The sequence below is a fragment of the Anolis carolinensis genome, chromosome 2, assembly GCF_035594765.1.
Source record: "Anolis carolinensis isolate JA03-04 chromosome 2, rAnoCar3.1.pri, whole genome shotgun sequence".
Classification (NCBI taxonomy): Eukaryota; Metazoa; Chordata; class Lepidosauria; order Squamata; family Dactyloidae; genus Anolis; species Anolis carolinensis.
In genome coordinates, this window is record NC_085842.1 from 242,586,373 (window position 1) to 242,730,551 (window position 144,179).

Consider the following 144,179-nt stretch of genomic DNA (forward strand, 5'->3'; position numbering starts at 1 on the left):
CACATGTCAGTTTTTCACTTTGATGTATGCCCCTTTTTTAAAAGAAAAAATAGGGGTGGGGGAAAAAAAGAGGGGAAAAGATGCAGCCCATCTCTTTTGTGATTTTGGTGCTATGGCTTAACTCTTTCGAGGCAGAATGACAGGTGGAAAAGGGAGGAGGGAAAAACACATCAAATGGTTTTAAAGGGACATTATTAAAATGCCTTTCCTGTCTGAAAAAGTCACATGGTTCTTTAATGCAGGAATAGGCTTCAGATTGTCAGAAGGAGGGAAGCATCAGAAGAAGATGGCTTGCTATTGTCACTCAGCCAGTCCAGTGTTTCCAGTTCATACAGCTCTGACCTTGCAAAAAAGGAGGTAGGGCTAAAATAAAATCAAGAGTAAAATGGCTCCCCCAATTCAGTCTAATTGAGTCATGTGAGAGGAATTTCTGCAGTACTGCCATTTTCCCAGGACAGACTCTAATGGCCCCATACACACAGGATCAAGCTGAGGCGTTCATTGCTGCAGGTGAAGGAAAGCCGATAAGGGGGCCAAATGCATCTTAATTTAATCCTGGTAGTGGGATGGTATCCTTCATCCCACGTGAGGGCAGACGACCAGTTTGAAGCAGGAGGGAACTTCTTGTTTAGGCTGTTTGACTATAGCTCTCTTTTATAAGTTTCCATCAAGGGAACAGTCAAAATGTTCAGGCAGAGCAGACAGGGATGGATGTTATTGCCCTTCCCCTGACTGAGTTTAAAGCAGGGCCAGCCCTTTCAACAGTTAACATATTGCTGCTTTTATTTGCTTGGGCCTGTTTAATGTTCCAATGTGAGTTCCACTGAGTTTTGGTGGTGGTCATGCTGTCCTCCATCTTCCATCATATTCCTGCATTTCTCAAACAAACCCTGTTCTGTGCTGCTGTAATGGCACTTGTCTCTCTGTCTAAATTCCTCCCTTATCCCCACTGTGACTGCCTATTTACACTTACTGCTACTGTCATTGTCAGCTGGGTTTGCCATCTGCTTCCAGCACTGAGATTAGATCACATTTTGTGATTTATTCAGGCAAGCCAGATTTTTTTAATGTCAATTAGTGCTATCCATGAATTTAGGGCTGGAGTAAAGTAAATTGTCACAAAGTGTATTGTTTATTAGGTTTGTGCAGCTGAGGGCCAGCGTGGTACAGTAATCTGAGTTGTTTGACCAGGGTTCAAATCCTAACTCAGCTGTGGAAACTCACCATGTGAGCTTGGGTTGAGAGATCTTGTGATTGTCAGGGCTAGTGATGAGGATGAAGTTGAAGGACTGCTTCGCCTAGCATCTGAGTCATGAGCAAGCAGAGAGCAGCAACCTGACTCTGAGGAATCTACCCTGCAGAGCAGGACCAGGAGCCTCAGAGAAGTAGGGACACAGATTTAGGGCAGGATCAGGAGCTCCAGGAAGCAGAAGAAGAGTTAAGCATTCCAGCTAGGCTGCAATTAAGAACTGATGCCATCCAACTGAGGACATCTAATTTGTTGGCTCAGAGGAAGTTCAACAAGTGACAGCACTTGGGAAAGCAGCACAAATAGCTGGAAGATGGTTCTGGTAGTTTGCTGGGAGCAATGTTTGTGGAACTGTTACATCCGGAATATGTGTTGGATGGAACTTTGGATTTGGTGATTGAATTATGTTTTTGGATTATGACTTGGATTGGTGATATAGCTTAGCTTTGACCCTTGGAAAGAACTCTGAACACTTTGTATGCTTTGCCCATGTTGGACTGCTTGCTGTGTTTGACTACGAGACGGTGAGTGGCTGCATTTAACAGAGATTCTGTGTCAGGTCCTTGACAGTGATATATTTATACACATACATACAATGGCAGAGTAAAATGGCATCTCTTATATAAAATGGAAAAATCAAGGTTTGCTTTTTGGACCTTGGGGGGATGGTGAAGTTGGATATTTTCAAGCCATGCATATGAAGAGCTGACTGTACATATCTGAGTAACCAGACTTGCAAATTAATCCCACAACTAATCACAAAACAAAGCATACTAAATGCAAGGTAATATTGCTGGGGACAAGCATGGGTTATGAGAACATCTCTACTGAATTTATGCTATATTTATTGCCCAGTTCCACTGTCAGTTATGTGATTCTTTCAGAATTCACCCAGTGTTCATAAACTCATGTCTAAACTGCCAAAAGTGCACTGAGTTGTGATGTAGGAAAACTGAGTTTTGCTGTGAGGTGGGCACTTGCAGATAGGGATCGTTGTGCAGCCATTTCAGAGTACTGCATTCAGCCCACACATTCCACATGCCAATTTTCTTTCTTTGGATCTTCTTCGGTATCTTCTGGCCTAACAGAATGGGTTGCAGAGTAGTAAAAAAGGTCCTGCTTAGGTTTGTACTTCACTTTGGGATGGGGGTTTGTGCTGATCCCCAACTAACTCTGTCCGCTTGATGTTGCTTGACCCTGAAAGCTGGGAAGCTTCAAGCACCCTGAAATCTAAGGAGAAGGGAAAGAGGAAAGCAAAGATGAAAACAAATCACTCATTTTTTTTGCCTGCATGACAGCTGGGAAGGGACTGAAAGCTGCTGTCAGAGAACCAGAGCCAGCATGACTGACATACACAGCCACATCATTTCAACAGGCATCTCTGCTCACACATGCACGCACACACACACACACTTTATTCTTGCATTCATTTTGTGCTATGAAACCATTTAAACAGTGTTTCCAGTATTATCAGACTTAAACTCTAGCCCAAAATTGGTCTGAAAAAACAAGAATTTTTTTTAATAAATGTATTTTATAATTTAGCAAAACTTATGGATGTTATGGTTTCACAACATCACCCCCATTCCAATAAACACACACATACATACACAGCAATGAAATTGGTAAAAACAGCTTAAGCTCCATGAGTGGGTGGAAGAATCCTTGCTGTTCTTCTTGAAATGCATCAACTTCCTGACATTTTCTCTGGGTCAGAGATGGACGTGTTATATGCAAATACCTCTCCCGCTATACTTCTGCCATTCTGTTAGGGAAGGAAGGAAAAGGCCAAAGTGAAACCCTGCTTTAGGGTAATTACTCAGAAAACAGGAGAGCCCACCATTTGTTTTCATTATTAATACTTCAATTAGACATCGGGGACTGTGTTTCTCTCTAGATAATGAGCAATCTGCTTCAAGCAGACATAGATTCTCCTGCTATCCCTGACAGATGTGAAGTTTTTCATCCTTTGCCATACCTGAAATAAATACACAATGCTATATTCTAAGAGATAGTCACCCAGCTGCAATGGTCAACCCTGTGTTATGTTATTTGGTATATGCAAATTGGGATTATACATGGCAATTGATAGGGTTTTTTTATTTCCTTCATTTTCATTACTATTATTGCAAAACCAGTGTCCAAAATGCAGATGCAGTGTGTGTGTGTATCTCTCTGTCCAATTATGTTATTCAACACTTACATGCTTAAAAACCCCCAACAATTTTGGAATCTTTATTTCGCGGATGTGATTTGAGAAAATGGTGAGACAATAGCATAGGATTAAGAATTTGTTACAGCACCAAGGCTGGAGTTAAAATTGCTGGAAGAAACATTAACAACCTGAGATATGCAGATGATACTACTATGATGGCTGAAAGCGAGAAGGAGCCGAGGAGCCCTATAATCAAGGTGAAAGAAGAAAGTGCAAAAGCTGGGTTACAGTTAAACATCAAGAAAACCAAAATTATGGCAACCAGACAGATTGATAACTGGCAAATAGATGTAGAAAACATGGAGCCAGTGACAGACTTTGTATTTCTAGGCGCAAAGATTACTGCAGACGCAGACTGCAGCCAGGAAATCAGAAGACATTTAGTTCTTGGGAAAAGAACAATGATCAATCTCGATAAAATAGTGAAGGATAGAGACATCACATTGGCAACGAAGCTCCACATAGTTAAAACAATGGTAATCCCTGTAGTAACCTATGGATGTGAGAGCTGGACCATAAGGAAGGCTGAGCAAAGGAAGATAGACGCTTTTGAATTGTCTTGTTGGAAGAAAATTCTGAGAATGCCTTGGACCACAAGAAGATCCAACCAATCCATCCTCCAGGAAATAATGCCTGACTGCTCACTGGAGGGAAGGATATTAGAGGCAAAGATGAAGTACTTTGACCACATAATGAGAAGACAGGAAACCTTGGAGAAGATCACGATGCCGGGGAAAATGAAATGAAAAAGGAAGAGGGGCCTACCAAGGGCAAGATGGATGGATCGTATCCTTGAAGTGACTGCTTGACCTTGAAGGAGCTGGGGGTGGCGATGGCTGACAGGGAGCTCTGGCATGGGCTGGTCCATGAGGTCATGAAGAGTTGGAAGCGACGGAACGAATAAACAACAACAAAACAAGAATTTGTTGCCTGCTGTATATTACATTACTGTACAAACTCCTCTCTTCTAAGATTGCCATATTACTTGGTTAGTTGGGCTTTATCCAGAATCTAAACATTTTACCTAGTACCCTTTTACAGAATTAGCTGACTTAGATGGCAGGTTTTCATTTGCGGGAGTGGGAAAAACCTAGTCTTTAGTCTTTCTAGAAGGTGAGATATGAGGTAAAATGTGCAGTTAGTATTCTCATCAAACTTTGGACCATAACTTGTGACTTATTGGATCATTGAAACAAGCACATGTTATGTCCTTCCCTCCTTGAACTAACACTAGGAGAGAAACAGTATGTTGTTAAAGTACCAGGAAGTGGTACACGGGGGGGGGGGGGGGGGTGACACTGTTAGTATGAAATAAGAATTACAAATCCAGTTGGGCTGTTGTAATTAGTCTGATAAACTCCATTTTGACAATAGTTGACATCTCACCCAGAGATGTTTTGCTGAACTCTGCCATTTGTGCTATGCTAGACATGCTGAAACTGCAGTATCATGTGCCTAGGGCCACCCCCTCTGACGTTATGGCTACAGTGACAGATCCCAAGAACATCCTTGTAAACAACTAGCAATCTGTGTTTCGATTCTGTGCAGGTCATATAGACCTTGCATGAATTATTGCTCATGCACACTTTGTCTTTTTCTTTGTAGTTCTGAAATCCCATAAAATACTGAAATATAATCTATCTCATCCAGTGGTGTTAGAATATTGGACTGACAGCAGTACTGCACTTGGAAGTTCCTTTGACCAAAGTTATTGTCCATTGTCTGTTTCCCAGCTACTTGGTTTCAGGGCTCATCCCTGGCTTTGTGTCCTGCCTGAGATGACACTGTGTGGCTGATATTTCAGTCTTACCCTACAGTGGCACATATGCATAAGGTGAACCTATCAAAATGGTGTCAACAGAAGCAATCAGCTGCCTCCACAAGCCCTGGCAGCAGGTGAATGTCACAGGAGACAGAGAGAAGGAGGGAGAGAGAAAAATCCATGTCCAGCATTTTAAGCATTGCACGCATTGTCTTTCTGATTCAATATTCTAGCTGTTTCGTTACTTTGTTAAAAACATTTATATTTCCAATTTCTTCTATTCACTCTTCCATTCACTTGGGGGGGGGGGGTTCTCAAATTAAACAGAGAGAAACTATAATAAAATCTGATTAAACTATAAAATTATTAAAAAGCATAAAACGTAATGGCCAATAAAACTAAAAGTCCAGAAAAAAACCCCAGCAATTTAAAACAACAAAAGCAATAAAAGCAAGTTTGTAGATTAGATGTCAACTGTGTGACAATCTGCATGCTGATCATTGCTACTTTAGGGTATGGATCAATCACCACAAGAGGAAAACAGCTGATATAGTTTCACATGGGAATGAAACAAAATCTCCATGAAAGTGGATTTGGTCTTTATATAAGATGCACTGCTCTTCTCCTTGGTTTGGATTCCTAGAACCTCCTAGATAGCATGGCTGCTGCCCAAACTGACTTGAAGATTCTGTAAAATCTAGTCCAAAAAAAGTAGCGTTACCAAGTTCTGGTTTATTGTGGAACAAGCCAACTTCAGAAAATGATTTGAAGGTACAAAAATTGCATTGTGTCAGTCTTCCACAAACTGGTGCCCTTTAGAGGTGTTATCTATGCTTATTGGGGATGATGAGAGTTAGAATCCAATATCTCTGGAAGGCATGAGATTCTGGAAAGGCTATTTGCTCTCTCTCTGTGTGTGTGTTTTTTAAAGTAGGCTTTTGATTGGTCATGAGGACAGAGAGCACAGAGATTTTTCAGAGTGATGGATGCACCCAGACGTCTTGACACAGCACATGTAGCTTTTAACCTTTTCAGTCACTGGGCAACTTCATGCTGAGTGATTCAACAAAGTGTGACATTGATTACAATACTAGGTACAAAATGGTGCAGTATGGGGATATTTGGTGCCTGAATATCTGAAGCCCTCCACTTATATTATCGTAGTTCATTGCCCTTAAGCACTCACCTGGTTAGTCATGCATGGAATGACAGACTGCCATAAATTTACTGCCTTTACCTTTAGTGGAAATTTGCCACCATTTATCATTCGCCCTGTATTGCATATGCTATGAGTCCTCACAAATGTAAGAGATGGGAAACTGCAATGCATAGTTACTTGGTAACTATACAGTGCTGAGATGTCTTCAAGGACACAAAGCCTGCAAAATATGATAAAACAAAGTTTCCACTATTTTCTCAGAGGTTTTCTGAGATGATGCTATAGTTAGGCTTTTTTGCTATGTGCCTTAATGAACATTATACTGTGTGATCACTGTATTTTCACTTATCAGTTGAATTGAGAGTCAGCATGGTGTAGTGATATGAGTGTTGGATTCTAATGTTCAGGGTTTGAACCTCCGCTCAGCCACAAAAACCCACTGGGTAACCTTTGTCCAATCACACTCTTCTCAGTCTCAGAAAAAAGCAAACCAATCCCTCTCTGAACAAACCTTGCCAGAAAACACTGTGATAAGGTTGCCATAGGGTCACCAAAAGTCTAAAACAACTGGAAAGCACACAACAACAAACTAGTCTACTTATCTTAGGGGACATGAATGGCACAGATGTATGAAGGTGATACCTCAACACGACGACGATGAGGATGATGTTTGTTTATTTATACCTCACTTTTTCTTTTCACAAGGAGACTCAAAGCAAAGGTAGTCACATTGGTGACTACTACCTTCCAAGACTTCACTTTCACACTATACAATTAGAGCAGTCTGATATCACTTCAACTCTTGTGGTTCTTGGGGATCTGAAGTTGTGTGGGGAACTTGGAATGCTCTTTTCAAAATATGTAGCCTCATTGAAAAGACACAGTCATGGCAGTGAAAGTGGTATCAAGCTACCATAACTGTCCTCATTTGGAAGATGACTACAATTTCCCAAGGGGTCACAGGTTTCTGAAAAAACAAATGTGAAGTCAGGGATGATTTGAAACATACCTGGGGTAAAGGATGAGATAGAATTCAGATGACATAAGAAACTGACTGTACCAGATGTTGAATCTTTTTTCCACATGGGCAATGAAATGATTTCTTCCACTTCATCCAACCTAAACAGCAGGCTATGTTGTGGAGTCCCGATAAGCTATGTGGCAATACAATTCTCTTCTCCAATGGAGGGGAAAGGCCATAATGTTCATGGGGAAGAGCCTGAAGATCACTGCTCCTGCTTGGAGTGCTTGAGTTGCTAGGTCTAATGGTGGGACTGGTCCCATGAGGGGTATACATATAGGAACCACTAAATATAGCTTTTTATGGGACATAATAAAGAAGTGTGAGAATGGAAGCAACTCGGAAAACCTCTGTGTTATTTAATATAGTGGTGAGTAGAATCGTTCATTGCCTTTTGAGGAAGAAGGTATATTTAGAGGGCATTTAATAGACTATATGGACTAAACTGGGCAATGTCTCTGGGAAAAGCAATACATTTTTTCACATTCTACCGACTAAATGTATAAGGCTCTCACTGTTCAGCTTCCCTAAACAGATCAAAGTGGTTGTACAAAGTTTTGGCCATGCTGGAATCCAGGAGCAATAATAAAAAAGGAACCTTTCTAAGCTGTGTGTATTATATCTGGGTAATTGGGATAGAGATAGCATGTGTGTGAGAGAGAGATGGACATAGCAAAAAAGGTTTTTGTATGATCTCATATTTTTGAAGTTCATTTTTAGGGGCTGGGCTTCAAATGTACAGGTTCTACAGCCACTTTGAGCTATGGGCCTTGTTCAAATAGCAATCAAATGGGGGTTTGACTGGAGTAATTCTCCATTTGGTGCCATAATTTTTCTGCAATTGAGGGGCTCATGAGGTGAAGGCAGTCTAGAATAGTTCATGAGGCACTCAGAAATCCTTCTTGCAGTCCACATTTGACCTGGGGACAGCATAATTCCCTCTTGGAAATAGCAACCTCCCAAGCCTCTCACTATTTATTTGTTAATGTATATATTTGCTAACCTGTATTCTATGTGTATGTTTATTTGCCAGTTTATACCCTTTTGGTGTGGGAGGGGTTATAGACATGTGATTGTACTGAGCATGTTCTGACTCAAGAGTCCATTTTGTATTCAGTCTTGCATCAGTGGAGATGGATGTATGAGTCCCCTTCGGGGTGAGAAAGGCGGGGTATAAATGGGGCAAATAAATAAATAAATAAATAAATAAATAAATATGTGTTTGGGCTTCAATGAAAGCAGGTTGCTGTTTGGACTTTAATGGATACAGTTTGCTTATGGACTTCATTAAGTACAACTATATATAAAGACTATGGACTATTGATTAAGAAGAATATCCTGGGCTCTTAACACAGAAAAGCTACATCCTATCTATAACTGAACTTTAATAAGAAATCTGCCTATATGGAAAATTAATACAAGATGTTTGTGAGTAAACAAGATAGGTTATATTTCAAAAAAGGCTTTGGTTTTTTAAAAATCTCTGCATATTTTAAACTAAGAGGTTTCAAGGGAATGTATATATTTTGGGCAACTGTAACTGCATAGAAACAACCATTATCTGCTAACCAAATATATTTTTGTAGTGGCATGTCTTTATCTTTGGCAATTTAAAGACATGGTTCTTCAGTTTAACAGCTGAGTTACCCGAGTGTCACTACATGAATGCTTGTGAATATCACTTGTTCAAAGAGTTGACTTCTAACAAGGTCATGCTTTTCTTGACTAGTGGTTTTCAAAAGGTGGTCTCCATATATTCATGGAGATTCACATTTGCCAAAAGGATATGGGCCCAGAGACTGGGTGCAGTTATTTTCCAATAAGTTATGCAATATTCCCAATCTGATCAAAGGGAAGGCAATACAATCTCAAGGCAACCAGCCATTCCAACACTTTTCCAGATTTCTTTGGCTTCCTTTAAACATGTTACAGGCAGTCCCCAAGTTACAAACATCAACTTACAAATGATTCAAAGTTAAGAACAGAAGTGAGACAACAGGAAGCAAGAAAAATCTACCCCTCGGAAGGGAAATGCATTCCTGAAAGAGTTGTCATGGGGAAAAGGTATCTCCACTAAAGCTTTCCTACCAATCCTTGTTTCTACACCAAGCCTAATTTTTCAAAATCCAATTATCACAGGGCAAAATCTTCTGAAAGGAGGCAAATACAGCAAAATAAACACCACAGGGGTGCTAACCTTTCTCTATGCTATCCCAAGCTTTTAGACTGATAGATAGATATATAGACATAGACAATAGATATGTAGGCAGGAGTTACATTTAAGAGCATTCCTGTTCACTGACTTACATGTAAATTCAATTTAAGAACAAATCTACATAATTTTTCTTGTTTGTAACTGCCTGTATATGCACTTCCTGACGCAAGATAACAATATCCTTAGTTTTAAGCCCTTCTCTGTGTCCCCCCCCTGTCTCTTCCTTCTTACAAGGGAAAACCTGTTAAAGAAGCAAAATGAAGTAGCTGCAGAAGTCCTTTTAACTGAGATTTTTGAGGTCTCTGCCTAGAAGCACCTCTGGTAACCCAAATGAAACGAAAAGTGTAAAATGAAGGAAAGGAGAATGGAAAGCTTTCTTTTGGGAATCCTTTCCCAGGCCAGCTTTGTTCTTACCTTCCGTCAGCTGGGCAAGAACATCTTTATTTCACAAGTTGAAGTGAATATTGTCTCCATCTTTTACCTGTGTGGAATTTTGTGGTACATTAAATATTTGTGCAAGAAATATTTATTACAATATGAGCAATTATAATATGAATGTTGTTATGGTAGAAATGGTTTTGATTTGTCCATAAAGTTGTGATTTGCGAGTTGGCAAGGCATAAATGTGGAAACAAAGGAATAAACAATGGTCTAGGTTTTAACACAAGAGCTACAGAAAGTGAATTTTTATCTACAGATGTTAGCAGATATATAAAAGCCACCCAAGATATATAAAAGCCACTCTCTAGCTTCCTTTGAATGTTGTGGGTACAAAAAGAAAACAAAATGACCTTGACATTTTTGTTGCTTCACTGTAAAAAGCCTGGCCTGTTCTCTCTTTCTGTGGCATGGTTTTCATTTTGAAAAACCAGATGAATAACCTAATCTAAGTACAATACAATAGAGACATTAAAGATTTCAATAACAAAATGCTTACGGAACGCAAATAGGAAGTGCCATGTTATGTACATACTTTACTCATACTGTGTAGAAACCATTTTGTCTCCTTCTCAAATGTCAGCTGAACATATGCAGAAAAGTTCTCCAACAGAGTTTAATAATCTTTTAAGGAACATTTATAGCTACATGCTAATACAGTTGCATTAATCTAAAATAAACATAATATTCCCAGGTTTAGTGAAAATGTATACTAAAATTAAATGTCCTTAGAGTTTGGAAAAGAGGTGTATGTTTTTTTCTGGTGTTGGTAAGGTGGCAGATTATAACTGCCAGAACTAATGGCCATGCTGTGTATGACCATGTGCACATGGACTGCCTGCGGAAGGAGAAGTTGTTTCCATGTCAGCAGGGCAATCAAACTGCTCCAGTTCTTAAAGCACTATCCAAGGTTCTGAACTTATTTGGGGGCTAGAGCTTAGCACCTTCTTTTAAAATATGGCTTAAAACCCAAAGCAGAGCCACTGTGTCACTTATATGGAAGCTGCCATTCAGAAGATGACATAGAAACAATGGGGGTCAACTTCACATTTGATTTAATAATAATAATTGTATTTCTTACCTGCCTCTCCTTGTGGCTCAAGGCCGGTTACAACATAGCTTAAAAACACCTAACATTATGTAAAATACACATATTAAAACGTATTTCTACAAAATACATATATTAAAATACACAGAACAATGATTAAAATAGTGGACACAAGACACAAGTTTAAATTTCATAACTAAAACTGACTAGGTAGGCCTGCCAAAAGAGATGAGTGTTCAAATGTGTTTTAATGTGTGTTCAAATGTGTAATTTAGCTGTCGGAGCTCTTGTGGCTGATCATTCCACAGTTGTGAAAAGGTCTTCTGGGTGACAGTTGCAACCTGTCACCCAGGCTAGAGTAGATGCCCCCCCAGAGGATCTCAGTTTTCGGGGCAGATTGTATGGGAGAAGGCAATCCTGTAGGTCAGTGTTTCTCTAACTATGCTCCTTCGTGTTTTTTGGACTTCAACTCCCAGAAATCCCAGCCAGTTTACCAGCTGTTAGGAATTGTGAGAGGTGAGGTCCAAAACATCTGGGGGAGCAGAGTTTGAGAAACTTTGCTGTAGGTAATGTGGGCCCAAAAGAGTTTCTTGAAACCAATCTGGCTGCCGTATTTGGAACCAACTGGAGTTTCTGAACTTGGTACAAAGGTAGCCCAATGTGAAGAGCATTGCAGAAGTCCAACCTTGAGGTTACCAGCACTACCATCTTAAGGGTCCTTCAAATCTAGGGAGGGGCTGAAACTGGTAGTAAGCACTCCTGATCATTGCATCTACCTGGACTGACATTTGGAGAGACGGATCCAGTAGCACTCCCAAACTGCAAAGACAGTCTTTCGGGGGGGGGGGGGGGTATAACCCCATCCAGAAATGGTTGGCACACATCCACTCCCAGATTAGGACCCTTGATGGCAAGCACCTTTGTCTGGTCTGGATTCAATTTCAATTTTTTTTCCTCATCCAAACCATTACCTTCTTCAGGCATTAATTCAGAGGAGTGACACTATTCTTAGCTGTGTTTGTGTGTGTGTGGGGTGTGTGTGTGTGTGTGTGTTCCATTCTCTAAGGAGTTTATCGCATGGAAATGGCAACACAGCATAAATGCCATGTGATATCTGTTGTTGGTCTACCACATCTTTGTGACAAAACCGTCCTTTGGTATTGATGAGCAGAACCCATCAATAGACCCTAATAGCCTCACAGTGCTGCAGCCTACCTGTTCAAATGATCCCTGGAGCTTCTGTGCTGGCATGCCGGTGACATCAAGGGACAAGATTATCCTCAGCTCTCACTCTCTTCTCACTTTGCTTTCATTTTGTAAAATTACAAAGTCTTTTTAACAGATTTTTAAAAACAAGAAAAGTGGCAGAGCAGAAGGGCAGAGTTACAGCTCTCTCCCAAAATTGTAACCATGGGACACCACACTGCCAAAATTTCACAGTTGCAACAACTCTAGCAGCAGGGCAATAATGAAGAAGCTGCTGCTGTCCTGCAAATGGTTCAGGATAGTGACATCACACAATAAAGTCCTAAGAAAACCAGGAAAGGCTCCAAAGAAACTTAAGGAAACCAGGGAAGTAACCCAGATTATTAGTATGTTTTAAAACATGATAAATTAACCATGGGGTGAAGTTGTGTGCAATATCACAACAAGCCAGGAATCCTAGTTTGTGAGCAGCATACTGGTGAAGGGTGACACTCTGGAATGACCTCCTTAGATCTGGTGTCCTGGAAGGTTGTGAAAGGGCCTGCCCTTAGGGATGGCATATGCATTCCTCTCTCTTGTGAAACTTCATGGCTTAGGAGTGAGAACCCTAGGTTCACCCCCCAGAAAACGAAAGTCGGCGAGCAGCTCATAGTATTGGTTTCCACCTCAGGGACAGGTGTTTCTCTCAAGGGAGATTGAGGTGCTGGTCACAGACACCTGGCCTCACCCCTTCCCACTTTAGGTGGCTCCCTCCCCCCTTTTCATTCATGCATAGCTAACACAATAGTATTTAGTTCAAGTAAAGTGGTCCTTGTTATTCCATGTTTTTGTGTATGATCATTATTTCATGGTTGATTATCAAAAGATGTGCAGAAAACAAGTCATACACTATGTTACTCATATACAACAACTCATATTTCTGGCTTGTTCTGGGGTACAATTTTATTCATTATGTGCTGGTGGTAGGAATCATTAAAAATTACTCTTTTTAATCTATATCTCCCAATAACCCTCAGCTAGCATTGCCAGTAGGTATTCTGGAAAATGTGCTCCAAAAGACAATTTCCAAGTTCTGATCTGAATTATGGACACAGTTGCAATTGGGAATGAAGTCTATGCAGATATAACATATTTAGACTTAACCTTTTCAAATTCGGAATATATTGAGCACAGCAACGATCAGCGTGCATACATGATGGCCAGTCCCTATGTTAGGCTAATATAGCCAGCCAAACCATGGGCACCCTGCAAATCAGTTGGTCTATGGCAGTGGTGAGTATTCACATTAAAACAACTTCTCTGTAATACTTTGTTGTGTTTTCCCCTCTTCTCTGATGGTCTATTATTTCTCTCTCCAGAAACCCTGTTATGGCTGAGACAGCAAAAGGAGAGCAACATGGTGCTCGCTGAGACACTTTTAATTCACTGTGCCATTCACAGTGGTTACTGCTAAGCACAGTGCATAATGTGCATTCAAGGATGAGGAGAAGAATAATGGGATGGGGATGGATGGGAAAGACTGTATCTTCCTTCTTATTGTTCTCCCTTCTCCACCCCAACCACTGATTATAAGGTCTGAGGTACAAGACTCTCTTAGGGCCTGTCTCTGCTGTTTCCTGTCTTGAATACCCTCCTCGATTTGATGTGTGAATTTAATGCACTCCTTACTTGTTGTGCTTCCATGATGCCCAGCTAGCATCAATGCATCAGTGACTGAATTTCGATGCTTTAACCTTTTCCAGATTGAAGACAGGGGAGGGAGGTCAAATTATTCTGCTTCCATTTACCAGCTATTGAGCAGTTAAGCAACACTTCTTCTTCGAAAGCTTTCTAATGCACATATTGTCAGCCAGAGCCTGTGGCAGTGGGGAGGTCATTTAGCTCTTCTAAATGAATGCAAGTCTCCAGGGCCAGAAGAACTACATCTAAGAGTATTGAAGGAATTAGTAGAAGTCATTTCAGAAACACTGGCAATAATCTTTGAAAACTCCTGGAGAATAGGAGAAGTCTCAGCAGACTGGAGGAAAACAAATGTTGTCCTTATCTTCAAGAAGGGGAAAAAAGAGGACTCAAACAATTACCGTTCAGTCAGTCTGACATCAATACCAGGAAAGATTCTGGAGCAGATCATGAAGGAGGCAATATGGAATCACTTCAGAAAGTATGCTTGTGTCTGATTACTATGACGAGGGAGAGGGCCTTCTCTGTAATGGCCCCACGGCTTTGTAATTCCCTCCGTAGGGAGATTAGATTGGCCCCAACCCTGTCTGCCTTTATCAAGCAGCTGAAGACATGGCTCTTTCAGTGTGTGTTTGAATAGCCACCAACATGATAGACCCTTATCTCTAACACATTGCTTTTAGCACTTTATTTCCCTTTCTATTTATCCTATCCCACTTCATCCCAGCCAATTCTCTGAAACTGTGCATGCATTTTATTAAAAGGCCTTAAAATTGTGTAACTTCTTAGGCCCGACCCCCCTTTTTTATACATAGTGGTTGATGTTTGTATTATTACTTCACTTGCTTGGTCATTATATGTTTTATTGTAGGCTATGTTTTAATTGATTATTTTATTTGATTGTTGTATCTTTGATTTTAATTTATTGATATGTGTTTTAAACTTATACTTTGTCTCTGTTTGGGCTGCACCCTATGTTAGCCACCCCGAGTCCCTTCAGGGAGATGGTGGCAGGATAGAAAAATAAAGTATTATTATTATTATTATTATTATTATTATTATTATTATTATTATTATTATTTATTATAAGTTAAAATGGATTTCTTGAAAACAAGTCATGCTAGACTAATCTTATTTCTTTTTAGTAGGATTACAAGCTTGATAGATGCAGGGAATGCTGTGGACGTAGCATATCTTGATTTCAGTTCAGCCTTTAACAAGGTTTTCCATGATCTTCTTGCAAACAAACTAGAAAAATGTGGGCTAGACAATACTACTGTTAGATGAATTTGTAATTGGTGAAGTGACCAAACCCAAAGGGTGCTCACCAATGGTTCATCTTCATTCTGGAAGGAAGCAGCTATTGGGGTGCTGTAGGGTTCGATCTTGGGTCCAGTACTGTTCAATAACTTTATTAATGACTTGGATGGTGGTTTAGAGGGCATGCTTATCAAGTTTGCAGAGGACACCAAATTAGGAGGGATAGTGAATATTCCAGAAGACAGGATCACAATGACCTTCACAGATTATAGAGCTGGACCAAAACTAACAAAATGAATTTCAACAAGAACAGATATAAGATACTTCAATTAGGTAGAAAAAAATGAATTGCAAAGATACAGAATAGGTGACGCCTGGCTTGACAACAGTCCACGTGAGAAAGATCTTAGACCCAACAATGTGAAGAAGCAGCATCTTAAAAGCCAATGGGATTTTGGGCTGCATCAAAAGGAGTATAGTGTCTAGATCAATGGTTCTCAACCTGTGGGCCCTGGCCGAGCAGTGGGCTGCAAAAACAAAAATTCCTTCCTCTTTATTTTATTTCTGCTCCCTTCCACAGAGCTGACCATTGCATTGGATAGATCACATCAGCCCTAGATTATTAAATATGGTTTTCTGTGGGCGAGGAGATGGCGACTACTGGATGGCATATGTTCTGTATCAGAAACTAGAGCTGATGTGGTCTATCCAATGCAATTTTCTGAATCAGCACTCCAAATAACCAAGCCGAATCTAAAGTTGACCAAAAACTGATACGTAACCCTTTTGGTACTAATGTTGAAGAGCGGTCCTTGGTCAAAGTGGGTCCTGGTCAAAAAAAAGTTGGGAACAACTGGTCTAGATCGGGGGAAGTCATGGACAGACCTCACCTGCTTTGGATAGACCTCAACCAGAATACTGTGCCCAGTTCTAGGCACCACAATTTAAATCAGATATTGACAAGCTAAAAAATGTCCAGAGGAAGGCGACTAAAATAATCAAAGATCTGGAGACCATGACTGATGAGGAGCATCTTAAAGAGTTGGGTATGTTTAGCCAGCAGAAGAGAAGGTTGAGAGGAGATATGATAACCATGTATAAATATGTGAAAGGATATCATAAGGAAGAGGGAGCAGGCTTGTCTTCTGCTGCCATGGAGACTAGGACTCAGAGCAATGGATTCAAATTACAGGAAGGGAGATTCCACCTAAGTATTATAAAGAACTTCCTGACCATACAAGCTGTTCAACAGTGGAATTCTCTGCCCCAGAGTGTGGTGGAAGCCCCATTCTTTGGAGGCTTTTAAACAGAGGCTGGTTGGCCATCTGTCAGGGGTGTTTTGATAGTGTTCTTCCTGCATGGCAGGGGATTTGACTAGATGGACTGTGTGGTCTCTTCCAATAATTATAATGGGGGGGGGGGTCTTCCTTTTTTGAACTCTAACTACAGGAAAGGAGATTCCACCTGAACATCAGGAAGAACTTCCTCACTGTGAGGGCTGTTAGGCAGTGGAACTCTCTCCCCCGGACTGTGGTGGAGGCTCCTTCTTCGGAAGCTTTTAAGCAGAGGCTGGATGGCCATCTGTCGGGGGTGCTTTGAATGCGATTTCCTGCTTCTTAGCGGGGGGTTGGACTAGATGGCCCATGAGGTCTCTTCCAACTCTACTATTCTATGATTCTATAATTCTTAGAACCAGAGCTTATAGGAATGGTAGATTTAAAAGAAACTTCTTCCAAGCCTCAGTGTATGGAAGGCGGCGGGATCGCTGTGAGGAGGAGGGCGAGGACGAGGGCTTTCTTTACATGAAGATGGCAGGTTGATTTAGAAAGTATAAACATGATACATTTTCCACTTGTATATCCCTCCCAAACTGATGTTGTCATCAACTGCCATCAAGCTGCCTTTGACTTATGGTGACCCTATGAATGAGAGACCTATCACCTTGTCATCAACAGGGTGAAGGGACAGCAAGAGGATCAATAGTGATATGCCCATTTAGCTGGATGCTCCATGACAAGAAATAGCATGGACCTCCTGCAATCCTTAGGAGGTCCCTACATACAGGTTATGTCTTTGCAGTGTGTTCAGCTAAAGAAAAATAACTGGACTCATTGCTACTCATCTCCTTACGCTTCAATCGCCTGGTCATGGCTATGTTACAAGGAACTGTTTGGTTCACAAGGTGAGCTTTTCGGTAGGTGGGTAGATGGGTGTTTTTTGGTCATTGTGTGGAACAGAATTCCAAAAGAATGATACCAAAAGTGAATTGCAATGTCATAAGCAGGCTTGGAACATGCTAACTTACCAACAGGATAGTATTTGTCATTTTTAACGTAACTCTTTGGACAATTATGTTTTTTAAATGTTGCATTATGCCCTGTTTAATTGTTCATTGTTTTTATTATGTTAAGCTGTCTTGGATTCCATAATCAGTGAAGAGTAGGAGATGCAATATGTAAATGAATATCTAAACAGAATATAATAAATACAGTACGCACTATATAAAGCAGGACCCCATCAGGAATATGCTTGTGGGCTAGGGATATGTCTTTGTTTGGGCATCTCCCAGTTTTTATGCCAGTTTTCTGCTAACTTGTTAACCCCCTCTGAGTATGCTTCATTGGTACAAAGGAATGATTCCTGCCTGCTTTAAGTTTCCAACAAATTCATTTGTTTCATGCTGTTGCCCATTTTGGACTTGTTTTGTCTGAATTGCTTTTCTTCCATTTTTGTCATGCAGTTCAGCTGAGAGGTCTGAGTAAATCTGAACCTCCACTTTTTTCAATTTCGAGGCAGCTGGTAAGAAGCACATGCACACACACACACACACACACACACACACACTGTACACGACCTGAAATGTATCACATCTATTCGGGGGAAGATTTCAGAATGAGAATTCTCAAAGAAAGTATGGGGGGATTCTTTACTCAGTTGAATAATTGACAGTGAAAAAGAAGCGTACTTAATTTTGATGTTCCACTGATTGTAGGGAGTTTGAGATAATGGAGAACCATGGACATTCAGGCCAGATAACTGTAATTATAAGATCATTTCTAAGATGTCTGTTGCAATTAAGGCAGCAGAAAGTGCACTGGCAGGCAAATATTTCTATAAATCATACAATGAACCCCCAAAATCTGCATCAGCTAAAATGTTGCCAATAATATCTGAATGAATAGCATCTTATCTTTAGTATTATGTAGAGCAGTGGTTCTCAACCTGTGGGTCCCCAGATGTTTGGGCTTTCAACTCCCAGAAATCCTAACAGCTGCTAAACTGGCTGGGATTTCTGGGAGTTGTAGGCCAAAACATCTGGGGACTCACAGGTTGAGAACCACTGATGTAGAGCATTGAGGAGCACACTGCAGCCCTCCAAGATGCCTTTCTTTTTGCCTTTTGAAAAAAAGGGGATTTTTCTCTCCTAGGGCCCTTTCGCACTACATAATTATATACTGTCCCCAAATTATGAACAATATAGATTCCCTAGGTTTGTTCTTAAGTTGAATTTTCTGTAAACTGGAACAGGTTGTGATGACCCATGGGCAATGTAGTCCCATTCCTGGCACTGTGGTGCCAGATGAAGAGGAAAACTTGGGTTTTTCACCGTTCCAGCCAGAATTGGAACTTTCCCAGCCAGATTTGGAAACCTTGCACCTGCAAGAGATTTGTCTTCCAGAAGTCTGTCAAACAAGCCCCGAGCCACAATCTCCTACGTTTTCTCGCCATGCTTTTTGTAAACAACAGAGGGGAGTTCAACAGGCGTCTCGCAGGAGTGCTAGGATAGCTGCTAAGCATTCAGCTGATTAAGCCTGCTTTCCATGGGAAACTTTAAGGAGTCATGCATCTGGACTCAGAGAATAGCTTTCGTTTCTGGTTCTCCAGGGAACTGCTCTTTGGTGGGAAAACTAGATCCTATTTAGGTGCTTTGCCCACAAAGGGATCTTGCGGAGTCAATTCGTCAGCAACTGGAGTAGGTTGTGTGTGGACAGCGCACTCTGCTTCTAAGCCTTCGTCCCTGTTTCCAAGCCTACGTTCCCGTTCCAGCCTTGTTTACCTCTGCGGACCTTGCCTTGCTTCCTAGGACTTAGCCTTGTTTTCCAGGACTCTGCCTTGCCATGTTTTCTGGATTTTGCCAAGTATTCCACGGATCTTGTTCTTGCTCCTCGTTTCCTTGTTGCCTTGAATCAAGCTTTGTGTGCCAAGAATCAAGTTATTTCCTAGCCTTGCTCAAGTTCATGGACTAAAGGACCTTGTCATCTCCCCTCACTTGCTTGGCAAGTGAGTGTTTCGGTTATTGGATTACAACTTTGGACCTTAATATTTCATATTGGACATTGCTTTTTTGGACTAATTTTGACCTTTCCTGAAAGGTCTATTTCTGGACTATTTCATACACTTGCTTTTATTAACTTTATATATTCCTTCAATAAAGATATTAGATAGAATCTGGCCTCGGTGTATGGTTATTGGTGCTCTGCAGCCTGGGTCGTGACAGTTTGACTCCGCCACCCTAAGCACCAATTAACCTAGGCCAGAATGTCTACCGGAACCGTACCGGGTGGCCAGCCACTCAGCTACACCATCGACAAGGACGAAGTGGACCACATCCGTGACAAGCTCAATGCGCAGGATGGGGAAATTAGGGGTTTGAAGGAGCGCGGAATCCGTCTTCCGGCCATGGCATTGCCAACCAAGTTCTCCGGAGAAGCTTCTAAGGTTCATGTTTTCCGTCGCCAATGCCAGGCTTATCTAGAGGCCCGTGCTGCCGAGTTTCCCCAAGAAGACATCAAGGTGGCGTGGATTTACAGTCTCCTAGACGGGCCAGCGGCCAACTGGGCGACGGCACTGTTCGACCAAGTCTCCCCACATCTAAGATCAGCGCAACACTTCTTGGACCACCTTAAGGCGACTTGGGGAATCGAGGACAATTTGGAGGCAGCCGGCCACAAACTCCGGCGCCTCTCCCAAGGAGACAGACCCTTGTCCCAGTACATAGCCGAGTTCCGAGTGCTGGCCCATAACACCGGCTGGAACGACGTAGCCCTCAGAGGACAATTTCGGGAGGGTCTCAACATCGAGATGCTGGAGGAAATCTCCAAGGTGGATCCTCCACACTCTCTTGAAGCACTCATTGATCAATGTTTACGAGCTGAAGTCATGCTTGCCAACAGAAAGCAATGGATTCGAGGCCAGAGCGGTAGGGCTGGAGCGAAACCTCCCGCTCCCACCGGCGTCCAGCCGCGTCCTGTGTGGAGACCCCCGCCACCAGCCCCATACCCCCGAGGAAGCGAGGAGGTGCCAATGCAGTTGGGCAACGTGCGTCCCAGACTAGATGCCGCCGAGAAGGCCCGCCGCCAACGCCTAAATCTCTGTTGGTACTGCGGAAACGGGGGCCACTTTGCCAGAGAGTGTCCAGCCAAAGGGAAGCCCGCCGCTCGTCTGGCGGCGGCGTCCTCCACGGAGACGAAGACATCTGAGGCGGCTGGCGCGCAGCCGGCGGGGGAAGCCGGCGACCGGGCGTAGAGAGGCTCGCCAGCCCGGTCAAAAACCCCACTCAAGAGCCGCCAACCGGGGTCCTATTTCTCCTAGTGGTCACCTTGTGGTCAGTGAAAAAAGGACCCGTCATGGTCCATGCCATGATAGACTCAGGAGCCACAAACAATTTCATTGATAGAGAGTATGCCGACTCTCTGGGATTACAATATCATGACTTCGAGAACGCCCGGGTGGTGCAAGCCATCGATGGCCGCCCCCTCAAGACAGGTCCGGTAAGCCAGTGGTCGGAACCCACCAGAATGTGGATAAGGGAACACATGGAAGAGATTTCCTTCTTTGTTACCGAGGTTCCCCACTTCCCTGTGATTTTGGGAATTCCATGGCTGACACTCCACGACCCAAGCATCTCCTGGTCCAACAGAGAACTGCAGTTTGCTTCAAAATATTGCCAAAACCATTGCCTAGTAGCCAAGGTCTGCCATGCCGCAGACGCTGAAACCATTATCACCTTGCCCAAGAAGTACTCAGAATATTGGGATGTATTCAATGAAAAAGAAGCCGAGAGACTACCCCCACATAGACCTTATGACTGTGCCATTGACTTGGTGGAGGGGGCCCCGATCCCGCGAGGACACCTCTACTCCCTGACTGAACCAGAGCAAGAAGCTCTCAGGGAGTTCTTAGAGACAAACCTCCGCAAGGGGTTTATTAGACCCTCTCAATCCCCAGCCGCTTCCCCAGTGATGTTCGTGAAAAAGAAGTCAGGGGACCTACGCTTGGTGGTGGACTATAGAGCATTGAACAATATCACTAAGCGAAACCGGTATCCCCTGCCTTTGATCTCGGACCTCTTAGACCGGCTTCGAGGGGCTAAGGTTTATACCAAGCTGGATCTTCGAGGAGCTTATAATCTAGTTCGCATCAGGGAAGGGGACGAGTGGAAGACTGCCTTCCAGACTAAATTCGGTTTATTCGAAACCCTGGTCATGAATTTCGGTTTATGTGGAGCTCCCGCAACGTTTCAACATTTTGTCAACGATATCTTTCAGGATTATCTAGACCGGTTCTTGATCATCTACCTGGACAATTTTTTGGTGTTTTCTAGATCGCAATCAGAACATGAGAACCACGTCAGAATGGTGTTACAACGATTGCGGGATCATGGACTTTATGCCAAGCTGGAAAAATGCGCTTTTGATCTACAAGAGGTAGATTTCCTGGGTTATCGTGTCTCGCCACTAGGGCTCACCATGGACCCGGCCAAGGTAACAGCAGTATTGGAATGGCGGGCGCCAACCAACAAGAAAGAGGTGCAACGCTTCTTGGGGTTCGCGAACTACTACCGCAAGTTCATTCCAGACTTTGCCCGCTGGTCTGATCCAATCACCAGCTGCATCCGAGGGAAACAGCCTTTCCGCTGGACAGAGCAAGCTGAGAAAGGATTCCAACAACTAAAGAAATTATTCACGTCACAGCCAATCCTTCAGCACCCAGATCCTGAAACCCCTTTTGTCGTACAGGCGGACGCCTCCGATGTGGCAATTGGAGCGGTACTCTTGCAACCAGTGGGAGAACATCTTCACCCTTGTGCCTTTTACTCTCGTCAACTGACTGCCCCAGAGAGAAACTACACTATTTGGGAAAAGGAACTTTTGGCCATAAAGGCAGCCTTTGAAACTTGGAGACATTGGTTAGAAGGGGCCAAATTTCCCATTGAGGTCCACACTGATCATCGGAATCTAGAACATCTAAGAACTGCTCGCAAACTAAATCAGAGACAACAACGCTGGGCTTTATTCTTTGAGCGTTTTGACTTCCAAATCCATTATGTAACCCCAGCCCAGACCAAACAGGCAGATGCTTTGTCACGAAAACCGGAATATGCTGCAGGGCGCAAGGAGACCTTTGAGTCCCAATTGCTGCAGCCCGAGAACTTTGCCACGCTCACAGTGGGAAACACTAAATCCACCCCAATTGAATCTACTCCCTCAACTCCAGGGCCCCTTTGTGCTCAGGAAATCAGGGCCAGTCAACAAACAGATGCCTGGGCTCAGGATCAACTTCGCCAAGGACTACATTTTCCCTTCTCGCTTAAGGATGGGTTACTTTGTTATAGAAATCATGTCTACATTCCCCCAGGACCGGGCAGAGAAAAGGCACTTCGTCTGTGTCATGACTGCAAGCCAGCAGGGCATTTCGGACTATTTAAAACCATGCATTTAATCCTAAGAGATTTCTGGTGGCCCAAGATCCGCAAGGATGTGGAAAAATATGTCAATACCTGCCCAATATGTCAGCGCTCCAAGACAAGACGGGAGAAGCCCTCAGGGCTTCTGCATCCCCTTCCTACTCCATCTCGCCCATGGGAAATAATCTCTGCGGATTTTATCACTGATCTACCACCTTCCTGCGGATTCACCACGATCCTAGTGGTGGTGGACCTTTTTACCAAGTTAGCCCATTTCATTCCCTGCGATGGCCTTCCCACGGCCAAAGAGACTGCAGATTTATTCCTTCAGCACGTTTTCAGATTGCATGGGTTGCCCAAGAGTTTGGTCACAGACCGTGGGTCCCAATTCACCTCTCGTTTCTGGAGAGCACTACAAAAACTATTGGGCATAGACTCTCGTTTATCTTCGGCTCACCATCCACAAACGGATGGGCAGACAGAGCGCACCAATGCCACTCTGGAACAATATCTTCGCTGCTATGTAAACTATCAACAGGACAATTGGGCTTCCCTGTTACCGCTGTCAGAGTTTGCCTATAACAATGGTGTCCAGGCTTCAACTAAAGAAACCCCGTTCTTTGCAAACTACGGCTTCCATCCACGTTTCTTCCCTCCTGTTATTGAAACCTCAGAGGTTCCCGCAGCAGAGGACTGGCTGCAAGAACTCACAGCGGTGCAACAACTTTTGCTCCAGCAATTAGACCAAGCCAAGGAGGACTATAAACGCCACGCGGACAAACATCGCCAGTCGGGCCCCGAAATCAAGGTAGGAGATCGGGTTCTTCTGTCCACTCGCTTTTTGCCCTCCCATCGCCCTTGCCGGAAGTTAGATGCCCGTTTCGTTGGCCCCTATCCAGTGGTGGCGCAACTTAACCCCGTGACTTTCAAACTCCAACTGCCGCGCTCTATGCGCATTCATCCAGTGTTTCATCGCTCCCTGCTCCTTCCGGCGGATGGTGTGCGCCCTGATGCAGACCGGCCGGCCCCCACTCCTGTTTTAGTGGATGGGGAGGAAGAATTCGAGGTTCAGGACATTTTGGATTCTCGCTTTCACCGCCGCCGCCTGCAATATCTCATTGACTGGGCGGGTTTTGGCCCCGAAGAACGCTCTTGGGTAGACGCTTCCGCAGTCCATGCCCCCGATTTAGCCCGCCGCTTCCATCAGAACTACCCTGCTAAGCCGCGGTCCCGCACCTCGGGGAGAGAGCCCATTTTTGAGAGGGGGCTTGAGGGGGGGGATAGTGTGATGACCCATGGGCAATGTAGTCCCATTCCTGGCACTGTGGTGCCAGATGAAGAGGAAAACTTGGGTTTTTCACCGTTCCAGCCAGAATTGGAACTTTCCCAGCCAGATTTGGAAACCTTGCACCTGCAAGAGATTTGTCTTCCAGAAGTCTGTCAAACAAGCCCCGAGCCACAATCTCCTACGTTTTCTCGCCATGCTTTTTGTAAACAACAGAGGGGAGTTCAACAGGCGTCTCGCAGGAGTGCTAGGATAGCTGCTAAGCATTCAGCTGATTAAGCCTGCTTTCCATGGGAAACTTTAAGGAGTCATGCATCTGGACTCAGAGAATAGCTTTCGTTTCTGGTTCTCCAGGGAACTGCTCTTTGGTGGGAAAACTAGATCCTATTTAGGTGCTTTGCCCACAAAGGGATCTTGCGGAGTCAATTCGTCAGCAACTGGAGTAGGTTGTGTGTGGACAGCGCACTCTGCTTCTAAGCCTTCGTCCCTGTTTCCAAGCCTACGTTCCCGTTCCAGCCTTGTTTACCTCTGCGGACCTTGCCTTGCTTCCTAGGACTTAGCCTTGTTTTCCAGGACTCTGCCTTGCCATGTTTTCTGGATTTTGCCAAGTATTCCACGGATCTTGTTCTTGCTCCTCGTTTCCTTGTTGCCTTGAATCAAGCTTTGTGTGCCAAGAATCAAGTTATTTCCTAGCCTTGCTCAAGTTCATGGACTAAAGGACCTTGTCATCTCCCCTCACTTGCTTGGCAAGTGAGTGTTTCGGTTATTGGATTACAACTTTGGACCTTAATATTTCATATTGGACATTGCTTTTTTGGACTAATTTTGACCTTTCCTGAAAGGTCTATTTCTGGACTATTTCATACACTTGCTTTTATTAACTTTATATATTCCTTCAATAAAGATATTAGATAGAATCTGGCCTCGGTGTATGGTTATTGGTGCTCTGCAGCCTGGGTCGTGACACAGGTATATTTTAATGTGTGTGTGTATGTATGTATGTATATATAAGCTTTGGATATCATGTGGTGTTTCTTTTGCTGTATGTGCCCCTGTTCAGAAGATTTCATGTCACTCTCTGACCCTGTGATAATTACATTTGGAAAACATGGCTTGTTACGAAAATAAGGATTGGTGAGAAAGTTTCAGTGGAGATAACTCTTTCAGGTGTGAATTTCTCTTACTTCCTGTTGTCTCAGCCCAATTCTTAACTATGAGTCATTTGTAAGTTGGATGTTTATAATTCAGGGCCGGCTTGCAGTAAAATGTTCCCTCTTCTAAGGCAATGTCAACATCATATTGATCTTGGGATAGCTACTTTAAGGAAGGGCATTTAGAACATTCAGAGAAAGAGCCCTAGTATTTCACCAAACTACAAACCAACAAAATCCCACAGGGTGCAGCCATGGCAGATAAAGTAGGATTATAGTAGAACTATAGAACTGCTGTGTTGTGTTAGAGGACCTTTAAAAATTTCCAGCAGCACAACTCACATTTTAAATAGGTTGTAAAGTTCTCTTGCACCATTTAATATCAAAGAATATCTATCTTTTCAAAGTCAGAAGTGGACTCCTTGCTGCCTCCAGATATTTTTCTTTTTCTTTTTGCAATCCATGTGACTCATAGAAGGTCCTGGGAGTAGAAAATTGGATCCCAGATCTTCTGTGGTTGCCTAAAGCTTTGAAGTCATCACTGAGTATTATATTAGATTTTCCTTTTTCAAATATTGGCAGAGGACACACTCTTAGAGAATTGGATGTGAACTCCATTGGGAGCTTAAATGCTTGTGATTGTCTATTTATTTGCAATCCAGGTGATAGTCTGTAGGAAATTTCTCACGTATGAAGGAAACACTAGCTAGAGTAATTCTTACTGCTGTTGGACAGAGAGACCCAATCTATTTAGCCCAGTAGGAGTTTCAACTCTTCCTGCTGTTTTGGTTGTGTCTGCTCCCAAAAAATAGCAGAAGCTTCTTCTTCTTACTGCATCCTTCTTTTTTGTATCTTTGGTTCTTAAGTTCTTTCCCAGCCTCTGTACTCTGTGACACAAAGTCATTCTGTGTCAATTAAGATGCATATATGGGCAGATTGGGAGCTATTGTTCCTATTTACAAATGCAAAGAACTTAATTGCCAAGGACATTCCTTGATTTCATTTACATGTTTTCATGTAGAATATAGAAGGATCTCCTTCTCATGGGAATGTGATTTCTGGCTGTGCTTGCCTCCTTAACAATAAATGTTATAGTGCACTAAAATAGTTGGTACCATTGTACTGAACCCTGAGAAACATCCACACGCAGAGATCTCACATCCCAAATAGGCAATTTTGTCTGTACACAGGCACCATGCTGTTTGCGAAATTAAGATCTTCCTACAGAGCTTTGGTTGCTGGAAATACAATGTCTTTGTTTCTGGATGATTCTCTGGAAAGAAAGGGTTTACCAACACTCCAGGCACAAACTGTGGTCATGGACTAACACTAGTGTCTCTCATTTTAGACCGCCTTATCCACAGATTTGATATCCATAGGTACACTCCAAAAATATTCCTCACTGGAAGTGTTTGTGGGCCTCTCTCTCTAAGTCCTCCAATGCAATTCTACAGTATGCTTCTGGTCCAAGCACAGCCAGAAAATAGGGTTTGCTATTATCCATGGTTTCAGGTATCCATGTGGGATCTTGGAAAATATCCCTTGTGGATATGAGAGTTGCAATTTATATCTGTTAAGTACATACACCTGCTGCAGACAATGTTGTTGAAAAGTATGTGACTGTTATTTATTTTTATTTATTTATTTATTTATTTATTTATTTATATTTCTTGCTAAAGAGTGTCAATTGACTCCGTCTGCTACCACCAACATCCTAGATTTTATAAAATCCATGAATAAGTGGTTGCCTATGGTAAGGGGTACCACCAGCCCCCCCCCCCCCCACACACACACACACACATACTTTTGCTGCAATAGAAATATTGGCAGGAGTTAGTAAACTGGAAATCAATCCAATGGCATAGTTATCAGCTAACCTTTTTAATTAAGTCAAAATCTCTTTTGAAAAGTAAAGAACTTTGTGCCTAAAGAGATTTAAGGTTTTGGTGACTCTAGCATGGTATAATCTTTTAAAGCAATGTGAAATGGTAATATTTTTGGTTTACTACAACCCCAACCTCGCCAAAAAGTAACATTTCCAAGTGTTTTATTCAATAAATCATTAAACAATTACAGTATTGCCATTTTGCTTTTGTTTCTGTGAAACACAGTGTTATTGGCCAAAAGAGTGATGAAATAAGGATCTACCAACAGCCCCCAGTAATCCCATAATCCAGTACTGCGACTGCCAATGTTGTGTGCAGTCTGCTAGGTCCTCAAACTGAAGCTCTTTCTCTTGATAATTCCATCTATCTGACTTTCTGGTTTTCTGAGATAACCTAAAGGCATCAGATCCCATGTGATCTTGAAAACTCAGCAGGGGCAGTCCTAGTTACTACTAGGATGGGAGATGGCTAAGGAACAGCAGTTGCTGTTAGCTATATTTCAGAGGAAGGAACTGACAACATCAGCTCTGAGGTTCCCTTGCCTAAGAAAACCTTCATGGGGTTGCCATAAGTTGACAGGTAACTTGAAAGCACCCACACACACAAATTGTTCATAAACTCTCAGGATTAAGGAGAGGAGTCAGAGCTCACAGTGTGCATGCAGAAGGTCCCAGCTCTGTTTCATCTTGGGATGTCTTTGAAAAACTGAAGAGCTGATGCCAAATGGAGAAGAAGATAATACTGGGCTAGACACACAAACAACATGATGTAAGGCGGCTTCCATTGTTCCTTTGCTTAGTTTTCCATGAAGAAAAGCTGACTCAGTTGACCCCCTTCCATTCCATGTAGTGAGTTTGACCACCTTCTTGATGAACCTTACTTTGACCAGACTTGTGCACAATTGCAAAGGCTAGATTAGTTTTATGGCTACCTCACTGGATGTAGAGCAGGCTATGTGGTACATTCAGCTTTATGTTCCAGTATCTTATTGCTACTTCCCATTTCACAGCATTTGCTGCCTGATGGAACTGCCTCACACTGTGTTATGATAGGGCTGTCCCTGACAATCAATCATTAATCAATCAATCAATCAATCAATCAATCAATTTAAAACATTTAATTATCACTTCTCAGCCTGCCAGGCCCCCCTGAGGTGATGTATACATCATTAAAAATTAATGGTTTAAAATATTAAACATATCATATAATCTTAAAGTTAGAAGAGATCACAAGGTCCATACAGTCAGACAGAAGTTTATGTTAAATGTAGCAAACAATAAATACTAGCAGAATAGCTACTGTTGTTAGTCTCAGGGCGGTTCCACACAGGGCTTTGACCTGGGAGTAATTGGGTTTATTAAACATGATTGGGCCCGGGTTGAAGTCCAGGCATTTCTCTCCAACATCCACACTTTCCTGGGGCGGTGTCTAGATATTGTGCCGGACCTTCCAGCAGGGCACCCAAACACAAAACAAAAGTCCCCAGAAAAGCTTTTCAAAAAGAAAAAACTCACCTGCCCGCCAGGGCCGGCCGGAGATAATTTTTAATGTTAAGCGGGGGTGCTGAAAAGCGCCCCCGCCACCGGCCCCGCCTCCAACGCACAGGCCCCGCCCAGTGTGCCCTGGCCCCGCCTCCAATGCTGCGTGGGAGGTGGGGCCAGGGCAAATAGTGCGGGAGGCGGGGCCAGAGTTGCCCCCCCCGCCCAGCGTGCCCTGGCCCCACCTCCCACGCAGCGTGGGAGCCGGGGCCAGGGCGAATAGCGTGGGAGGCGGGGCCAGAGTTGGCCCCGCCTCCCACGCTATTCGCCCTGGCCCGTCTGGCCTTTTCTAGCTGGCCAGACTGCAGCGGAGGTCCCTCCAGGCCGCGATTGCGTGGGTGGCGGGGCCAACTCTGGCGCTGCCCCCCCCGCCCAGCGTGCCCTGGCCCCGCCTCCCACGCAGCGTGGGAGGTGGGGCCAGGGCACGCTGGGCAGGGGGGCGGCGCCAGAGTTGGCCCCGCCACCCATGCTACTCCCGCTCGCCCGTCTGGCCTTTTCTAGCTGGCCAGACTGCAGCGGAGGTCCCTCCAGGCCGCAATCGCGGCCTGGAGGGACCTCCGCTGCAGTCTGGCCAGCTAGAAAAGGCCAGACGGGCCAGGGCGCACTGGGCGGGAGGCGGGGCACCGCCAGGGCGGTGCCCCGCCTCCCGCCCAGCCTGACGGCGCCCCCCCGGACCTGCGCCCGAGGCGGAGGCCTCACGTGGCCTCCATAGTGGGGCCGGCCCTGCTGCCCGCCATTACTGTTTTGCATGACTAATGAGTTGATGTTTCTCAGAAGAAGGAGGCACTATAACTCCTTCTCCAAAGCTCTCCTGGCATGTAGAAATGATGTATTAAGTGAATGGGTTCCTGACTAAATGTTGTATTCCAGTCTGCATCTGAGCTGTCAGGTGAGGCTGGAGTTGGGCCTGTTCAGCCTGTGATTGTACCTGCACTTGACCTGTCTGATGAATCTGGGTTGGGGCCTAGGATTCCCATGCAACCAGGGATAGATGGTTCTGTACAGCCAGAGTTAGATGAGTCTGTGTTGCACCCCAAGGCAGCGTGAGCAATGGAAACCAGACAGAAACCAATAATCATATAATATCTTTAATAAAACAATTATAAATTCAGGAATGAATAAGTGGAAAGGATGAGTGGATAATAGTCCTTTGTAAAAAGGTATGAATTAGTCCACAGAGTAGAAGAGAAATGTCCAATATTATTGTCCAAAGTCCAGAAACTGAAACACACTCAAAACTGTTGGAAAGTTCTTGAGCGGGGAACAACAAGGAAGCAAGACTGAATAACAAAGTCCAAAGTCACTAGGAAGTCTTTGATATCAAGGCAGGAACAAGATGAAGCTAAGACCAAACTTGATTCAGGAACAAGGCAAGGAAGTGGATTTACTCCGGGTCTACTCGGGAGTCACGGCTTGGCTTGGCTGCCAGGAACAGGAAACTTGACGTGGTAGAATCAGGAGCTAGAGTCGGTGAACTGTTCTCAGGAAATAGCTATGTTGACACCGCAAAGTTTTCACAGTGCAAGACACTTTTATGGAACTTAGATCTGATCACAACGAAGGGAAGCTAAACTCCCCAGAGGTTCCCAAGGGAATCTTCTATCCATTATCCCCTCGAGATGCCAAGCAGTTACTCCTTCGGAGCCCTTGTTTTTCTGATCTCTGACGATGCAGAAACTCCCTTCTGTTGAAGGATACATTCTCTGGGGAACTCAGAACATCTGGTTCAGCCATGGGAGTAATATTTCCAGTTTCTCTCCCAATTAAGGAATCATCCAAGCTATCAACAGCCAGCAGCTGTAATTGGAAGGAGCTCTGCATAGTAGGTAAAAAGTCAGAATAAGCTTCATCCTGGTCAAAGTTCATTTCTGAATCAGGTTCAGAAACCAAAGGTGGCTGGGATATGACAGTCTGGGAGCAAGCATACAATGGTTTCATGCAAGCAGCTTGAACCACATTCTTTGGGAGAGTCAAGGTCAAGTTATCCCTTGGCAGATGGGCATTCCTGTCTTGATAAGAGTAATGAGGTTGACAGAAAGAAAGCAATATGTCAACAGAGAAAAGAAAGGGAGGTTTTGAGAAGAAGCAAATGGTTACTAATGAGAAAGGGTTTTGAAGAAACCTCCCACGGAAAGGGGCCTTGATTCTAGCTTTAAGAGGAACTGCTTCTGAGAGTGAGCTCAGAGGTGGTAACTTTGTTCAACGAGAGGTTTGATCCTGTTTCATGGACTCTTGTTTCATGTTTCCTTTTGACTTTCATACCTTGTTCCTGTGGGTTTTCATACCTTGTTCCTTTGGATTTTCATGCCAAGTTCCTGTAAGCCTTGTACCTTGAGTCTTGTTCCAGTTCTTGTGCCTGTTCCTGGGTATTTTGGATTATCATGTCATCTTCCTAAAAGCCTTGCATTTTGAATCTCCTGTTCCAGTTCATGACCCTGTTCCTTGGACTGATTTTGACTACCTTGATTGAAGTTTATTCTTGTGTTTGGATTTCTATGGAGCCTTGCTTCAAGATTTCTAAGTGCCTCGTACCTTGTGGACTATCACCTTGTGTTAGTGACTTTGAACTTTGATTTGCTAATGCTTACATATTGTCTTCAATAAACAGCTTGCATTACTTATAGCCTGGGGCTCCAGTGTGGTTTTAAGGTGTCTCTGCAGCCTAGGGGTGCAACACTAAAGCTATATCAATGTTTGCCCACAAAAACAAAGATACACAATGACAATGATAAATCTTTGTGTTTGTGGGCAAACATTGATGTAGAAATGATGTGCCAGGAGGGGGGGGGCAGGAGCGATTTTCCTCCCCCCTTCTCCTAGCCGTCATTTCTATGCACAAGGAGAGCTCCGGTGAAGAGGTAATGGTGACTGGGTAAGCTATTTTCCTTTTTAAAAGGCTTTTAAAGGGGAGTTTGGGAGGGGTTGGGACTGTTTTGGGCTTCTTGGGCTCCTAGAGCCCAAGAAACCCAAGACAGATGTGTGGATGGGCACTGGAAGTTGAGTGACACAATCCCCAGTCCCCATCTACACAGTGGCCACAGCTTGACAGACCCAGGTCTTCTAAAAGACCCAGGTCTTTCCAGCTGACAAATTACTTGGGCACAAAGCAGGGTTTTCCTGCTTTATGCTGAAGGAATTCGTTTTTAACTGAGGCATTGTTTGGACGTCCCAGGGGAAAACGCAAGAGGGTGAGCACTTTAGGTGCTGTTTGGATGTGCCTTCAGTGACCCAACAGAAGCTCAGGATAAATGGGGTCAGCCTCACTTCCCTTGAGAGGGAGTTCAATAGCAGAGAAAACCTAATTATGTGTACTAACTAATCAAACATCAATTTTAATAAAAAAAAATTGAGCTTCTTGGGCTATTAAAATCACAGTTCAGATCAAATTGCAGACTACCTTGTGTAATACCCACTGAAATAGTATGTTTCATCACTGTGTTTTACATGAAAGCAGAAATTGTCTAGTCTTTTTGTTGCTCTGCCTCAGTATATCACATTAGGCGCTATCCTCTGTATAATGCACCATCTACATCCTATTCGGGCTAACACAGTAAAAATGTTGGATTTGGAGGATCCTTCAGATAAGGAACCAGATTATTTCAATTTCCTTTTTAGCTCTTGAAAGTATGTGCAACTCACTTGTTCGTTTTAACTAAATGTGCCAGTGTAGTCCACTCAATACATCTTATTTGACAGTTAGCTATTCTTCTGTTTCATTGTATGTTAGTGCCTACCGTCCTCAAGATTCTTACAGTCTGTCTGCCCTCCCATGTTTTCAGCTGCTATTCAAATGTCCCAGTTTGTCTCACCTCCTTCCACTTTCCTCTTTTTCTTCTCAACTTGCATCAAATGCTGTAAACCAAGTTCAAAGGGCAAGAGTAGTTTCAACTTTATTAACTTAGCAAAGGGGAGAGGAGAGAAGGAGCTGAAATTTCTAAGCCGAAGAGCCGGCGTTGTCTGTAGACACCTCTAAGGTCATGTGGCCGGCATGACTGCAAGGAGTGCCGTTACCTTCCCGCCGGAGCGGTACTTATTGATCTACTCATATTTGCATGTTTTCGAACTGCTAGGTTGGCAGGAGCTGGAGCTAACAGCAGGCGCTCAAGCCGCTCCCAGGATTTTGAACCTGGGACCTTTTGGTCTGCAAGTTCAGCAGCTCAGTGCTTTAACACACTTCGCCACCAGGGCTCCTTACCTTTCCCAGTAGGCTCAGGCAAATAGAAAGAGCCACAGCTTCTCCTATATTTTATCATTTCCCTTATTAATATCTTTTGATCAAGAGTCATCACACTCTAATGTTGCTTCTCGCATGGGTAATAATTAAAAATGATACTTTATTTATATTGTGTTATTTATATTCCGCCCTATCTCCCAAAAAGGAGTCAGGGCAGATTCCAAACATAAAAAGGCAAACATTCAACACAATAACAATACATCCATAATAATGAAAATTGACAACCCAACATATAAAAAAACAAATTATCACTAAACTAAAATTAAATTCAAAAAGCAACCTGTTATATTGGACAAAAAACAAAACATCAAAACATCGAACAGAAGCCTTCCCAATTCCTTGGGAGCAAATAGTTTGATCATTGCTCAAGATATCTATTGAGCTGGTGGGGCCAACAGGGCACGGATATGGGTGGTAGCTATTAATCTGAAAAATAAGAGTAGTATTACCATCTATTCCTCCTCCTTCTCATAGGCCAGTGAGCAAAAATATGTCTTCAGCTGTTTCTTGAAGGTGGGGAGGGAGGGTCCATCATTAATTCCTTTGGAAGGGAGTTCCAGAGGTTGGGGGGGGGGAGGCCACAGAGAAGGCCCTTTCTCTCGTTCTCACCAGCCGTGCTTGGGACGAGAGTAGGACCGAGAGCAGGGCCTCCTCTGATGACTGCAGTGTCTGAGTTGGTCTATAGTGGGAGATGTGGTTCGTCAAATAGTCTGAACCCAAGCCATTTAGGGCTTTAAAGGTAAGAACCAGCACTTTGTATTTAGCCCAAAAGCAGACTGTCGCAGCATGGGCATGGTTCTCTCCCTGAACAGTGTTCCAGTTAGTAGCCTGGCTGCCAATTTCTGGACCATTTGAAGCTTCTGAACTATCGTCAAAGGCAGCCCCACGTAGAGAGCATACCATTGTACCTTTTCAATAGGACAAGCGATATTAGGAATGGAGGCAGGCTGGCTACTTTAAATGATGACTTTTAGCAGATAAATCTCTTCTGAAGTAACCCAGCAAGGTTCCAACTTTGCATCCACTTTCCTTGGCATACCAGCTCTCTTCTGGTTTGGTGTTCTGCTCAACAAAGCAGAAAGTTGCACAGTTGTATATTACATTACATAAATCACAAATAACAGGTGGAGGATAGGAGGCTTTCAGTATGCATGGGCAATTTTATGAAAGAACTTTCCAGACAATACTTCACTCATTCATTCAAACACATCCATTGTGTAAGTGTTCAGTTATCACCCAAGGTTGGGCAGATGAGCATCTTCCATGCGGCAGTGTAGCCACTAGAGGGCATTTGAAGGACACCAGATCAATGGGGAGGAGGCCTCCCATGGACAACTGAAGGCAGCATATTTTGTGTGACCTACTGTGCTAAACTATGGCCCACAGCAAACTATTTCAAATCTTCCTTTTGTGTTTCTTCTCCTTCCCTTTGTGTCAATCTGTCTGCTCTTCCCTGGTTAATGATGCACAGCAGGCAATGCCCATCTTTTGTTGTTCATTCCCTATCACTGAAAGAGCTATGTGAGTAGTGGATTGAATATATTATATTTAAGGGAGGAGTATGACACCCCTGAAAAGATACCTTACTGCAAATTATTTGAAAGCACCACCATTACAATTCTTAAACACCTTTTAAAAATGCTCTCCAGCTTCTCTCATATCCTGCATTTGGCCTTGACCAGCTCCTCCATATAAGCTTCAAAATATCCAGACACATCTCTTTCTACTTCACCATTAAATAAACAACTCTATTGTAGCCCCAAAGGGGATCCAACAATAAGAAACATGTACGTTTACATGGAGATTGTAACAACTTCTTTCGTATTCCTGACTTTACCCCCTTTCCCATTATTCTCCTCACCTTGCAATCAATGTTCAGAGGTTGTAAAAAATCTCTACTGATAAAGGCAATTTCAAACAAAAATGAGAGGAAAAATACAACCATTTCTATAGAAGAAATGTACATACCATAGGCTAGTTCTTCACAAACTTCAAGGTGATTGTACTTTTCGACCTTCTGCTTGTATAGAAATGCGTTTTGAGCAAAAACTACTCTACTCCGGAGATATGATGCTTCTATTTTCTTCCACACGAACACACACACTCATACACACATGGACATCTTGCTCTGCTCCCTAGATTGAGAAGGACTTCTGTAGGAACAGTGAGCAGGTGTGTTCTGTTGTTGTGATGCAGTGAGGGTTGCAATCTGCACATTTTGCACCTGTCTTGCAATTCTAATCATAAAGTGAGTTCCCATACCTTTAATATACACCTGGAGGGGAATTTGCCTCTAGTAAGGCCACTTTATATGAAGGAATACTGCAGACGCTGCAACACATTCACTTAAGACAGAACTGCAGGTTGGTTGTTGCCCTGTGATGTGTTTTAGAGAATTGTTTTGTTTGTTACAGAGCAGGTGCTGAAGCTGCAGTTTGACAAGGAAGAGAGGAAGGTCCACCCCCTTTCAATCCTGCTGAGAAAACAATATAGTCTGATTTCAGCAGGGGTAAACCAGCTTGGAAGAATGTTTTCAGGAACAAATACCAACAGAAGAAAGAAAGAGGAATCTGTTCTACCTGCTTTTGTCCTCAGGGCTCAGCTGTTGACCCAAGATATGTTGCTGTCTGAAGCAGGGCAGGAAATGGTGACCACTTACCTGCACCATCACCACCAATGTGCACAGTGGCCACAATATTTTGGCCAAATTGTATTGGCCCCTGAAGCAGGAATGCCCATAGTAGCTAATCTAAAAATACAACAAGAAATGAAATGACTAGCAATTTTTGCCCCTTCGTGACAATCGGAACCAGCCACTAGAAATGCCTTTCTCATTATGCCTAATGGTATGAACGGTCTGCTTTCTCTTCCCATCTCCAGATTCAGCATTGACATCCGATGTGTCAAACCCAAGGTCTTTCTAAAAATGATGGATCTACACATTATTTTAGTCATCTGTCATGAAATTCAGTCACCTTTCTGAAGAATCTCTCAGGGCTAAACTATGTGTTATGTGAGATGTACTTGGCAGCCGTCCTCTCCTTTTTCTCTGTCCACAAATAAATACATGGTTACTTCTCCAGTGGGGATGGAGTAGAGGCTTAACTTTCTCCTCTCCTTTCCACCTGATTTTATCTGCACACATACAGTTTGATGACAAAGGAGGCTTCACAACACTTATATGAGGCCCCTTCTACACTGCCATAAAATCCAGATTATCAAATCAGACAATCCACATTATCTGCTTTGAACTGGATTATATGAGTCTACACTGCCATGTAATTCAGTTCAAAGCACATAATCTGGATTTTATATGGCAGTGTAGAAGGGGCCTGAGAAGGGATTGGATATCAGGAATGAAGTAACTGGGATGTGGTTTCTCCTTCTCATATACATGTGCCCTCCAATTGTCAAAATTTACCAGGAACAATCCTGATTTATTCTCTGTTATTTCACTTTTTCAACTGTTTAATAATGTCCCAGCTTCTCTCTCCTCCTCCTACTTTTCCCCTGAAATGCTTGAGAGTATGTATGCAGTGGTTCAGCTCCCCACATCTATGGCAGGAATCCTGAGAGATTGTGAGATCTGTTGGAGACAAGGCAAGTGAGGTTTATATAGCTGTGGTTTATATATCTCCCATCCTCAACATTCCACAGATATATAAACCCCAATTTCTTAGTTTCCAACAGACCTCACAACTTCTGAGGATGCCTGCCATAGATGTGGGCGAAACATCAGGAGAGAATGCTTTTGGCACATGGCCATACAGCCCAGCAACCCACTGTTTCTAGCCATGTAAGCCTTGGACAACACAACTTTGACTAATTTTACTTTATATTTGAAGCTTGCAATACCAACTTCAGTCACTAGGTGGTAGACCTCCCTAACAAGTGTTCAGCTTTGTAGTTTATTCAGTCTAAAGGCAGAGGAAATAATTTGAGGGACAGAATGATGGACTTTCCCCTCTCTACTTTGGGAAATCATCCCTAGGGACACAGAGTGGACATATATTTTCTTCAGTGTAGAAAATGTCTGGATCTGGTCTGAGTACCCAGATCCAGCAGCCTCAGTAAAGGGTTCTTGAAGCGGCTACTGTTTACTTTCCCTGTTAGTGGTGGGCACACAGACCTACAGCAGGATTGGCTAGATTAATATCTCATCCCGCCCCCACTAAGCTTTATTCCATTGTTTATCACAGGCATCCTTAAACTGTGGCCCTCCAGCTGTTTGGGTCTTCAACTCCCATTGGAGACCATTGAACAAGCTGGCTAGGGCTTCTGAGAATTGGTGGTCAAAACAGCTGGAGGGCCACAATTTGAGGATGCCTGGTTTATTGCATACACATTGCTGTAACCAGATAATGAAAATGTGTGTTTCTCCAGCCTTCCTCCACCATGCCCCCAATGCCGACAGTGCTAAAAAAAATCACGTTAGGTGAGAAAAAGATAGGGAACTGGACAGGCATAAAAAGACTTCGTTAAAAATAGGTTCTTTGTGTGAGACTTTCTCAATGCTTTAATGAAATGATGACTAATAGAGATCTCACTGATTTCAATGGTGCTAAAGTATACCTACATATATACAGTATTTATTTTTCTATCTTTCTTTCTTTCTTTCTTTCTTTCTTTCTTTCTCTCTTTCTCTCTTTCTCTCTTTCTCTCTTTCTCTCTTTCTCTCTTTCTCTCTTTCTTCCTTTTCCTCCCTCCCCCCTATACAAAACCAAAAACCAACAGCTCTACCCCATCCCTTTTCCTTGCCAGTCCCTTTCCCTTACTTCCTCCTCTATTCCCTCCTTTTTTAAATTGCAAAATAAATATTTTTTTAAAGAAAAAACTATACCTACATATATATATCTGTGTCTATATGTACCTCTACTTGGAGGTATTTTCCATTATTTTCAGCATGCACCTAAGTGTACACAGGATCAAAGTCTAACCTTCTTTGGTCTTAACCTTGTGCTTGGCCTGAGTATTGTTAAACAGTGTTATTTTCAAGGATTTATTAACTGAAAAGATGTATTCATTTTTATTTACCTATGTAGATGTAGATAATGAACAGACTTGCTAAGGTTTATGAGAAAAGGATATTCTGTGGAATAATTAATGCAATTTTTGAACCTTTCCCATATTGTCATTTTCAAAAGCTAGCACAATGAATTTTTTATATTTGCTTTTTGGCTAACCTAAGAAAAATATCATCACAATATGGGCTGTGGAATTTGTCTTATTGTCAGCGCTAATGGAAGAGAAGCTCATTTCCTTTGCCCAAACAATGATATCATAAAGATAACTACTCAAATCCCGAGTGCATCTGACGTATATTTTGCATTGCTTTAAAACTAAAAAGCAAGAGTGAATGGAAAACTTTTCTATTAGACCGATATACAGAATACATTCCATTGTGGAGAAACAAATTATTTCTCTGGCAGCCAATCTTAGCCTGGATGACACTTTTTGTTGTGTTTGTTTTATTTTATACTGGTGTGGGAACATAAGCATACTGATTGACTGGTAGGGAGAAATCACACTTCTTGTTTTTTTTGGCACGACAGTTGCACAATAGTTGACATATGGGTTTCTTCAGAATGATTATAGTAGATATTGTGAATACATATTGCAAATCATGTGCAAAACATTGTGACTGTAAATCTTGAAAGCTTTGGATGTGCAGAAGCACCAATTGCCATAGGAGATCAATAACTTATTTATTTTTGTATACTTTTTTGGCAACGTCTTAACACATGCCTGGAAAGGTGCTACATTTAGTATTAGAGCAACATACTCTGGAAAGGTTAGAAGGCATTTTGATTGAAGGATAAATAAAGATCCTTTAATCATCAGAGGAAAAGCCTAATACGTAATAAAAGTTAACATATGACCTTCAGCAGCTAAAACAGTGTTCAAATGCAGGAGCAGGAGAAATCTTGGAGCTACTGAAGATAGTAGGTAGACTGCTAGTTTTCTCCTTGGAAAACAGAAACTTGACTCATACATATTTGGCTGGATCAAGACTTAGGCACCTTGAGAATGGACCCATGATTAACTTTAAATCCAACCTGATATATATGTATATTTATGAAAGGAATTCAATTTCTGTAAAGTTTGCTTTACTCAATACTTTCATGTAAATACCATAGAATTCCTGTATCTATGGGGGATGTTCCAAAACCCCTCATGGTTATCTGAAACCGTGCATAATAGTGCATCCTATATTTTGACTATACTTGGATGGAACAATACCATGGAATTGCATTGAGGGACTTAAGGAAACCCTCAAATACCTCGGGGGGGGGGGGCATTTTTTTTGGAGTATGCATAAGTGAAACCACAAGCATCAAATCTGTGGATAAGTGGCGGCTCTATTTGAGTTGATCTTGGTAACTAAATGGATTGACACACTTTTGTGGTGCTATAACTTGCACATTTTAGTCTTCTTGATCTCTTAGGGTCACTGATGAAAATATATTTGCCCTAAATGGATATAAATGTACAAACACTGAGACACATCTACCTACACTGTAAAGACGCCATGCAAAGTTAGCCTATTTTATCATAAAAGGAAAGAGAACTGTCACTGACATTAAGAGAGCCCCCTGCTATGAGAGTCACATTTACCTAATTATTAGCATATTTCTGTCTCTTATAGTATGTGCATATGCGTTAACCTTACTCCTAGACAGATGACAAAGCAGACAAAGGGCTGTGATTTTTCTCTCCACACAGAAATTCAGACAGAGAATGCTCTCCAATGCGTGCTGGGCCTTAAATGCCTAGCTTCAAGGAAACCTTAGAGCAGTGGTTCTCAACCTGTGAGTCCCCAGGTGTTTTGGCCTACAACTCCTAGAAATCCTAGCCAGTTTACCATCTGTTAGGATTTCTGGGAGTTGACAGCCAAAACATCTGGGGACCCACAAGTTGAGAACACTGCCTTAAACACTGCCTTCATAAATGGGATGTTCTGGGAGATCACTTGTGTCATAGCAGCCCAAATGACCTCCCAGGATATTTTGTCCATAGTGTTTGGCTATGGAAATTCCCTTCCGATGAGTGGTGGACAACTGCAAAGGGTTCAAGGGCCAATTTGACCCTTCAACCTCCTGCTAGCTGCCACCCAACAGCATTTCAAATAACTCTGTTTTTATCCATGCATAAAAACATGCCATGGTGGCACAATCGGTTAAACGTTTGTGCCAGCTGGACTGCTGACTTGAAGGTTGGGTTGCTGACCTGAAGGTTGCCAATTTAAATCTGCGATACGGGGTGAGCTCCCATTTGTCAGCTCTAGCTTGCAGCGACATGTGAGAAGCCTCCCAGCAGGAAGGTAACACATCCAGGAATCCCCTGGGCAACGTCTCTGTAGATGGCCAATTCTCTCACACCAGAAGTGACTTGCAATATGTTCTCAAGTCATTTCTGACATGATAAAAAAAAATCCATGCATTGGGGTGGGGCTTTGTGGGCTTTGTGAATATTTTCAAGCATTTGTGCTTAGTTTGGGAAGGCGGAATTAATAATATCAAAAACTATGCCAGGTTTATTTTACAATTGGGGATGGGTGGAGCTTTTGGGAAGGGTGGGCTGACGGGTTCTTGGAGGCTCCAGGGGATGAATGCAGCCCGTGAACTATACTTTTCCCATCTCTGCCTTAGACCCAGCCAGATTTATGGGAAGCAGAACTGAATAAAGTTATCAGTGGCTGGCTGTGTTGTGTGAGTCAGTGACACAGTGCCAAGTAGTTGTATTTCCCCTCCCCAATCTCTCTTGGAGAGCTTATACAGATCTGTGTTCTCTTTTGTTGCTTCTTTGCATTTGATATGTGTTTTCATTTTGGGTAACATGTAGATGACCAGGAGCAGTTGATGGCATGAATCCACTCTAGGCTAATTCCAGACTTTAAACCCTATCCCCAAAATAGATTCAGCACCTTGGCTAGCTCATTTGAGAAAAGCCAAGTTGAATTCATTGCCCCACTGACACAACAGCCTCTGACTGTCCCTGGTGACTACATTAGGTTTGCACACTGCACAAGGCTTTCTGCAGTTTCAGGAATCATGTATACTGAGTTGGTTACCCCAGTGTAAATCTGCCTTGGAGCAGCTTTAGCTCTAGCATGTTTGCGCTGAATCCATGGCTATTGTCTGTACAAACAGTAAGAAGAAATGGGGCTGATCTCTCCTCCTCCTTGCTGGTCACACAGGATCTCTGTTCTGATATTTGAGATGCAGTGGTGAACATTACCTCAGTGCATGGTAATGTTTTATTACCTCAGACATTACCTCGGTGTATGGTAATGTTTTATTATTGTATAATGGTCTTTATGATGTTTTAAATGTTTTTAGTTTTTAATGCCTTTTGTATTGTATTGTCGATGTGATGGCACTGTGTTGCCAATTTGTAAGCTGCCCTGAGTCCCCCAGAGGAGAAGGGTGGGGTAGAAATACCAGAAATAAATAAATAAATAAATAAATAATGCTCAGATGGAGCTACATGGCTGGCTAGGAGCAATGGCAGCTGTGACATGAGGATGAACTATCCTTTTTCCCTACATTGATCATTGCAGGGGAAGGATTATGGTAGCAGTGTCTATCTGGACAAGGATCAACCCAAATCAGACCTGATCCAGCTATCCAGACTTCCCCAAAGCCCTGGAACTCGAGTGCCCCCTGACTTTGCCTAAAATGGAGCAAAGCCTGTTTAAGCCAAAAAACAAAACAAAACAAAACAACAACAAATTGAGATATGACCAGAAGTTGTTGTGCATTCTGAACAGTACCATTGGTACATTCACATTTTTATCCCATGTAGACAAGCCTTTAGATTGCTTCTGTCAGAAACAAGAATGGTGGACTTGTCATCTTACCACCTGCCTACTGATGAGTGGTGAGGTGGAAAAAGAGAGATTTTGATTTATGGAATCTAGGTATTATAGGCAAGACCATAGTCTATAAAACTTTGATTCTGATGAACTGTTAATGTTCAAAGACATAGTCTTGTTAGTCTGGATCAGTCTGCAAGGAGATATCGTAGCAGCTCTAAATCTGAGAGAAATACGTAAGTTTGTAGCATAAGCTTTCATAAACTGAGTCTGCTTCACCAGATGTATGGAGATGCATTACTGTTAATAGCTTTGGAGAAAGCGAAAGAGCAAATATAACTGTATTAAAGGTAATGGACAAGTTTGGCTATGAGAATATCTGTTCAGAATGTTTTGCAATTTCATTGAAGGCTGTAAGGAAAGGCCAACTGGGAATTAGTGTTTTAGGTCAATGTAGGTTGTGAGTTAATAGTTCTTCCAATTCTATTAGAAATCTTTTCTCCTACTCTGTTTCTCAGTCACAAACAATGATAAATAACGTTGACAGTGTAGATTTCTGATGCTGTCTGCTGAAGAAGGTATTTGTCTTGCTTAACACCTTCTGTTGCTCTCTGCAAACACAAGCTGTTATAATGACCTTAACATTTTTTTTTTTGGTTTTGCTTTCCATTCAAAATCACTGGAATGTTTATGATCTAGTTGCCTCCCACTTCTTTGCAATAAATACCAAGACAGAGAAGACTTGTAAATCTGCCATTCAAGACATAAAAAACAACATGCCAATCTAAGTACTGACTCCCTTCCAACACTTTTATTCTACAAAAGAAAGCTCTTTCTCTGACATGCCGGAAAATAATGTCACTCAGAAGCTATAACCAATAAAGGGGACAATGGGTGTGGAGGAAGATGAAAGATCACATGAGGCTTAAGGCCAAACTAAATGTTCAAGTAAATATGCCACTGTTACCCCCAAATGGCTAACTCCCTTCCCCTTCCCCTTCCCCATAAGGTCTCTCTCTTTAGTTGTGCCATGATGCCATACTAAGATATTGCATTCATCCATCACTGCTCCATGTCATTTAAAGATGTTGGTGGGAGGTGAAATGGGGAAATGGGAGATCTCGTTTTGTTGGAGTCTTTCACAGCTAATGTTGATTGAAGCAGACAACTCTCTCCATTAATTTTGGAAGTAATTTATTGAATATAACATTTTATATGTATTATTGGCCCTCCGTATCCACCATCCACAGATTAATTTTTTTAATTCCCAAAAACAAATTTTGATTTTGCCTATTTCTGTAAGGGATATAATAATGATGATGATGATGATGATAATAATAATAATAATAATAATAATAATAATAATAATAATAATAATACATTTTATCAATATTGCACCCTTCTCCTTAGGGGAGAGTGATTACAGCATTTACAGTAGATATAGGCAAACATTCAGTGCAAGTGTCTCTTTGCCTTTTCCTGCCAAAGCGGTAGCAATTTATCTACTCACATTTGCATATTTTCGTGGCAGGAACGAGGGCTGACAGACGGGAGCTTATCAGGTCAGCAGTTTAGTAGCACAAGGGTTTAATCCATTGCACCACTGCAATCCTATCATTGTAGCACTGCGGTCCTACCAATTTTACTCCACAATTGTATTAATGGGACTTGAGCACTGATAGATTTTGGTGTCTATGGGGGGTGCTGGAACCAAACTCCAACATATACCAAAGGCCTACTGCACTTAATTTTTTACTGTGTGGTTGCTTTGTGTTCTATTCCAAATACCAGATTGTAGCTATGAGTGTGGTGGGAATAAGATATCTCATTTCATTTAGATACCAAGTGAAATTTGGTTGTTCATCAAGGGTCTTTGGGCCTCATTACATTTGTAATTTATTTTTATTTTTTAAAAAATCTTTTAAATTTGTTTTTCACCTATTATGATTCTTTATATTTTTTACTTTTTAACATTTTTATTGCTTTAATCTGTTTAACTTGTTTTCATGCTATTTTATGGGCAGCCCTGAGATTATTTTGGCATAGGGTAGAATATAAATATTAAATAATAATAATAATAATAATAATAATAATAATAATAATAATAATAATAATAATAAATACTATACACTGATAGCTTATAGAATTCAGATGTTTTTGAAAAATAACTTAAAAGATAACTAATACAGCTACTTCTGAAAAATAGAAAATGAGAATTATAACTGCAATAGTAACCTCACAACTTTTGCTGTTTTGGCACTATAACCATAACTAATTATTAAATAGTTGAGTTAGGCTTTTTCAGTACAAAAAGGGGAGGAAAAAAACTTTTGCACTAATGGAGCATATTGTGCTCGATCAGTGCATCTGAAGAAGTGGACTGTAAAGTTTCAGCACAATAAATCTGTCTTAAAGGAGCCACATTACTCATTATTTTTAGAAACTAAGTTTCCAAACTGGCTATCACAATAACAAAACTTTGTTTGTTGTCATACGTGTGTATTAACACCACAGTCATTTTCTGTCTCACTGAGTTTGCACATGGAAATGTGCCATCTGGGAATGCAAATAGCCCACATGGTATATTAAACAAACATCCATAAACAAATGAAGATTTGCACAGATGTAATTAAGAACAGGAAAAAAAAACAAACCTCTGGGCAGAAAATGATGATTTACAGTCAGATTTACCTACCTTGAAATTTTAGACTGGAGTGTTTATTTGATTAAGCTGCTAATGTTGTTACATGAAATGGAACACAGGATTTTGGATCACTTCTTTTTGGAAACCAAATGAAATAATCTAAAGGACAGACTAAGGTGGTTAAAGCTCATGGATACACATGTGACCAAGCAAAATCAGAATATGGTCAAGAGCACAAACATTATTGATGACGAAGAACATGCAAACTAGGTGGTGCGGTGGTGTGTTTTTGAACCTACTGGGAAGGACAAGGCAAACCCCTTCCTTCTTGCTCTCCCCAAATGAGTTAATTAAAAACAAATTAAATTTTTGCACTTTGAAAGCAATTTGCAGCAACAACGGAGGGAAGAGTGAGAGGAGGAGAGGGAACATTTAAAACACAGCTGAAAAGTGGGACAACAGATACTGATTTGGGACCATTCCTGGCAAATCAGGACAGTTACAAGATATATTTCCATCGATGCGTGCCTAGAGCATGGGAAAAAAATGATGTAGTTTCCCTGTGTGGGTAGTGTTCCATTTGTGTACAGATGTTTCCATATGGTTGTGGTGATTATCAAGAACTCAGCTTTGAGATCAAAGTAAACCACATTGCACCAAAACTGAATTTCTTTCCCTGTACTAATTATCTTCCAAAGGAGATGAACAAGGTTACATATTTTTGCTATGTGAGACAACGAGTTTGCCTCCTGGAAAGCATATCCTAATTTTCATCAAATAGTTTGACTCCTTCATTTGACTGCAACAGGAGTATTTCTCAATGCATGACAATAAGCCATAATGAAAGTTAACAGACAAGAGTTTCTTTTTTAGGGAAAAAAATGAGCATGACTTTTCTCCCCTGTTCCCTCTCTCTATTAATAATAATAATAATAATAAAACTTTATTTATAACCCGCCACCATCTCCCCAATGGGGACTCGGGGCGGCTTACATGGGGCCATGCCCAGACACGATACAATATAACAAAATAAAACAATATATCATAACACAATATAATAGTACAAAAATAATCATATACATTACAACGCAAATCAGAGCAGACAGGGCGGGCCACATGAACATTTAATTAAAAACTCGGGAGAGAGAGGCATATAAATAAAGAGAACAGGGGTATAAGACGGAACAGTCCAAACAGTCCAAAGGATACAATCCAAGGGGAGTAATCAAGAGGTATATAACATTTACTCCCCGAAGGCACATCGAAAAAGCCACGTTTTTAGATCTTTCTTAAAAGCCAATAAGGTGGGGGCTTGCCTGATCTCAGAGGGCAATGAATTCCACAGTCGGGGGGCCACAGCAGAAAAGGCCCTCTCTCTCGTTCCCACTAGACGGGCCTGGGATAGAGGCAGTGGCGAAAGAAGGGCCTCCCCGGATGAGCGGAGGGATCGAATAGGTTTATAATAGGAGATACGGTCACGAAGGTAGGTGGGTCCCAAACCGTTTAGGGCCTTATAAATGATTAGGAATAGATACCTCTCTGCAAGAATTTATCTAAGGGTAGGGTCTTCTGAAAAAGGTCAGAAACAAGACTGTTATTATTAATTGCCACCAAACGGACTTTGACTTGAAATAAATGGATGAATGAAAGACCTCCCATCCTGCCAATCACAGGCTACTATGGTCTGACATTCTCAAGGCAAACATGGCTTCCTGGATTGAGGGGGATTTGACACCAACACTGTAATCCAACTCGGAATTTGTCCAAAAGGAACCAGTTTCACTACAGGTTGATCAGATGGACTGGTCTAGAACTAGTTTGAGGCCAGGAAGGAGATTTTATTTACCATGTAAACTGACCTCAAACCACTTTTGAGTGGGAGTTTTCCCGATTTCCAGAGAGATGTGCATCAGTGCACCAGAGGTATAAGGGGAGGAGGGGGAGAAAAAGTGACAGTCAAGAGTGGAGGCAATGAATTACCTCTCCCAGGAGGTCAGTTGGAGCCGTGCTGCTCAGGCATGCCCTTAAGATGCTTTTCAGCAACTTCCGCCATTCTGGATTCTTTGCTGCACTTTGGAAGAGGCAGGTGACTGCAATGTGCATTTTCCAGCAAATTTCTTTGCTGAACTTGTATTTTCCTGAGATTTTTTTAAAGCACTGTATCAGCCCTGATGCACGTTGCAACACACATTGGCAGCATATGTTTTGAAGCTACTCAGTTTCGAGTTGGCTTTGAGCCAACTCCAGGGATTTCTGGATGAAACAGATTATCTAGATCCATTTCAATCTGGTTTCAGGCCTGGCTATGGAAAAGAGTCAGCTTTGGTCGCCTTGGAGGATGACCTACGCAGAGAGCTAGACAGGAGGAGCATGTCCTTGTTGGTTCTTCTGGATTTATCAGTGGCTTTCAATACCATTGACCATGGAATCCTTATGGGTCCTCTTACTGGGATGGGACTGGGAGGCACTGTTATGCAGTGGCTCCACTCCATCCTGGAGGGTTGTACCCAGAAAGTGGTTCTGGGGGACTCCTGTTTGTACTCCAGGCTGTTGGCCTGTGAGATTCCTCGGGGTTCCATTTTGCCCCCCATGCTGTTTAACATATACATGAAACCACTGGGGGAGGTCATCCTAAGTTTTGGAGTACACTGCCACTTATATGCAGATGACACCCACTCTATTACTTCTTTCCATCTAATGCCAAGGAAGCTGTCCTGACTTGTAACCAGTGTCTGTCATCAGTAATGGACTGGATGAGGGCAAACAAACTGAAACTTAATCCAGACAAGACAGAGGTACTTCTGGTCAGTTGAAAGGCAGATCAGGGAATAGGGAGTGGGGGGGGGTCACACTCCCCCTGATGATACAGGTTTACAGTTTGAGAGTCCTCCTGAACTCAGTGCTGAACCTGGAGGCCCAGGTGTTAGTTGTGGCCAGAAGAGCCTTTGCACAATTAAAACTTGTGTGCCAACTACACCCATTCTTTGAGAAGCCAGATCTGGCCATGGTGGTACACACCTTAGTTGCATCCCATCTGGATTACTGTAACACACTTTATGTGGAGCTGCTTCTGAAGAGAGCTCAGAAACTTCAGCTGGTCCAAAGAACAGCAGACAGATTGCTCCCTGGACTTGGCTACAAGGAGCAGACAACCCCCCTGTTGCAGGAGCTCAACTGTCTGCCAGTCTGTTTCTGAGCACTATTCAAGGTACTGGTTATGACCTTTAAAGTCCTAGATGGTTCAGATACAGGCTATTTGGCTGACCGCATCCCCTTGTACGAACATGCCTAGACCCTGAGATCTTCAGGAGAGGCCCTTCTCTTGATCCCACCTCCATCTCAAGCTCGGTTCGTGGGTCGAGAGCAGGCCTTCCTTCTTGGTGGCTGCCCCTCAACTGTGGAACTCTCTTCCCAGGGAAGCCAGGCTGGCCCCCTCTTTGCTGTCCTTCTGGCAGCAAACTAAAATCATTTTATCCAAACAGGCTTTTAAAGATTAAGGTGTTTAAGATTTAGTCAGGGATGTTGTGGTTTTTAATATTGAATATGTCTTCATGGGTTTTAAATGGGAATTTTAAAATACTCTCTATATTTAATCCTGTTTTAAAGTTTGCATATTTGTATATTATAATTTGTATACTGATGCCTTTATGTTAAGCCACTTTGAGTCTCCTGCAGGAGAGATAAAGCGGGGTATAAATAAATATAATAATAATAATAATAATAATAATAATAATAATAATAATAATAACAACTGCCTTATATGCTTAGTGTAGCAGTGGCCTCAGTCTATCCACCTCCAATGTTGTATTTTTTTTCTTCTGCCTTCTGCTTTCTCAAGCATTACACTATATAACAAATTTTGAAAAAAAATCTATACCTGATTATTTCCTGTTTAACTGCAGTACTTACCTTGAAAGTAGTTGTTGTATTCCAGAAACTTCATTTTTGTGGCTGCCACAAACTACGAGGTTGAATGAAAAGTAATGCTTTTAAATGCTAAGGTTTCCTGCCAAATGGTACTGTAGAGGAGAGTCTACTGAACAGGACAGTACCTGCTGCGTACCAGTACTGCCATCTGTTGAGGAGTTACCAAGGTGGAGGCATTACTTTTAATCCAACCCTCGTATGTTAACTTGTTTGAGACTTGATGTGATATTCATTGGAAAACTATAGCAAAATGTGCTGCAGGGTGCCCTTCAGAAATAAAGTTTTGCAGGTTAATAAACTTTTCCCCATGTTTTTATGATAGAACCAATTAGGAAACAACATTTATAACCCAGGAACAAAAATCGTGTTACATGGTGTTATTTTCTTGTCTATTGAATCATGTCATCTCATGATGTGTCCAAAGTATGACAGTTTCAGTTTTCTCATCTTGGAGAATTCAGCTTGATTTGCTCTTGGAGCCGTTTATTTGTATTTTGTTTGCATGGTTCAAGGCTATGTTAAGCGGCTTTAGCCTGTATTAATCTGTAGCTGTCACAGAGGAGATCCCTCCCTCTCTTTCAAGATAAAATGTCCATGTAGATGTGTCTGTGAATGGACCCTAAGTTGGATAATCAAATGAAAATGACCTGTGAACTCTTGAAAATCTGTTCAGAATCTCCTCCCCCATCTTCTTCTTGCCTTCTTCCTCTTCCTCCTTCTTAGTGTCAAGTGGCAGATTATTTCATTGCACCAAGGCAAGAACCAGATGGCGAGAGATATCTTTATGAACTGCGGAGTATTAGCACATTTCCTTTTTCTGACTGGCTTCCTTGAGCCACATTTTATTCACTTTTTGTATTTATATCAGACAAGTAGCAAAATTTGTGTAGGTTTATGGACCATGTTAGGAAAATATCGTATAAGGATTCCTGTGATATATGATGCCATCATAGGAAAACTAGCTCGTGTTACAACAAACCTTCATCTTAATTATGATTTTTTTAAAAAAAATTAAATGTAGGGCTGAGCATACAAAATAAAAGTTCAGGACCATCTGTTGGTTTTCCATCTGTGCTCATTTGCTAAATACATACCGGGCTACCCATCCCCCCACTATTTATAACCTTCCCTTGAAAACAAATATGTATTGCAAACTGAAGTTAGTTGTTGGTGTGTTGAAAATACAAGCGGCTGTGTGGCTTTAGTAACTGATCACCGAATGTGACTTTGCATGCAGTTTTATGGCTTTGGGTCTCATATGAAAATTTTCATTTTGTGTTGTTTCATTCACAGTAATAAATAACCTCAGAGTGGGCTGAAAGCAACCTGTATTCAAATTCAAGGGATTGCTGTAATTTATTGAAGGCAAATATCTGTGGTATGGCATTTGGTTTGTTTGTTTGTTTCTTTAAAAAAGATTATAAAATTGTTTTCCAATGGAAATTTCAGGCTAGAATTCTATTACTTATTTATTATACTATAAGACTAAATACATAAATAAATAAACAATATTCACAATATTTAGAAATAAATTATTTATTTGTTGAAATATTTATAGCCCATTTCTCATAATAAGATCTTAGGGCTGTGTACAATAAAAACAATTTATCACACTCTAAACCAATTGTAATTAAAGCATAAAGAAACAATTGAAACGCTCATATGTCACAATTTTAAACAAATTAAAGCAGTTTAAAACCATGTGTGTGCGTGTGTACCTACAAATCACATTTTAGCTATGGTGACATAATTATTTTCATAGTGTTTTCTTAGATAAGGAATACTCAAGAGAATACTCAATACAGCACCCGGAATTCCTTGGCGGTTTCCCCTTCAAATAATAATCAGGGCCGATCCTGCTCAGCTTCCAAGATTAGATGCCTTTAAGCTACACATAGAGATTTGGACAAAATCCCTGTTTTTACTTGAAAGTGAAATACATCTCATGTTCAGACCTCTAAGTGAAGGGTATTTCAGAACTGGGGCAACGCATCAGAAAAAAGCCTCTCTCTTGCTCTCTCACAATGTATATTTCACACTTGTAGAACATGGAGGAGGGTCTTTTCAGCACATCTTAGAGAGAGAGTTACCAAAGTACCAAACTTTAAATGTGCAGCATTGTTCATTCAGACTGGAAGCATTTTTTTGTCTCCAGAAAATGAGTTCTAATCACGAAGTCATTATTTGCTTCAAGATTGGTTAACACCATCCTTCATTATGAACCAAGTTTTGGGAACTTTGTATACAGACACTAAAATCCAACTTGAAGCCAGCTCAAGGTTGGGGTGTGTACATAATGGACACTGCAACACATATCCAGTGCACACTGCAACACACATTCAACCAGAAACAACATATTAAAAAAAAACTCACCAGAAATTCCAGGTCGAGCTATAAAATCCACTGAAGTTGATCAATGCAGAGCAGGAATCCGAGACCAAATTGTGGAGTGCTTGCTGAGGCATTCAGAGAACGAAACCAGATACACAGCTCAGCTGTAAGTTAATAAAACATTTCCCCCCCTCCCCGCCCAAGAGGAAATCACAGTTTTCCTATGGGAACAATCACTTTCATTTTTCCTTTGCCCAGCTTCCCTCCAGCTCTGATTCCCATAATTCAGTCTGCATTTTATCAGTGCATTTTGCTGGAGGAGGTAGGAAAAAATATTCTGTGGATCAGATTGATCCACAATCAGAAAATCTTTGTGGCCAATGTCCCTTTGAACTGCTTTATGGGGTACATGTGTAGGCACTCCACAACGAACTGGTTCTCTTTAATCCTGGATTAAATATTGTAGATGTGTAGAAGCAGCCTTGGACTCCCGAGAGTAGTATGGCTGGTCTCAGGACTACCACAAAAAGGAAGTGAATTGACTGTATTCATACGCAGACAATATAATATATACATAACAAGCTACAAACAGAAATGGCTGAATATATTCAGTCACCAGTATGTACAGTCTCATTCCCCCATTAGTCTGAAAATGTGTAAATTAAATACACGCACACCACACAAACTTGTATTTCTTTTTGTACACATCCATTTTACAGTAGAGTCTCACTTATCCAACACTTAATTTGTAAAATCATAACCTATTTTGATGTTTAATAGGCTTTTTCTTAATCTCTCCTTATTATCCAACATATTTGCTGATCCAACATTCTGCTGGCCCATTTATGTTGGATAAGTGAGACTCTACTGTATATGCAAAGGCTACCTTTGTATGCTACTTTTGACAACAGACACATTTCTGCATGCAGTCTGTGAGCTGAAAAATGGCTTGCAAAGGCCTGTTATCTTAAAGCCCAGAATCCATATGATAAATTAGTCTTGATGCGCAAAGTACATATTTTTGTATCTATTACTCCAAAAAGTGCAAATTAAGTTGGTTCTGAGGCCTAGAGAGTACTTAGATGCCTGAGGTCCCATTATAATAATTATTGGAAGAAAGGTGGGATATACCATATTTCATTGCATAGTAGTTACACTTTTTATCCCCTTTTTGGTGAAAAAGGGGTGTGTGACTATCATGCAGTTAAAAAAATTGGTTATCACACTTCACTAACCCACGTACCTGCTCACCTCCTTTGAGGTACGGTGCTTCACTCAGCTGAATCCAAAAGCAATAGGGTGAAGAGAGATGGTATTGTCACTCTCTTTAACCCAATGCTTTCACTTGAAGGGAGGCAGGTGTGCGGGCAAGTGAAGCGATGTAGCTCAAGGTGGGGTAGGCTCACGGGTGAGTGATCAATTGTACGATTATTGCTCAATGAAATTAAAAATACAAATTGGGTGACCAGAGAAGGGGTGCAACTACTACACAGTGATGACTAATTGATAACAAATGGCATGAAATGTTACAGACATGCAAAAGGTACCTATGATTGATTGATATTGTACATTTACATGTCTTAGTGGAAGAAAATACAATATGAGCACCATAACCACAGGGACCATATCTGTGGTTTCACTTATCTGCACCTGGCAGTAGAGTGGGAGATGATTTCCCTAGGAATTTGTTAGGTCCTCCAAGTGATTCTATGGTATACTTCCCCCAGAGGATGTCACAGAGTTGTCTTATAGGACCTAGCAAATTCCTGGAGAGGGTAGCTCTCTATGAATCTCTATGATTCCAATGCAATTCTATAGTATGCTGGGACCAGAAATGGGGTAATTCAATGGTGGTTGGTTGTGTCCATGATTTCACATAACCACAGTGCAGCTGGAAATGTTGCCTTCATTGAGACAGGGGTCTTACTGTACATCCACGTATAATTTCTATGAATTATTGATTTAGCTCTGTGGGAAACAGTAAGGATGGGGTTGTACTTACCCTGTTTCCCCTAAAATAAGACATCCCCCAAAAATAAGACCTAGTAGAGGTTTTGCTGAATTGCTAAATATAAGGCCTCCCCCGAAAGTAAGACCTAGCAAAGTTTTTGTTTGGAAGCATGCCTGTCGCCCACCAAACAAAACACCATAGCATGCAGGATTGGTAAATGTACATACCAGTTGTATATGGAAATAATTGTAGTAACAAGAAATTCTTGACAGAAGTCACAGTTTTTCTGGTTTGGTTATGTTGGTTTGTGATGACTACTGTACAGTATAGAATAAATGTTCATTTTTTGTTCAATAATAAATGTGAATTCTTCTTCATGGAAAAATAAGACATCCCCCGAAAATAAGACCTAGAGCCTCTTTGGGAGTAAAAAATAATATAAGACACTGTCTTATTTTCGGGGAAACACGGTACCAGTTGACTAAAGAAATGGAGGGAGAATGAGGGAGTAAGCAGAGAAAGGAAGACATTATGTTTAAAAGTCCCTTGTAACAATGAATTATATAACATAACTTTAATGTATGTATATAGGATGGAATGGAAGGATAAATTCACTAAGAAATTATTTTCTTATTTTAGGCCTTTAGGGCTGCCTCCAATATTTGTTTATCAGCAAACAAAAATTATATTTTTAAACCAGCATATCAGTTGAAAAGGATATCCAAGTATTTAAGATACAATCCTGCCTACATTCTATTGTAACTTGAGTACAGTACAGCCATTAAATCAGTGGGAGTTATCAATATGTTGACACGCCATTCAACAATTTGGGCTATTCTAGTTGGAACTAAGCTACAGAATGCCAAACAATTATTCTCTTTGTCTCTTACTTTCAAATGGTTGATTGATTGATTTGATCTGTTTGTTAGAATTTCAACAATGCTGTACACAAGACATAGTCCTCATGATGGGGATGGATAGGTCAGTAGATAGGGTTAAGGAAGTTTGGTAAGGGAAACCTGTCCCCTGTCTTACCCTCTCAAGTTATCTATCATATCAGGGTCCCTGCCTCTTCTCGAGTTTCCAGCCCCTTCCGTGGAATTTTCTGCTTCTTTGTCTTCCCAGGAATGAATTTAGGACAGTTAGCACTAGGAACCTAGTCTTTACTCTTTTAACAATGTAGATCTCCTAAATAAAGATTACCTTTAACTTTAGTATTGGTATTTGCTCCTTAAGCACTCTTAAGGAACATCTCATAATTCCTGTGATATGGACTCTCTCTGCTAACACTGTGTTTATTTATAGTCCACCTTTCTCCCAAAATTGGTACTCAAACAGCCTACGAGAAAAGTAATGTCAAAAGATATAGACAAAGGATAAAAAATAATAATACATAAATAACAAGGAATAAAATTAATGTACACTTCATTTAAAACAACAAAAATAACAGCAATAAATGGAGCCCCCGATGGCATAGCGGATTAAACTGCTGAGCTGCTGAACTTAGAATCCGGGGAGCGGGGTGAGCTCCCACTATTAGTCCCAGCTTTTGCCAACCTAGCAGTTCAAAAACATGCAAATGTGAGTAGATCAATAGGTTAGGTACCGCTCCAGGGGGAAGGTAACAGAGCTCCATGTAGTCACGCCAGCCACATGACTTTGGAGATGTCTACGGACAACTCCGGTCCCTCTGGCTTAGAAATAGAGATGAGCACCAACCCCCAAAGTCAGACACGACAAGACTTAATGTCAGGGGAAAACCTTTACCTTTATCTAAAGTACTGCATCCTACACATTGGAAATTCCTTCCTCAGCAGCCAATAAATACCCAGACAACTGACACTATTAATGATTTAGATGTAGGTAACTAAAAATGTACAATAAAATAGTTCTTCCTCTCAAATCAAATAGATTTTGACATGCATCTTAGAAGCATTATTTCTGTCTCTCATTACAGCAGGCCTGTGAAAACTAACAGCCCAGACTGGCAACCTACCAGGCACTATCTTGTTTTAAAAGCTTTCTCCCCCTCCTTTCAGTTTTTACAACTTTGGAACTAACAAGCATGCTGATGCAGTTTTAAAATCTTAGTGGTTTTCTGTGCCAGCTTAAAGCCTTATCTTCTAGAGAGAGAAGGGTGTGTGTTTTTGTCAATTAGACCTTGGTTACCAGATGAAGTTCAGCATCTTGTATCTGTTCCCAAGGAATCCTTTTCCCCAAAGCAATCTATAAACCTGAAGAAGGCAGCTTCACTCACAGACCAACATGGGTCCTTCTCTGATTTCTGACTGAGCAAGGAAAGTTATCAATAATTGAGCGGCCATGCTACAGGAGAGAGAAAAATGGTTCTTGGTTGCGAACCTCATGAGGGATTTGAGAGGCAAATTAAAATCACCTTCCTACAAGTATGTGAACTTAATCATGTTCCTTGTTTTATCTTCACAGCTCTATGAGGTAGAGGAAGGGAAGGGGAGGAGATGCAGATCAAGGCAGATCAAGGACAAGCCCCTGATCTCTATGGGAGTTAGGAAATATTGATCTAGGCCTCTTGTGTCCCATGAAAAACCTAGTTATTTCAATGTGCTTTTGACTAATTTGGCACAATTTGATGGAGTCCTTTTACCTCCACCTATACCCAGCCTCTGCACTTTATTACTGGCCCATCTTATTAGTAACCTTGCAATATATTGCACATGTGTAATTTATTGCCTTGCTTCCAATTTTTGAACATGCCCATTACACCTGGCTATTAGTTATTGGTTATCGGTTGTTGTTGAGTTTATGCTTTTATGATTTTTGTATGTTTTTATGTATTAATTCATTGCAATTGAATGTATCTTATGTTGTTGTATTTTATTGTTGCATTATTGGGCTTGATCCTCATGTAAGCAAACAAGAGGATGATGATGATGATGATGATTATTATTATTATTATTATTATTATTATTATTAATTGTGTCAACAGCACTATCAGATAAGATAAGAAAGAAGGAAAAAAGAGAGATTTAAAACTATTAAATGAACAGAATGGGCAATTTGTTCTTCACCCTAAACTGTTCCTTGAATTAAATCCAATAGAACCATAAAGATGGAAAAGTCATTTTGTCCAACTTTCTGCCATGTAGGAATAAACAAGCAAAAGCCTCTCCAACCTCTATTTAAAGATCTCCAAAGGAAGAAGAGCCAAAACAGCCCACTGTCAAACACTTCAAACACTTCTAAGAGAAGTCCTTCTTACTGTTTAGATGGATTTTATGTCTTTGCCCCGGTGGCGAAGTGCGTTAAAGCACTGAGCTGGAGACCGAAAAGTCCCAGGTTCAAGCCCCGGGAGCGGCCGCTGTTAGCTCCAGCTTCTGCCAACCTAGCAGTTCGAAAACATGCCAATGTGAGTAGATCAATAGGTACTGCTCCGGCAGGAAGGTAACGGCACTCCATGCAGTCATGCCGGCCACATGACCTTAGAGGTGTCTACGGACAACGCTGGCTCTTTGGCTTAGAAATGGAGATGAGCACCAACCCCCAGAGTCAGACATGACTGGACTGAATGTCAGGGAAAAACCTTTACCTAAACCTTAATCTGAATCTATTAGTTTGTGTTTCGACTTCTGGAACAGCAGAAGCTTGCTACATATTCTACAATACATGTCTTCAGATATATAAAGATCACTATTATGTCACCTCTCGGTTTTCTCTGCCGTTTTCTCTACTGAGATACTAGACATTTATCTGAAAATTAGAAGTAAATGTCCTGCTCAGTGACATATTTGGAAGTAGCCTTTCCCTCGTTCTTCAGGAGCAAACTTCATTTTCTCCCAAATGGAACATACTGTCAAGTCAATATGCATCTTTATGTAGCAATATGAAGCTTTTAACAGTTTTATGTTCTGGAGAGAAGCGCCTTTCTGCTTTCATTCAGTTGCTGAGCATGGTGGCACAGTTGCACCAATCATGGAAGGAAAAATTGTCTCCTTTTATGGATCATGGCAGCTGGAAGAATTTAGCACTCCAGTCATTACAACTCCTTCCCTGAGTCACTTGCCTGTTTCTTTTGACTGAGCACCCCATTCTCCATGGCCATTCTGCTCTGAAGAAAGGAAAGGCATCTTGGAGGACCTGGAGTGCTCCAGAAGTTCAGGTGGATGATGCCATATCCCTGCAGTTGGTGGAAGAGACAGACCTGGATGGCTGGCTGGCTGCTCCCACTCCTCTCAAGGCCACTGAATGGTCATTTGGGATAGCCATCCAGAAAACAGATAGATCAATTGTGCAGGGAAGAAGATGAGACTTAACTACTCATGGTGTAACTATATGATCTACTAGTGTGATGCAAGAAGTTGGTCAGTGCTTTTGTGTTGTATTCACACTGAAGCACTAAGTCCCATACTAGAAACTGATTGATGGAATGAACAGAAAGGGGTGGAGAGAGGTTTGAAAAAGTTGAGATCCTTGAAGGGTTTTACTGATATTCTGTGCAATTAGCATCATTCTAAATATGTCCATGTCACGAAGCAAGAAGCATAATGGTAGCATTTTTGGTGGGTCTTTGGTTGTTTTTAGGGCATCTCACATTCTCAATTAGAAGTCACTGTTCAACTACTTCATCTATTTCAATAATTTTCCCCCAGTGAGAAAAAAACCTGGAACAACCAGTGGAAAAAATGGAGGATTATGAGTGGAGGATGAAACCATGCAAGGGTACCGAAAATTCAATGAATGAATGATGGAACGTGATAAAATTTTCATCTGAAATCACTCTTATCTAAAAGAAAACTAGCTAACAGCTCAGAAGTGAAAATCGAGTTTCTTTATGAGCTGGCAATATTTTCCAGTAGATTGTATCATTTTAAAAACTGAAGACAAAGATGGCAATAGACTATCAGTTGTAACAACCCTTCCACAGGCAGGAACATCATGCTTTTGCTCATCCAAGACCTAAATGTCTTATTTATATTCCTTTACAACAGGAATGGATAACTACAAGTGGTTAGAGAATTGTTTCTTTCCCTGAAGAATTTGTAGGGACAGATCCCCATTGTATCCCCACAAACAATCAAAAGTTATTGATTTTTGGCTAGCTCATTTACTGTTTTTTTAAAAAGGTCTCATTGTGTGTTTCTATGTGCATGTGAATGAGTGCACAGGCCTTCAAATCACCTGCCAACGTATGGAGATGCCATGAACTTCAAAGGGTTTTCTTAGGTAAGGAGTAACTCAGACAGTTTCTACACAGCTATTTAATCCAAGTTTGGATGTGGATTAGAGAGAACCGGTTTGCTGCAGAGTGCTTACACAACCATCCCTCGAACCAGTTCCAGACTGGGATAGTGATAATAAAGATCCACTGATTTCTGATCCATTCAAGTCAATGAATATTTTTTTCTTACCTCATCTGGAGAGACGTGCTGATAAGAAGCAGCCTGTCCAATGAGGATCAGCACTAGATGAAACCGTGACAGAGGAAGAAAAGAGGAATGAGTTAGAATGCTGTGGTTTCCTCTCTGGGGCAAGGATAATTTACCTTCTGGCTGAGCAGTGTATGCATCTTCTTCCCCCAAATCCTTCAGTGCTTGTGCCCCACATTTTGGTCTTGAGTCCTACTCTGCATGGGATCAGCTGCAGTGGATTTTGTGGCTTTTATATGCTGTTTCCACATGCTGGATGCACATTGCAGTGCACATTGAAGATGCATACCTTGTAGACACCCTGACCGTGAGCTGACTTCAAACTGGATTTTCCTGCCTGTGTAGAAGGGCCTGCAGAAATAATTCTGCCAGTACCTTCCTCTGAAATATAGTCTACAGTATCTGGTATTCATTTATGGTCTTCCATCCAAGTACTAAGTAAGTACTAGCCACGTACCATTTACCTTCCAAGAACAAATGGGATCTAGTACCTTTAGAGTATTTAGGCCAGGGCCTGGACCTAAAATGGCTCAGGAGGGTCAAAATATGTTAAATTGCACCACACCGTCCAAATACCTTTAGAGAATAGAAAAGATGGGGAAAACGAAACCTGAGAGCCAATAAACCATGGATAATGCTCATGGTCCACAGGGTGCAGTTTGTCCATTCCTGCTTTATACTACAACCCAAGGGGCCATGACAAAACAGGACCTGTCCTGTGTGTTCTCCAGGTGGTGAAATACACAAGGTCTCTTGGAGTGCAGAAAAAGGTCATGTGGGAAGAGGTGGACTTCCAGATATCCTAGCCCTAAATCAAGATCCCAGGTCTTTGCTCTTGGCAATCTTCAGTCCAAGAAACAACAAGACTTGACACTGCTTGGCTTTCCTAAATCTGACAAGGGTAGGTGTTTCCAGAATGAAACAGTTGCCCATACCCACTGCTCAGTGATCAATCAGAAAGAGCAGCAAACATTCAGTTAAAATGAGACATCTTGTGCCATATAATTCCACAAAGCACTAAACAAACCTCTCACTTTTTAAGAGCTGCAATCTATAGCTTTCTAGTTTCAGAAAAAGGTTTTCTTCAGTGTATGAATTACAAAATCATCATTTGGGAGACTGTGTCTTTAATTTTCCACCATCGGCAACAAAACCGACTGCCATGCTTCAGAATGCTGTGTACATTTTGGAATGAAAGAGATAATCAGAACAGATGCAAGAGATATAAAAATGAGATAGCCTACTGAGTTTGAATGCCCAGAAAGAAGCAAAACAAAGCAACCCCTCTACAAACATTTTTAAGTTCTTACTAACAATTTAATCCTGCTACCCTGCACCCCTATTCTGATTCCAGTATTTTTCCATACCATATGCCAATACTTCTCTCTAAAAATGGTGTCAATTTGGGGTCATATTTCCTATGACACCAGTCCCATGTAAACAATTGGACTGGTTTCAAGACAGAATGGACCACAATTGTTTACACTGCCATCCTATGTTTCCCAGGATAGGGCAGGCCAGGGACTTGGGATAGCACTTACTGTTTCCTTCCATGGCAATCTCTGGGCAAAACATGATTCCTTTTTTGGGTTGCCATCTTTTGCCTCATTTCAGTTGTTGTTCATCTTAGTATTCATGCAAACATTCAAGTTTGGGCTGGTTTTCCTTTCTTCTGCTATATAAGTTTAATATGTATATAATTGCACAAGTTGAGCAAATCTAACCTCTCAAAACTGTTAGTTCTAATTCCTGTTATCTTTAGTCCTCATTTTGTAACTTACAGTGTTGTTTCTGTTGTGCTTAACCTCAGGTATTTAAACCCAGAGAGCTCTGATACATTATCATTTGGTAAAGGAACATCTATAGAGTAGTCAGTCCCCCAGTGGAATGCATTTGGGAATCTTTGTGTGACATATATAACATCACGTGGATTTTGCAAGTGAAGCTCAAAGTGTTTATCTTAAACTGCTCGGGATTTGTGATGCTGTAGCATATATTAGGGTCACCTTTTGAGAAGACAGGCCTTGAAGCATGGTTCCTTAAGCATTATCATAATTACTTGTCCTGACAAGAGCACAGATAAAGCTAAGCCATGTAGCAGTTATTAGTATGATTATAATTGGGATACAGGTAAGTAGATGCTTTTAGAATTATGCATTCATTTATTATTTTTTTATACCAAAAAGCCAGCTTGCAGAATCATGCAAATCTGATTATATTTCAAAACATGAAAGCCTTCCAGGGGAAATATTAATCAGGCAGCCTGAGGTATGTGCATGTATTGGATTTACATTATTACATTCTGGCTTATATCACTTCATTTTTCAATATGTCTATTCACAATAATTTACCTCTTGACACTTTTAACATTTTCAATCATTTTGTTGCCTTTAAATAAACACTGATTAATATCAAATGTATCAGCATGCTGTTATTAACTTTTACACAAGCTTAAACTACCCCTTCTTTTTGCTTTGCAATGTGCATTTATTCAGCATTTCTAGTCTGGGGAATTAAAAACAGGTATGTTTAAAAATCATTCCTAAACAAGGAGCAGTGCATAAGCAGGAAGAACAAATTTCAAAGACATTATGCACATGGAAGATTATGCATTTTAATGTTCTGTCTGGAATTTAATCTTGAAATAATTTGAATAGTGCTTTAAATAATGGTTCTTTAAACATATTAGAGGTTATCCAGTAACACCTAACCCGGTGTGCCTATACTATTACAACTATCATATTTACTTATTAAAGAAAGAAGAAGCCCAAGTATGTACAAGGAGATAAATATATCTGCAATTAATCACAGAACTGTGGAAATTGCCAGAGCTTTGAACTTTAGTGGAACAAGTCATGTCATGTTTGCTGATAGTGATGGAGTGAACTGTTCGCTTCTAGTATGGGGATGAATCTACTGTGTGGAACAGATGTTTGCTCCAAACATTAGCCCCAGATGTGTTCTGGATAACAAGCAGGAAAGCCCTGGATTGCAGAAGCACTTCTACATTTGTGAGTATTGATGGAAACAGAAGAGTGGATACAAATTGCCATTTTGAATTTTTCACATCACCTTTCACTAGAGCAGTTCACAACTTAAGAGCCTGTCTACTCTGGCTGCAAGCCCCAAATTGTGCTAGAAGTCACTTTTGGATACCCACATGATGTACAGGAACTTCCAGCATTATTATTATTATTATTATTATTATTATTATTATTATTATTATTATTATTATTAATTATTATTATTATTATTATTATTATTATTATTATTATTATTATTATTAACAACAATAATTTTATTTCTTACCTGCTTCTCCTCGTGGCTCGAGGAGGGTTACAGAATAATAAGAACACACAGACATTGTAAAAAATACCACAAATACACATATTAAAACATATTTCTATAAATTACATATTAAAATACAGAGATTAAACAAAGGACTCACATTTAAGATTCATGTTTAAAAATTGTTGGCCGGAAGAGAAAGGTCTTTAAATGGTTTTTAAATTTGGACAGCTGATCTAGCTACTGGAGCTCTTCCAGCAGGTCATTCCACAGTCTTGGGGCAGCTGATGAAAAGGCTGTCTGGGTGACGGTTGCCAGTTCGATTCTAGCTGATTGGAATAGCTGGTGCCATCCCTCCAGAGGAGCTCAGGGTGCGGGGCTAATTGTATAGGAGAAGGCGATCTTGTAGGGAACCTGGACCCAAAGTATGTCGGGCTTTAAAGATCAAAACCAACACCTTGTACTTTGCTTGGAAACTAATTGGCAGCCATGGAGTGACTTTAGGATAGGTGTAATATACTCAGTTCTAGATGTTCCTGTAACCAGTCTGGCTGCCATATTTAGAACCAACTAGAGTTTCCAAACTTGGTACAAATGTAGCCCAATGTAAAGCACATAGCAGAAGTCCAACCTTGAGATTACTAGTGCACACAATACCATCTTAAGGTCCTCCAAATCTAGGACAGGGCACAGCTGGCGTATTAGATAAAGTTGATAGTAAGCACTCCTAATCGTCGCACCTACCTGGGCTGACATTTGGAGAAACAAATCCAGGAGCGCTCCCAAGCTGTGAACACAGTCTTTTGGGGATGGGGGGAGGTGTAACTCCACCCAGAACTTGTTGAAACACCTCCATCCCTAGATTAGCACTCTGCTTTGTCTGGATTCAATGTCAATTTGGTTTTCCTTATCCAGACCATTACCTCCTCCTTCCTGAGAGATGCATGAATAATTTGTTGTATCAACTAGCCAGTTTAAACCAGTTAACCCACTTTTAGCTAAAGTCAGGGACTTCTCCAAGGAAAAAGGGATGAACTTCTCTTTACTGACCTGTCTCTCTCTGTGACAGCTAGCTATGGAGCACCAGAGAACCTGTGGCCCTCGTTGAATGCCTTTTTTGATTTAAAAAAAAGAGCCTGCGTGTCCCATTTTTGTTGATGTCAACAAAACTGCTTGGCATTATCAGCCACAAGCTCTCTTGTGCTCTGGAGCCAGCTGCTGCAGCAGCATAAGATGATTCATGTGGAGATGACCATGCCTGGTTCAGCTCAACTATATGGTCTTTATTCTGTCTTGCTGCCACAGCTACATATGGGACTGGACCAGAATATTGCCACTGCAGCTCTTGATTTAAGTGCCTCTGTAGATTGGCCCCAAATTTTCTGATACAGGATAACTGATCAATGCCAATGTCAATGCCAGTAGAACTGCTAGGTAGCCAAGAAAATGCCCATAGATGACAGATGATGGTAGTGAGCCAGTCAATACGGCCCATCTATACTGCCATATAAAATCCAGATTATCTGCTTTGAACTGGATTACATGGCAGTGTAGACTCATATAATCCAGTTTAAAGCAGATAACCTGGATTATATGGCAGCATAGATCCAGCCTGTGTCTACTCAGATTGTATTTATCAAACCCCTGAACTGGATTTGGGAGTTTGCCATGTGCAAAGATGTTTTCAATTTTTTGGAGAAGAAATAAACTCATTAATATTAACTACAAGTACATATTATCTGTCTTCATTGGTTCTTTTTACAATCATCCCCTATTCTCATTGTGTCCCAAATTATTGGATTAGACATTCCTGGGAATTATTATCTTTTTAAAAGTCTGTAATATTTTCTACAAACTTTTATTGAAACAACTGTCCAGATAATAATACAGGATTTAGCTTCTATATATATAAGTTCTGCCAGAGACATTTGAAAGGTATCAGTTCATAACCCCATGTACCAAAGTGAATCTATGGGGACTGAGAAAACAAGAAAGGCAAGCATTTTACCATCAATTTCTGATTCAAAGACAACACTACATGAAAGAAACATCCTGAGCTTAGAGGTCTGGGAGAGTGGAAGTCAATAACAATTTTCTAAACAATAAGCCATGCTGAATCCCTTGCTTTCTTCTTTAGTAGATTTTTCCTTTCTTCCTTTCTTAAGTTCTTCATGCCTCGTGTTTCCTCCATGCAGAACTAGAGCTAACCTTAAGGAGCTGCTTCCATATAAATATGCTTGCATTTTTTAAATACAAAAAATCCCTCCATAAAGTTTTGATTTATTTATCAATAGATCTTTATTTTGGCACAGTGGCTTTTTTAAGAAAACAACAACAGCAACAACAACTTTGTAATTTATATAGCCATTTGTTGAAGCTGTCAAAGCATTTTTAATTTTAATTACTGTGCATCATGCCTCTGGGTTTAAAACTGTCAGATAAATCTGAATCTTTGCATAAACATGTGGGGATCTAACATGTGTTATTGCTCAACAATTGCTGGTGGGCAGTTAGCAAATCCTTCTTTCTGCCTGTCTGTTTCTTAAACACGCGCACACTGGTGGCACAGGATGGCACTAGTACACTCGTTGGTTGATTAGTTGTCAAGCTGCACGCCATAATGCCCTTGATGCCTGCTGAAAATGGCTAGCTAGCATGATTGCAGAGCCTTTCAGATGTGCAGTTTATGTCAAATTGCAAAGTGCCTCAGCAGGATGTCCATCACACCCAAATGGTCTGAACAGTTGAATAATTTCACTATTTCTGATTCCCCCAGAACAGAAAGGAATATTATGCTTGGCACAATGGCAAAGCTGAATGAGTCATTATGATTACTATTCCACCGCACAGGGGTCCTCATATATTTGGGCCTTATGGTGGCATGGCCAGTATCTCAAATTTTCCAGAATGAAAAGAAATGTGGGTGGGTTTTGCTTCCCACACTTATGGAAATGTCTGTTCTTTTGGCCTGCTTCCTATCAGAGTGTGAATTATAATGCACATAAAGTAAAGTTGATACACATTAATAAAAGCAGTATAGAAGCAAAGTATTTCTGACTTCTTTCCACATTGTTCTAGAAAAGTATATGGGCAAGAATTATGTGACTGCAGCTGCTGGAAGATTTCCTTAACAAGTGAGCATTTCACAGGCAATGTACCCAATGTTTTCCTCTATTAGGATATGAATCAAGAATTGTATTCCATGCACTTGAAGAGAAGAAGACAAATGAGAGCCACCATTTGGCCAATAGGTAAGAGTCTGACAATTTGCCAATAAAGAGAACTTGTTACTGTATAAATAATGACTTCTTGTCCCTTCTTTTGAATTTTGGAACACCTGCATTGGCATATATGAAAAAAATTAAATATCTCTGTGATTGGACCCAAGTCTAAAAAAATTCATCTATGTTTCATATACACCTTACACACTTAGCCGAATGATAATTTTATACACCCAGTGGCACAGTGGATTAAATCACTGAGCTGCTGAACATGCTGACTGAAAGGTCAGCAGTTTGAATCTGGGGAGCGGGGTGAACTCCCGCTGTTAGGTCCAGCTTCTGCTGCAACCTAGCAATTCGAAAACCTGCAAATGTGAGTAGATCAATAGGTACCGCTCTGGTGGGAAAGTATCGGTGCTCCATGCAGTCATATCAGCTACATGACCTTGGAGGTGTCTATGGACAATGCCGAGTCTTCATCTTAGAAATGGAGATGAGCACCAACCCTCCAGAGTCAGACACAATTAGAATTAATGTCAGGGGAAAACCTTTACCTTTTTATTTTTATAATTTTGTGCATGAAACAAAGTTTGTGCATATTGAATAATCAGAAAGCAAAGGTATCATTATTTCAGCCACCCATGTGGAGGTTTCTGGATTTGGGAGTTTTCTGGATTTCAGAATTCCTGTAACAGAATGTCAAGATTGACATAATGTACACATATTCTTAATTATGATTATTTACCTATTTCCCTTTTATATATATTTGGTGAACTGTGTTTCAATCACTTCACATTTTTATAGTCCTTTTATTTATTGTGGACATTTTCCTCTGAGGATGCCATTTTACAGTTCTCTCAGCAGAACAATTTCAGCCCATGTGCTGCGTTTTTAATGTTACAATTTTCTTAGCTTGATTTTCCGCCTCAGGTGCTCACACTGAATGAACTTTACTGCCATCTGGAGATGCATTTCTGTTTGTCATTCTGCCTCTGAATTCACAGAGATCTCATTTAAGAGTTCTGCTTAAGAAACAAACAAGCATTTGATTGTATTTACTTTAATGCAGCACACATCCACAGAGCACTGGGACATTGTTGGCAATTAAAGCTAATATACCTTAAAATGGTCTCAGAGAGAGATAGAAAAGGGGAGGAGGAGAGTGAGAAAAAAAGGGGGGAGAGTCAAAGAAATGAGTGAGTTGCAAACTTATTCCAAGGAAGTTGATTTAACTGAGCAGAACATGGACATGGAAAGGGACATAATATTTGGAAACAGCGTGGAAAGAGTTTCACTCACAGTCCAACCCTTGTGACTCACAAAGAGCCCATACAGGAGAGAACCCATACAAATGTCAGCAGTGTTGGAAATGTTTTGGTCTAAAGTCAGACTTTTGAGACACCAGAAAGTCAACACTGTAAAGAAATGACTGAAATGGCAACAGTGCGCAGAATGTTTACAAACCGACTGGAAATCATATGGATGCTATGCCATATGATTTTATTATGCATTTATATACTGGTATGAAATAATATTGCCTTTTAAGGGGTTTTAATGTTCTTGACTTCATAAATATTTTAGTCATCTTTTAAATAATGTATCTTTTCTTTTTATACAATTTTCAATGTATATTGTTGTTAAATAGGTTGCAAGCAGCCTTGGGAGAAAGGTGAAAGAAATAAAACTAACTAAAAAACAAATACAGTGTTCCCTCACTTATCGCGGAGGTTACGTTTCAGGACCACCCGCAATAAGTGAAAATCCTCTAAGTAGGAACACTATATTTATTTTAATATTTATATATTATTTTAGTAGTTATACACTATTTTAAGTCTTTATCAACCAATCGTATGTTGATAAATCGCCTCCTTCTCCTCCCGTTGCTGCTTGGGCTCCTTTTCTCTCCTTTCAACTTCTCCTTCCTCCCTTCCTTAGGCCCTAAATTGTAAATTTTTATGATTTATAATATTCTTTTAGAGTTTATTGAAAAACCGCAAAACAGTGAATCCGCGAAAAGTGAACCACGAAGTAGTGAAGGAACACTGTATTGATAGGCCAGTGGGGACTATTTCCAACTGTCTTGATCTATTCATTCAGAAACACCTTCTATGTCTTCTGGGGCAAATTCTGCAAGAAACTATCTTTTACAACTACCAACATAAGAGAGAAAGAGAGAGGGGGAGATGTTACTTTTCCGGATGACAACTCTCAGGGGTAGGAATATTTAGTACATGTATTATGGCAAGTGCAACAGGGCTACTGCAATATGGATTTACAGTAGAAACCAGTAATTACTCAGAAAAATCTTTTATGATAAAGCAAAAACTTGTGTTATTGTCTCAGGAAGCCCATCTTGGAATAGGAATGAGATAGATAAAAGACCATAATCTACATTTGCTAGAATTATCCCTAAATTGTAGCTTTCTTCTAAGGGGGTAGAATAGCAATGTAATTGGGATTGGTCCCATGGTTTTTCCCTTCCAAGACAAAGGGAACTAAAAAAGACTGTGTCTCCATGAATAATAATAATAAAAACATACTTGCTCAGAAGCGGGCACTGACAGAATTTACAATGCTTCTGGTAGTCTGGTCCTTTTGGGGTTTTAGCCCTTAATACTGCTTGGCTCTGCATTGACCAAAGATGGGGGATAAAACAGAGTTTGCAGGAAACGCTGGTGTGTCCTTGGGATTTGCAGCCTCCTGGAATGCTAGGTTGGGCCTGTTTTGACCTGATTCACAGTCCATACGCACACTGCTACCTTCCTATGTGCTGATCAGCAAAACCCACCAATAGCCCCTAATCATGCCATGGTCCTGGCAATTACCTTGTTCGATGAGGTCAAGGCACTTCTGTACCACCTGTTGGCACAGAACTGACACCAGGGAGCAGGGTCATCCATCTCTTGTCCTCTCTTCCATTCCCTCTTCCTGGAAAGAAAGGTTTTTAATTTTTAGATTTCCCCCCTAAATTTTGTTAAAGCTTGCTAAAAATAATTTTGAAAAGATTGATATGGAATTACAGGAGGGCAGAGTTCCCTACCCAACAAGAAATTAGGCTGTGGAACACCATCATGCAGGCTTGCAGTAAGGAAGGGGCCCATCCTGGTCAGTGTTGGTCCCACGAATGTCATGGAATGGCAACTTTGTGTGATAATGTCCTTAGCATGTATTCTTATATGGTGGAGGGTTGGACTAGATGGCCCTTGCAGTCCCTGCCTATTACCATACATACTCGAGTATAAGCTGACCCGAATATAAGCTGAGGCACCTAATTTTACCACAAAAAACTGAGAAAACTTATTGACTCGAGTATAAGATGCGGGTGAAAAATGCAGCAGCTATGGTAAATTTCAAAAATAAAAATAGATACAAATAAAATGACATTAGTTAAGGCATCAGTAGATTAAATGTTTTTGAGTATTTACATAAAACTGTAATTCAAGGTACAGTTTCTGATTACCTATATAGTCGAGTATAAGCTGACCTGAATATAGGCCAGCCAGGACCCTCACTCGAGTATAAGCTGGCGTGGGGGCTTTTTCAACCCTAAAAAAGTTTTGAAAAACTCAGCTTATACTCAAGTATATACAGTAAGTGATTCTTTTATTTTATACATTGCTGCCTCTTGACTCTTGAGACAGCAAAATGGGTGTTATTAGAAACTCTCTGAATAAAAAAACTCGTACTTCTCTGCCTCTCTCTCTTGTTACTCTGTGCTTGCTTAGATCCCAGCAAAGTAGAGCATATCTGAAAGGGTCACGATACTGACAATGCCAGATTATAGCACACAATTACACATTTGATTCCAGAGCTGTGTGACCTGCGTGTTAATTATGCATTTTCCCCACACCCTTCCTGACCCAAATCTTGTCCGTTATTAGCCAGTGTGTGCAGACTGTGATATCAGGGACTTAATGTGTCTCACCATTAGTTTCCAGTTATTACATGTTCAAGGGTTATCAGGCTCGTCCCTTTAATTAGGCAATGAAGACACAAATGGCAATATCTTTTTCAAAGGCAACCTGCTGGGAACTCTATGAAGAGCCAACTACTGCTTTATAGTAATTGGGCAAGGTTATAAGACGCAGAGTTGTAGCAGAGATTTTAACTCCAAGTATAAGCATCCTTCTTTATCCAATTTAAAAGAAGGGAAACCATGTGTTATCTCAGCAGTTCTAAGATACTACACTGTAAAATAATAAAAAACATAAGCTAGTGTGCCAGCTAGAGCAGTGATTGTTAAGATATTGTTTCCCACTGGCTGTTTGCTAGTGGTCTCAATAGACTGCTTAATAAATATCATTTTTTAAAAAAAATCCGGGCCTGAAAACCAAAGCATATCTAAAATTCATATTTTAATAACATTTTTTCTTCAGTACCAGCATTATCATAGGCAATTTCAGGATATGGAAAGCACAAGCCCTGGGCCAGGATGTTGAGAAAGGTCCTTTCTAGTAGGCTGCATCAGCACCATATGATGAAAATAAGCCTTATGACTTCATTACACACAATAAAATCAGCATTTCTACATGTTTAAGAAATTGCAACTGATGGAGCTCATCACATGACACAAGCTCTTACCATGGGTTCCAGGTATTTCGCCGCTTCTAAAGTATGGGTTTTTCTGACGATTCCTCAGTTGATTGGAAATCGGTTTCTTTTTAAATTCCCCACATACAGATAGGCAAAATGGCCAATTTCCCCATGTGATGTTAATCCCTGTTGCCCACTTTTATTGTCCATTTGTAAATAAAATGATGACGCCATGTGGGGGAGGAGCCGAAATGCCAATTTCCCCACATTGCCAATGCAGAAGCTTGGGGAAAGATCTGCGTTAAATTAAAACCACTTCCCATTCATCCCAATGCAGAGGCTTAGGGAAAGATCAGGGTTAATTTTAAAATAACTTCTATAATCTGGGGTAATGTTTTTCTTTAAAGATAAATAATCAAAATTCTGGAGGGGCTATTGGAAAAAACAAATATCTGTGTGATGGTGATCAAACTGATAAATTCTAAAGAAAATGGAGAAAATGAGCAGGTGTCATGAGGGTAGGAAAATTATCTGTTAAATTTCCCAACCGAGTGTTGCAAAGCTTAAAGGAAAACCCACGATCCTAAAAACTTTATTTATCCCATGGGATGAAGTCCTTAGATGAAGACCTTGTTATTCTGTTTGACAATCTGACCGTGGTCAGAGCAGTGTTGATTTTCATCATAAGGAAAAAGAAGATCAACATTAGAGCATGAAAAAATATTCTTGTTGTCTCACTCCCATTCTTAACTATGAGTCGTTTGTAAGTCAGATGTTAGTAACTCGGGGACTGCCTATACATTAAAAATGAATTCACATATAAATGCAATTATAATTAATGTGGTATGAAAGTTGTAGGGATGGATTTTATTTGCTAGGAAAGAACATCAGAATTAGAATGGCATCTTGTTAATGCGTTAAGATAGCACAAATCCAACCTGTGAAACCACAACTCATAGTTTTGATCATTGCAGAGCTCAGAATTCTTTACCAACAATATAACAACCCCAATCCATCTTTTAAGCAATGCAGACTCCCCAGTATCACCGTATACATGGCCATTTCCATAACATAGGAGTGTGCGGTAGTGTGAAATCAGTGACTGCCTTGCAAGGGCATTCTTTTCATAGAACTCATATGAGTCCCTTGGATCTCCCAGTGGCCAACAGTGACATGGAAATGGTCAATTTTATTTATTTGTTTCCATCGTTTCTACCCCATCCTTCTCACCTGAGGGGACTCAGGGTGGCTTACAAAACTGGCAAAATTAATGCCAATACACCATAATTTTTTTGAGGTTACATTTGGTTTTATTTGTTGAAAGCAGCGGAATGTTCATTTCTTAAAGGTAAATGTCAGCATCAAATGTATGCAACCAATTCAAATATAAAAAAGAGTTTCTTCTGATTTTAAAAAAAATGCCACTGAAAGAAGACTTAGCAATTCAACCGATCTACAAATACTGTGTTTAGACTATCTAAGGCTTTTTCTATTTGTAGAGGTGCATTTTCAATAGTCTTACCTCTGCCTAGTTGAGGCAACTGTATCCTTTAAAAGGCAGATTTACATAGGCATGAGGGTTTGTGCTGGAAAGTGTTGCTTTAGAGATATAGATACTTGATGGCCCATGCAAAGTATGAGTTAAATATGAGAGTTGTTTCTCAATAATAACATCAGCATACAAAAGAAAATAGAAAAGAGGAATTAGTATATTTTTACCTATTTTGTGCACTTTTTCCATTAACATTTCCTTCTAAGCTGCACATTTTCTCCCATGGCTGGACTGCATAGGCATTCAGTCCTTGAGTAGTTGCCCAGAATGAACAGTGGGCTCTCAGCTCTGTGGAAGTTACCAACCCCATCGTAGAAGGACTGAAACATGTCCCCATGGGAAATATCCCTTTTCCACAGTTGTGATATTCCAGAGCTTAGACAATGCACTTTTGGCTCTGTCATTCCAAGAATTCTCCAGCTTGCACGTCCATGATGCCGAGAAGATTCTGGGGTCTAGATTACAAAAAAATAATTTTTCTAAGCTCTGTGATACTGTACATGTAAGTGCTGCAAAATTCAGAAAGCTGCATCCAAACTCTAAATGGGTTTCATGGAGATAGCAATGGTCTATTATTTTCATTTCATTACAACCTGGGCTATTTTCATCAAGCTGTGACGAGTGTGGGCATATTATTTGAATAGGTTTTTCTTCAAATGCAACACTAGCTCTCAACACCTGTTTACATTTTCATAGCGACTCAGATGTGAAGGAAATGCTATTCAAAACCAAAAGAGACAGGAATATTGTTCTATCAAACTACATTGTTTCTGTTACCAAAGGTGCTTTTCACCTTTCACCTCATATAAACACTATTATCTCTTACTGCCCAAGTCTCCATAAGCTTTACCCTATATTCAAAGTGATCCCAGGACAATTTGTTTCCCAAGACAAATGCACGACCCCATTCTAGATAACAAAACCAAGAAATGTAATGTTTATTTAACACCAATAATGAGACAATGTCCTCCCTTACAAATATTATTTAGAGTGTACAGAGTTAACCATTGTCCCAAAGAAGGAAGGTTCCAGAGGATCACAGAAATATTGTATATACATGTACAGTGTTCCCTCACTACTTTGCGGTTCACTTTTTGCGGATTCACTGTTTCGCGGTTTTTCAATAAACTCTAAAAGAATATTATAAATCATAAAAAATTACAATTTACAGCCTATGGAAGGGAGGATGGGGAAGCCAAAGGGAGAGAAAAGGAGCCCAAGCAGCAATGGGAGGAGAAGGAGGCAATTTATCAACACACAATTGGTTGATAAAGACTTAAAATAGTGTATAACTACTAAAATAATGTATAAATATTAAATATAGTGTTCCTTCTTCGTGGATTTTCACTTATTGCGGGTGGTTCTGGAACCTAACTCCAGCGATAAGTGAGGAAACACTGTATAAGTCTACACACTTGAGTAAAAAAAAACCAAGTAAAAGAAACAGTTGACTTATCCACAGGTCAATGTACTCTCTCCACCATGATGCTACTTTCAGCTTTTTTTCGAATGCGCGGATGGGAAAATAGTAGTGATAGTCAGGAACCCACGGTGGCGCAGTGGGTTAAACCCTTGTACTGGCAGATATGATGACTTGAAGGTTGGGTTGCTGACCTGAAGGTTGCTGGTTCAAATCCAACCCAGGGAGAGCACGGATGAGCTCCCTCTATTAGCTCCAGCTCCATGCGGGGACATAAGGGAAGCCTCCCACAAGGATGGTAGACATCATGACATCTGGGCATCCCCTGGGCAACGTTCTTGCAGACGGCCAATTCTCACACACCAGAAATGACTTGCAGTTCCTCAAGTTGCTCCTGACATGAAAAAAGGAGCAGCTGGCTCCCGAGACTGCACTCATTCTTTCCCGTCTCCACCAAATGACTTTCAACTTATCCAAAAGTCATATCAAAATCCACAATTTTGGCCATAAAATATGCTCTTGACTTATACATGGTGTATATACATGAGTATATATGGTAGTTAAGGGGATACTGTTTCAGTCCATCCGTCACCATTCACTTCCTGGTGTATTTTACTTCATTGCCTACTACCTCACCAGATAGGATGATTTTAGTGCCCTAGGATGCTTTCACCCCATCTGAGGGCTGGAGACTGATGCCGGACATCTCACGATGCTGTGTGACATTTGGTGGAGGCTCCATTCACAACCGGGTTGGAAGCAGGTTTCCTGTGTTGTGCTGGCTCCAATGGAGCCTGCATGGGGCCAAAATGCCTCCAGGAGTGACACTTTCTCCATGTGATGGAGAAAGCATCGGAGAGAGGGAGCTACACATGTGTGACAGATTTTCCCTCTTTCCTCGTGGAAGCCTGGTGAAGTGGGATGCTTCATCTGGGCTTTCCGATGAGAGCCCTAGTAATTGGGCCGTATCCCAGAAATGCATTCCTGGTAACGTTAACCTATGCTCTTTGTAGAAAATACTCAACAAGTTCAATGAAAAGTAAGTTTTGTGGTTCAGGCCTCTATGTACTTGCCATTCCTTTTGATCAAGGCCAGTCTTCTCTAACTGCCAGTTTAAGATTAAGTTGCTGCCTCATTTTAAAAATGAGGCATCAGTATTTCTGCAAGGCCATGAGTAAGGACAAAAGGAAGGTCTCTGATTTGACAGACTGTGATCTTTGTTTCTGAGCTGTAATTTTCCACCACACAAATGCATGCTGTCCATGTTAAATCTCTCCATACTTCTTCTAGATGCTATGTTAAAATATTAAACTGTCCCTAAAGCAGGCAGGAAAGTGGAATAAGTGAAAAGAAACCCTAAGCATTAACAATATGACATTTAAAAGCTTTTAATTCTGTTTTTCTTATTGTAAAACCACCAAAGGAAGCAGCTAGAAAAATTAACTTTTGCAATCATTGTTCTTTCTGTATTACCTCATGTCTTTTTCTATTGATGCATATACGTTTCAAATTAAGAAATTTGTTCTTTCTGCTTGAGTTATTCTGAAAGAATTACTTGAGATGTTAAGAGAATATATTTTCATTCAATTTATGGAGAGATGTTTGTGTCAAGGCTGAACAGGATAGAGTGAAACATTCTCTTCTGCAAAAAAGCCAGTAATGTGCTCCACACTCCAAGAAGAGAGTGTGGGAGAAGGCACAATTTTCTCTTCCTCAGTATTTGAACATTCCTGACTGAGGGTCAAAAAGAGGAAAATTTGGTCATATAGTTATCACATTTTTTTCTGGAAGAGTTTCTCTATCAGATACTGATCATAGTACATAATTTTCCTCACCTATGTATTCGCACTGTGGCGCAGCTGGTTAGTAGCCAGCTGCAAAAAATCACTCCTGACCGAGAGGTCATGAGTTCGAACCAGCCCGGGTCGGATTGAGTGCCCGACCAATAAAAAAATAGCCTAGCTCACCGTTGACCTAAGCAACCCAAAAGATGGTTGCATCTATCAAGTAGGAAATTTAGGTACTGCTTATTAGTTAAATTAGCGGGGAGACTAATTTAACTAATTTACAACACCATTAAAAGCATCCAGCAGTGTGAGGAAGAATGAGGAAGTATTCCATCAAGGACTTGGTGTCACAGTGGACGATGAAGCAGCAACTCCCCCTGTGGTCAGAATCGAGCATACCCTCAGGAAGCCGGAAGCTGGAAAATGTTAAATTGCCTTTGTGTCTTTGTCTCTATCTCTCTGTGTCTGTATGTCATATGTCTAATGGCACTGAATGTTTACCATGTATATGTACATTGTGATCCGCCCTGAGTCCCCTTCGGGATGAGAAGAGAGGAATATAAATACTGTAAATAAATATATAAATAAAATACTTACAATTGTAATTTGTTGTTGGAAGGTAAGTTTGTAAAACAGATTTCTGAGGAACCTAGTTGTGGGAGGAAAAACAAGTTAAGAGAAGGAAAATGAATTCACTATGACCCAGAAATGCTTGAAAAGAGACATTACGGGATATGACCAGGGAAATTTTTGCAAAGTATGGAATCTCACTTGGACATTCTGCTGTGAGCTGCTTTTGGAGTATGTGTCTATATTTTACTCCATCACTTCTTGGGCACGTCCCAGATTAGGAATGGAAAAAATATTTGGAATTTTTCTCTAGAGTGAAAAGGGATTTTCCTAACCCTAGGAAACTTCTTTAGGAAGACTTATGAAGCAGAAAGATTTTAAAAATGATTTTCCCTCTGTACTTGCACATCTTGATATGTTCTGGGGAATTATGCTGTGCATAATTTCAAGTGATTTTCCTGTCTAAAACCCATGCATTTTGCACAGAAACTAGTGCCTAGTGGTCTATTCAATATTTCATAGAATCACAGAACTTTAGAGTTTAAAAGGACCACATTCCAAACCCGTACATACATCTATTCCAAACCCGTACATACATAGTTAAACCACTCCTTAAAGATCTCATAATTTTTGAGATTCACATTTATGGCCATTAATGACTAAATGTGATACAAAAAGCTTATCTTTTTAAGCCAGGCATCTCCTCAGCCAAAGGGTTTCTGCAGGAAAGGTGCTGGGAAATAACAACTGTTTTCACTTTCCAGGTCACTGGCCACATTGAGACATACTGCTGTAGCAGCACCTCAAAAGGCATTTTCAGTGCCCACTTCAATGTGTCCTGAAAGCAGGAGAGCATAGCAGCCATCATTTCACAGCACCTTAGAAATACCTCAGATGGGTGCTTAAGAGGGATCATATCAGCAAAAGTAGCAGAAGTATGTGTGATGGCACAGGTCATCAGCCAGTGCAGTTTGACAAAAAATACTGTTTTCCTGGAAAGAAAACAAATTTTCAGAACAATTTTCCCCCCAAGAAAAACATATGTATGCTCCATGATATTTTTTCCACAGAACACTTCACAGTAGGCAAATAATATAGGGAAAATGCTATGTAAAAACATTTGTTTTATGATGAAGTGATGAAAAAACTGTGGAAATTATTTATCTTTCCATGCAAGGACAAAACAAAAAAGTTTTATATGAAGACTGTTTACTTCTAATATTTGATCAATGCACCCTATTGTTTCTAATGAGTATAATCTAATATATCTCTATGCAGCCATCTATCTAGACATCCATCATTTTATTAAGGTATATTTTAAGTTATTTATTTAAACTATATATATTAACAGTATCTTCATCCACAACAAAATCTTACCTAACCATTTGTAAGGGAGAGATTTTGATCCCTAAAACCAGTATTGGTTTGATAGGCTCAGTATATAAAACAACTGGTCTCATCAAGTTGCCACCACCTGAAATAATTGGGCCCAAAAGATACCAGGCTTCCGTTTAAATTCAGTAAGCTAGAGGAAGCTTTTACCAGGCTGAAAACATGAGACAATTTGCATTTGTTGTAAACTGCTACCAATTCTATTCCTTTTCAAGGAGTGGGAAACCATTAGCTGGGAGAGTCACCAAGGAAAAAATAATAATAGTATGCCTTGGAAACCTGGGAATCTGGGATCATTCACACAACAAAATTATAGCACCATGATTCCATTCTGAATGCTATAATTCCATCCAATGGAGTCTTGGGGCTTGAAGTTTAATGAGGGAATATGGTGCTATGGCTGAGATTTGAAAATGCCCTTCTCTAAACTGCAAATCTCAGGATTTCATTGGACAGAACCATAGCAATTAAAATGGAATTATAGTGCTATAATTCTATAGTATTAATGGGCCCCAAGACTCACAAGGCCACATTTTAGAAATGGTAAGAAAATAGAGCTCCCTGTAGCAAGGTAAAAAGGTAAAGGTTTTCCTCTGACATTAAGTCTAGTTGTGTCCGACTCTGGGGTTGGTGCTCATCTCCATTTCTAAGCCAAAGAGCCGGCGTTGACTGCATGGAGGGCCATTATCTTCCTGCCAAAAGAGTACCTATCTACTCACATTTGCATGTTTTCGAACTGCTAGGTTGGCAGAAGCTGGGGCTAACAGCGAGAGCTCACCCCGCTCCCCGGATTCAAACCGCCAACCTTTAGGTCAGCAATTTCAGCAGCTCAGCGGTTTAACTCACAGCGCCACCAGGGTCTCCTGTAGCAAACTGCTCTATAATATAAGTCCACGGCAATGTAGATGCTGGACATTGATTTGGGGAGCCATAGAAGTCAAGGAGTAGTGATAGCTCACATTTTGACCTGACAATGACAGATCTTTTATGAAATGGAGTAGATTTCATAGTTGTACAAAACATTTCATATAATGATAGCTGCTTCCCTACAACCAGAGTGAAAGAGCATCTCTTCAGGACCTGAGCGTTCTGGGAAGTTGGTTAGTGCCACTGCCAGTGGATAATTTATATCTGGTACAAGAGCTTGTTCTTACACAGGTGATGTGATATATTGGCACAGTAAAGGCTTATTAAAGACTAAGCCATACTAATAAAATGCAAAGGTTGTCATTTAAAATGAAAACCCTGCTGATTTAAAGGTGTTGGGCAAATATTGGATCATCTTACATGCTCTTAATAAATCAAAGCAAGGGAGGTGCAGGATGTCTGATGGTGTAAAACTCAAAGGCAGTTCAGGGCTAGAAAGAGCCCCAGATTTGCTGCACTCTTGCACATTTTAAGGCTTTCAAAGAATGGCAATATTTTCCTTCTCATACTGAGAAGAAGAAACAGTCAATGAGAAATGAGAGCTTTATGTTGAATCAGACTAATGGCCCATCTGCCTCAGTACTGATAGAGCTTGGAAGAGTTACTTTTTTAAAACCTCAGCTCCCAGAACTACACAGTTTCAGGCAGAGGAATTCTTCATTTTGACCTCAGGATATGAAGAGATCAAAACTAGTCTTTTGCATGTAAAACATATGCTGTACTACTGAGCTACAGCCCTTCCCTAAAGATATACTTAACACCATTCAAACTCTCTTTCTCTGAACCTGTATGAATTGGTTATAAGCAGACTGCAGAATCCCAAAGTGTAGCATTTCACTGTAAAAATCAATCAGTATTGACAAAGATGTCAGTCAGGTTCATCTCTCCATCCCCATGCTGCCTTATCATCTTTTATTTGCACAGTACAGTAGAGTCTCACTTATCCAACATAAACAGGCCGGCAGAATGTTGGATAAGCGAATATGTTGGATACTAAGGAGGCATTAAGGAAAAGCCTATTAAACATCAAATTAGGTTATGATTTTACAAATTAAGCACCAAAACATCAGGTTATACAACACATTTGGCAGAAAAAGTAGTTCAATACTCAGTAATGGTATGTAGTAATTACTGTATTTACAAATTTAGCACCAAAATATCACGATGTATTGAGAACATTGACTACAAAAATGCGTTGGATAATTCAGAACGTTGGATAAGCGAGTGTTGGATAAGTGAGACTCTATACATATACTGATGTAAAACAACTAAGTCAAGCTACAATCTGCACCTTGCTGGGAAATAAGATTACTCAGATGGCAATTCTTGTGTTACAACCTTATGTTGGATTATATAGTCTGAGTATTGCAAATGGTTTGTGTATAAGGAAAGAGGATTCTGCGTAAAAATGTTATATTATTAAAAACTAGCCAAGGCATGTTTAGCAAGTATGAGGCTTTCCCAATGAATGCTCCCAGATTTTGAAACTCCCCTCTTAGGGAAGCCAAGATATCTCCTTCCTTGCTCTCCTTCCACCAGTAAGTAAAAATGTTTCTGTTCCAACAGGCTTCTGCTCGAACAGGTATTCAAGGATGGGTTGCAGTGGGCTATTCAATGTGCTGTCTTGGTGATTTTTATCTCCCAGTAGAATTTTTAAAATTCTGTGAATTTTTAAACTGCATTTTAAAAACAATGCATCTATGTTTTATGAAGGTTAGCTCTGCATCTCATAGTGCCAGAGTGCAGTCTGTTCAGCGCCTTCCAAGTTGCCCAATCTTCTGTGTGCCAAGGGGGGAGGGGGGGAGTTTCTCATCTGGTACCAGCCAATGATTAAGGTTCTGGGTTTTAATCTGCCACTTTTGAACTCTCTCTTGCTGAGGTATTCCTGCAAGTATCTCTGTAGATCTTAGGAAGCTATTTTGCGATTTAAGGCTTTGGCTTTCTAGCTGATAACCGAACAGAAGATGGGCCAGAGATGTCAATGCCTTGGTCCTTTCACTGCTGGCTGCTATTTCCTGATGGATGTCAGATGGTGCAATACCGGCTAAACAGTATAATTTCCCCAATGATGTAGGGCATAGACATCCTGTGATAATGTGGCATGTCTCATTAAGAGTCAAATCCACAGTTTTAATGTGGTGAGATGTATTCCACACTGGACATGCGTATACAGCAGCAGAGTAGCAAAGCACAAGGGCAGATGTCTTCACTGAGATCCCCAGGTTGTACCAGTCAGCTTTCATATGAAAGCACCCACTTTTTGCTTGATATTCAGGCAGTACTTCTTATAAGTCAGAGCAAAGTCCATAGTAACTTCCAGGTATTTTGGTGTGTTGCAGTGCTTCAGGGGGTTCCTTCCCGTGTCATCCTCAGAGCTCGAGATGCTTGTCTGTTCTTAAGATGAAAAGCATACATCTGCATTTTAGATGGATTAGGAATCAACTGGTTTTCCCTGTAATAGGCAGTAAGTGCACCTAAAGTTTCGGAGAGCTTCTGTTCAACCATTTCAAAGCTTCTTGCTTGAGCGATGATAGCACGATCGTCAGCATAGATGAAACTCTCTGTACTTTCTGGCAGTGGCTGATAATTTGTGTAAATGTTAAATATTGATAGAGCAAGCACACTCCCCTGAGGCAGGCTGTTCTTCTGTTTTCGCCATCTGCTTCTCTGACCCTGGAACTCAACAAAAAAGCTCCTGTTTTGTAGAAGATTTCCTATGAAACGGGTGAGGTGGTAATCCTTTGTGATATTATACATTTTTCTCAGGAGGAGGCAATTATTTACAGTATCATAAGCTGCTGACAGGTCTATGAAGGCAGCTCCTGTCTTTCAAAACAATCTTCTATGTGATGACTCAGGTTCAGCACTTCTGGTGTGCAGCTTTTCCTTTTCCTGAAACCAACTTGCTGTGGGATCATAAATGCATCTAATTTTTCCATAATTCTGTGCTGTATAAATCTCTCCAGAGCTTTATAAAGATGGCACAACGAGGAGATTGGTCTATAGCATTTTGGGCCAGAAGCGACTTACAGCATACTATTGAAATGGATGGAATATATAAAAAGATTCCACCTAAATATGAGGAAGAACTTCCTGGTGGTAAAGTTTTTCCATAGTGGAATACATTGCCTTGGAGTTGGTGAAGTCTCATTTTCTGGAGAATTTTCAACATTGACTGGAGGGCCATCTGTTGAGATTGCTTTATTTCTTGCATGACTCAGCATTGGTCTGAACAGCCCTTGTGGTCTCTTCCAACTCTATGATGCTATGATTTGTAAATCTATACAGTTTTACTGGCAAATACTATATTCAATGGAGCCATATTAAATGCAGCCCTTGGACACTGGGATGGTATCCTGGGACTATTTCTCAAACAGATCAGAAAACAACCCCCTCCAAGATTTGAAGGCAGAGCCTCTTGAATCCCTCTTTCTGTGTCCATGGTAAGATCCAATAGCTAATTGGTCATGTTATTATTTAGGTCAGTTTATTTGTTATAATTTAGTTTTTGATTAATTCTTTTATTGGGATTTGGGGAATTGATTACACTGTTGTTTTGTATTTTGTTGTGTATCTCAGCATTGAATGCATGCCATTTTTGTTGTAAACCACTCTGAGTCCTGTCTGGGAGAGAGGGAGGTATCTAAATAAAGTTTTATATTATTATTATCATCATCATCATCATCATCATCATCATCATCATCATCATCATTGTATGGCGCAGAAAACAAGATAGACATGATGGATTTCTTATCACAAAATCACAAGTCGAACACTACCCAAGTGTTTAGGACTATATGATGTATTTTCGGATGATGCGCGCAGATCCCAGTAGGGTGGCCTTTTGCAGTTGGCAGATCGTAATTTTGTCAATGTCTATTGTTTCCAAATGCCAGCTGAGATCTTTTGGCACGGCACCCAATGTGCCTATCACCACCGGGACCACCTGTACTGATTTCTGCCAGAGTCTTTGAAGTTCAATCTTGAGGTTCCTGATAGCGGCTGAGTTTTTCCTGTTGTTGTTGTTGTTGTTGTTGTTGTTGTTGTTGTTGTTATTATTATTATTATTAAATCCATACACACCCAGAGCTCTGAAGTTGAGGGAGGAAGAAGAAGGTTGAATAGCAGAGCATAGTGTAAATGGAACAGAGAACATTTTCTAAAGCCAACTGGTTTTTAACCAAATTCTTTACAAGGATGGAAAATTTAGACACGGCTTGAATTCACACCCTCCCATTGTTCTGAATGGGAGAGTTTGAAACAAAGAATCCAGGAGGAAAGGCAGCGGACATCCAGATACTCTCATATTTGAACATATTGAAACCATCCAAACAATTTTCTGAATCCTAGCATCATTGCCTGTAGTTGCATTGTGGGTCTTGCTACATAATCCTTTTATTTACAGGCTAACTAGGGTGTTTATAGCACATCGGCCCCACATTTTCTCTCCAGAAATCACACAACAATTTGAGAAGTCTGCATGTACTTTGCCAGCAAATCCCTATATTTTCTGTTTGGAAGAATTTCGGCTCGCACCCCAACTGCTATGTATTCATGCCATTGTAACTGCAGGGTAGAGGTTGCATTACACAAATGTCAGAAGTAGCTACTGGGGCTAATTTGTCATTAGTAACCATGTCTTTCTCACATCATAAAAATGCGATGGCACTACAATATGCCAATGCAAAACCCAGATGTTGTTGTTTGAATGTGATAACACCAGGCAGATGCAAGGCAGATATGTAATGCAGTGCATGTCGCAGATGCACTGATATGCAATAAAACCAAATGCAAACAAACCTTACTGAAAGGGTGCTAAAATAATGATGGGTTGGTTCATTGCCACAGGGCTTCAGAATTTATCAGGCAATAAAAAAATATTTATAGCTGTGTGTCCTCACAAGCAGGCCATTAGCACTAATCATTTGCCTTCCATATTACAGGAAGCCTTGATGGAAACAGTGTAAAACTGCCTTCTTTTCTTTTTACTTCAAAGCCAACATAACAAATCACCAGCAACAGTGCCATGGCCACAGACTGTATAGGTACGTATCCACAAACAGTATCAGTGTGTTTACATTTTTGTTTCTCTTTATGTTTGTAAAGCTTTCTTCATGCTTTATCTATATATAGCACAATGGCATCATGAGCAAACTTCCATTATAACAGGCTTTTCTAGATCATCCTACTGTGGGCTCCATGATGTTGTTTATGTTTAAGCACATACAATTGATAAAGTCATATACTCCTTATAATGCATTGAAAAAAATCTGTTTAATTATTAATAATCTGTTTAATTATTACTGGTTATAACATAGAAGAGGTAACTAGTTGTTGTATTTTCTTTTGAAAAGAACCATTGGTTTGATAAGGGAACGAAATAAAATGTGAACATATACTGTCAGCATGCTTCAAAAAAACTGCCAGCAAAGTAACTTTCTCCCCATAATCCATTTTTGAAAACCTCAGTTTCATTCCACCTTTTTTGCACCTAAAAGTAAATGTGTAACATGATTCCTGGAGCTCATACTGTTTGAAAAAATGATGTGTGAAGACCTAACAATGGCTAGTATCTGTTAATAGAATCATCTTCCATTCATTTGCGAAAAGGCATCTTTATTTGTGCCAATCCTCACATCAGTGTGTTTCCGGAACCCTTTCTCACACCTCTTGAGGCAAAGAGGTTAATGTAAAAATGCATTGTCATGCACAAGAGGTTGACGTCTGTAGCCTCTTACTGGCTTTCTGAAACTATTAGAAATATGGGAAAGTGGAAAAATCCTGATGATTTCTCCCATTCAGCAGTGAATATAAGGGGCAGAGGAGTGGGGATATTTTACATGCCTGATTTAAACTGGGAAATTTTGGATCTCAAATCCCTTCTCAGACAACAAACTCACCTTATGCCAGCCACTGTCTTTTACTTGAGAAGACACCATCGTTGTGTTAACCATACCACTGGATGTGCACCTCATTGTGTGAAGATCGGGTGTCCACTGATCCCCACACATAAAAAAAACCTCACACATAGGCCTCTTCCAAGAAAAAAAAACTTTCACTTGAGCTTTCTCTATAGAAGATGCCCTGAGCCTCTGAACCCACGGCTGAAAGCAAGTCTCTCTAGTTAGGAAGATATAGTGGGCCTTTGGTATCTGCTAGGATTTGGTTCTAGGAACAACTCCCTCTGTGGATACCAAAATCTGTGTTTGCACAAGTCCCATTACACTTAGCTCTTCATATTTGCTGGGGTTAGGGGCACAAAACCCTAGTGAAAGTAATATACTGTTAGGGATTCCTCTTCTTCAGAAGAGGAAGGGGAGCAGGAAAGTGTTCATGAATCAGAAGGGCAGTTGGAATCTGAGGAGGAGATTTTGCAAGTACCCACATTTCAGGAAAGGCAAAAGGAAACAGAGCAGAGACGTCGTTCAGCTAGAATAGCTGCCAGAAATGCAGCTGAGTAATTAGGAACTGCCCTAGCAGCTGTGAGGGGATTCAGGGCTATAAAGCCGAATTAGGTGCAGCCAGCTCTTGCTGGTAACAAACTGACTCTTCGCTCCCCTTGTGCCTGCTTCAAGTCTGCATCTGGGAACCTTCTCCTAAGGATTTATTGCTGTTTCTTTGTCTGAAGTAAGCCTGTTATTTGATTTGGGAATTTATCAGAGACTAAGAACTGTGCTTGCCCTAACACTTCCTTGCTTCCTTTTGCATTATTCCACTGAGTGTGCTGTACCTTATATTTTCCTAGCTTGCATGTTCTTCTTCGTTAGTACTTTTTGCCATTTTGACCACACACTAATGTTGTTTGATCATACATGTTCCATATGTTAAATGCTGCTGGGAAATATGCATCCATGATGTATTTCCCTTTGATCTCAGCACTGTAACAGGCACATGAGGTGAGAACATAAAAGAGTGGTTTTCTTGGAAGCTTCTCCTACGTTATGTGGGGGTATATCATCTTTTGATGAAATTCAATGTTTTTAATGTTTTGAACTTTTAAAAAACTCTTATATTTGTAATTTACACTTTTGAATCTTTTTAATCTGCATTGTTTTAAAATATATTTTTAGCTATACATAACAGCCCCCTTGGTGGCTAAACCACTGAGCTAATGAACATGCTGACTAAAAGGTCAGCAATTCAAATCCGGGGAGCAAGGTGAGCTCCTACTGTTAGCCCCAGCTTCTGCCAACCTAGCAGTTCAAAAACATGCAAATGTGAGTAGATCAATAGGTATCGCTTCTGCGGGAAGGTAACAGCACTCCATGCAGTCATGCTGGCCACGTGACATAGGAGATGTCTACGGACAACGCTGGCTCTTCAGCTTAGAAATGGAGATGAGCATCAACTCGCAGAATCAGAGATGACTAGAATTAATGTCAAGAGAAACCTTGACCTTTACCTTATACGTAATAGAAATGAATTAGATAGATAGATAGATAGATAGATAGATAGATAGATAGATAGATAGATAGATAGATCTCTTTTTTCTATTGGTAGGTTTTTGGCTACTTTTTAAACAGGATTTTAAGCACTTGTTGGTTGTGGTAGATGATTCCTTTAATGGGTACTGGTGTACTTTTATTCACATTACTGGTTTAAAAATAGATAGCATTTTAATTGGGTTATTTAAATGCTTTATTTTTTCCACAATATTTTGCTTTAATCTTTGCTGTAAGCCACTTTAGATCCCAGATTGATCGGTTTTATATCTTGCTTTTCATTCCAGAAATACCTGAAGTGATTCCAGCTTTTGGGACTTGACTGCAGTCAGAAACAGGTTGTATTGCCGGTTGTCTTATGTTGGAAGCTGCCATTTCTCTTCCTGGTGGACACAGCAGCCCTGCCTTGTAAATGCAAAGCTCTTTTTCTTCTGGCACTGACTGGCCAAGGAGGTTATACATCGAAATCATGACTGCCTTATGAATAATGCCTGCTGTGGAAGTGCATGATAATAAATGACATAGAGTTGCAAAATCTGCATTAAGGTGCATCTGAGACATAGAAGAATGTGTGTGTCCCCCCCCCCACACACACACAAAATAGTCCAAAAACATAACTGCTCTGTAGTGAATGGTTTCTGTAGATATCTTCAGCATGTTTTCCTTATTTATGCACCATGTTTGATGTGAAAAGTACCTTAGAGTCTGTAAAGATGGGCATTATATGCTCCTGTCAAGTTCAGTTCTCCTAAACAGATTTTGTAGAATTTTGTAGTCTTTCCAAAACAACAGCAATAACCCTTACCCGTGCAACAGCAGGCAGCAGTGGATCAAAAGGATCTATGTGTGGAAAACAATGACTCTTTAAAGTATTTGTTTTGTTCAGCTTTTATCGTGTTCCTTTTGAGTATTATATGAAATACAGGAAAGCTTTGAAAAGTTACATTTTGAAATATAGCTCCAAATACCTGAAGTTAATGAGGCCACTATCCCGGCTGCCTGAAAGTCTCTGAGAGCTGTAATCCAACAAGTATATTTTCCAATTGCTAGAAACAGTCCATTATAATTCCATTTTTATGTTAAAGAATGAAGTTTGGAAAACTGAATTATACAAATCCATTCTTTTTTGTGATACACAAGAATTTACACATTATTATCCCATACCTACCTTAAAGACCATATTCTCTCATTCATGGTGGTCTAGGTTTCGAGAGCTGTGGGAAAAGCTTCCATCTCAGTTCTGCCAACTTCAGAGACATGATCGCTGAAGACACTGGAGAAGGCCTCCTCTCAGACTATGTAACTCCCAAGTGAGTCCAGATTAGTATCCTCCCTGCTGCCATTCTATCAGCAAGTAAATGAATTCCTATTTAGGCAACACACCAGTTAACTTCCTGGCAGTCTATATTGTAGTTATGAATTCATAACTTAGAGTAACTGCTCCATATTCAGTAACACTGCAACAATTAGAAGCAGGACTGCTGTCTCAATTCTTGGTTGCTTCCTTTTTCACAGGTGGGAAGGGGCTGGAAACAGCAACTTCCTTGCATCCTGATTAACAGTCGAACAGACCTCCGTGGCTCAATGTGGCAGCTGGCTATTAAGATGGTTTGGGGAGTTGGACCAGGAAACATTACTTAGCTGTCTATTCATAACTTGATAGCTGATGTAGGATATTGATGAATAGTTTTAAATGAATGAACTTTAGTTTCCAAATGTTATTGTCTTGGGGTTTCCCAAGTCAGTTTCCCAAGTGTCCGTAGACACCTCCAGATCATGTGGCCAGATTGACTGCATGAAGTGTCGTTATTTTCCCACCGGAGCAGTACCTATTGATCTACTCACATTTGCATGTTTTCGAACTGCTAGGTTGGCAGAAGCTGGAGCTGACAGCAGGCGCTCACTCTACTTCCTTTTGGTCTGCAATTTCAGCAGCTCAGCGCTTTAACACACTGTGCCACCAGGGGCTTGTCTTTGTGTCGATAATAATAATAATAATAATAATAATAATAATAATAATAATAATAAAGAGGGTTGAAAGCGACCCCTTGGGCCATTTAGTCCAACCCCCTTCTGACTTTGTGCACCAAAAGCACTAGCAAAGCACCCCTTAATAATTAATTATTATTTAAATAGTAATAATTAAAATACCATTATAAACAAGCAAAGCTTTGGAAGGCACGCACCAGGCGAGGGAGGAGGTAGGAAAGGCACACGCCTTTCCCTCCTCCCTCGTGCTCCACACGCCTTCCTCGGCGGAAGAGGAGGGAGCCGCCGCCGCGGGGGCTGGATAAATGGCTTTGATGGGCCGCATGTGGCCCCCGGGCCTTAGTTTGGGGACCCCTGTGCTAGAACATGAGACAATCTACTGAGGAAGGACATAGGCCAAATACAAGTAGGATCGTGGGCAATGATGCAACTGGACTCCAGTTGAATGGATAACCAGCTGTTGACATGCACAGAGATATGTGAGAAGCAAAAATGTGGGACTACACACTGCTCTACACCCATGAACCACTGCTCTACACCCATGAAGCCGTGAATACTGCAGATCCTGGAATCAGATTGGAACCGACCTCTCCGGTGCATATAAGCACTGTCTGTCCAGGCTCCAACCCAATTCGAGGCTTTTACATGTGATCAGCCACACTTTTGCTTTGTTTCAACATCTTCCACTTTCATCCTGAGTTACTTGGTCCATGTAGATGTGCCCTAGGACTTGGAAAGGCAACAGTAAAAGAATAAGATAAGACTCTGAGGTGTAAAGTTATATCACTGTATACTATGGTTAGGATGGCATTATCTTTCTTCTAACTCTGTGATTCTATGTTTCTATACTTCAACGGCCTACTTGTAGCATCTCTTTTCGCATTCTCTTATTACTCATCTCTTGCTAGCACCAAATGCAGAAGAAACATCCCGAGTTCAGCTAAAAAGGCAGGGTTTTTCCTCTTTAAAAATAGCAAGCGTGCAAATGCTGTGTGATCACCAGTAGGAGTCCTGCCAACAAATCCCTTTCAGGGCCCATCTACATGGGCCATATAAGTTGGCCTGGGGATTAGTGGACTCCATAGGATCTACATAAAGTACAAGGTACATTCACCTTAATGTGGTTTTGTCCTGCATTTTAAAAATTGTGGAGCTTCTCAGATGTTCAGAAGCTTGTCCATGCTTTGGGCCAGTGTAAATAGTTTTGCTGCTTCTTATCCAGGAAGCAGCTGTGGCTATTTACAGCACCATTCTGCTTTTCCTGGTCTTGGGCAGCCTAGAAAGAGGGGATGGCACCTACCTTGCCCCATCATTCTGGTCTTTGCAGTGCCTACTGGGCATGAGAATGGTGGTGTTTGCTGCTCAGCACCTGTGATGACAATTGCTGGAGTGATGAGGCAATTGGAGAAGGGAGAGGGGAAAGGAGGGAGCAATTCTCATGTTGCTTTGTTGTTCTGGCTTTTTTCATTGCAGGAATCAAATTATAACCACGGCCTGGAGGGCACCACAAACGCCAGAATAATGGGAGCAAGGTAAAAGTGGCAGCCCATCAGCACTGAACTGCTGGGCCATGCAGACACCATCCAGCCACCAGGTTGGCTCAGGAGTGTTCAATGCGATGTACATGGACCATGGCTATGGTGCGGACCATGGCAAAACTGATATGGGATACACCACTTCAGATTAGCACCACCATTTGTGGCCTATGTAGATGCTCCCTGAGTAAATGGTATAACTGAGATGATGATGATGATGATGATGATGATGATGATGATGATGATGATGATGATGATGATGATGATATACATAACAAGGTTAGTACACAACAAATAAGATCACTATACTGGCTTTTGTATTAAAGCACATGTCAGACACCTCCCAGGTGTCTAGGATTATGTGATGTATTGGCAAATAATGCATGAAGATCCAAGTAGGGTGGCCTTTTACAGCTGATCGATGATAATTTTGTCAGCGTCCATTCTTTTTAAGTGCAGGTCAAGGTCTTTAGGCACTGCACCCAGTGTGTCCATCACCACTGGGGACCACCTTTACTAGCTCGTGCCAGAGTCTCTGCAGTTCTATCTATGCTCCTCAATTCTGCTGTCATCTAAGACTGCAAGATCAATGATCCATACTTTTTTTTCTACAATCGTGAGGTCAGGAGTATTGTGCTCTAAAACTCTTTCAGTCTGAATTCGGAAGTCCCAGAGTAGTTTGACCTACTTATTATTATTATTATTATTATTATTATTATTATTATTATTATTATTATTATTATTATTTATACCCTGCTTTATCTCTTCTAAAGGAGACTCAAAGTGCTTAACATAAAAGCACCAGCATACAATTTAAAATATAAAATATACAATTATGCAAACATTAAAACAGAAGTAAATATAAACGGTATTGAAAATTTCACAGTTTAAATAAATTAAAACATATTCAAAGTTAAACAGTAACACCACTTAAATGTTTTAACAACTGACCATGGATGATTCCTGTGAAAAGCCACAAGATGGCACTGCTTACTGTGTTACTTTCCAGGAATTTTATTCACAGCATGGAAAGAAAGACTCAAGAATATGGTTATTATAAAGAAGCAATAGCTTTTTCTGTTTCACTTATTCTCCAAAAGCCATTGATTATAAAACAACGCAAAATACACTGAAATTTAAGCTGGCAGAGAATACACTTGATTGTGATAGTTGCAAACCAGGACAAAGCTGACAAGGATTGGGTAATTTAAGTGTCTAGACAAGGGAGAAACAATACAGGTTATTTAGTCAACAGCAAACAGTGATAATGGGTGTTTCAGAATATTGCATTTCCTTTGTGTATCAACTATCAATTTACAGTTTTAAAATGCAAGTTACAATCCTATGCACTCTTATTTTGGAGCTGCCAAAACAGAAGCAGCAGTGTTCTCCCAGAACACAGACCCTTTCTCCCCCGCCTCCCTTCTTGTCCACACTCTTTTCCTTACCACCCAAACCCTCCCCCTGCTCACCTTCCTTGCTTCCAAAACCCTATTCCCCTCTCACCGCTCAGGGAGTGCGTTGATTGTGCTTTTTCCTGCATGGCAGAAGGGAGTTGAATTGGAGTTGCTCCTATTATTATTATTATTATTATTATTATTATTATTACTACTACTACTACTATTACTACAGAGGAAGGATTGCCATCTGCTAGGGACGCTTTGTGCTTTTCCTGCATGACATAAGGGGGTTAACTAGATGGCCCCTGGGGTTGGACCTATTATTATTATTAGTATTTTTTAAGTCATTTCAGAAACGACTTGAGAACATACTGCAAGTTGCTTCTGATGTGAGAGAATTGGCTATCTACAGAGATGTTGCCAGGTGATGGCCAGATGTGTTAGCTGGGAGGCTTCTCTCATGTCCCCGCAAGCTAGAGCTGACAGATAGGAGCTCACCCCGTCTCACGGATTTGAACCAACAGTCTTCAGGTCAGCAACCCAACCTTTAGATCAGCAGTTCTGCCAGCACAAGGTGGTGCCATGAGCTGGCTGAACTGCTAACCTGAAGATTGGGCTGCTGACCTGAAGGTTGCTAGTTCAAATCCGTGAGACAAGGTGAGCGCCGATCTGTCAGCTCTAACTTTTGGGGACATGGAAGAAGCCTCCCAGCTAACACATCTGGGTGGCCCTGGGCAACATCTCTGTAGACGACCAGTTTTCTCACACTAGAAGCGACTTGTAGTATGTTCTCAAGACGCTTCTGATACGATAAAAAATATTATTACATTTTATTACAAAGGTTGGGTGGTCATCTGTTGGGGGTGCTTTGATTGTGTTTTTCCTGTATGGCAGAAGGGGGTTAGACTGGATGGCCCCTGGGGTCTTCCACTGAAATACTGTTAAGTTTATATTGGTTAAAATTATTCTTAATTTTAAATGTTGTGTTGTTCTTTCTTTCTTTCCTTTTTTGTGCACTACAAATGAGATATGTGCAGTGTGCATAGGAATTTGTTCATGTTTTTTTCAATTAGTTTGCACAAACATTCTCCATCCATCTGCCTCTGACTCGGGCCATCTGTCAAATTTTAAAACACAATGCAGCCAGTGTGTCCAAAAGTTTGCCCACCCTTGATATATATACTGTACATTATATATGATATATAATATAAACATTTCTTGGGGCTCCATGAGAAACTTTTGCTTAACAAAGGGCTCTGTGGCTGAAAAGGTTTGAGAACACCTGATTTGGACACTGTGGCTGTGCATGAACATAGGGACTTGTGTTCCCACAAGGTGGGTTATAATATTTTTGTTTAGTTCCCTATAACTACTGCAGCTATCTACTAGTCTTTGCTGTTGTTACTGTTTTTGCTGCTTTTATTTTTGTTGTGTGTTTTCAAGTAATTTCTGACATACGGTAATCCTAATGCAATCCAATTATGGGAGGGGGTGAGTTGGTCTTAGAGGGTTTCCATGGCTGAGTGAGGGAATTGAACCCTGGGCTTCAGAATCATCTTTCAATGCTCAAACCACTACAGCATGCTGTCTATATGCAGCTTCTGGAGCCCCCGGTAGCACAGTGGGTTAAACCGCTGAGCTCCTGAACTTGCTGACTGAAAATTTCAGTTCAGATTTGGGGAACGGAGTGAACTCCCACTGTTAGCCCCAGCTTCTGCCAACCTAGCAGTTTGAAAACATGTACATGTAAGTAGCTCAATAGTACCGCTCTGGCAGGAAGGTAATGGCGCTCCATGCAGTCATGCTGGCCACGTGACCTTCCATGCAGTCAACGTCGGCTCTTCGGCTTAGAAATGGAGATGAGCACCAACCCCGAGTCAGACACAAATAGACTTAATGTCAGGGGAAAACCTTTACCTTTACCTATTCTGGCTTCTATATTGTTCTGGAGACTTTGTTTGATACCAAATCCTTTAGAAGCAACTTTGGAGGAGACCCAGAAGGCTGGAGCTGGGAGGGGTGCAAGTCAAAGTTGGTTGCCCTGAGTTTTATGAGTGCTTCCTTCCTATTAACACCTCGCCTTAATTGGCTACAACCTGGTGTCACATTTAAGGTTGGAACTAGGAAGTATTTTTACAGATCCTGCTGTGCCATCTTAACCAATTCTTTACACACTGAGTTCCAAAAGCACGACAATAACATTAACACTATTAGGAGCCCCGTACTTGCTTCATTCTGACTGTTTTCCGAAGATCGTTGAAATTTGACCTGGAAGCAGCTGTCGCTAGGAAAACTAAATGTAAAGCCAGAAAATGCTGCTATTTTATAAAAGGGAAATAAATCAGTCTCTCTTCCCCCTTCCTTCTCTCACTACTCCATATTCAAACTTTTTTCTTCCACACCACATAACTCAATCAGCTTTCTGTTACAGAGTTATGGTCACATTTCTCACTTTCCTTTTCCTCATTTTTTAAAAATTAAATAATGGTTCTTCTTTATTACCCTGACACTTTTATTTCTGCAGCTCAGGGCTTCTGGCTGTTGAGGACATTGCTGCACAAAAGGATTTAAACTGCACTCCAGTAAATGAGACATGCTATGCTTATTGAAATCTTTTTTGCCCTTTTTAAGCTGATTTACCAGCCTGAAATCTTTGGCATTGTTTCTGGCCAGGTTTTTGGCAATGAAACTTTGCATTTGATGTTTAAAAGAAAACAGATTGCTTTATTTTTGTTTAAAATGATGTGGTTGAAACGAAAAGTGCCATAAAGCAAGCCCCATGTCTTAAATAATCTGGGATTCTTGTTTATTCAAAACCTCAAAACCATAGCAAATGAAACATAAGTATATATTGGCAGGTGTAATGTCAGGAGATCACCATAGCCAGTATATAGTTACAACACAAATGCACAGACTGTAAAGTGCTGTATCCACAATTTTTAACACATTGGCTACATAAGCTACTGGAATTATTTCTGAAAGTGCCTCATCGTGGATCCTAAGAATACCCTTGAGCAGCAACTGGTGACTCCTGTGACCTGCTCCATAATTTAGTCTAAATGTTCTGGCAAACAAACTAGTCCTTCTGGCAAACAAACTAGTAAAATGTGGGCTAGACAAAACTACGGTTAGGTGGATCTGTAATTGGCTAAGCGAACGAACCCAAAGGGTGCTCACCAATGCGTCGTCTTCATCATGGAAAGAAGTGACAAGTGGAGTGCCGCAGGGCTCCGTCCTGGGCCCGGTTCTGTTCAACATCTTTATTAACGACTTAGACGAAGGGTTAGAAGGCACGATCATCAAGTTTGCAGACGACACAAAACTGGGAGGGATAGCTAACACTCCAGAAGACAGGAGCAGAATTCAAAACGATCTTGACAGACTAGAGAGATGGGCCAAAACTAACAAAATGAAGTTCAACAGGGACAAATGCAAGATACTTCACTTCGGCAGAAAAAATGGAAATCAAAGATACAGAATGGGGGACGCCTGGCTTGACAGCAGTGTGTGCGAAAAAGACCTTGGAGTCCTCGTGGACAACAAGTTAAACATGAGCCAACAATGTGATGCGGCTGCTAAAAAAGCCAATGGGATTCTGGCCTGCATCAATAGGGGAATAGCGTCTAGATCCAGGGAAGTTATGCTCCCCCCCTATTCTGCCTTGGTCAGACCACACCTGGAATACTGTGTCCAATTCTGGGCACCACAGTTGAAGGGAGATGTTGACAAGCTGGAAAGCGTCCAGAGGAGGGCGACTAAAATGATTAAGGGTCTGGAGAACAAGCCCTATGAGGAGCAGCTTAAAGAGCTGGGCATGTTTAGCCTGCAGAAGAGAAGGCTGAGAGGAGAAATGATAGCCATGTACAAATATGTGAAGGGAAGTCATAGGGAAGAGGGAGCAAGCTTGTTTTCTGCTGCCCTGCAGACTAGGACACGGAACAATGGCTTCAAACTACAGGAAAGGAGATTCCACCTGAACATCAGGAAGAACTTCCTCACTGTGAGAGCTGTTCGACAGTGGAACTCTCTCCCCGGGGCTGTGGTGGAGGCTCCTTCCTTGGAGGCTTTTAAGCAGAGGCTGGATGGCCATCTGTCGGGGGTGCTTTGAATGCGATTTCCTGCTTCTTAGCAGGGGGTTGGACTAGATGGCCCATGTGGTCTCTTCCAACTCTACTATTCTATGATTCTATGATTCTATGTTAATGGAATTTTCCCAAAGAGCTGAAACTATTTGGGGCAGAGGTTTCACCAACTTGCATGGCTTCATTAAAAGCACACTCAAATCAACGTACACATATGCAGAATAATGAATGATGCAATGGATGGAAAGCAGGGACTTGGAGAGGGATTAGGAAAACTTTGCTGGGGAGGTTGTGAGTGAGATTTGGGAAGGGGGTTGTGTGTTTTAAAATGCATTTTAATTGTATGTATTATATTTTAACTGTATTTTTCTCTAGCACACAGAGTACTGTTTAATTTTTTTATTTTTTGTATTTGCTTTGTTTTAAATTGATCAAATTGTGTAGCTATTAGTGCACCTCGCTCTCCATGCCCAGCCCCCCATTGGACAAGTCACCCTCCGGCAGCTACCACTTTGAGTATGAGGCAGCAGGGGCGGGGGCCCTGCGTGGGAAGCACCACATGGCCTGGGAGTGGCCCTTCCTCGCCCATGGGTCCTCCACCTCCACCCTCAGTGGTGCGGCACTCCTAGAGGATTGTGCCTTCCGCAACCGCGTAGTTTGCATATGGCATGAGCCGCCCCTGGCTGTTACCTGTCTTGAGTCCCCTCAGGGAAAAAGACAAGATAGTAATAAAGTAAATAATAATAATAATAATAATAATAATAATAATAATAATAATGAGTTGTTGTGAGTCTTTCAGGCTGTATGGCCATGTTCCAGAAGCTTTCTTTCCTGATGTTTCGCCCACATCTGTGGCAAGTATCCTCAGAGGTTGTGAGGTATGTTGGGAACTAGGCAAGGGAGGTTTATATATCTCTGGAAGGTCCAGAGTGGGAGAAAGAATGCTTGTCTGTTGGAGGCAGGTGTGGATGTTGTAATTAATCACTTTTATTAGCATTTGATGGCCCTGTGGCTTCAAGGCGGGACTTCTTCCTGTCTGGGAGAATCCTTTGTTTGGAGGTGTTAGCTGCCCCTGATTGTTTCATGTCTGGAATTTCTCTGTTTTCAGAATGTTGTTCTTTATTTACTGTTCTGATTTTAAAGTTTTTTTTAATACTGGTAGGCAGATTTTGTTCATTTTCATGGCTTTCTGATGAAATTGTCCACATGTTTGTGGATTTCAGTGGCTTCTCTGTGTAGTCTGATGTGGTATTTGTTAGAGTGGTCCAGCATTTCTGTGTTCTCAAATAATATGCTGTGACCAGGTTGGTTCCTCAAGTGCTCTGCTATGGCTGACTTCTCTGGTTGGATTAGTCTGCAGTGCCTTTCAGGTTCCTTGATTTCTGTCTGGGCAATGCTGCTGCATTTGGTGGTCCCTATGGAGACTTGGGGGCCCCTGGTGGCACAGTGCGTTAAAGCGCTGAGCTGCTGAACTTGCGGACCAAAAGGTGCCAGGTTCAAATCCCGGGAGCGGAATGAGTACCCGCTGTTAGCCCCAGCTCCTGCCAACCTAGCAGTTCAAAAACATGCAAATGTGAGTAGATCAATAGGTACCGCTCCGGCGGGAAGGTAACGGCGCTCCATGCAGTCATGCCAGCCACATGACCTTGGAGGTGTCCATGGACAACGCCGGCTCTTCGGCTTAGAAATGGAGATGAGCACCAACTCCCAGAGTCAGTCACGACTGGACTTAATGTCAGGGGAAACCCTTTACCTTTTATGGAGACTTGTCCACAGCTGCCTGGTATACGGTAGAGTCCTGCAGAGGTGAGAGGATCCCTCTTGTCCTTTGCTAAACGTAGCATTTGTTGGATTTTATCAGTGGGTCTGTAGATAGTTTGTAGGTTGTGTTTCTTCATCAGTTTCCCTATGCAGTCAATGGTTCCCTTGATGTATAATAAGAACACTTTTCCTCAGGGTAAGAACACAATCAGGGAGAGCTGACACCTCCAAACAAAGGAATATCCCAGACAGGAAGAAGCCAGGCCTTGAGGTCACAGGGCCATCAAATGCTAATCAAAGTGATTAATTACAACATCCACACCTGCCTCCAACAGACAAGAGTTCTTTCTCCCACCCTGTACCTTACACAGGTATATAAACCTCCCTTGCCTAGTTTCCAATAGACCTTACAACCTCTGAGGATGCCTGCCATAGATGTGGGCGTAATGTCAGGAGAGAAAGCTTCTGGAACATGCCCATACAGCCTGAAAGACTCACAACAACCCAGTGATTCTGGCCATGAAAGCCTTCAACAACAATAATAATAATATCCAATAAAATCCCAAAACTGGAAATCAGTTGGTAATTATATCTTCATATCTTTCTACATAAAAGCAAGTTGCAGATCTAGGTTCATAATATAGCTGAACAACACTGACAGTTTAATGCTACTATTAGTCTAAATTAGAATAGATTTATTGAATCAAGGAGCTTTACTTACCTTTCCATTCACTATCCAATTAATCTTCTTTAGATGAGACTAATCAATAGGATTCAGGCCAATAGGAATCATTAAAAGTGTTATGGCTTCAACCGTGCATCTGACCTCATCAGATGGGTGGAAGGAAAGCGGGGGGGGGGGGGGGGCGGAGGAAAGTGGAAGGAACCATCTTACATGGTTCCTTCCTGTCTTTCCCCGTTTTCCTTAAATTAACAATTTTAAATGTAATTCTTATCTTCATCATTTGCAATAATTCAGAGGCAAGGCTTTCATAACAAGTGAGGAGAGGGGGGTTAAACAGGAGAAGCGGAATTCCCTCATGGCAGATACAAAATTTAGAGAGACAACATTGTTATTGAAGAAGCCATTGTTCACAAGCTGAAGTGATGTATTGTGTTTCAGGTTAAAGTCAGGAGTATCAAATTAATGGCCAGAAATGAAAGCCTATCACTTTTTGTCTGATATGTTGTTATTTACCCTAACCAGTAATTTATTTTCAGAGGAGCTGACTCACTAAAAAACAAAAAGCATGCCAAGTTCATGCAGTCTGTTGGAGAGCTGGACCAGGAGAGACAAACCAGCAATGCTTCATTTGTCAGGTCACCTAAATGGAGATGATGGACAGAGTTTTGGAAAAGATTGTTTCCTCGTCCCCTGCTCTCAACCGGTCACTAAATAGCTTTGAGGAATCACTCCTACAATTAAAATTTGGCTTTAAGTAGGATTTTGGTCACTGCACAAGGCTGGTACAGAGTTGAGTATTCTGCAATGACCAAAACAGTTACTTGCAATGGCATATATTAGTCTATTGTAAGTCAGCAACAGGAAGACAGCCAAATGTTTTAGACTGGACAGTCATTCTCTATTCTTTATAGGCTGGTAAGGAAAAGTAATAACAAAATAAGTAATAAACCTGCCCTTCTGTCTCCATATTGCACAACACAGGCCCAAGTCTTGTTGTTGTTGTTGTTGTTGTTGTTGTTGTTGTTGTTGTTGTTGTGTGCCTTCAAGTAGCTTCCAACTTATGGCAACCATACAGTAAACCTATCAATAGGTTTTCTGGGCAAGGGTTGCTCAGAGGAGCGTTATCTTTGCCTTTCTCTGAAACTGAGAGTGTGACTTGCTCAAGGTCACCCAATTATTCCTCATTGCCCATGCTGGGCCTGCCTTCCTAATGTTTCGCCCACATCTGTTGGAAAACTAGGTAAGTGGGGTTTGTACATCCGTGGAATAATGTCCAGCGTGGGAGAAAGAACTCTTGTCTGCTTGAGGCAAGTGTGGATGTTGCAGTTGGCAACCTTGATTAGCTTTGAATGGCCTTGCAGCTTCAAAGCCTGGCTGCTTCCTGCCTGGGGGGATCCTTTGTTGGGAGGTGTTAGCTGGCCCTGATTGTTTCATGTCTGGAATTCCCCTGTTTTTGAGTGTTTTTTTACTGTCCTGATTTTATTTATTTATTTCCCATATTTGTGTCCTGCCCTTCTCACCCTGAAGGTTTGGGGGGGGCGACAAAATTCTGTTCGCTTACACTTGAAAATTACATTGGGCCGGCTCTGTCTATATCCTTCAAAGGAAATTTTTTAATTATTTCCTTTTATTATGACAGACCTGGAGCTTTTCTTACATTTTTTAAAATCACCATTTGAGATTGCTGTGAACTTGATACATCTTGATTTCTTCTATTTCCATGCAAATCCAGCCTTTAACAGTTGCTGTTCTGCCACCCCAAAGCTGTCTTCACTAGGAAATATTCTTTCTTAGCATACAAGTGTTTTGCATTGTTGTTGTTTCATTCTTTTCAGTTTTGCATTGGCAGTGAAAAGCTGGCAGCTAACCCATCATGCTGATTCAACTCAAAATGATAGTTCAAATAATAGGTCATCATTTTTTTTAAAAAAGCTTCTGGCAATTATATCACAAGATGAGAATTTAAATTGTATTCATCAAAGCAAACATGTATGTCGGGGAATATTTCCTCACTTTCCACACAACAAGGAAATTTGCAGTGCGTTTACAGTACTTCAGAGGATATAAATAAATCTGCACATGTTGAATTGAGGCCCCTTCTACACTGCCATATAAAATCCAGATTATCTGCTTTGAACTGGATTATATGACAGTGTAAAAGGTTTCCCCTGACGTAAGTCCAGTCATGTCTGACTCTGGGGGTTGGTGCTCATCTCCATTTCTTAGCCGAAGAGCTGGCATTGTCCATAGACACCTCCAAGGTCATGTGGCCAGCATGACTGCATGGAGTGCCGTTACCTTCCTGCCGGAGTGGTACCTATTAATCTACTCACATTGGCATGTTTTCGAACTGCTACGTTGGCAGAAGCTGGAGCTACCAGCAACCGCTGACGCCGCTCCCGGGATTTGAACCTGTGACCTTTCGGTCTGCAAGTTTAGCAGCTCAGTGCTTTAACACACTTCACCACCGGGGCTCCTATATGGCAGTGTACACTCATATAATTCAAAACAGATAATCTGGTTTATATGGCAATGTAGAGGGGGCCATAGACAGATCTAGCAAGTCAGTAAGAAAACCAGAGATTTTGCCCATATGAGAAAAGGGAGATGTGGAAGTGGCAAAAGCATTGTAAAGACAATAAAAGGAGATGTGAGGCAACCTACATTTTCTGACCTTTGACATTTTTTGTGTTTTCACGTTATTTCCAATTTATGGAAACCCTAAGGCAAACCTATTGCTAGGTTTTCATGTCAGGATTTGTTCAGAGAGAGTATGTCTTTCCCTTCCTCTGAGGCTGAGAGAGTGTGATTTGCTTAAGTCCAAGTGGATTTCTATGAGCCCTTACACACAGTCATATAACTCAGAATATCAAGGCAGGAAATACCACAATATCTGCTTTGAAGTGGGTTATCTAAGTCCACACTGCCATATATTTCAGTTCAAAGAAGATATTGTAGGATTTCCTGCCTTGATATTCTGGGTTATATGGCTGTGTAGAAGAGCTCTATGACTGTAAAAGAATGTGAACTCTGTTCTACAGCGTCATAGAGGCAGTTTCAAAACAAGACATATGCATGAGCATGGTTTGCTATTGAAAACATTGCTGGGGGCACAACATGGACAAGTACCTTTATATCTCCTAGTGAAAGATCCATGTTGAATTGTAACTCAGAGCAATTGGACTGTAAATATAAACAAAATTTGCAGTGGATTTTCAAAATTCTTAAACACAGCAAGTTCCAAAATTTAGCTATTCGTATTCTACACATCTTAAAGCAGCTGAAAATTCTGGACCTAGGCTCAACATGAACAAGCCATTGCATCCGCTATTATAAAATCAGGGATTAATGGGTACTTCCATTCAGAGACTGATATGTCACAGACAAAACCAAGGTTCTTTGGTTCCTTTGCAATCTGATGCCCTAAAACAGCTGACATAGATGGAGATTTCCAACTGCTCATAGCAAGTAGGCTGATCTGGTCTGGGAACAGCCAAGTAAGCCTTCCTGGCTCCATTTCATGTATTTGCTGCTTTTCAGTGCGTTCCAAAAAGCTTACCCCTTCGATTCAGCTTTAGTTATAATGTTGAGAGCTTACACACGGAAACAATACTCTCTAGCCCAGCTTATCTCATGATTTTATTTATTGGGCTGGCAAAACTACACAGTCTTAAACTTCCTAAAAAGATATTGTTGCAGTTACATTTAAAAACCTTTTCCCCAATAGAAAGTGCATTTGGAATCCATGGGTCCCATAATAGAATACACATAGAATTTTTATTTTCATTTTGTTACACTGAAAAAAAAACCCTTCAAAACCAATAGAAAAAATGTTCAAAAATAAATAAGCTTTAAATTTCTGCAAGTTAATTCATTCCATATTTAAATAATATTTCCCAAAATATGTTTTATTAATGGTACATTTCTTAAGCCCTTTCTGTCATACTTAAAACAATGTAGTCAGTTCACAGAGGTTGGTAAGACTGTGACAAAGTGCTCGATGCTTGCAAAAATTCTATGCATGTTGACTTGCATTTGTGTGCAAATACAGAACATGAGATGAAATATAATTATATATAATATATAATATATAATATTTTCCCTCACAGAAAGAAATTTCTTTAGAGATACATTCCTCAGCAATCAGACTTGTAAACAATGTCCAAAATCCTGCATGAGTGATGTGTCTATGATGACATATAGGTGTTTTTCATCTCCTGATTTTACCCACTACCCCTTTAGAAGTTAGGCAGCCACATCAACCAAGAAGTTCTGAGTTCATCACAACCACATTTCATTGGTGGCAAAGGACTGAGTGAATACACCATCCTCTAAGTACCCTACACTGCAGCACCTCAGGAACTCTTCAGTTGGTATGGTTGCCTGGCTTCTAAGGTGGGTTTTGGTGGGCATTTGCAGTTTGGGCAATGATGTAATGACTGTGTGGGGGAGCATCCACCACACAGCTTCCCCCCATTGTTGCAAAGGCAACACGGAAAGCCTCCCATGTTGCCGTGGCAGTGACATATGCCACTTGCTCTCCCCTTTTGCCATAGAGCCCCACTGGAAGTAGATGTACACCATACAATGGATTCCATGGTAAAAGAAGAGAACAAGCGGTGTGTGACGGGCAAATCAGCCCACATGATATGGTTGTAAATAGGAATGGCAAAATATTTGAAATTGTAATTCTAGTTTATGGCATTGTAAATATTGAAAAGAATGCCAGACAATCTCAGTACTCACTATCAAGTGATCACTCAAACAATAAAACATGCTAAATGCTTGTATGTAAGGTCTGTAAATGAAACGGACATCCTGAGGAAGCACCTCTTCTAAAACATGTTGAACATATTATCTGTGTAGGCAATTAATTTTAGGAAGAGGTCTTGCAGATTAGACACTAGTTCGTGAAAGTACTAGCATGCCTCCTGGCTGAGAAGAAGGAATTTGTTCTGACAGCCTAAGCAATCCAAAGGAGGCCATACAATTTCAGTGTTGATATTGAGCACCAAGATCTGATGCTCTTTCCTCCTGGGCAACCTGCTACTGATGGTTGTTATCAGACTCTTTCTCTTTGCCTGCATTCTTCTCTGTTATCTCCACTACTTCAATTAAATGCTGACTTAAGTTGGAGAAGGAGGTATGTTGGCTTTTGAAAACACACAAATGAGATAATCTGATCAGTTTAAGACCTATATCAGCTATAGCCAATATCATAAGTGAATCAAAAAGACTGGATTTTTTCCCCACTACCTCTGCTAAGTTTGACTAACATGATCATTTCCCAAGACATGATAAATGATAATCTTATCCTATATGGAGGATGCACTCATAAAGGCAAGGAGCATGACTTGATCTGGATAGAGGCATAGTTTTGAGGATGTATTGATCCAACAGCCTAAATAAAAGGGGAAATGTTACCAAATACTCATAGAATCATAGAATCATAGAATCGTAGAGTTGAAAGAGACCTCACGGGCCATCCAGTCCAATCCCCTGCAAGAAGCAGGAAAATCTCATTCAAAGCACCCCCGACAAGTGGCCATCCAGCCTCTGCTTAAAAGCCTCCAAAGAAGGAGCCTCCAACACAGTCTGGGGCAGAGAGTTCCACTGCCGAACAGCTCTCACAACAACAGTTCTACATTGATAGATGGTAGTCATGTCTCAGTCATCTATGGTTATACTTTATTCTACTCACTTACGATGCAAGGTCCAAGAAAGACTCCAGGAGGCACCATGACATCATACTTACTAGAAAGAAATGATGCTGCTACAGAAGGGCTGGTCAATGGAAATGTAATCGACAGAAACAAGAATGTCTACCTTGCCAGAAAAACTGGCAAATACCACAAACATAGTGAAGGCCATTATAATCCCTTTGAGTATTCCTTTGGAGGAGTGGAAGGGGAAACCCAAAAGAAAGGAGCTATGTTGAGTTCAGAAGGAAGAAAAAAAAAACTGAAGAGGAACTGCAGTTACCAGGGCTGAGGAGCAGGCTCATTTCACATTGAGTAAAGTAATGGTGTTGTGGTTGGACTAGGACTCTGAAGAACAAGAGTTCAAATACTGATTAGTAGTGGAAACACACTGGTTGACCTTGGGCAAGTTATAGTATCTGGCCCCAATGTTCACGCTGTCTAGTGCCACCAAACGCCATACAACTTGGAGACAGAAGGGGCGTTCCCAGTCTCCTTCCACTTTCCCCTCTTCAAGTCATGTGGGTACTGTTACTGACATTGGCAAAGGCTCTGAGTGATGACCAGGAGCTCTATGGCCTCAGCTATGGCAACTATAAACAACACAGATAAGGGTGGCAGTCTAGTGAGTCCAAAATATATTCAACCCCACTGAATAATCTGGGCTTGATCCTACTGCTCCTCCAGTGGCCCTGAGAATAAGAATAATCATGACAGACTGGAAGCACAGGCAAATTCATAAACAGAATAATATGTTGTTGAAGGTTTTCATGGCCAGAATCACTGAGTTGTTGTGCATTTTCTGGGCTGTATAGCCATGTTCCAGAAGCATTTTCTCCCGACGTTTCACCTACATCTATGGCAGGCATCCTCAGAGGTTGTGAGATATATAGATTTCACAACCTCTGAGGATGCTTGCCATAGATCTGGGTGAAATGTCAGGAGAGGATGCTTCTGGAACATGGCCATACAACAGAATAATAGTTACAGTGGATCACATTATGTCTCGGATAGTACAATGTTTTTCTTATCATAACACAGAAGTAAAAAAAAAGAGAAGCTAGGTACACCTCAGCATTCTAGGACAGCTGTTATTTATTTGTAAGATGCATCAGCAGTCTTTTTTGTTAAAGAGCAGGGTATACATACTAGAAAGAAACAAATCATCATCATCGTCATCATCACCATCATCATCATCAGAGTTATTCTCTGGTTTTTATGGACAGATTACCCACTGGAAATATAGTCAAATTAGCCATGTTTGTTAGACTCTAGAACTCATTAAATCATATTTCAGCATAATTTGCAGGCAAAACTCATGCTATGCAGTGCTCATATGTATACTCTGTTCATGCCAAAACTAAAGATAAACTGCATTCATGGAAGACACTTGTGTAATTTTCAGCCCACATGAATCAAACATACTAATGAGTTCAGCTGTGTTATGAATATTTATCTAATGAAATGGCCTATACAGATATTTAACCTGGTTTAAAATGACAAATTCTTCCAAATATCCAAATGATCCATTAATCACTTCTATTTACCATTTTTGAAAGACTGGAATAACAAGACTACAATATCCTAGATTAGAAAACCAACTAAAATGTATTCTAGTAGTATGACCCCTCTTACCTACAAATTTGATACCCACAGTTTCACTTACCGCCACTCCAAAATCATTCCCTCTCCCAGAAGTGTTTGTGGGTTTCTCTAGGTCCTCCAGTGTAGTGCTATGTTGTTCTTCTGGCCAAGTATAGACAAAATATAGGATTCGCCATTATGCATGGTTTCAGGTATCCACTATGTCTGTGTGCGTCCTTAGAATATATCACCTGTGGACAGCTGTATGTTCAAAACAGCATTTGCCATTAGGATCCCATGAGTATGGAGCATGGCTACAACAAAATATCTGGAGGATGCCCTTTCGTGAAACATCAATAGTATTAAAATGAAATGGACCCCATAAATCAGCTGGGTGCTCAGTGATTATGTAGAAAACAACCAAAATGTACCTAAACTCAAAGAATCAGAATTGTCAGTATTTGTCCATCCCTAATACCAGGTAGTTTCATCTCCAGCAATCCTTATCTGAGGCAAACTACTGGTACAATGAGCTGTTTGGCAGTGAGCATGTTTGTAGCCTACCCTATGTTTGGTAATAGCTGCCGTAATTTCCTCAATCTGTTACACCGACTGCTTTTTTTGGCTGGAAGCCCAACAGTTACAGGCTAGAGATCAGAAAGGACTGTGAAAAAATGGAGGTTAATTGAAGTACACAGTTCATCAAAATGAGCTGGCTTTTGTTCTGTGACAGCCTGTGAGGAGTTCTGTGATACAGTGCAAACAGCTACAAGCCAGAATCCAATTGCTAGTTCCAACTAGCATATTCTCATTAAATCAAATATTGAATGGTGAGTCAACACATTGGTAAACCCCACTAATTCATAGGATCTATTCTGGTTAGTACTACCTGTTGTCGAACGAGGTACCTCCCCCCAGAAATTTATAGTTCACCTAGGACACCTAAACAAAATGACATGAAATGATTTCTTCTCCTTCTGCGCCTCCCGTGATGGACCAGCAGCAAACCCCTTTCAGATGCTTATTTGTAATTTTATATTTATTTTCCTAAAACTCCATAAACATGTACTGATTCATACTAGCACATGTATGGACCAAGTCTGCAGCAGCGGATTTCTTGCAGAGGCAACATCTCCAACTTTTTTGAATAAAATGTATCTTTCTCAGTTGCTCCTGCCTATAGTGTATCCTCTTCCTGCAGCCTTTTGGCCACATTATATCTTTTCGTATTATCCTATCCCTCCCTATATCCTTGTATTAACTAAATATGATTTTTGCCAAAAGCAGCCATGAGCCATCACCTCCCATTGACCTCACAGAGGAATTTCCTGGACATTTGGGTTGGGCTAAACTTTTGAACAAAAGTGGTCATCTAAGGGCAGTTCCACACATACAGTTATCCTGGAAACATTCGCGTTTTTAAAATGCTAATGTTCCCAGGTCCCCATCCACACACACCCCAGAAAGTGCATGCTTTCTGGGGTGGGTATCCAGATGTTATCCCGGAATTCCTGGAAGAACACCCAGACAATGTCACCTCCTCCCCAAAAGCTGCCCAAACCTCTTTGAAAAGTAAGAAAAAACTTACTGCCTCCATTAATGGTCTGACAGCTCTCCTGGCGCGTAGCAATGACATGCCAGGAGAGTGGGGGGAAAGCTGTCAGACCACTAATAGAGGCCCAGTAAGTTTTGATTTTTCAAAGTGGTTTGGGTGGTTTTTGGCAGGAGGTAGGTGTCCTCGTAGTTTTCCGGACTAATTTAGCCTTGGAAACTGCAGGACAGCTGTCTGGACTGCAGTCCAGACAACGGAAGTAGTGGGTTTATCCTGCACCTTCCTGGAAGGCACGAAATAAACCCACTATCAAATTAATTTGCCACAAACCAGGGATTTCATGGTTTGTGGAGAATTAATTTGTGGTTTCCATAAACATTGTCTGGACACCCCCTTTTTGATGTGGGAAGTCCCGCATTAAAAGGGGACTCACTGTGTGAGAGAGTGTGTACAACCCAGCAAGAAGCTTCTGTTTCTGATGTGATATCATTGAACTGATACTTGGCTGACCGTCAATGGAAGCCCAAAAGATGTGCACACATTGGACTCGCTTCTTTCCGCCTAAGACTTAATTGAAGAGAATCACCACCTATTGTTTGGGAATCCCGTTCACTTGTTTTCTTCCAAAGGATTTCCTTCTCGCCAAAGACTAAGGCAATCAAAGCTGATCCAAAATCAATTTGCATTTCTTGATTCAAACAATCGACATTTCAGGGGCTCACCTCCCTTACCAGGAAGCCACCCCCAATAGCTGATTGGTCCACCTGGGGACAGCCCCCTCCGTCTCCTCCCCTCTACCTGGGAATCTCCACCTGAAGGCAGAGACATCATTGCAGCACAGCCTGATCAGAGCACTGCTTCAAGCCAGCCCCTCTGCTGACCAATCACGGACGGGAGTGGGCAGAGCGGGATATTTGAATTGCTGTCAAATATATACACCGGGAACCCCGGTGGTGAAGTGTGTTAAAACACTGAGCTGCTGAACTTGCAGACCGCAAAGTCCCAGGTTCAAATCCCGGGAGTGGAGTGAGCGCCCGCTGTTAGCTCCAGCTTCTGCCAACCTAGCAGTTCGAAAACATGCCAATGTGAGTAGATCAATAGGTACCGCTCTGGCGGGAAGGTAATGGCACTCCATGCAGTCATGCCAGCCACATGACCTTGGAGGTGTCTACAGACAACGCCAGCTCTTCGGCTTAGAAATGGAGATGAGCACCAACCCCCAGAGTCAGACATGACTGGACTTAACATCAGGGGAAATCTTTACCTTTATCTATATACAACTCATGTCTGTGCAATGTATGTTCATGCTTGTATTTTTTTTGCGCTAGCCATACTTGCATCCTTTCTAGCCAAACTGCAAATAGACCTCTGTGGTTGCTTTCATCCTTGGTGAGTGTGTTCTTCAATTGGGTACATCAGACTTTGAGGTAAACACTCACTGGGCATGGACCTTCTTTAACCTCAGTCCTAGTCTAAATTTAACCTCATACCAATTGGATGCAAGCCAGGTGGAACCAAGGAGTAGGAGAGAACTCAATTTACTTCCTGCCTGGGTCAACACTTTTCACTTGTCCAAAGTCCTATAACTGTCAAACAGTAGAGTGATCGTCTGCTTTTTTTTCTCTTTTGTCACTCACAACTGTTGTCATCACGCACAGACATGGCAACTTTTTAAATAAGAAAATCAATCACTTTATTAATAGACATTTTCTTTAACCCTGAAAGCTTTAAACTGGGGCAGAGGTAATAAAAGCAATGTTACTGTATCCTAGCAGGGAGTAGAACCTAAAGAAATTATTTCTTTGTACCACAACTTCCAATGGCCATGACAGCTGGCAGTTGTAGTGTGAAATAATAACTTTATCCAACTAGAGTGGTGTAAGAGACCCAATTAAGTCATAAAAGTGACTTTTCTAAGTTCTAACCAGGTGCTTAGATGGGAAGTTTTAAATGTTACATTCAAGGTAGTCTATAGACATTTTGTTAAAGTTTAACTCTCTGTCAATGTAATAGTTTTGCAAAAGCCAAACCCACAAATGTGGGGGGCAAATTGTACTTACATTGTGATACTTCAAGTTCAAATTATTGTTAGAGTTTAAAGTACAATCCACCTTCCACATTTGTGGGTTTGACTTTTGTGGATGTGATTATTCATGGATTTTAATAAAATGTTTTCTCTAGGAATCTCTAAACCCGTGATAGCGCAGCAGGTTAAACCACTGAGCTGATGAACTTGCTGACCAAAAGGTCAGTCGTTCGAATCTGGGAAGCAGGGTGAGCTCCCACTGTTAGCCCCAGCTTCTGCCAACCTAGCAGTTCAAAAACAAGCACATGTGAGTAGATCAATAGGTACCGCTCCAGCGGGAAGGTAACAATGCTCCATGCAGTCATGCAGGCCACATGACCTTGCAGACAACGCTGGCTCTTCAGCTTAGAAATGGAGATGAGCACCAACCCCCAGACTCAGACACAACTAAACTTAATGTCAGAGGAAAACCTTTACCTTTACCTTCACTAGGAATCTCTAGGTCCTCCAGTGCAACTCTTATGGTCAACTTCTGGCAAAAGATTAACATAATTTTATGGAGATCCTTAAAATCCTTGTAGAAAACACTTCTCTAAGAAATGTAAGGTCTTTAGAGTAATTCTATGGTTAGCTTAGAATTATGGTTAACGGCGCTCCATGCAGTCATGTCGGCCACATGACCTTGGAGGGGTCTACAGACAACGCCGGCTCCTCGGCTTAGAAATGGATTTAACGTCAAGGGAAACCTTTACCTTTACCTTATGATTAGCTTTCAGCAGAAGTTGACTATAGAGTTATGCTGGAGGATCTAGAAATTTCTAGAGTTATTCTCTCAGGTAAAAATATTAGCAATAATGTTATTCACCATTTTTCACTTTTATGGTGGTCATGTGTATCTAAGTTCAGTGGATGTGGAGGGCTCACTACACTTCTGAAACCATTGATTTTTTTCCAAAAAAGTTGGTACATTTTTACCTTATAAATATATATTCAATGAGCATGAGCAATCGCCGCATGCTCTTTTACATTCTCAGCTTTGACTTTTGTTTGTTTCTCTATCTGCCAATCAAGAGAGATGATTATGTTCCTGCTTTGAACCACTGGCTTGCAAATCCTTGTTGGCAACCAGCTCCATGGCAACAGTGCAATCAAACCAATAAAAATTGCTTTGGCCCCATTACATCCTAACATGCATTTTCACAGCTGCTCCTTTGATCCAGTCGCAAATTGTACGAGGAAGCCATACTAAGCAAAATGGGAGGAAATCCTTACCTTTCATTCCTGACCTTATCACTTCACCATCTATGTTCTTTTTCAGCCACACTAAACAGTTGTACTGATGGAAAACATTACAGATTTCCAGATAACACCTCATTGTAACTGAGCAGATGCTATCTAATACCCAGGATATGTGAAAGGAAGCAACATTTATCCTGCCAGAACCACTTATTATTAATCATCTTTAAATGACATGCCCATAGCTAACAAGCTCATACATGCCAGCCTGTTTGTCTGCAACCTAGTGAGACTATGTAAGCAACCAGTTGGTAACCCACAGAACCATGCCTTATTTTGGTGTTCTTTCTTTTCTCTCTGAAAGTGTAAAAACGTTTCCCCTTGCTTTTAGCCCAGCTTACATATTTCTTTTTCTAAATATTACATTTATCAGCTTGCACTTCCATTTCATTGACCTCTCCCACAAATATGTCTTCATATCCTAGTGTAGTGACTTCAGCTAGGACCGTTGTTAAAGAGTCTGTGCCTAGTGAGCATAAGCTAAACCATGGGCGGTTTATGCACATGATGTGGGAATGTGAATATGTACAATATTTTTGGCAGACTATACAAAATGAGTCAAATCAAATACTAGGAAATGAGTGGGTCATAACAAAGGAAATAGCGGTATTAGGGAAAAGAGAGGAAATGGGAAATAAAAGGGAAATAAAAGAAGCAATAATTGAATGTGCACAAGCAGTATTAGTATTAGGGTAGAAAGATAAATCCAAATGGTCAGTAAGTAAATGGTACCAATTTATGGTGGAGCAAATGGAATTTGAAATTATGAATGTGAAACTAAATGTTGTAAAAACTAATGAAAATAGAACAAGAGAAATGGAAGAAAGATGGACAAGGGTAGAGAACTATATCATGAATCAATCTGGAGATCAAGCCATAAGAAATAAGATACAAATGTTATTTAGTATATAGGATGGAAATGGATAAAGATATAAAGATTGTCTCACAAAGAAACAAATATGTAAAAAGAAAACAATCCTCGTGGTGGTGGTGGGAATTGTAAATGTTTTGTATGTCTACGGTATGTATTTTTTGTGTTTAAAAAAATAAAAAACCTGTGTATATATATATATATATATATATATATATATATATATATATCCTTTAAGAAACAATTGAAAACCTGGATGTTTGGGCTGGCCTTTGGAGAAACAGCCATTGGATGACCAGCCTCATTATAATTCTATCCTGAATGTTATTAGGCTCCTTTCATCGGGGCATTTTAATCTAATGATTTTATCTTATATTGCTGCTATAGTCCCCCCACCCCCACCTTTGAAGTTGACGGATTTGCATTGGTGGTTGTTTGATATTATTACTGTTATATAAACCTTTGTTTTAACTTCTGTTTTATCATCTTCTTGTGTTTTAAACCGTGTATATTGTTTAATGTATTTGTGCTGTTACTTTCGTAACATTGTGAGCCGCCCCGAGTCCCCACGGGGAGATGGTGGCAGGGTATAAATAAAGTATTATTATTATTATTATTATTATTATTATTATTATTATTATTATTATTATATAAAAGCATAAGCTAAACCAGATTGGCCGGGACAGAGAAACAAACTGACCAAGTTGAGGATAAGTCACAGAGATTTATTACGATTCAGCCAAAAAGGATGCAAGTATGAGCAATTTGCTTCAAAAGGTACAAGCATAAACATACGGAAAGGGGCAAGACATCTTATACAGTTCTGGCAGCTATTCAAACCTCGCGTTTCCTCCCCTGATTGGCTGGAAAAGAGGCTGGCCAGGATCCATGCAGGGATTGGCTGAGAACTCCATTGATGTCACTGCCTCCAAGTGGGGATTATTATGGTGGGAAGAATGGCAGCTGGGGATTGGCCAGAGAGAAGAACGAATCAGCTGTAGACACACCCCCTGGGAGGGTGCAGTTCATGAGGAAACAATAGTAAAGATATGCTGATGAATTTTCTGATTAACTCAAACATCCGGTTCTATGTGAAACATAAGGTGAAAGACTCTAAAGACAAAGGTGCTGGTCCTAAGCAATCAAGGGCTTTGCTATCAGCAAAGAAAGTTAATGTAGGCATATTTTCTAATCCTCCATTTCCGCAGGAGTAGCAGGCGCTCAACCTCATGTTAATTGAACAAACATCTTGGGTTTATCTGGCTAATAAAGAGGATAATTTATCTTTACACATACACACACACACACACACACACACACACACACACACACACACACACAATGGTCTTGGTAGTTCTCCAACTTGAGAAATAGCTAGAGGGATTTATCCAAGTCCCTGTTCCCAAGGGATTACTCAAACAAGGTCGCCAGGAGGTGGGTGCCTTCAGGATGCATTCTGATGCATGCAAGTAACAATTTATATACTTCATATAAGAAATTAATACAGCACACAGTAAGGAAGATAAAGTTATACAGAAATCATTAAATTCATACAATTTATTAAAGGGTTAGACACAATACAGTTCAAAGGATACAGCTGCTGCTGGGTCCATTCCCAATATTCTAAATCTTCAGAATTTTACAAATCTGTACCTCCAAAAAAGATTTTAAATAAAAAGGTAAAAACATACATTTATTTGTGGTCTCTTAGTATAAATACTTTGGGGAGGGGGGCTACTGTGTGTGATGACTCATGGGCCATGTAGTCCCGTTCCTAGTGCTGTTGTGAATGATGAAGAGGAAAACTTGGGTTTTCCACCATTTCAGCCAGAAAAGGAACTATCCCAGCCAGGAATTGAGCCTTTGCACCTGCAGGAGGCTTGTCTTCCAGAAATCTGCCAAACAAGCCCTGAGTCGAGTTCTCCCCCTTTTTCGCGCCGTAATTATTATCTCCAGCAAAAAGGAGTGCAACAAGCTAATCGCAGGAGTTTGAGAATTGCAGCAAAGCATTCAGATGATTAAGCCTGCTGCCATGAGAAATTTTAGGGAGTCATACATCTGGACACAGAGATTGACTTTCGTTTCTGATTCCCCAGAGAAGTGTTCTCTGGTGGGAAAACGAGGCCTATTTAGGTTCCTTGCTCCCGAAGGAATCTTGCGGAGTCAATTCGTCAGCTACCGGAGCAGCGTGTGTGGACAGCTACTCCTGTTTTCAAGCCTTTGTTCCTGTTCCAAGCCTTCGTTCTCAGCCTTGTTTTCTCCCCGGATCTTGCCTTGTTTTCCGGACCTCGCCAAGTAATTACCACGGATCTTGTTCTTGCTCCTCGTTTCCTTGTTGCCTTGAATCAAGCTTTGTGTGCCAAGAATCAAGTTATTTCCTAACCTTGCTCAAGTTCATGGACTAAAGGACCTTGTCATCTCCCCTCACTTGCTTGGCAAGTGAGTGTTTCGGTTATTGGATTACAACTTTGGACCTTAATATTTCATATTGGACATTGCTTTTTTGGACTAATTTTGACCTTTCCTGAAAGGTCTACTTCTGGACTATTTCCTATACTTGTTTTTATTAACTTTATATATTTCCTTAATAAAGATATTAGATAGATTCTGGCCTCTGTGTATGGTTATTGGTGCTCTGCAGCCTGGGTCGTGACACTGTGGCTCGATAATACTTGGTCATCTGAGTCAAAAGATGGACAAAACTCCGATGCCCCTTTTGAAATAATCTTTCTTAAACCTGTGAAAGAAGGGAAAGGGAAAGCTGTGATCACCAAACTGTGACTAATATTGGAATTTAGCAAGAAATCAGCTCCAGTTTCAGAAGATTGTTCCATAAGTTTGGGAACCCTTTGCTACTAAAGCTCTTGACTAATGACTTCAGGAAGTATACATGGCAATATTTTCCTCTTTCCTTCCATCTTTTCTTTCAGAGCTTGCTTTATGCAGAAGATAATGAGCATCCAGCATCAGGCAGGCATATAACAGACTTTCCTGTATCACATACTCAACAGTGCTCAGCTATTCTTCAGAGTCCCAAGAAGCAGTGGAACTACTATTCTAATAACATGGAACTCAGAAAGTTTACTTCTAATCTACTGAATAGCAAGGCCAGTTGTAGTTCCAGAAACCAATGCCTGGGAGAAATAGTCTAAAAAAGCAACTTTTATAAATTCTGGTTATAGTTTATGCCACAGCAGAGACCAGAACTGGTGAACTAAATAAAACTGAAGGAAATAAAATAAACAGTGAAGTTGTAAGGAGATCAACTAGTTTGCGTATATATATCAGGAAGAAAATCTTGTACAATTTTAAAATTGTTGTTCACACATGAGTAGGCTGTAGGTGATTCCCCCCACTGTTCAACATACAAAAATACCAATATTTCCATATCTATTTCTAGAGTGATTTTAGTCTTGTTCCATGTGATGCCAAGAATATTCCTGGAAAAAAATGGACTCTGAGTGTATTGAAGTTACCCATCTGTATGTATATTATTGGCCAGAATAGGGGTGGTGAATGTGTGTCCATTTGTTGTATGTTGTCTCTAGAGCCATTTTCCCTCCTCACAATTCAATGTTTCTAAACTGTTACTATCTCAATGATTTGCACCCAGACTCAATGGAAGCAGGAACAGTTTAGGTTTGTGGAAGCGTGGGGCAGGTATTTAATTGTTCCACTGCTTAGTCATTTCCATGTAACTTCACACCCACATATCAGTTCTATGGTTGATTTGTCTTTTCTTTTATTTGTTTTACATTGAAAGCAATTTAATGTCTGGAAATATCTCTTGCTGAGGAATGTACCATAAAGTGTAAATCAAACTGCTATCTCACACACATGCACACCCCTACCTTTTCCCACAGGTGACCTTAGTGAGACCGCTTTTTAGAATATGAAGCTTTGAGTGGGGGAATCTGAGTAGATTTTGTGACAATTTTTTGGCATGGTTTCACAATGATCTGAAAAACATCTGAAAAACTTCTGGAACTGTATTTATGTGATCTATGAGTGGTGCTCATGTCTCAAGCACACAGGTTGTTCTGAAAATTATGGGTCTGATACATAGGCGGATGTTTTTCAAAAAGCACACCACCTTAAAACACTCCTCATAAACTAAATCTCTACTGTGGGGGAGGGGGAGTGGGCAACAAAAATGGCCCTGGATTTTTTTTACATCCAATCCAATTCGCTGCCATACAGGAATACACAATCAAAATACTCCCAACAGATGGCAATTAGCCTCTGTTAAAAAAATTCCAGGAAGGAATAAGAAAGTTGTAACACCCCTAAGCACTGGAAACCAACACGGAGGCCAATAAACAATCTAATATCTTTATTAAAGCAATAAAAGTTCTAAACAAAAATAATCAGAGTATATAGTCCAGCAGTTGACCTTTTAGAGAAGATCAAAATTAGTCCAATAAAATAAAGTTATATGTCCAATATTAGAGTCCAAAGTCTATAATCCAAATAACCGAAACACACACAAACTCTTTGGAAGTTTGAGTGGAGAAAGAGCAAGGTTTCACAGGGAGATTCTTGAAGTAAAGTCCAGAACAAGGATTCAAGGCTAGGCAAGGTATTTCGTGGTGGATCTGAAAGGCAGTCCAAACTTGACAAGGAGTGGAACGCAACTCCCAGTCTACTCGTGAGTAAGCGCACCGGAGGGCCGCTTGGAAGCTCAGGAACAAGAGACGATGTTCTTCTATGAATAGTCATGTTGACACCACAATAGGGAAAGCTCAGTGCAGAACTTTTATGGAAGTTCAAGAGCTCCTCCCAAGCAGGTGTTTGACTCCCCAAATCTTCCCAGAGAACGGAGCTGTTTCAACATCGTACCAGATGCCTGCCTCCCTGAAACTTCCCAAGGGAAACGGTTTAGTCACAATCGTCTCTCTCCGCTAATCTCGCGCTTCATCTTAAAAACTGCTTTTGGGAGCGATGTGTTTTGAGAAAAGCCTTCCTATCAAACACCAAGCTTTCCGGAGAAACAGGCTCTGTTTCAAGGGTGTCCGTAATTGGCTCTGGCACGAAAATGTCAACAGGAGACATCTGGAATGGAACAGAATCTTGTTGAGATGGAAAAAAGTCCAAATCCTCTTCAGTTTGATCTATGATGATTGCGGGGTCATGGGGCAAAGGTCCCTGAGACATCACAAAAGTCTGTGTTTCTTACAGGCTCCAAGCAGTACTTGGGATCCCTACTCCAGCACACACACAAACATATTTGGGGGACACCTCCCATTCTGGACTATGCACACCCACATGCACATACATACACATCATTTTAGAGTCAAAGAGGTCTTAAAGCAGTAATGGGGAACCTTTTAGAAACTGAATGCCCAAACCGGAGGGGGGGAGGAAGCATGCAAGCAGGGGGTGGGCAAGCAGACAGGCGGGTGAGCAAGTGGAGGCCGGGAGACAGGGTGCATGCCAGGAGAGAGGGCACTGCATGCCCTTTATGGTATGCAAGCCATAAATTCACCACCACTGCCTTAGAGGGTTCTATGGATGGTATCACCAGTAATCCTGTTGAATCCCTGGTCAATAAATGGAATCAAAATCTAGCCAGGGCTATTGACATGATCACTCCCAAACATCCTTTCTGACCCATTACAAAGCAGACTCCCTGGTATACAGAGACTTTCAGGAAAATGAAATGGAAAGGATGACTGGAGCGCAGATGGCGGAAAACCCAACTTTTATACAACAAGACATGGTATAGAGAGCCATGAACCTTCAGCGGTTCGCTGTGATGCTTTTAAAATATATACAGTAGAGTCTCACTTATCCAACATAAACGGGCCGGCAGAATGTTGGATAAGCGAATATGTTGGATAATAAGGAGGGATTAAGGAAAAGCCTATTAAACATCAAATTAGGTTATAAATTTACAAATTAAGCACCAAAACTTCATGTTATACAACAAGTTTGACAGAAAAAGTAGTTCAATAAGCAGTAATGTTATGTTGTAATTACTGTATTTACGAATTTAGCACCAAAATATTATGATGTATTGAAAACATTGACTACAAAAATGCATTGGATAATCCAGAACGCTGGATAAGCGAGTGTTGGATAAATGAGACTCTACTGTAATGTTTTCAAGTACCACATAGGCTAAAGTGTGTAATATCAATTTCTGGAGAGACAACAGAAGTGATTCCTAAGATGAATGTATTCTGCTTTCTACTATTTATAAGCAACAAACCCACTAATAAATATTAACTTTTGTTTGAAATCAACGAAGTACTTTCTCCAGTGTACTCAGGCCATTTCATTTCCTTCTCAGTTATTGTACATTGTATTTTTTTCAAAAAAATTGTCCTTTGGTGAGATTGGAAGCAAAATAAAATAGTAGCATTAAATTAATGATGCTTCACCTCTGCATTAAAAATGCTGATAAATGAAATAGCTACATCTATTGAGTGCTGCTTCATTATTATTCCACTAATTGCTTGAGTCTCTTAATTGCTTTCCACCTTTACCCTCATTAAATTTGCATGACTTGTTAATTACTTCCTTCTTTGTTTATTTGACTATTTTAATTCTAGTGGGTGGTCTTTCAGGATTCTTTTTATAATCTGCCCAGCTATTACTGTTATTATCTTAAGCGCGTAGCATGCCCCCATAACATTAACAAGAAAGCAACATGGAAAGGACCAATATCTCCCTTGACTCTGTGGAATACACTTTGATTCACTGTACAAGAGCACGGGATATATAACAGTCAAGTAACAAAGTATAACATTTATTCTGGATTGGGCTCCCCAGCGTTAGCAAATGGCATAGAGGAACTGTGTTGTTGTTGTGTTCCTTTAGGTTGTTTCCACCACATGGCAAGCCTAATGCCATGGGACTTTGTGGGCAAGATTTGTTCAGAAAGGGTTGTCTTTGCAGTCTCTTGAGGCTAAGAGAGTGTGACTTGTCCAAGCCCACCCAAGCAGTAATTTGAACCCTGGTCTCTAGAGTCTTAGCTCAAAACTCAAACCATTAGAACATGCTGGCTCTTCATGGTAATTATTTATCTTACTCTCAACAGTTATTTCATTTTTCACTGTTATTAACATAGGTCTTGCCCATTCCCTACTTTTTATTTCAGAACAGAAGCCAGATCTAATAGATCTTTCATCTGTGAGGACCACCCTTTTTAAGCTTTTTTGACCCAGTGGGCATTGTCTTGCTGAGTGTTAAAACACTTTTTAAGTAACCATTAGGGAACAAATCATAGCTGTTTTGTCTCTCAAGTCAACACCTTAATTTTTTTAAAGCTGCTGATGTTTTCATGGAAAGGAAGCGAGAATGACAGCTCTTTGACAGAGGATTATTAGGAGAAACAAAACAGAGCTAATGGTTCCAATTTCACTTTCAGTCTCCTGGATGAAGGGGAGGTCATTGCAGAGTAGGACCACACTTTTTTCTTGTGTTTTCTTTTCTGGGTCTCCCATACATATGCAAACATACACATCCGCATCGCTAAATCAAGAGGTTTGCAAGTTTGCTGATGGAAAGGAGTTAGAATTTGTATAAACTTTGCCATTAATGTGTCACTGGACTTTCTCAGAACGTCATCAGACCAAACAAATTATGATGCTAGGTGTGCTAAGAAAACATTCAATTTGAGGTCCTTCCACATTCATTTCTGAAAAATTGTTTCAATACAATTTGTGTCCAACACAAATTTGCTTCGTTGTTGTGTACGTTCAAGTTGTTTCCAATATACAGCAACCCTATCACTGGATTTTCTGCAAATTGAGAGTGTGTGACTTGCCCAAGGCCAGCCAGTGGGTTTCCATGTCCAAACAACCTTTCAAACTCTAGTCTCCAGAGTCGCAGTCCAATGCTCAAACCACAATACCACACCGCCTCTCCATGTGGTACCCTAGTCCTAAAATAAATGTGTCTTCCTCTCAGAGTAAGATAGGTGTTCTTTAAGCATGGTAGACAGTGTCAGCTCACAGGCCATGCAAGACAAGAACTATCCACGGCAAAATGATGCAAGGAATCCCACTTGGTCCATGAACAACACATAACAGGTGAACAGTGGCCACATTCTTAACAGTTAGAAAGGTTTAAGATATAAGCAGCATAGCCAAGGTACGAAGCTACCAGGAGACTGTGTTCTGCTTTCACAGAGCTTTAGTCACCTGCTAAAACCCTATAAGACACTATAGGTCATAACTAGCACTTTGAATTTTGCCCAGAAACACACTGGCAGTCAGAGGAGCTGTTGCAGGAGGGAGTCCCTGTAGCCAGTCCCAGTTAACAGTCTGGCCACAGCTCTTCGAATTAGTTGACTTTCCAAACTCTCTTCAAAGGCAGCATTACAGTAATCTAAATAGGATGTAACCAGTGTCAGATTTAGGACAAATAAGGCTGTGCTAGGTAGATTATGAGGTCCCTTACTTGGGCCCTGGAGGAGGCAGGCCCAGTAGGTCTACACTGCCTGTTTTGTGACACACTCCAAGAGATTATCAATTCTATCATTATGTCTAAAATCACTCCAATACAGAACACCTTCAAATTTACAGTTGTACCACATAAGCAAAATACACCATAATACATTTTTGGGGGAAAGAAGATGGGGTCCCCTGGCCAACTTGGCTCTATGCTTAAGCACACATAAGCATAATGGTAAATCCGGCACTGAATGTACCTAAGGCATATTCCACCATGACCAGATCCAGCATCCCAAGAAGCAGGCACGAGTTTTAAATGTGCAAAGCAAAGGCACTCCTCGCACTCAAGGTTCAACACTAAGTCCAAGACCTGTGTCTTCAGGCGGGTGTAATATCATCTGACACAGCTGGATCCCTATTCCCTGACTTGTCTTCTGAATGACCAGGAGCTATCCACATACCCTAGAGTTGTGAAACTCGGAAATGACTCCTGGGGGACACTGGGGTAACACAAATGGCCCTGAGCTTGGGGCCTTTGGACTGCACTTCACACACTCCTGGCGTACAGCATTGATAAGTAACCTATTGCAATAGTTTTTGTATTGATAATTGCTTTTTCAAGACTTTCTGAAGTTTTTTTCAGGAGCCTCTTACCATTGACAATATAATGGTATATAACCTGAAAAATTCTTGTCAAAGGGATTCTAAAGTTTTCCTTAGAGTAGCTCATGAAAGTAACTAGAAAGTGATATTTGCTATGCCAGAAAGATAAGGCTGACTCATTACATTGCTCTTTCTATGGTTTTGTTTTGCCACCTGGCATTCCCAAAAGTAACTAATTACAAACACATTAATTACTTGATCTGGATCTAGAGGGGAGGGGGCTCGATAATTATTCAGGGCTGTTTCAAAGAGGAAGACAAACCTTTTCTTTGTTGTCTAGAAAAATAAAATTCGTTAAATTATACGAGGGTGGATTTCAGAGAAAACTTTTGCAGGGAAAAGTAGTTTAACAATGCAGTCAATATCCTAGGCTGGATCTACACTGCCATATCATGCAATTTGAACTGCATTATATGATTAGTGTAGACCCACATAATGTAGTTCAGTGCAGAGGGATTGGTAGGGTGTCCCTTGTTGAAGGCCATAAAACAGAGATGGGACAACTGGTCTATTGAGATGTTTTCGCTTTGGAAATGTTTTGCATTGAGAAGGGGGTTAGCTTTGATAGGCTACAGTCTCCCTCTTCCATTCTTACGATTGTATACTTCTTTAATTCAGAAGGAAATTTCTTCCTGATAAGCTTTTTTGGCATGATCTAAAGCAGAGTTTCAAGGACTTTTTCATTTGTGATCCCTTTCGCCTTGAGAAATTTTTACATGACCCTGGGCATACAGGCCACGTAGGCATAAAAGTCAAACATTTACTGTTAACAAACCAGCATTGCAAGGCTTTCTAAACAATCTGGTTTTCCTTTTTTATTGTACAACAAATTCATGTAAATCTCTAAAACAGCCATTAGGTGGCATTCAGAAAAAATTATTGTTGCCAAGATTTAGCTAAGGGGACCCCATTTGGGGTTGAGCTCCACAGTTTAGAAAGCAGTGATCTTAAGTATACAACAACATATCTACTTGTGAGTTGAATCTTTTCAGAAGAAAAGGAGGGCTACAAAAGAAGGGCACGGTCCTCTTAAACTTTATCAATGACAACACAGTGGAACAGGAGGGAGAAGATGAAATTGTGCTCGCACATAAAAACACAACAAAAGCATAGTATACATTTTCCTGCCTTCAACCAATTGATGTTCTGAAAATTGGTTTTCATGAGAAATCCTGCTCTAAGGAAAGACAGAAGAGCATGTTGCCATTGAAAACACTCCCCCACCTATCTCTTGAATAGTGGGGGAAAGGTGAAACCACAATATCTTCCATGGAGAATCAGGGTAAGAAATATTGTCCTTGTGGATTGCCTTCATGACATTGTAACATAGACAATTTTGATGGCCTACATTGAGTTATCTGGGTGTAATGGTGGCATCACATTAAGTATGTGATCTCTGATCAGCTGGGATCTCATAGTCAGTATTAGATTTCTGTTTTTAGGAAAATTGTGCTGATGGAGACATCAATCCAGTAGTAACCCATACTCAAAACCTTCAAAGGCTGCTTTGAAACCATTAAGTGAATGGGCATTCTCCCCAGGACAAAACCAGTGATCAAATAGAATACTGTGGACTGGAAGGGAAACAGCACATATATAGCCAAATTCTCGGCAGAACTTTGAATAGTCAACAACAGATTTAAAGAATGGAACAAGCTTTTTTTTAAAAAAAATGCCAATTTTACTTTATAATATACATGTATAGGTATCAACCTAAGATGTATGAGCAGGAATGTATGCATTTATCTTTTATGGTTTATCCTGGTTGCTCATTTGTGCATTCTTAGGTTTGTTTCAGCTCAATCTCACTCAGTTTACGAATCTTTTAAAAAGCAATGCTGTGTGGATTTCTGTGTATATGTGCATGTTTGGAAGCATTTTCCCTAGTATAGATAGCTTTAAGAAGAAAATGTCAATAGCAGTCCCTAGGGAAAAACACTCCTAGTTGTTACTGCATTCCTAAGACTAGCAAATCCAGCCTGATTGTAGAGAAAATGTTTATACTTGTGATGAAGAATAAGAGTTTTCTCAACAGGAAGAACATTTTAATATGGGACAAATCTTTTATCATCTCTAACATTTCTTTAAACAATTAAAATAAATATGTGTAAATCGACACTTAATGAGGTTTTACAGATATAGCTTTCACTCAAGAAACTTTGGGAGCTATAGTTCTGTTAGGAAAATAAGTTTGCAAAGTGTCAGAGACACTTTGAGAAGGCTTAATAGTGATTAAAGCAAAATAAAGGTATCTATTTATAATTTGTGAGGTGAACAATTACAATCTTTATCAGACAGGAATATGTTGTCAGGAGTGGATTGTTCTCTTTTTTGAATGAGCCTGTCAGGGGAAGAGAACCCAATGGATGTGGATGAACCCAATACATATTTCTCTAGATTTCTTTTCTGATTATTAAAGATTTTTGGGATATTTTATTTCTCATAGCAATATAGTAACCAATAGCTCACCGCAAAAGCTGTTTGTGTCTTCAGATCTCATGGGTTATAGATCATGAAAAAGCTACTTCTTTGGACAACCTCTGCAAAAACCTTCCAGCCGGCATAGCCACTGGCCATATTGGCAGTGTTGGAATCCAACCCCACACTGCCCAAGTCTGCAGTCCTCAATGAGGAATAATTAGTTAGCTTAGAGTAGACTGAGGGAAATCCTTTCCCCCCGACTTCTGAATGACAGTTGAAATATATCTATTTCTTCTCTCCTCTCTGCTTCTGCTCTCCTTCTGATTGGTTAAGTAGAACTGATACTTTGTAGGTGCATGCCTTTTGTCTTTGACGTCTACTTTTACATCTCAGTATGTGCTGTGTGTATTGAGATCTGTCTCTGCTTGTGTGTCAGGAGAAATGTGTGCTTGAAGATTTTTCCCTCTCTTTTGAACCCTAAAAGAGATGGGATTAGTTAGTGTAGCTTAGACCCAGTTCTTTATTATTAACAAATGTAGTTAAGTTATTATTTGTTGGAAATAGCAACCTCCCAAGCCTTTCACTATTTATTTATTAATGTATATATTTGCTATCTGTATTCTATGTGTATGTTGATTTGCCAGTTTGACTTACCTTTTTAGTGTGAGAGGAGCTATAGACATGATTGTACTGAGCATGTTCAGACTCAAGACTCCATTTTGCATTCAGTATGTGTTTGGTCTTCAATGAAAGCAGGTGCATATGTCCAGACCTCAGAAGAGATGGATGCACGTTGCTGTTTAAAAACTTTGATACATGCTTTAGAGACTTCGTTGAGTATAACTATACCTAAAGACTATGGACTATTGATTAAGAATACGTTGTGTACGCAACATGGAGAGAAGCTACATCCTATCTGTAACTAAACTTCAATAAGAAATGTGCATGTATGGTGAATTAATACAAGATGTTTATAAGTAAACAAGATATGTTATTTTTCAAAGAAGCCTTTGTTTTTTAATCTCTTAGTGCATATTTTAACTAAGAGATTTCAAGCGAGTGTATATCTTTTGGGCAACTGCGACTTCAAAGGAACATCTTTAAAATTCTGCAAACCAAATATATTTTTGTTGTGGCATGTCTTTATCCTTGGCAGTTTAAAGACATGGTTCTTCAGTTTAACAGCTGAGTTACCTGTGTACCATTACATTAATGCTTGTGATTACCACTTGTTCAAATAATTGACTTCTAACAAGGTCATGCTTTTCTTGACTAGTGGTTTTCAAAAGTAGTCTCCACGGGTTCATGGAGATTCACATTTGCCAAAAAGATATGTGCTCAGAGACTGGGTGCAGTTATTTTCCAATATTATTTTTGTAAATAAACCTTTTGTAATCTTAAAGATTGAATTCTGGATGTTTGCCTCCTAAACTCTAAAGTGTTTTACAGCCAGATGGCACTTCACACTCTGCTCACTGTGAGCTGAATGCTCAACTATAAGTATCCTGTTTTGCATATTTTGGATGCTCTGCTGTTTTTGGGTAGTTTTCCCTAACAAAAAATCCTAATAGGCAGGTGGTTGGCTGTCAACTCCAAGAAGTAACCTTTAGCTTCTACCTGCTTGGTTTTTAATGAATGGTTCAATGGACATATTTCTTTTTTAATCCACAATGCCAGAATAACTCCAGTCATTTTTGAAATGCTGATGAAAATAGTATTCAAAGATGTGCCCATGTTACTCTGTTAGCATCTGAGTAAGTAGATTGCCTATGAAGAGTTTGTCCTACAATTAATCTCAAAAGATGCTACCAAAAACTCCTTTGTGTGCTGATACTGATGGTTACCTACAGATGGCAGTGAACCGTCACAATTGAGAAAGAAATTATCTGTCTTCTTCAGGCTTGGGCATGGATGAATTTATGCAAAGTACTGAAGTCCTTTTCAGGTGCTGGGATTCAGCTTATTACACTATGTAACAAATTTTGGAAAAAAATCTGTTCCTGGTTTGACAGTGTTATTTCCTGTTTCAAAGAACTTCATTTCTGTGGCTGCCACAAACAATGTTGAATTGAGAATTGAGACTATGAGAAATTCATTGAAAAATGATAGCAAAATGTGCTGCAGGATGTCCAACAAAAACAAAGTTTTTCCATGTTTTTATGATAGAAGCAATTAGGAAATGACATTTATGATCCAGAAACAAAAATCGTGTTACATAGTGATATAAACCTTCAGAAGCAATTGGTGGGTTTGGGAAGGAAGGGTTCTTTCCAAACAGTTTGGAAACTGTTTTGAATTGGTACTATTTTCAATCAAGTTATTTCTTCATTTTAAAATGTACATTATTATTATTATAGCTTTAAAGCTGTATTTTGTTTTAATCTCTATAGTAAACTCCCTCATTAGGAGAAAGTTTTAATATAAAATAAATGATAGATAGATGTTTAAATCTCATATTTCTTCCCGATACATCTGCTAGCAAGTGAGCTGTTCGGGCCTCACTTTAGATCAGGGCTTCTTAAACTTTTTCTACTCATGACCCCTTTGCACCCAAGAAATTTTTATGTGACCCCAGGTATATAGGTATATAAAATAGGTATAAAAATCAAACATCATGTGTGGAGTACAGATGAAGCATCTTCTGCAGCTTCCACTATAAATACTGCATGCTGTTGCTAACAGTTTGGTATAAATGTCTAGGTGGCATTCAAGGACCTTTTACTGTTGCCAGTTTTTTTCATGATCCCAACACTGAGCTAAGGGGATCCCATTTGAGTGACTTATATGACCAGTGAGAAGGAATCTGTAATAGTACAATATTATTTGTGAAAGATAATAGAACCTACCAAGGCTTTGGCAAAATGGCAAGATGATGTTGGAATATGTTCTAGATACACACGTCCACACCTTTCAAGACTGCACTCTTGACTTAGGATTCTTCTCCCCCATCCTGAAAAGTAACAGAGGATCTAGGCTCTGAGATCGGGGAATGTTAGTAATATTATGAATATTATTTAATGAATGCCTTCTTCCCATTATGAGATAGTTCAGTTTAAAAAGAAAGCTAATTCATGGCAGAAAGAAATGCACAAGTTCTGACAAGGAAGGGAAACCCCAGTTGAGGAACAGCTTGGAGGCCTGATTGGTGCCAGTGTTTTTGTCTTTCAAATGCCAAGAGCAGTATTCTTACATATAGATTAATTCCACTACAGAAGTGGTTAGACACTTATGAGTATTTATTACACTCTTTGAGGCCTAATTGGTTTTATATAAACCCTCACATGTGCATGGTTCAAACTGATTTAATTAGTTTCAATCTATGTGTTTGTTAAACAATTATTAAATGATTCAATGTTTTTGGCCTTTTATTTATTTATTATTGCTTTTACACTATTTTAATTTGTCATGCTAGTTTTATTGTATACCTACCTGAAATCTCTAGATAGAGTGCAGGATAGGTAAAGATAAAGGTTTTCCTCTGATATTAAGTCTAGTCATGATATTGAGTCTAGGATTTGTGCTCATCTCCATTTCTAAGCAGAAGAGCTGGTGTTGTCCATAGACATTTCCAAGGTCATGTGGCTGGTATGACTGCATGGAGTGCCGTTACCTTCCCGCTGGAGCAGTACCTATTGATCTGCTCACACTTGCATGCTTTCAGATTGCTAGGTTGGCAGAAGCTGGGGCTAACAGTAGGAGCTCACCCTGCCTCCCAAATTCGAACCACCGATCTTTCGGTCAGCAAGTTCAGCAGCTTAGCAGTTTATTCCACTGCACCACCAAGGGCTCCCGAGTGTAGGATACAAATACATAAATTAATAAATACCTTAATGGGAATGGGGATGCAAGATACAAGATCTACAGGTTTGTTCTTAAATTGAATTTGTTTGTAAGTCGGAACAGATACTTTTTAAAGTAACTCTCTATATATGCACTTTGGATAGCATAGGTAAGGGTTAAGACCCCTGTGGTGTCTGTTTTGCTATCTGTGCAAATGCTATCACATTTGAAAAATGTGGCTTGTTGTGGAAACAAGTATTGGTGAGAAAGCTTCAATGGAGACCCCTTTTCCCCATGATAACTCTTCCAGGAGTGAATTTCCCTTCCGAAGAGTAGATTTTTCTCACTTCCTGTTGTCTCACCCCTGTTCTTAACTATAAATCATTTGTAAGTAGGATGTTTGTAACTCGGGGACTGCCTGTACAAGTAACGTTATAGTTTCCACATGCTTCTTTTCCATTTCAGTTTATTAAGTTCTTGACAAAGTGGCATCCAAAAAAAGATTTGACTCAATTATGTAGTACTGTGATTCTAGCTAACTAATTAACACTTAACTAGCCTGTTCTTTAAATATTATCAGATCAAGTTTCACAGATGAAAGAACATTTTTCTAGAAGAACGTCAAATCTTGAATGCATACGTATGGAAAGGGAACTTGTGTATATGCGGAAGTGCTTTTGATATTTGAGATGTGATTCTTACATACAGAATCATGCGTTGTAAAAAAACAGGTGTCTTGGAAAGAAACCTCACAAACTTTTCTTTTTGACATTGGATGGAAGAAAATGCATTAACAATTCAAATTGACCATATTACACATGTAGAATTTACAACCTGATATTTGTGTGCACGTGTTAAATGCTGAATGTTTTAAGTATGAGTACATATTTTATGTGTTTATGGGACCAATTACTCTTCTGGCTCTAATTGAGTATTTGATATATGTAAAGAATTTTAGTATTTTTAAATCAAACTTTCTTTATCACGTCTTGCTCATTACATAGTTTTAGCCCCTTTCTGCATTAATAGAAGCATAGCTTTCAAGTCAAGGGAAATAACAGTATATATATTGACAACATAGTCCTTGAAATAACCTGGATCTGAGCCATATAAGGCTGGGAAAGTCAAAACCAGCACTTTGAATTGTGCCTGGAAATGGACCAACATTAAGAGAGCTGTTTCGGGAAGGGATTTATGTGTTCCCTGTAGTTATCTCTTTGGCTGCAGCTCCTTGGACCAGTCTTTGGACCAGCTGAATTTTCAGAGCACTTTTCAAAGGCAGCCCCGCATACAGCATATTGCAGTAATCCAAATGTGTCACCATGACTAGATCTCACATCTCAGGAAATGGGCACCCCAAAATTCCAGACAATTAGTCTCAGATGTTAAATAACATGGGAGAGAGAACTAAGCCTCGAGGGTCCCCAAAGGCCAGTAGTCAAGGGATCAAACAGAAATCCCTTAGTACCACCTTGTCAAGAAGGAATGAAGGCATATTAAAAAGTGTCATCCAGGCCAAGCAACCTAGGAAGATACCATAGTTCAATAGTTTTCAACCGGGGTCCCTAGATGCTTTTGGCCTACAAGTCCCAGAAACCCCAGCCAGTTTACCAACTGTTAGGATTTCTAGGAGTTGAAGGCCAAAACATCTGGGGACCCCAGGTTGAGAACCACTGTCATAGTTGAAGGTATCAGAAACTTCTGAGCTGGCCAACCAAAATCAACAGGAACACTCTTCCATTCTCTAGTTCCCAGCATAGCTCATCCACCAAAATAATCAAAGCACTGGTTATGACCTTTAAAGTCCTAGACAGCTCAGGTCCAGGCTATTTGGCTGACTGCCTCTCTTTGTATGAACCTGCCCGAGCCCTGAGATCTTCAGGAAAGGCCCTTCTTTCGGTCCCACCCCCACCACAAGCTTGGTTGGTGGGAACGAGAGAGTGGGCCTTCCTTCTCGATGGCTGCCCCTCGACTCTGAAACTCCCTTCTTCCCAGGGAAGCCAGAACAGCCCTTTCCCTGCTGTCCTTTTTGTGGCAAACTAAAACTTTTTTGATTCAGGCAGGATTTTAAAGATGATGGTGTTTAAGACCATCAAGGGCTGCTGTGATTTTGTGATATGATTTTACATGTTATTTTGGTTTTAACCTGGGTTGTTTTAATATTAATGATGTTTAATACTGTCTTAATATTTGTATATTTTAAGTTGTACTGAAAGGCTTTTAGTGTGAGCCGTTTTGAGTCTCCGTATGGCGACAAAAAAGTGGGATATAAATAAAGAAAAAATAAAAAATAATAGCAGTCAGGCTTCAAACCAGAGTGAAATTGAGCTAGATAATTCACTGCATCCAGAAACTCTGGAGCTGGGAGGCCAATACATGCAACAGAACCTTATCTTCAAATGGGATTCAAGGAGGGCTTTATTAATAATAGTTTAATAACTGCTTTCTTAGGACAAACTGAAATTCTGTCTTTTTTCAGCAAAGCATTAACCAGTCATTCCTTGCCAAGAAGGGCATGGATCTCACTCACATGTGGTGGCTCTCATTTCCAAGAATCCTGTCCACATCCTCAGGTTACACAAATTATTACTGGACAAGCAAGGGGTAGAGTTATATCTACTGGCACTCTATCAACTATAACATCCAAATCAGAGCATATCCGAATGATTTTATTTGCACAGTATTGAGCATGTTCACAAAAGACTGGCATGTGGTTTGGATTTTAGGTTACAGATTCTTCATTAAGTGGGAGTCAGCTTGAAGGCACACTATAAGCCATTATATATTTATTAAAAATACAGGCTTTATTGTTGATATTGTTCTAATCACTTGAAACTGTTTTCATTTGTTTAGTCTTTACTCATTCTTCATATTATGTGCCGAACTTCTATTTTGTTTTATTAGTATTTGCACATTACTCCACATTGTTTATATTATCACATTGGGTTACAATGTTTATATTCACATTTAATATATTTTCAATATTCTCTTCTAGGTATTTTCATTAGCTGTGGTCTTGTTGAGCATGGTTTTGTGTGTGTTTGACACCTTTCACCCTTGTTTCTGTGCTTAAGCATTTCTCTGATTAAGCACCTCTGTGTATTTCTAAGAAGAAGAAAAAGAGAAGATGAATAACAAAAGCACCCAAGTATGAAACCAATCTGGGGTTTTTAGATATGCACATCTCAACACAGCTTCAGTTGACCTAGTACCTCTCTTTCCTTTTCATTTCCTTCTGGGTTTTTTTTAATTATCATTCTCTAAATAGAATTTTGTTTTAGCTTTTTAATATACCGTACCTCTGTATTTTAGCTTTTAGCCTAGATTCTAATTATTTAAATATATAATGCATTTATGAGACTGTACCTCACTCTCCTTATGCTGGTCAATGACTGCAGTAAAGTGTCAGTTTAGCTGTCTCTTGATGTTCTTGTTCAGTTAGGGTGAGCTTTAATATAGCCAGCATTTTTGAAGTTCTCATTAAGAAGAACATTTTTCAAATAATCATCTTACTGATCAATTGGTTGATATGTCTATTTTATATAGTAGAGTCTCGCTTATATGACCTTCAGTTATCCGACATTCCGTCTTATCCGACGCTCTTATCCGACACCCTCCTTTTCCTCCAGCATTTCCTTTTCAATTAAAGGAGTGCTCCCCAACTCTCTTTCCATTCCCAATAAGTGAAAAAGGCAAGACAAGGAGGAGGAGGAGGAGGGAGGAGGAAAGGGGGGAAAGAGGCATGTGATTTCCACGCTCCTCTTCCGCATCCGGGCACTTCCTGCTGGGCTGCTCTAGCCCCGAGGCATTGCCTTGCCTTAACCCTTTGAGTCTCTGTTGTTAGTATTCTAGGTGTCTAGTGCCTCGTCGGACAGGTAACAGTAAGAGACTCTGTATTACCCAACATTTTCATTTCTCCGACATTCTGCCGGCCTGCTTATGTCAGATAAGCGAGACTCTATTGTATGTTCCAAAACGTGAATGGCATTTCTATATGATCAACCAAACATGGGCCTGCTTTAGGAATTCATGTTGTCTTGAATGATTCTCGAAAACAAATAACCAAAATGGAAAAAGCTAGCATGAGATGAGCATGAGCCAAAACAATGTCCAAATAATTGCTCTGCTGTCAAGTTCCCTGGGAGGTCTTTGATCTCAATGGATGAACAGAGTGTGGTAATGAGGTATTATCACTTCTTGTCAGGAGGGAAAACAAGAAAGAGTTTTTAGGCACCTTAAACATTTACAGCTTCTGTGGCATATTTGATGAGTTCACACATGTTTGTGCTAGCGTAAATCTACAATGACCAAAGTATTTTTATGGGTTTTCTATAAGAGCATTAACAGTGTGATGGTAACTCAAAAAGATACCCTGGCTGTACAAATTTAGGAGTAGCACAAACTTCTTTTGACAACAGAAATGCCCTTCTGTCTAAATTCATAGATCTGCCAACAGACCAATCTGTTGACCATACTGCTAAGCAATGTTGTCAGAGAAACCACAAATGAGGTGCTGTGCCCCATGAAGACCCTCACTGTTTACCCCCAATTAAGCTCTTTTTAGTTAGAGGGATTCATATTTTATGTACAGTTTCTGGGTAGTCAGTCTACAGTCTCTTTGCATGTGAAGCCTCCATCGCCCTGCCCCTTTAAGAATCCCTTCAGGGGCAGAACCTCAGGCAAGGCACTTATGGTTCTTGGAAGAGTCAGCCTTTTTGTGACTGGAAGGTGAAGAGAGAGGAAGGCCAGAAGGTCTACAAAATAGCATGTCCAGTCGGAGCTGTATTTAAGTCCAGTCAGAGCTGTATTCAAGTACAGTCGGAGACGTATTCCAGTCCAGTCGGAGCCGTATTCAAGTCCAATCAGAGTCAACGTTAAATATTGAGACCATATTAGAGACAGTTGAACACCAAACAAGAAAGAGACAATAAGAAAAAAATAAAGATTCAAGAGCCTCAGTTCGGCCAGGACTGTGTTTATCTCTCAAAGACTTTACGTTTCCTCATACTTTGTAGTGAGACACAGGAGGAGAGAAAGTCTAACATTTTTGTCAGTTAATAAATACTTGAAAACAGCTCCGACTGCGCAGACAGTTCACCTTCCAGATAGTTAAGATGGTGTGGGGGCAGAACATGGGGTGAGGGAGTAGTGTGAGGGAGGAGCTAGATTATACCTGATTCAAACCTCATCCAGAAAGAGATCTGTTGTGTTAGATTAGTCAAGGGAGGGGGGCAAAAGGGTCAAGAACATGATCTGCCAGACAATGCCTACTTTAGGAATTCAGTATACTGTTTTGTTTGTATAAGAATATGCTTTTTTAGACAATGGGTTCAACTCGTAATTTCAGATATGGTCCTTTTAGGTCCTAACTCTGGGCCCCTCTATACTGCTCTATATCCCAATATCTGATCCCAGATTATTTTCTTTAAACTAGATTATATGAGTTTCCACTGCCAGATAATCTGGGATAAAAAGATAATCTGGGATCAGATTCTTGGATATAGGGGCAGTGTGGAAGGTGCCTTTGTCTAACACTCTGCTACCTGGCTTCCCTTTGCTCTCCTCACACAAATTACTGTAGTTCTGCACGTAGAGAGTCCACACATGCAACAATCAGCTACTGTGACTAAAAACGAAAGCCCCTTCTACACTGCCAAATAAAATCCAGATTATCTGCTTTGATCTGGATTATATGGCAGTGTAGACTCATATAATCCCATTCAAAGACAATAATCTGGATTACCTGCCTTGATAATCTGCTTTGAACTGGATGGCAGTATAGTCTAGTTCAAAGAAGATAATGTGGATTATCAACTTTGATAATCTGGATTATATGGCAGTGTAGAAGGGGCCTAAATTAGTTCTAGTTTTTGGAGCAATGAAAGATCTCAAAGGAACCTCAGAGGAGAGGTGAAGCGATCCCTAAGGCCCCTTCTACATTGCCATATAAAATCCAGATTATCTGCTTTGAGCTGGATTATTAGCAGTGTAGACTCATATAATCCAGTTCAAAGCAGGTAATGTGGATTACCTGCTTTGATAATCTGGATTATATGGCAGTGTAGGCAGTGCCTAATAATATCTGTCTAAAAATGAATCTACATGGGCAGGAAAGCCCAACTCCGCCTCAAACCCATAGTGTTTGCAGATTCCCAACGAACATTATGGATTTTTAAGAGTACAATAAATCTGATTTTGCCGTGCTTTGAGAAAAGTCAAGGTATACTCTAGAACTTGATAGAAATTCCAGAATATTTTGTGGCTCCAGGGCAGTTTGAATAGTAATATCAGTCCAATTCAGACCAGTCCAGTCCAGATTAGACATTAGTGCTATCATTCTTTCCCTACATTCAAGGGGAATACATTGTGTAGCCACTACCATTACTCCCAGCTGGGAATGGAGCGCCATCCAAGCTCCTGGCCATTACAGCAACCTCAATGTGACATCAGCAGTGGTGTCTGTATGACCACCAAAAAGGAGGGGGAAATCAGGACCGGTTCCAGTGAGCCAATGTAGACTCACTCTAAGAAAAGTTAAGATAGGTGGAAACACTTGTTAACCCTATAATTTCTATGCTCTAGGGGTGCATCTACATTGTAGAATGAATTCAGTTTGGCACGACTTGAACTGTTATGGCTCAGTGCTATGGTATCTTGAGAGTTGTAGTTTGACAAGGCCTTCTCTGCCAAAGAGTGCTGGGGCTTCACCAGACTCTAACTTCTAGGATTCCATAGCATTGAGTCAAGGCAATAAAAGTGGTATAGGTGCACCCTTAGAGAAATAAGTTTTTGATTACTTCCACATGTCAAATTTGATTTCTGAGCTTTGTGTTACAGAAGCCCATAAATTATATACATCTTTTGAACTTTTTGATATTTTAACCTTTTAAAAAATATGATAATGGGCAGATTTTCAGGTTTTCTATATACAATGAGACTTGGCTGACCTCCTTTACTTTAGCTGTAAAGGCTAAGAAATCTCATATGGTAAAAGCAAGGGGAGGTTGTGCTTAATGCAGTGTGGTTTATGTCCTTTTGTCATTCAGATTTACTAAACCACAAGAGCAAACTTTCTTGGTGTATTCTGGCGAAGATGAGGAAATACAAAAGGATGCCCACATTACAGGAGAAAGAAAAGAATCCCAAGTGAATTTCTATGAAGTCTAAGATGATTTCTGTCTAATCTGTGCTTAGAAAAGTACATAGCAAACATTTACTCTCATTCAGATATTGTTTATTCATATAGATATAAGAGAATATGCAGTGAGGAAGCAAACTTGGAGGTGAGGAATCTTTGTTTTCTACATAGCTTAGACACGAAGGGAGGTAAGAAAGATTGGTTCTCTCATTCTTCCCTACCTGCAAAAACAGGAAAGGATTTAAATTTGCTATGACACTCCAGATTTGAAGGTTTGCCAAAAACTCTCTTCCCACCCTAAGGTTTTACCTTTATATCAAGTGAGTCAATGTTTACAGGAAGAGATGACTCTTTCACTTGGTCTTCAAATAAACCAGGGGAAATTCTGCTAACATATCTATGACACTGACAGTGTGCTTCATATTTCATGAGCGTTTTGGAACTTTTACATTATTATTATTATTATTATTATTATTATTATTATTATTATTATTATTAGCTTATTTATTTACAGTATTTATACCCCACCCTTCTCACTCTGAAAGGGACTCAGAGCGGCTTACAGAACACACATATGGCAAACATTCAATGCCGATTATACAATTACCAAGGACAGACAACACAAATAGCAATAAAGGCAGTTTTTCCCATCTTATTTCCGGCATCTTGGAGGCTATATTCAGCTCTGGATACGGGGGGTGCAGATGATACATCTTCCATGCCGAGGAGCTTTCCTCCGATTGATGTCCTTAAGGGTGCCTTTATTACCCCCCCCCCCATCAATGGCAGTACCTATTTGTCTACTTGCATTTCTGCTTCTGACCTGCTAGGTGGGCAGGTGAGCCGGAGCTAATGGCGGGTGCTCACCCCGATCTGGGCTCGAACTGCCGACTTTTTGATCGGCAGGATTTTTCTACAGCACAGCGGTTTAGCCTGCTGTGCTAAGCCCACCTTTCTCCCCATGGAGACTCAAGGTGGCTAACACTCCACACTAGGCAAGTTTGAAGGTGCAATAGAAAAGTTAAAAAGCAATTTAACAAAAGTTTAAAGGCAATTAAAAAGCAATTAAATAGTAACAGCGTGGTCCTAAAGTTTCCCCACATCCAGCCCCCAGAACTTCATTCTGCTACTTTAAGGTCCACTGCTAAATAGCTTATTCCAGAAAGAGGAGGCAAACATCTAAATTATGCCTCTTCGTGTATTTTTACAATTTTATCCCACTTTTCTCTGAAAATGGGACCAAAAGTGCCTTTAAATATATGTTAAGATGAAATACAGCTAAAGGAAAACATGGTACAAAATTTAAAAACAATTCAATAAATAGTTATATTGGCAATTGAAAAAGCAGCTAAATGTAATAATGGTGATTTTATTCTGAATTCTGAACCCTTTGAGGTTGAGAAGAGCGGGGTACAAGTATAGTAAACAAATAAATAAATAAACCCACATCCCAGTTAGTGTACACTGCTGGAACTGGCTCCTGTTTAAAGTTAGTTAGATGTTCTGTTCTATCATATTGACTTAGAGTTGCTAAACTGAAAACTATGCTTCTGTACCTTTAATGGCTGTGTAGAAGATGGAACTTCAGCTACTTGTCAGACAATGGTAACAGGAAACACCTGGTGAAACTATATCTCCTATACAACCTTTAAAATTACAGAAACAGTCCCCAGTTTTCATTCTGCCAACCTTATGTTTGTGTATCTGTATGTGCTTGCAAGTTGCCTGTCAATTGACGGCAGTCCCATGAAATTCACAGAGAATTACTATTGTTGTTGTTGTTGTTGTTGTTGTTGTTGTTATTTATACCACTCTTTATCTCTCCTGACAGGGACCCAATGCTTAACATAAAAGCATTAGCATACAATTTAAAATGTACAAATATGCAAACAATAAAACATAGAATCATAGAATCATAAAATCATAAAGTTGGAAGAGACCTCACGGGCCATCCAGTCCAACCTCCTGCCAAGAAGCAAGAAAATCACATTCAAAGCATCCCCAACAGATGGCCATCCAGCCTCTGCTAAAAAGCCTCCAAAGAAGGAGCCTCCACCACAGTCTGGGGCAGAGAGTTCCACTGCTGAACAGCTATCTCTTACAATTAGGAAGTTCTTCCTAATGTTCAGGTGGAATCTCCTTTCCTGTAGTTTAAAACCATTGTTCCGCATCCTAGTCTGCAGGGCAGCAGAAAACAAGCTTGCTCCCTCCTCCCTATGACTTCCCCTCACATATTTATACATGGCTAACATGTCTCCTCTCAGCCTTCTCTTCTTCAGACTAAACATGCCTAGCTATTTAAGCCACTCCTTGTAGGGCTTGTTCTCCAGACCCTTGATCATTTTAGTCGCCCTTCTCTGGACACTTTCCAGCTTGTCAACATCTCCCTTCAGTTGTGGTGCCCAGAATTGAACTCAGTATTCCAGGTGTGATCTGACCAAGGCGGAATAGAGGGGGAGCACAACTTCCCTCAATCTAGACATTATACCCCTATTTATGTAGGTGGTTTTGCCAGTTCCTTCCTATGAAATGTAGCCTATCAGCACCTACATACTACATATTGTATATAAATAGGATGAGGAACCATTGCAGGTTTTCAACCACATTTCATTACCATTGGCCATGACAATTGCGGCATCATTAACAAGACAAGATGATCTGCTTTGAACTGGATTATATGAGTCTACACTGCCAGATAATCTGTGATAAGGAGATAATCTGGGATTAGATCCTGGGCTATAGGGCAGTGGAGATCCAGCCTTAGGCTTAACTGTACAACACAGCCAAAAACAGTTACTTGTCACCTGAGGGAATGTGAGAGTTGTTGCCTCAAAAAGCAACTTTTCCAAGTTCTGGTTTGTAAAACTATGAATTAATGTCATATATCTCAAAACACATTGTGCGAACAATATGACGGTGACATTTTTTGTGAACACAACACAAGAAAGCATTTAATTCCATCTCAGGGTGAAGATACACATCAAGTAATAAAGAAGGGTTTAACTCTGTTTACTAAATATGATAACTCACATGGAGTAGCCAGCCTGAAACTACAAAACATGTATTTCAAACTGGTTTGCTCACAAAGTGGTGTTTTTTCCTGATCACATAGGGCTTTATATATTTAGTCAATATTATAACATGCCTTAAATGTATGACTTCACTTTTCTTTTTTAACTTGTGCATAAACACTAAACAAAAAACAGTTCTAAAGATTGAAGCGATAACAATGCCATGCGTATGATCAGACACACACCCTGTTGCCATTTGGAGTCAAGGAGATACAAAGGTTGAATTTTCAAATTAGCCAACATGGCTGATTGTTTTGATTTTCATCTGTTCAGAACACAACTCAGGGTCCTTCCACATAGGGCCAAATCCTAGGAGGAACTGAGATATTTAATCCCATTTCCTCCCTGGATTCAGGCCCACACCAGTCCCAAACCCTGCAGTTTTGGTGGAGTGATGACTACAGGTTGACCCAGAGGTTGACCCAGGAGGGTAGCCAGCCAGCCCCCAGATCCCCATCCCCCCCCCAAAACTTACCTGAGTGGCCTTGATTCATCAAAATGATGCATTGGGAGGTTTGGAGGGGAGAGGGATTTCCTGTCATGGGTTTGGGGGCCTGTCGGGAAGGGCCCACAGAAACATCCAAATATTTTAGGTTTTCTGCATCTTATTGCATTATTTAGCATTCACATTCCTGATTCAAAAGCACTATGCTTCATAGTTCTCACAGCAATGCAAGTACAGTAGAGTCTCACTTATCCAACACTCGCTTATCCAACGTTCTGGATTATCCAACGCATTTTTGTAGTCAATGTTTTCAATACATCATGATATTTTGGTGCTAAATTCGTAAATACAGTAATTACTACATAGCATTACTGCGTATTGAACTTCTTTTTCTGTCAAATTTGTTGTATAACATGATGTTTTGGTGCTTAATTTGTAAAATCATAACCTAATTTGATGTTTCATAGGCTTTTCCTTAATGCCTCCTTATTATCCAACATATTCGCTTATCCAACATTCTGCTGGCCCGTTTATGTTGGATAAGTGAGACTCTACTGTAATTTATTTTGCAAACGGAAGAAAAGTATTATTGGTACCATCCAAAATGCATAAATAAAAATGATTATTATAAGGCCCATGAGTCTCTCTTGTGCTAAACATTAGGACTGCAAGGTAAAATCACTGGTAAGACTAACACTTCATACTCTTCTCTGCCTTCAAACTCATAGTCTCTGTGGGAGACAGAGAGTTGAAAAAGTCCCTGTAGAGAAGTAGAAGACATGACAAGGGTCTGCTACTTCTGTTCCAAAACACCACCCTTCCCAAACTACTTTGAAATGACAATCCATGAAAGTGTCATTAACCAAATACTAAAATAACCAATTTTGGTACCAGGTACCTCCAAGCTCAGAGCTATGTTCTATTAGGGACTGATTCATACTCCATATCCTTCAACATTTCACAAACAAAAGTCAGGATCCATGGGACAAGACATATCAGAATGTGATCAAGATGGCAAAAGCTATTAACGAAGAAGAGGATTCAAGCTAGGAGAGACTTCAGCAGTTTGGCTTTACCAGAGAACTTTATCCCATGAGGCAGGCGAATCAGCACTGCTGTTGGATGACCACTTTGGTGACATTGCTTATCATATAACATCATGTGCATCCCACTGCCAGTCTGCTTCCTCCCGATGATTTTCTCATTCCTGGCTATAAAAAGGTAAAACTGCTCTATAGCTCCCAACCCTGTAATCTATCTTAGTGTGTTGGGTTCCTTCCGTTTATGTGTTGTCATGCCAGCAGTGATATTAGTGGAGGAATTCTCTTCTTTGCTATTCCCAAACTGGCTGTTTTTCTAATTTTATTTGCCCTTTTGGTTTTTAAATGCTGGAATAGCAGAGTTGTGCTAAAATAAAAATTACAAATTAAAAAACAGCAATAGTGTGGGAATGCGGGGTTAATGGGGGTGTGTGGAAGTATGATAATGGGGCCACAAATCAGCTAGTTGGCACAACTGCACTAATAAAAAAGTGAAATATTGAAGGTGCTCAAACTAGTATGTATCCAGTATGTATCCAGATAATGTGGCTCTAGTGAAATAGTGGATTTGTATGAAAAAATACTACCAGGAAGAGCAATATTCCACCTCCTCCTCTCTGCTGAGTTAATTGAATAAAAATTGCCTTTGCATTATAGTGGACGAGTCTACATAGGGACCACCAAACACAGTGCCCAAAACATGAAACAAAGAACATGAATGGCTCTGCAGACTAATTCAACCAGAGAAGTCATCTATAGCAGAGCACTCGATGAACCAACCTGGACACAGAATATTACTTGAGAACACAGACATGCTGGACCACTCTGACAACCAACATATCAGACTACACAGAGAAGCCACTGGAATCCACAAGCATGTGGAAAGTTCCAACATAAAGGAGGAAACCATGAAAATGAACAAAATCTGGTTACCAGTGTTTAAAAATCTCACCAGAATCAAGACAGTAAAGAACACCACTCAGAAACAGGGGAATTCCAGACAGCAAACAACTAAGTGCCAGTTAACACCTCCCAAACAAAGGATGCCTCCAGGCACAACAGCTAGGCTACCTCTATGCAAATACACTCACTGATTGACTTTGCAGCTGCAAGGCTACTCAATGCTAATCAAGCATGCTAATTGCAACATTCACATTGGCTTCAAACAGATAAGGGTTCTTTTCTCACCTTGGACATTCCACAGATATATATACACTACATTTGCCCCATTTCCAACAGACCTCTGAACAAACCTCTAAGGAGAAAATACTACTGGAACATGGTCATACAGCCCGAAAAACTCACAGCAATCCAGTGTTGCCTTCGACAACACATGCTTTTGCATTGTTGACTTCAGTTTTAAGCTCAGGTAAGCTGAGCAAAAAGGGGTAAAGAGGAAAGAGAAATTTGGACATTTTGAGATCAGCTAAAGTGTGACAAGGAGATTTGAAGGGCATGCTATTCCCTGTACTGCCAATGACCAAACTACATTAATGATGTTGATATGGTGTCATATGCTCCTGTTTTGTTATATATGCGTCCTTCTGTACTCTTGTTTGTATCTGGTATGCCATGGTGTCTGCTATTACATAAGTGAACACAGCATGTTTATATCCCTCTCCTAGAACCATTATTTTTTATTTATTCTAAACACTGGAAACTTAAAGGGGATAGGGTCAGTCAAACTTCCTTAGCAAAGGAGTTGCAAAAATTTTAAAAATTAAAAATGTTATTTTTAAATTTGTAAAAGAAATCTCAAAATCCAGTTTTAAAACCATAAAACAAGGCATTTTAGACATTAAATGCCATATGGAACAGCACTGATTTGGCTGCCCATCAAAATCTTTTAAAGGATGGGGCCAGCATAACTTTCTTGAGTAGGCAATTCCACAATCCAGGCAACGCCAAACTACTGGTCCATTGTCATTTCTGCTCCCAATACTTGCTTTCTCTCCAGTTGTGGAGTCCTGTACCTCTTGCCAGTGCTTGAACTGGCTGCCCAACAGCTGCCTCTTCCTGAAGTCACTTGATATCCCACCAGCTAGCTACATCAGGAGCACAAACAAGACCCTAGAGTCCTAAGCCATTAATGGAGGACTGTGTTGCTCAGATTAGTCACTCTGCGATCCTAATGCCACCCAGATGTTCTGCACAGAAAGTGTTGCCTGCCCTGGCTTTTCTGATTAACAGACCTCTTTACTTTTCTTCTTGGCCCCCATCACCACACATCCACTGTCACCAGCAGCAAGTGCAGGAAAAGGGAAAGCTCAACATCTCTTCAGGACAAGGGCTTAATATAAAATGTCAAATGGAACCTTTTTATAGGTGGATAAAAGCCCTGGTGTATGTCATCTAACACACTTAGCTACATTGCTCCAATCAGTGGAATTTGTGGGAAGTCTGGGACCTTTCTGGCACACCATGCCAGGACAACAAAGGCTGTGTATTCATAGAGGTTGGCGGAATTAAGGTTGCTGACATAATTGAAACTATGAGATGCCCTCGATCCCATTCCCTGATCTTTAGAAAAGACCACTTACACTTGATAGGCTCTTTATCTTTTCACGACACAGTCTGAGACCTTAGAGCTGTGCTCTCAGGTTTGTTTACTTGGGAGGCAACTGCAGTGATTTTCAAATCACTGTGTATTATGTAAGCAGCTCCTCGAGATGGGGAGCTGTTAACCATTCTCTTTTTTTTCTGACAAGTGCATCATGTATAATTTTGTTTTGAAATAGCTTCTATGTCAGTGGTTCTCAACCTGTGGGTCCCCTTATTATCACTAATCTATGTGATGATAAGGAAGCTGCTTCCAAGAGGTCTCTAGAAATCATTAGGTCTTCTAGTTTACTCTCTAAGAATCTCCGGAGGTCCCCCTGTGTGATCTCTGGAGGAGGGTAACCATAGTCACACTGCAGGACCTAGAGATCCCTACAGAAAACATCCAAATTAAGCCTGTGAATAATCAAATCCACAAAAGACAAACCCATAAACGTGGAAAACCGACTCAGGTTAGGAACACAAAGATGATGGCTCCAAGCAGTTAGTCCATGTTTACTTTAAATTTCATTCATCTTAGGCCTTTTTGTAATGGACCATGCAGAATTAAGCCTCCAAAGAAGTGTAGTGGCCTCCAGTTTCTAAAAGGTTTACAGATAGCTACTCCTAACTCTTCCCCATTTATCCCTTCAGCCAAAATTGAGTCAATATCATGTGGCTAAATTTGTGGCAGTTTCGCTCCTACGCCAGATTGATTTCTTTGTACTCCATAAAAAACCAAACTTAGAAGTGGTGGCTACAGCTACAGTGGTGCCCACAGCATTCAGAATAAGAGAGGTTCTTACATTGGTGGCAGAGTGTGGATAATGGAAAGCTCTCAGTCTTGATTATAGCAAATCTTAATATATGGTGGCAACATTGGTTTAGATAGAACCTTATATATGGTGGGGAAAGGGGTAGAATCTTCCCAGGAATGTAGAACTTTACTGTTGATATTGAATTTTAAAGCTGTTTTGGAAGGAACTGAAAATTAGAAAACAGGAAATAATCTCACCCCCTTCTTCCACACAACAGATAACACCGCAGAGTTTTGAAGCAGGAAGTCCATAACAAATCGAAGCAGAGGCATATGGCATCATTACCAACTCTACCATAAGACTGCTCGCTGCAATGTTGCTACAAAGCACAATGCCACACAACTGTAACAAAAGGCATTTCAACTGAAGAAATTACAGGGAAAACAAACAGCTTTGCTATGTAACCAAAGAAATGAGAACAAATTGAACTTTAAAAAAAGAAATGTATACAGAAAGATGATCGGTATGATGTCAACTCTCTAAAGAAATTACTTGGCACTGGAGAGAAGAGCAGGCAGCAATGCACACAATTCCCAGTCATAGCTGAGCGGATCTCACTGCTAATTATTCTGCAGCTGTCCAACAGATAGTATGGGAATGCTGACAAGCCACTTGACTTACATGCCCACCAAACAGCCATATCTGATGTCATTTCTCAAAAATTTTGAGTGACACAAGATTTGGGGGTTTTGCAGATTTTCTTTGGCTGGCATCAAAACACAAGCCATGCTGTCCTGTCTGCTCCATGGATCGTTGATATCAAAATAAATCCAGCCAGCTGAACACAGCATTGAAGGACAGGAATGTTCTCAGAACATACAATTGATCAATGACACTGGAACACAAATCAATCCTGAACTTATTCTTACTGTGTCAAATATGTATCCTGATGGGGAGGAGGTTATTGGTTCCACACCACCATTTAGTTGGGGTCACTAGGTCACTATGTGGAGAAAGGCCTTTTCTATCCCCCACCCCCACCCCAAAATGTGGAATAATCTCCTCCTTGCAGTAAGGCAGGCTCACAATACTGGTTGTATCTGTCACTCAATAAAGATTTTCTTGCTCCTTAGATAGTTATTTCCTTGGATAATATCAGTTAACCTTGGTTTTTAATTAATTGTTTTAATTGATGTTATTGTTTTGTTGCTTTCAACTCTGTTTTGTTGCACCGGTTTTTATTGTAAACTGGATTTTAAAATCAAAAGCAGTACATAATGAGAAGCATATTTCAGTATTCCCATCTTGACCATAGAATCACACTGGAGAACCTAGAAGTTCCAGAGGTGTTCTCTCTAGGTCTTGCAGCATGACCTGAGGAAGTTGACCATAAATTCAAACTGGAGGATCTATTCACAGATTTAATCAAATCTGTGAATAATCAAATCTGTAATAGTCAAATTCTCAAATGGACTGACCATAAATACATTTTGAGTTTAGACCTGGGACCCATCTCCAAGATACCTCATTGTGTATATGCAAGTACAGTAGAGTCTCACTTATCCAAGCCTCGCTTATCCAAGCTTCTGGATAATCCAAGCCATTTTTGTAGTCAATGTTTTCAATATGTCATGATATTTTGGTGCTAAATTCGTAAATACAGTAATTACAACATAACATTACTGCATATTGAACTACTTTTTCTGTCAAATTTGTTGTCTAACATGATGTTTTGATGCTTCATTTGTAAAATCATAACCTAATTTGATGTTTAATAGGCTTTTCCTTAATCCCTCCTTATTATCCAAGATATTCACTTATCCTAGCTTCTGCCGGCCTGTTTAGCTTGGATAAGTGAGACTCTACTGTATTCCAAAATCTGTTAAGTCTGGTATATATTTCTGATCCCAAGCTTTTTGGATGAGGAGCTCTCTACCTGTACTGATTTTTATTTATTTTTTTGCACTTGAGATGTAATTGGAGTCTGGATTGCATTTCATTGATTTGTCTTGCTATATGTATGGAAAGAGTGCTTGGTAGTAGGAAATTTTGTAGCATGTTGAATAGCTGAGCTGTACACCTTGCAAACTAAGTCTCAAATGCACGAAACATTTTCCATGGGCTCTTCCCCTTCACCATTAAGCTCTGGAGAATCTAGCTTGTGCTCTGGATCAGTTTCCAAGCTCTTTTTTTAAAATCACAGAAACCCCTATAACCATTCATCTTTTTAAAATTTTTCCAGAAATTGTAGCCAAATACCACCAATTCCCATGCACATTTATATGATATGTTTTATAACTTCTTCATATGTTTCCGAGCTCTTAGCATAAATTATTGCAAGTTATTCAAAAGCAGTTTTAAATAAAAAGGTCTGATTTTTTGATAGATCCCCAGTGCATCACATGAGATTCATCCCATACTTTTATAAAGAAACCAGTTTTAAATTACCAACTTGCACCAGCAGTTATGAACTTCACAGCAAAAGTTCAAGAGGTGTACATCAAATGTAATATAAATATAATCATATTTCCAAATCAAAGCCTTTCATCTGAAGCCAAAAGGTTTGATGAATATTGTTTAGCCACATTGCAGAACATTATAGGCCAGCAAGGAAAATAGGCAGTCCCCAAGTTACAAATAAGATAGAGTCTATAGAATTGTTCTTAAGCTGAATTTGTTTGTAAGTCATAACAGGTACATTTTAAGTTTAACTTCAGCCATATATATGTGTGTGTGTGTGTGCGTGCGTGCACGTGCGTGCGTGCACGTGTATATGTGTGTGTGTGTGTGTGTGTGTGTGTGTGTGTGTGTGTGTATGTGTATGTGTGTGTGTGTATGTTTGTGTGTGTTTTACCGTTGGGTAGCATAGGGAAGGGTTAACACCCCTTTGGTGTTTGTTTTGCTGTGTGTGCTCCTGTTCAGAAGATTTCACCTCACTTTCTGTCCCTATGATAATTGGATTTGGAAAAAAATAGTTTATTGTGGAAACAAGAATTGGTGAGAATTTTGGAAATTTTGGAATACATGGATTTGCATATACATACATAATGAGATATCATGGAGATGAGACCCAAGTCATACACATCGTCTGGAGGCATTTTTAATAATTTTGTGCAGAAAGCAAAGTTAATGTACATTGAAACATCCGGAAGCCAATCTCAGCCATTCCTGTGAACAATTTTGAATTATTTTGGATATAAGAGTGCTCAAGCTGTAATAAGCAATTTAGGGCCCTTCCACACTTTAGCCCAGGATCGGATCCCAGATTATTTATTTATTTATTTATTTATTTATTTATTTATTTATTTATTTATTAGACTTGTATACCTCTACTCCCATTTTGGCTCGGAGCAATTTACAGAAATAGATTAAAACAATACAATTAGCTTTAAAATAACAATAAAAACAATAAAAACAACAATAAAAACAGACATAGCCCCGAGTTTTTCACCCATCGAAAGCTTGTCAGAAAAGAAAGGTTTTGCAGGCTTTCCGAAAGGCAAGTAGGTCTCGGATAGTTCGAGTTTCAACTGGCAAGGCATTCCATAAATGAGGAGCTACAATCGAGAAGGCTCTCTGCCTAGTAGAAGACAAATGATAAGTCCGTATGTTAGGGACTTCGAGCAAATTTTGGTCTTCAGACCGAAGTAATCTCTGGGGTTGGTAGGGGGATAAGCGGGCCCTCAGGTACGCCGGCCCCAAACCATATAAGGCCTTAAAGGTTAGTACCAGTATCTTGAAAGTAATCCGGTACTCAATCGGTAGTCAGTGCAGCTGTTGTAGAATTAGGGTGATACGCCACCTCGCCAGCACGCCAGCGAGAAGACGAGCCGCCGCATTTTGCACCAGCTTCAGTTTCCGGATCACTGACAGAGGAAGGCCAATGTAGAGGGCATTACAGTAGTTGAGCCTCGAGATGACCGTCGCCTGGATCACCGTAGCCAAGGTCGTTCCTCGATAGTTAGGGAGCCAGTCGCCTAGCCTGACGTAGATGGAAAAACACAGATCTGCTCACAGCAGAGACCTGGGCCTCCATTGTGAGCAGAGGGTCCAATAAGACACCAAGACTTTTTACAGAAGATGATGGACGTAATGTCTCACCATCCAGGGTAGGCAGCTGGATCTCCCTCCCACCCAGACGGCCCAGCCAAAGGATCTCCATCTTTGCTGGATTCACCCTGAACCTGCTGGCACGTAACCATCCAGTAACGGCCTCAAGGCACTGATGGAAACTATCGGGTACGGAGTCTGGCCGGCCCTCCATCCTCAGAATGAGCTGAATGTCATCAGCATACTGGTGGCACTCAAGCCCAAAGCTCCGCACCAGTCGGGCAAGCGGTCGCATATAGATGCTAAATAATAGAGGAGAGAGACCCCACAAGTTAGCGGAGACCACTCGGAAATCATTTATCTGTTTTAAACTGGAATATATGAGCCCCCACTGCCAGATAACCTGGGATCAGACAATCTGGGATCAGACAATCTGAGATCAGATCTTGGGCTAAAGAGGCCGTGTGGAAGGGACCAGTCAGAATGTTTGTAATTACTCAGTGTGGCATATTAATCTCTTCTACATACTTGTCTTACACATTCCCATTGATATTTTTGACCAAAGCAGAAGGTTTATATTCTACTCTAGATTGCGGAAGCAGAGGCCCACATGACACAATTGCACATGGATCTGCATGGTGAATGGATATGAATGTTGCACTCCAGTACTGGAACACCCTTTCACTCAACACACCAGAGTCCAGTACTCCAATAGAATAATGTTTATTAAAGAAAGGATATAAAAAAAGAAAAGGTAAAATACAAAAGAGTCAATAAAAGACATAAAATGCATTTTTCAAATGAAGCCAGAGTTCAGTAGCAGTAATTCAAAAATGCCAGGTTAAAACACAATATAAAGGAATCCAAAAACATAACATTAAACCAAAGCTATTTCCAAGAATATGAAGACAGGAACTTCTTCAAAGTAATTTCTTCAAAGATACATAGGCATAAACAGGAACATGAAACAGGAGCTTTGGTAATACATGAACCAAGAATTTGGAATCACAATCGGGAGATCAATCTCCTTTAGCAACGTTGTTTCCTCTGAAATTCCCGAAAGCAAACCACTTACTTTAAGCCCTCCAAGACACCCATGACATCATGCGAAACACAGTCTTGTCTCAAATCCTGTGAGAATATCTAGTTTGCCAGCTTTT

General features: G+C 40.6%; 1 long non-coding RNA gene across 1 annotated transcript; it reads left to right on the forward strand.

Moving 5' to 3' along the window:
• The first annotated feature begins 266 nt into the window (after nucleotides 1–266).
• Nucleotides 267–84,551, forward strand: LOC134296607 (uncharacterized). The gene is made up of 3 exons (XR_010003403.1): nucleotides 267–1,773; nucleotides 81,738–81,839; nucleotides 84,524–84,551. It is a non-coding gene; the product is annotated as an uncharacterized LOC134296607 (long non-coding RNA).
• The last annotated feature ends 59,628 nt before the right edge of the window (nucleotides 84,552–144,179 follow it).